The sequence below is a fragment of the Hypomesus transpacificus genome, chromosome 12 (genome assembly GCF_021917145.1).
Source record: "Hypomesus transpacificus isolate Combined female chromosome 12, fHypTra1, whole genome shotgun sequence".
Taxonomy (NCBI): Eukaryota; Metazoa; Chordata; class Actinopteri; order Osmeriformes; family Osmeridae; genus Hypomesus; species Hypomesus transpacificus.
Genome location: NC_061071.1, coordinates 4,981,599 through 5,123,852, shown reverse-complemented (window position 1 = coordinate 5,123,852; position 142,254 = coordinate 4,981,599). Strand labels below are relative to the sequence as shown.

The window sequence follows — 142,254 nt, the reverse complement described above, 5'->3', positions numbered from 1 at the left end:
CTTTTGCCTCGCAGCATTTTTCCTGGAGGCGGAGCATACGACACATGTGGAAGGTAGGCCATGCCCAACCAGGAAGACCAGCGGTTTGAGTGACATACTGCAGCAACTGATTTTCGAAAGTATCTGCGCTGCTTTACATGTAGTCATTTAGCAGACGCTCTTATCCAGAGCGACTTACAGCAAGTACAGGGACATTCCTCTGAGGCAAGTAGCATGAAGTGCCTTGCCCAAGGACACAACGTAATTGTTGGCACAACAGGAATCGAACCGGCAACCTTCTGATTAATAGCCCGATTCCCTAACCGCTCAGCCATCTGACCCCCTCTTTGCTTTGACCACAGAGTTGTTCTCTGTGATGTGGGTAGAGTTTGGCTGGGTCTGGGTGGGTACGTTTGCATGCTCACAGCTGGTTCAGATAAGGAGGCAAAAGGCAAGCTACGCAAACAAACACATGCACACACATTGCCCTGCGTGCAGTTAGAACTCAACCGACAACATGTGTTACATACTGTATTATGTCCCATCCATATCTCCCCCCACAGCCTGCTAGAGTAACACACACTAGCTCTGCTACGGCATCTGCCCAGCTTGTTCAGAACAGTGTGTGGGTGTGTCTGTATTGGTCCGGGTCCTGGTCCGAATTCTGGGTAGAGTCGAGAGTAAAGTCTGAGTGTTGGAAGGTTAGAGCAGCTTTCCAGTCAGCGATCTACAATAGAAGCTATAGTAGACAATCTAAATACAGACAAACTAGAACCATCTTTGAACACACACATCGACAGGTCTCCTCTCCTCCCTGCTCTACTCTCCTCTCCTCTCCGCTCCGCTCCGCTCTCCTTTCCTCATCACACTGATTCAGTGACCGTATGTATCTCTCCCAGAACATGGTTGCCACAGCGTTGTTCTGGGGTTCCAGTGTTGTTGTCATTGACATGTTGGTCGATGTTCTGTGTGTTCCAGGGCTCGACCCGGTCCTGTAAGAGTGTGGAGACCCGACGAAGACCTTCACGGTAAGACTCTAACCCCAACACTCCCAGCCCTAATGCATGGACGCACCCTCAGAGACTGAGGTTCCAAACCCGGTGTTTGTCACCTTCGCTTCAACTGTGACTTTCGAGGAGGGTGAGGACTCCTATAGTCGGTGGGATGTCTCTGCTCCAAACGAATGTTCCATAGGCATTGCACAAACCAACCTGCCTGTTCCCTATCAACTGTTGGCCTGGCTGGGGTGTGTGTGGAGTGTGTGTGTGTGTGTGTGTGTGTGTGGGGGGGGGGGGGGGGGTGCCGATCATGAGGATTACACAACTGCAGCTTGGATCAATTTGTCGTATTGAAGGAGAGCTGGAGGACTGTCAACTCGATTTCTGAGAGAGGCCCGCCTGAATGACTTCCATGACACATGCGTGTGTGTGTGTGTGTGTGTGTGCGTGCTCCGTCCTGTAGTGTGAGCGTGCCGCAGGCCATGGAGGAGAGCTCTGAGGTGGACCTGGTGTACATCACAGAGAGGATCATCTCCCTGTGCTTCTCCAGTGCTGTGGAGGAGAACATCTACACCTCCAGCCTGACAGAGGTGGCCTCCATGCTGCACTCCAAACATGGGGAACACTACCTGGTGAGAGAGTGTGTGTGTGTGGGGATGGGGGTAGGCTTGTTGGCGTATGTGTGTGTGGATTTGTGTGTGTGTGTGTGTGTGGGTGGATGGGGGTAGGCTTGTTGGCGTATGTGTGTGTGGATTTCTGTGTGTGTGTGTGTGTGTGTGTGGGTGGATGGGGGTAGACTTGTTTGCGTATGTGTGTGTGGATTTGTGTGTGTGTGTGTGTGGGTGGATGGGGGTAGGCTTGTTGGCGTATGTGTGTGTGGATTTGTGTGTGGGTGTGTGGGTGGATAGGGGTAGGCTTGTTGGCGTATGTGTGCGTGGATTTGTGTGTGTGTGTGTGCATGTGTGTGGGTGGATGGGGTTTGGCATGTTTGTGTGTGTGTGTGTGTGTGTGTGTGTGCAAGTATGTGTACCTCTCTGTTTCCTTTCTCATGCTCTGTCAACAGACACATCTCCTTCTGATGTTATGTTGTTTGTGGTTTCAGCTTCTCAACCTGAGTGAAAGAAGAAATGATATCATCAAGCTCAATCACAAGGTCAGACACACACACAAACGTGTGCGCGCACACACACACAAACCACAAACTCACGCCTAAACAGAAAACACACGCAGACACCCGCCCAATCGGACATCAATTTGGTGCATGTGTGTGGTTGCGTGTGTGGTTGTGGGTGGTTGTGTGTCTGTCTGCGTGTGTGTGTGGTTGTGTGTTCCTCCTATCCTCCAGGTGTTGGATTTCGGCTGGCCAGACCACCATGCCCCAGCGCTGGACAGGATCTGCAGCATGTGCAAGGCCATGGACACCTGGCTGAACACAGACCCTTGCAACGTGGTGGTGCTGCACAACAAGGTGAGGGGAAGGACACCTAGGGGCCCCATCTCAACACTGTTACACAGTGGAAGGGTGGATTTAGGGGGGATGCGTCTCAATCCTCTCAGCCAGATTAATTCACTGTGTCCATGTTGTGAGAGAGAGGGGGAAGACGCATCTCGATAGTTTGGTCAGCCTTCCTTCTTCCCTCTTTTTTCCTGGGAGGAAGAATCACCCCGGCCTCATCTCATTCCCCCTGCTTATCTCGGTCTCTCGTCTAAACTGATGCGAGGAAATCAATGTGCCGTGTCAGGCAATGGGGGGCGCTGTTCTGTCACCTCCCACGAGGAGCCCCTCTGTGTTCCTCAGCGAGTAGGCCCCACACTCGCTTGACGGCTGAAGTTCCGAAAAAAGGGTCACACATACACATGCGTCGGTCTCCATGGCGCAGTTGTCGTCAAAGTGGTCCTCACAGGCCCATTTTGTGTAGGACAGTTTTATGTCTCCATTAATTAAAGTTTATCGCGGAGGCACAGAAAGTTATTCAGTCGCTGTCTGGCAACAGTCATCCATGCAGAGCTTAAGTGGTCCTTGTTACCAGAATAGCCCGATTTATTATCAGCCATACTCGATGAATCTCGTAGAGAGAAACTCTGTCGGTATCAATCGGTCAGTGTGTGGAGGGGTGACTTGATAGCACCGTGGGGAGAAGTTCGATTCAGGAGCGGATGAAATGCATACACAGAGCTGTAGCAAACAGCTCGTTGCTATGGTTACGGATCCTCGTTGTGAAACGCAAGCTTGTTTGGTAGGAGGGGAAAACTGAGGGTTCATTTAAACGAGTGAAAAAAAAAAATAAGGATTTTGAGTTAGATGTGATTTGGCCAGCATTGCCCGGAATGTTCTGCTTGCTAAATGAGCTGAAAGGTCAGGTCCTTTGTCTCTACATCACTATTTTTAGGTGTTACTTTTTTAGGAACAAAGAATGGCTGTATGGTTAATGACAGTTTGATTCTGTTCCTGCCTGATGCAGAAAATAATTACCTGATTAATCAAATCGAATTCACAATAAGATACACAACCTTCTGATGTACGTAGGTGTAAACCATGCTGAGCTTTCAATCTGATCACTAAGATACTGTTGTACCTATTTAACTTTCTCTCTATCTCTGTACATCTCTCTGTCTCTTTACCTCCATATTGCCCCCACCTCTCATTCTGTCTCTCTCTCACTCTCTCTCTCTCTCTCTCTCTCTCTCTCTCTCTCTCTCTCTCTCTCTTTTTCGTCCACCTCTCTCACTGTGTATGTGTCTCCCTCTCTCTCTCTTTTCTGTCTGCAGGGTAACAGAGGAAGAACGGGGGTGGTGGTAGCAGCCTATATGCACTACAGCAACATATCTGCCAGGTACCCATGTTCCGCTGGAAGACACACACACGTCACACACTTCTGACCTGAGCAGGATACACAGTCCTGACATCCAGTACTAGTGTGTCTGCCCGCTGTGTTGGGGTTGTTGTGGTGACGGTGGGTAACTCCTCCTCCGGCTCTGCAGTGCTGGCCAGGCCCTGGACCGCTTCGCCATGCGCCGCTTCTATGAGGACAAAGCACTTCCTGTCGGTCAGCCATCCCAGAGAAGGTCAGTCACCAGCCCACTTCCTGTCTAGGAACTACTTCCTGTTGTGGTCTGAATGAGTTTGACCCCTGGAGGGGGATGGGGGGACGGGGGACAAAGACTTTGGCTATGTTACAATATGATAACCTCCTAACCTTGACCTCTACATATGCTCCTTTTGAGGAACAAGAGTGGATAAGGAGGTGGGCTAACGTGTCTTTATGTTCAGATCTGGGATGAAAGGGTTCTTCAGTTAGCCATGTATGAGCCTCTTCAGTATGGACAGATCTGTACAGAACTACTAGTCTCTCTCTCTCTCTCTCTCTCTCTCTCTCTCTCTCTCTCTCTCTCTCTCTCTCTCTCTCTCTCTCTCTCTCTCTCTCTCTCTCCAAAGATGTTCCAACTCTGTAGAACTGCTCTCTCTTCAGGGTTTCCTTCCCTAGATATAATTATCCTACTAGCCCTGCAGTCTGCGCTTATTATGGGCTAGCGTGGGGGGGGGGGCAGGGAGAGGGGAAGTGAAAGAAAAATACTGCCATAGCAACACAGAAGGCATAGGAACCCACGGAGCACACCTCTGATGATATAGGATACATGGTATATAATAAGCCTCAGATTCACTGCCAAGGCTCGGGCCGGTTGGGAGATTAATAACGTTCTTGTGAGATGTGAGATTCCAATCCAGATTAGAACGTTCTAAATCCCTGTGATCAATCACAGAGGACAGAGGGCAGACTTCCAGAACGTGTCCCTTAGCATGACCCCAAACACACTGTACAAACACACACACCCACACAATACACAAACACTCAAGGGTGCACATACTCATAGCCACTTACACAGGCCAGCTGTGTTTTTCATAGCTTCCTGCTCAGTCCTAATTGAATCTGTTGTGCAGAGCCATCTGGCCAATGACACGACACTTCAGCTGTGTCTCCACAGGAGCAGCACTGGAGGTTCCTGTGAACTATCGCCATTACCACCCTCATCATCATCCTTACCACACACACACGCTCGGACACACACACACACACACACACACAGCTCCGCAGAGGCACATTCAGCACACGTACACACAAATACGCACATGCCAAATGTCATGTATTCACTCTGTCTTTCTCTCAATTCAATAATATTGACATGAATGCTTCATTGGCATGAATGTTCAGGGGGTATTCCAGAAAGCAGGTTATGCAACATAAACGGGTAAGTTAACCCACCAGCTGATTGGCAATGTTGCTACAACGCTGGGTGTCAGCTGGGGGAGTTAACTTACCAGGGTATGTCACATAACCTGCTTTTTGGAATACCCCACTGGTTAAACAGTGTTGCCAAAGCAGTCAACAGTGAAGGTACAACATTTGTAATTATAAACGTCCTAGAACTGAACTCTCTCTCTTGTCTTGTCCTCTGTCTCTTGTCCCTCATCCCACTCTCCTGCAGGTATGTGCGTTACTTCAGTGGCCTGCTGTCTGGTCAGATCAAGATCAACAACAAGCCCCTGTTCCTGCATCACGTCATCATGCACGGCATCCCCAACTTTGAGTCCAAGGGAGGTCAGTAACACACACACACCCACACGCACGCACGCACACACAATGTGGAGACCATCTTAGTTCTTTACTAGACAACTATTGCAAGTATTGATAACAATTGAGATTGCAGCTATTGCGATATGTATTATTTGTTTTACGTTCTCTCTCTCTCTCTTTCTCTGTGTGTCTCTTTCCCTCTATCTATAACTATCTCTTTCTACTTTTCCTTTTCCCTTTCTTTAGGCTGTCGTCCCTTTCTGAAGATCTACCAGGCCATGCAGCCAGTGTACACTTCAGGAATATAGTATGTTTGTGTGTGTGTGTGAGTGTGTCTCTCTCTGTCTCTCTCCCCGTCTCTCTCTCACCTGCTCCCTATCATTATGCAGTCCATTCATGTCTAAAATCCAGTGTTGAGTGATTATCCCCATTTGTGTGTGTGTCTACAGTACTGTAGAGTTTGTACAGTTTGCACTGGTAGACAGGGTGTCATTAACGTTCCTCTAATGTCTGATGTGTGCAGCAACATCAGCATCCCCCAACCCACCAGCCCCCAGCCCCCCAGGACCTCCTAGCCCCCAGGGCCTCCTAGCCCCCAGGGCCTCCTAGCCCCCAGGGCCTCCTAGCCCCCAGCTTCCCCCAGCCGTCAGCACACTAGCCCCCCCCCCTAGCCCCCAGCCTCCCCTAGCCCCCAGCCCACTAGACTCCCCTAGCCCCCGACCTCCACAAGCCTCCCCTAGCCCCCAGCTCACTAGCCTCCCCTAGCCACCAACCTCCCCTAGCCTCCTCTAGACCCCAGCCTCCGCTAGCCCCCAGCCCACCAGCCTCCTGCTTCTGTCTGATTCTCAAGAAACAACTCCTTTAAAGCACTGCCTTTTAATAACAAATCGTAACGAAACAGACGGTTTCCTGTAGTGTGCCTAGTTGTGTGTAGTGCATCATGATGAGACAGCTAGCTTCACCAAAATTACTCTTATGTGTTCCAACATAACGAAACATGATAGAAGCTAATTGCTTGATTCTGCTGTTGCCACAGCAACGTGCAAGGAGACAGCCACACCAGTATTTGCATCACCATAGAACCTGGTCTACTGCTGAAGGGAGACATCTTGGTGAGTACGGAACACCTCTCACTCTCTTTTTCTCTCATCATTCTCTCTCTTAGTGACTGACCTGCCCATCTACCCATGTAAACATGATCAAATGTCGATTTTCTACCCCTCCCCTCCTCTTCGATCCCTTCCCCGCCCCTCCTCTCCTCCAGTTGACGTGCTATCACAAGCGCTTCAGGAACCCCAGCAGAGATGTGGTGTTCAGGGTCCAGTTCCACACCTGTGCCATCCATGACCTGGGGGTGGTCTTCGGCAAGAATGAGCTGGATGAGACTTTCAAAGGTGTGTGAGTGTGTCCATGAGAAGGTAAACAAGTCTCGGACCAGGTGCCTGTGTGTTGTGTGTGTATCATCCGGATTTCCTCAGTGTTCCTTTATTTCTGTGTGCGTGTGTATGTCTTTGCACAGATGAGAGGTTTCCAGAATACGGCAAAGTGGAGTTTGTCTTTTCCTTTGGACCCGAGAAAATAAAAGGTGTGTTGCGACCGAATGAAGGTCAGATGACCAAGAATGCACTTTTTGGGGGGGGTTTCACATGAGACTTCATGTTCCAGTTTGCATTGTGTCCTGCAGGGCTGAGTCACCTTGAGAAGGGCCCCAGTGTGTCTGTGGACTACAACTCCGACAAAACCCAGGATCCTTTGATCCGCTGGGACTCATACGAGAACTTCAACCAGCACTGTGTGGACACCACGGAAGGTGAACACCTACTCGAGACCACAGTCACACACACATATACACACGCACAAACACACAGACACACGCGCACACAGACACACATGCACACACACACAAACACGCGCACACACATACAGACACGCACACACACACATAGATACACTCACACAAACACAGACATACGCACAAGCACACACACACAATCACACGTACAAACGCACAAAAATACACACACACACACCTAATATCTCAATTCCTTGGTGGAGCTGTGGTCTAAAATCTTGAAGACTCTATTAGCAGTTGCAGATGAGTGAAGACAACCAATCCGTTCCAACCATTCACACCCAGCTGTGTGTGTGTGTGTGTGTATGTGTGCAATTGTACCTCCAAAAAATAATGTGAGTGTGTGGGTTGGATGCATGTGGGAGTGTGTGTTTTTATAATTACATTTACATTTAGTCATTTAGCAGACACTCTTATGCAGAGCGACTTACAGTAGGTACAGGGACATTCCCCCCGAGGCAAGTAGGGTGAAGTGCCTTGCCCAAGGACACAACGTCATATTGACGGGACAGGGAATCGATCCAGCAACCTTATGATTACTAGCCCCACTCCCTCACCGCTCAGCCATCTGACTCCCTGGGACAATTGGGAAAGCTTCCGTGCATGTCTTGCATGTGTACACTATATAGTTAGCAGGTGGATTTGACTAACAGCATTTCAACATCAGAAAAACCTCCAATATTAGGTGCGTTGAGCCTCGATCTCTTCTCCCTTCTCCCGCTCCCCGTCTACCTCCCCCCCCCACACACACACACTTTCTTTCTCTTTCTCTCCCATCCTCCGCCACCCCCCCCCCCCTCCCCCCATCTCAGCTGCTGTCATACCCCCACCCCTCCTACCAGCCTGTCAATCACCCCTTTAAATAGCCGGGGCAGAAATAGGTGGGCGTCAGTCTCCCTACTGCTGACTGCACCCCCCAGCTCCACCTTCCACCCCTCTCCCTCACTTCATGGGGTGGGTAACCTGACACCCCTTACCCGGGCCCCCCCAGCAGACTCCCGTTCAGCCCCCTTTATGTGTGTGTGTGTGTGTGCGTGTGTCTGTGCGTGAGTGTTTTCACATGTGTGTGGCAGCAGCCATGAGGTAGCAGTAGCATCTGATCACAGGAAGTCATCTGAACCCATAGTCATCCACTCCAGATCCATCAGCCACTTTACTGTAACAAGAACACGGGGCTTGTCCCCCTCCTTTCTATCAAATTCCCTGGAGAAGTACAGTTGTAATTGCTGTGGGGTTAGAGGTGGCTGGAAAGGCTGGTGTTGGCAGTCCTTACTATATGCTCTGCTGTGTTCACTGTGTGCTCAGCAGAAAAGCGCCATCAAGTTTCCGCTGGTCTGACTAATTGCAGGTTTGGATGTACTGTACTGCAGCAGTTGGATCAGGCAGGAGTCGGAGTTGTTCGAACATTGTGGCATTGTTGGTTCTGGAAAGCGAAGGACTGTTGTTGGAGTGTTGCTAGGACGTTAGCTGGAACGTTACATCAGAACACGAAAGGCGCCTCACAGTGTCCAACGGTGGTTGTGATCCAAGAGGGTGGTTTGAAGGATGTGGTCCTGTCATGGATGGATGACGGGACACAGTGCTCTTCTGTGTGGGTGGTTTGCAACGGGAGGCCATGGTAATGTGTCCTGAAAATAACCGGAACACCACACAGACCCCCCCCCCCCCCGCCTCTTATCTCTCCCTTGCTTTTGTCCTTTGATCTCATCGTCAAGGACGCAGGGTCAGGTGAGGGTCAGGTGGGGGATTTGTTTTTTTTGGGGGGGGGGGGGGGGGGGGGGGGGCAGGGTGAGAGAGAGGGGGAAGACCAAAGACTCTTCCCACATGCTAAGTGGCCAGCCAGCTACCTAGCCAGCCTGGCCAGTATTTTCCATTAAGTCTGAGACAAATGGAGTGTTTTGACCTGACCGTCTGGTGGGCGTTGGGGCCCAGACTGCCCCACTCATCACCTGACAAAAAGCAAGCACCCAGGGAGACTTCTGGGGGTCCTAAAGGTCTCCGATGGCTCAATGGTAGTTTCATCTCCAGGTGATGACACATGGATGCATTATCAGTCACACTAGTAGCCAGCCCTTGCTAAAGCTCTCTATTTACGTTGGTGAAAGGGACCTTAAAGGGGATTATAGAATTTTGAATGATCTAGCCTGCTGTACGTTTTCTACTTAAAATTCATATATGTTTATCGTATGCACCTTCCTGCCACAGAAAATTCCTTGTTTGTGTGACCTTATATGGTGAATAAAGCCCATTCTGATTCTGATCTACATGTAAGATATTACGGGTGTAGACTCGTGTTAAAGAGTCTGTATGTCGTCTGTTAGTTGTCCAGGACATCAGTAATCCATGATGCTTGAAATTCACAGCAGCTATCCAAACGTGTGCGTGCGTGCGTGTGTGGATGCGTACGTGTGTGTCTCTGTGTGTGGTGGACCTTATCTCTCTGGGCTTGTCTTTGCTCCGCTAATAGCCCTGTCGTCCAGCAGCTGGTGACCTAGGGGTCGTGACTCAGGGAGGCCTGAGTCTCTATGAGACCACCACCTCCACCACCACACACACAACACACACTTTTCCACACCTCGAGATGTTCAGCTTGTTAGACAGGTGCTCTGTCAAACCGGGAAACAGCGCTGGATGGTGACACAGCGTCATTCTTAAGATGTTGATATAACTGAGGCTCAATGTTATTGTTCATGACAAGGTTTCCGAAAGTAGCAGTGTTAGCTCACAGAGCTAAAGCCTGGGTATTAGCTGCAGGTGCTACCGTGAGCCCTCAGGTTAAGCAGTGTGTGTGTGTGTGTGTGTGTGTGTGTGTGTGTGTGTGTGACTGGGAGAGAGAGGTGCCCGGCATGCTCAGTGACAGCTCTGGCTGTATTCCTTGTTTACTGCTGTCCTCCCATATTAGGCTCTGGCACGGCCCCAAGCATGTCTGGATGGCTACAGAGGGGGAGAGAGGGAGAGGGAGAGTGAGAGGGACAGTGTGCCTCAACCTCAAACAGACTGCCAGGACTAAAGCTTGTTTTGTTAGCTCCTAAGAGTTGGAACAAGAGAGACGAGTGCAAGAGAGAGAGAGAGAGAGAGAGAGAGAGAGAGAGAGTCAGAAAGAGTCAGAGAGAGTCAAAGAGAGTCAGAGAGAGACAGATAGAGACCATAATGAAGCCCCAGGCAGAGAATAAGGAGACCGGCTGAGAAGAAGCCTCTAATAGTTGGTGAGTCAGAGCCTGTTCTTTCTACATCCTGTCTGTCTGTTGTCTATTTATGAGGGGCTTGAACCCCTCGCAGCTCTGGATAAGTTAACTAATGTGATAATCAGTAGCTACCAAGGAAACAGATAGTGTGTGTGTGTGTGTGTTGCATTTGGAGAGTGGATCTCATGGCTTTGTGGTGATTTCTTACAGAAGGTACAGTATGCAATATGTATAGTTTTACTCTTTTTAATTTTTGTATTTGTAATGGATGCCTCGAATAGAATCCAGTCAGTGTTCAGATGGTGTTTACCTCGTTTCTATGTCAACATCTTTGTTGATTTCACTCGTCATACTGTACAACGTGAATCATTGAGGGAGCAATTTGTGTGTGGAACGTTTTATCAGTGGCCTGCAATTATGGTGCACCACAACTATTAGGTCTCCCGCTTGGTAGATTCTTAGGGATTGGAGAGTATGAATGTCGCTATTCAATGAATTTCACTTCTTTTTTCTCTTTCTGGTTTTAATGAGTAGGATACATGTTTTGCTATATGCTGCTGAAGTCAATTGAGTTATATATTAGTCATTACTTTTTGATTTTTGGTTTCCTGACCGCAGATTATGCTTGTTTAAAAATGTTTTTATGGCGACTCTGCTGAGATTGCGACTCAGACAAGGTCCATGGAGAGTTACTGAAGGACCTTGACTTCTAAACACTTTTATAGTTACACCCATATCAAGGTGTCTGTTGATCAAACTAGCTTAGCATACCACTGTACACACTATAGTACCTCAGCATATTGTATCACCTATGCAAATTAGCTAAATATTAGTGTACTGTTGAAAACATCTTAGAATATATCCTCTTTGACAAGACTTCATTCAAAGTCTTTACTGTCTTTAAAACTAATGTATGATAGCTCTAGATATTGCAGCCTACCCCATGCATGAATACTTCAGCATGGCTGTACACAATTATCCTCCTAGCACACTAGTGTATCTTGACGTAGCTTATGCTAATACTAGGCTCCAGACGCCTGGTTCCTGTACAGACCATCCAGCCTTGCCCTGTGTAAACCACTTACAATCCTGCGCAGACTAGTATAGATTAGTAACTAATGGGAGCTGCAGTAGCCACTATTGTGATTGACAGACCCCCCTAGTTAGACCTAATGGTGACAGGAGGGTGAGATACAGCGGCAGGTTCACATCCAACCCTTCAAAGCCTTAGTAAGCCCCTGAGCCTCCGACTTCAGCTCTGTCTGTGTGTCTGTCTGTCCGTCTGTCTTACTAGCTCAGTGGCTGCTTCTCTCTCTCTCTTTCTCTCTCAGTCTGACTGTGGTCGAGTCTCCTGTCTGCATACCTAGCTTTTGATGAATCTCAATCTGAAAATATTAGGGAATATATGTGTCTTTCAGTTCTTTTTTAGGGATAGCTCAGTACCAAAAATAAGTTCCCTCTATATCATGCCTCTCCATATTCCCAGAATGACAGACATCTGCCATCTTTATGACAGTAACTGATATGAAACGTACGCCACTTCTTATAGACAGGCAGACAGATAACCAAACAGACGGACAGACAGGCTGACGGATGGATGGACGGACAGACACCAATATGACAGTTAGCTTTGTGGCAGTCACTGATACGATAGTCTAGACGCCTTTTCAACATCTGAGGGTCTGGCTACCACACACATACAGGACACACACATACAGGACACACACACACATACACACTTACACTTTCGTGTCAGTGAGTCTTTATGACAGCCAGTCATTCAACCCACCCACCCGGTGTTGGCATGCAGACTAGACGTCGTCACAACGATATCAAAGCCGACAAGGTGGGTGTCATACTCCATTACCGCCTCAGGTCTGGCTGGAGTTACATGATGACATCATGTACTGCAGATGTGTGTTTATGTGTTTGTGTGTTCTTGTTTACATATATGTGTGTGTGCGTGTGCATGCGTGTGCTTTATCCTCCTCCATCCTAATTCCAACATTGGGCCAACATATTTAGAAACACTTAATCTGTGAGCAGTTATTAAGAGGTCCATTCTGTGGTTGTTATACCTCAGAATGTATACTTTCACTTCCGTTCATCTCTAGACATTGATATTTTATCAATTTATCAGAATCAGAATCAAAAAGGGTTTTATTCCCATGAAAGTTCGCACAGACAAGGAATTTACTTTGGCAGGAGGTGCATACATTTAACATATAAGAATCCTAAATCTTAAATAAGTGGTGTACAAGTCTAACTATATTAAAGGTACAAAGTCTAACTAATACTAAGGGGCTAAAGTATGTCAACATTTAGAATAATATAAAATAGCTATAATATCAAAGTACAAAAATACTAATAGGGTAACAGAGTGCAAATATGGCAAGGTGTCATTGTGCAGATAAAGTGTTAAAGTCAGTGTGAGCCCTTGGCCTTGTTGAAGAGGCCAGCGGTGGATGGGAAGAAACTGTTTTTGTGGCGTGAGGTTTTGGTCCTGATGGACCGCAGCCTTCTGCCGGAGGGGAATAGCTGGAAGAGAGTGTGTCCAGGGTGGGAGGATTCGGCCACAGTCTTCCTCGCTCGCCTCAGGGTCCTCGAGGTGTGCAGGTCCTCGAGGGTAGGCAGATTGCAGCCAATCATCTTCTCAGCAGTGCGGATGAGACGCTGCAGTCTGCTCTTGTCCTTCGCAGTGGCAGTAGTGTACCAGATGGTGATGTAGGAAGGGAGGATGGACTCAGTGATGGCTGTGTAGAAGTGCACCATCATTGTCTTTGGCAGGTTGAATTTCTTCAGCTGCCGTTGGAAGTACATCCTCTATTGTTAACAGACACTTTTATCTAAAACGTTGTATGAATAGTGCAAATAGAGTACAGCAGAAGGTCAAGTTATTAAAGTGCAGAGTTCTAACAGTATTTTGGTGGTCAGACACAAGGAACAATCTGAATTGACAGATCACATTGCATGCCCACATTTTAGCTACAGGACCTCGTTCTTATCTTCTTTATACATCTGTACTTGTGTAAAATCACACACATTCTCACATACACACATGCACGCACACATACACACACACTCATGCACGCACACAGACACACATACAAACACATATGCACACACACACATACACACGTCCGGATTCCTCCACACCACTACCCGGGCCACAGGTCAGCTATCCCCTTCAAATAGCATAGGTTAGTGCGTGTTTGTGTGTGTGTGTACGAAAGAAGCATTTGCATGTGTCTGTGTTTGATCTCAGGGTGTGTGATCTTTTAAGGGTCTTGAGAGAGTGTGTGTGTGTTTTCTGTGGGTTGGCCTTTATGAGGTCAGAATGCATCTCATAACTGTCTTGAGCCTAATCATCTAAACAGCACAGAAGCCCATAGAGGCCACACAGCCTCATCCAAGGCCTGTTGAACACAAAATTCCTCCACTGTCGTGTTTGAAAGAACTTTAATGAGTGTTGCGTGTATGTCTGTCCGTCTGTCTGTCTTTTCTCTCCTATACATAGTAGCTACCACTAGGAACAGTAACTTTATGAGTGGCTGTTGTATTTCTCCCATACTCAAAACACTTTGAAATCAAATGGAGACATACCGTATTTTTTGAAAGATAGGCTGCATTTTCTATAAGCCACACCCCACCAGAATGGGAGCTCCATGTTTGTACATCAGAGTATAGCCCGCACTGGAATATAGGCCACACTTCAAGCGGGAAAAACGATACTGTAGCGCCTGTTAGCGTTGAGCGAGACAACACTCACAAGTGTTTAAGATGCAATTTTACATGGGACAGCTTGGACAGCCATCCAACTAGACAACATTTCCAATCAGGGTGAACACTCAAATTATCTTAACTACAGACCATAGCATTATATATATCAAAACAGAACAAACCCAACAATATAACTTCAAACAATGCTTATCTAACTAAGCTAATGCCCTGAACTTCGTAGCTTTTCAGCTTGCCGCGGGGCATTCACACTAAGAGCAGTGTCGCTACAATACCAAGCAATGCACGAGTGCAGGCGATCACTTCGGTTGTAGATAGTATGTCCAGAAATAAAGCCAAGTCAATCATTTAGTGGCAGAATCCATTGTTATGTCTAGAAAATTATTTTACATATAGTATAAGTTTAGCTAACTTGCAAATCCTGAGGCTAGCCTACTGTAGCAGACGTTTCTATGTTCAACGGACAAGGGTGTTTTGTCCTTCGGGAGTTGCCGTAGGCATGATGCTGACGTAAGCATTACGTGAAGTCAGTGACGGCTGTTCCAGAGCCATTAGTGATGGGAAGTTTGGATCCTTTTACGGACTCGGTTCTTTGAATCTCGTTCATTAAAAATAACTTTTATAAATACAATTATTAAAATAATGTATCGTGACAATTTGAATGATTTGAAATGGTCATTTATTATCACACTAACATTTACCAATCATCACGGCAAACAATTACGCTGCACTGAACTGAAAGTAAAGTAGGCTACAAAAAAGTTAAAATAACGGAACCTGTAATAATTACTTGTGAACGAATATCATTCACGTCTTACTAAACCTAGTCACGCAAACGTGAACGAGGTAAACCAATCAATTTATGTTTCCTCTTCTGAGCCTATGCAGGTCACGTGAAAAATGATCCAAAGATCAGTATCCGAAGACACAGACAAAAACTGAACATTAGCGGTGCAAATGTCCAGTAATATCTTGATTTTAATTGGTCCATGTTTGATTTACATTTAGTCATTTAGCAGACGCTCTTATCCAGAGCGACTTACAGTAAGTACAGGGACATTCCCTGAGGCAAGTATGGTGAAGTGCCTTATCAAGGACACAACGTCATTTGGCACGGCCAGGAATCGAACTGGCAACCTTCAGATTACTAGCCCGATTCCCTAACCGCTCAGCTCCCCCTTCATACGTAAAGTAGATGATTACTGGCATAACATATTTACGTGCAAAGGCACAAAAGAGTTGTGCCTTTTGACGTAGCCTACATGTTGAAGAATACAAGATCAGATTTTTTTCGCTTGTCGTCTGCAATGAATGGACAGTAAAAGCACTGCTTATTCTACCATTTTTTGTATTTGCTTATGCGTAACTGCTACATTTGTCATCGTAACGTCTAAACAACTGGAATTACATTCATATTGCATATATAAATCACAAGAATAATCAGTAAAAATACAAATACAAGTTTATTAAATAAAATGATTTTATAAACATTTTATGTTTGAATTTTGGCAGGGTAGGCAGTGCCTACCTTGCCTACCCTGACTGCACATCACTAGCTATAAATCGCTTCGAAATATAAGCCGTAGCCTACAACCACAAGAAAACTGTAAAATTGGTGTACAAGCCACGGCTTTATTTCCGAAAAATACGGTACTGCAGACACATGCAAAAGGCTCAACTAAGAAACACAAAAAGGCAACAAACACTTAAAATAAACAACACTAGTCATAATATCTCTCTCTCTCTCTCTCTCATGCACACACACATGCGGAAATTGAATAAATACTTTGTATTTGGTTGAATTGTTAGTGCCATGTGTCAAATATTTTGTTCTTCTGCAAGTCAGAGCAAAAATAACTACAAAGACAATAATAAGAATATTATTAATGAAACACTCCCATTCCTGAGACCCCTCCAACCCGCCCCTGTCCCCCCCTTTGACCCCCTGACGGGATGGGGGTGAATGTCACTCTTGTCTGTTCACAAAACTTGAGAGCCCTGTAGCTGTTTTAGCTGTAAGCTGATATACTGTTAATATTAGCTTATGTTGTTGGGAAACGTATGTAGTTGTAAGATTACTTTTTATTGTATCTACTAGGTGATGTACCAATAAGATGATGTACCAATTTGCTTACGTAAATGTAAGTGGGTGTAGCCACGACCTTATGTAGCTGTGGGCTAACAGTTTGTAGTTGTTATCTTACAGTTTGTAGCTGTTATTTTAGTTGATGTCGTTCTGAATGTGATACAGCAATAACTGAGGTTCTAAGCCATTGTCTATTAATAACAAACCATTGACCACAGGTGTTGGAGCCAAGAGTGTTTTACTGGGGTCTAAATGGCTTTAGGCAGGACACACTCCCACCCTAGAACACTGCCTATGAGGCTTGAGGACACGTCAGTGTTTCACACTTCAATGTTTGAATAGGACAGGTGCTTTGTGTGAAAGTGTGTGCGTGTTGTGTGAGCTGTGAAGAGCCGTGTGTGTACACGCAAGCGATGTCTTCGGTAACGGCACGTCCTCTCTCTCAATTTTTGTTGACATTTCACAATTTGCGATGCATCCACTTCCATTGCCTATTGAGATTAAATCAACAATGCACGGAACATTCTCCAAGACTGACCAGCAGACCTGTTTATATCTATCGGATACACACACACACACACACACACAATTCAGCCTCACTGGAGAGTAGTCTGAGTGGAATGGCATTCAAGTCCTCTGTCACACCAGAGCTGAGTAGGCTACATCATCCAGCTATTTGTGACCGTCATATTCATAGCTGGCTACAATAGCAACATATCTCAGCTGGTCAGAGAGCTGTCGAGTGAGAGTGAGATGTTTAGGCTTCATCAAGAATCAACAAAGACTAATCCGAGTAAAAACAACCATTGTGTCTTCAGTGTTATCCAGTTCAATATGATATCCTAATTACGAACAGAAGCACATAAGCTACGTCATGCTCACACTCCAACACACACGGACGCACACACACTACGTTCACACACTTGTGTGTGTCTTTGAGTACGTGAAACCCCAGAAACATCTAAAGCTCTTCTTCTCTGGGTTTTGTGTGTGTGTGTGAGAGTGCAAAATTAGTGTAAATGTGTGAATTTGCTTGTGTAAATTTACTCGGGTGTAGGTGTGCACCTGCATGTGTGCGTACGTGCCCTGACTCACCCACGTCTCCAGAGGGAGGGAAAGGTGAAGGTCGCGACCCTGTGACGCTAGTTCCAGAGTTCCTGCCATTCCCCAAGCTCCAATCCTGCTTACTTCCTCCTCGACATAGTTAGTCAAGAGACCCTCTAGCCTGCCTGACCTGCAGATGGGGGATGGACAGCTAGTGAGTCACTGCCTTCTGGGAAAGGGAGATGTGTGTCCTCATTAATTGTCTGTCCATTGGCTACAGCCCCTCTGGTGATACATCCACATCAGGGCTCAAAATTGCGACCACTTTAGTCGCATATGCTCCCGAAATTGTATCTGTGCAACCTCAAAATATATTTGGGAGCATTTGTGCGAGTGCAGATAACTGTTATGTTGTGACCTGTTTTCATTTCTTTACAAAACGCTTGCTAATTAGCCTACTGCACTGTATGTGCTTTCTGTGAGCTGATACAGTGACCGATCTATCCAACACTACATAACCAACTAAACTTCATATTAACTTTAATGCAGATTTTAAATTGGTTAATATTATCCGTCAATCACTCCGTGTCACTGCGCTCCGTTGTCACATGAGGGAGCTAACTAGCGTGATGGCTATCCAAAAAACTATTCAAAGACTCGTACCCGGCAGATAAACGAATCATTCACTTCCCAACCGAGTCTTCGGATCATTAGGTGCTTTCGACATGGACTGACTTCATGCAGCGCTTTAGCCGGCTGCAGGCGGCAGATTTGAAACAGTGAATTATGGTTAGACTTTTTGTCCGACTTGAAATGGCGCCAAGGCTCGTCATTTTGAACGAATCCTTATAAGGACTCGGGAGTAACGAGTCCTCTCAACGAGTGATTCGTTCATTTCCCGACTCGGTCTTTCTACGAGTCTTTGGATCATTTTTCACGTGACCTGCATAGGCTCTGTAGCTAGAGGAAACGAACGATTCGTTCCTTTCCCGACTCGGTCTTTCTACGAGTCTTTGGATCATTTTTCACGTGACCTGTATAGGCTGTAGCAAGAGGAAACGAACGATTCGTTCCTTTCCCGACTCGGTCTTTCTACGAGTCTTTGGATCATTTTTCACGTGACCTGCATAGGCTCTGTAGCTAGAGGAAACGAATGATTAGTTCCTTCCCCGACTCGGTCTTTCTACGAGTCTTTGGATCCTTTTTTCACGTGACCCGCATTGTATTTTTTAGTAGAGGAAACAGTTTCCTTATTCCCTTTCGCGTGGCCGCTGTTTTAGTAAGACGTGAATGAATGATATTCGCTCAAGTCATCATACTGACTGGTTTTGTTATTTTCACTTTACATTTACACTTACAGTTTAGTGCAGTGTAATTGTTTGACGTGATAATTAAATGCTAGTGTGATAATACATGACCAAATCATACAAACTCATGATACATTATTTTAATGCAGGAATTTATTTTGAAATAGTATTTGCTGGTGCACATGTCATGCACTAACCTACAGTGGACGTATAGGGGCTATACGTCCTTTGCAGTGGACGTATAGCCCCCAACCCCCCCCCCCCCCCCCACCCTGAAATGAACAAATGACTCGAAAAAAGATTCGTTCATTTTACTGAACGAGATTCAAAGAACCGAATCAGTAAAAAGAACCGAACTTCCCATCACTATATCAAAGTACCGTGAGATCGATTTGAGAACGGCCGGCTGTGTAGCCGAGCGCATTTTCTCAAGAGCAACTGCACAGGTTCAAGTGACGACACAGCTATTTCATGATTGGCCAGACTCACACACGAAAACTTTGGAGGAAATCGTGTGCCGCACCCTACCCCGTCGGCCGCCCCATACCCCGTCGGCCGTCCCATACCCCGTCGGCCGTCCCCCGACAGCCCACAGAACGACCACCGCTACTACCTGGCTGCGACAAACGAAAACGAAACTGCTGCACGGCAAGCAGGGGTGCCTGCAGCTGCCTGAAGGGGGCGCCAATATGCCAATTCCCCACAAACTGAAATGATCGATAAGAGAAAACCGCGTAGAGATTTCTTTTTTTTAAATGCTCGTGCGCCCCCCACGTGACATGAAAAAATGCCGCCCCGTGCCTAAAACCGCCCCTGGCTAGAATGTTTGATAGGTGTAAACAAGCCCTGGTTGTTCTTCTCCGCCTTTGAGAAAATGAAGGCTCAAACACTCCGTTTGAAAATCTGCTCCATGTATAACGGGTGTGAACCTGTGAAACTCACTCCTCAGGTATGTAATGGGCTACCCGCATCAAAGAAGAGCTAGCTTTTCTTTGGCGTAGCCGGTAGTGGTCGCGCTTGGCAAGTCAGAGGTCGTGCAATCGAGCCCAGCGAGTGGCGAACGACGCCTTGTAGTGATGGAGCGTGGCCACGTCCGTTGCATACCATCACACTTGCAACGTCACAAGGAGCCAGGTTACCGCCCCTCTCTCTGCTTTGTCCGCTCAGATAATCTGGCCCGCCCATGAAAAAGTCAGCTACTATCGTGCAAAGGCAAGTGCTATATCGGTTTTTCCTGGAGAGACATCATGGCTAGCAAACAAACAAAGCACAACAGTTGCTCAGTGTTTGGATGTACTAATCAAAACTAAAGTATTGTTTTAGTTCCTTCATCCAAGCCTCTGCACAATCAGTATCTTAATTTTATTTTCACTGGAAATGCGCCGACACAAGTTTTGTATGTCTGCGCCGAATGTTTCAGCCACTACTGTTTCCTCAATTTGAGCCAACACAAAGCTGGCCTTGCTGAAATTAAATTCTGGATCATTACTAAATCTCCTTGGTCAAGCTACAAACCTTGGACAGGTAAGTTAACTAACGCTATATCATTTTGCTGCTTTACTGTATATGGTTACCTAGCTTGCTACCCTTAGAATGTGGCTGTAACATTAGCTCTGCAGCTAACAGCTGAGTTACTGTTGCTAATGTAAAGATAGATGGCATCAAGTGTGTGTGTGAATACAAACGCTGTAACGCCAGTGTTGTACACTTCTTTGTTATTTGGATAACCGTTATGCTGTTGGTGTTATGGCGCGCGCCATATCCACTTTTACCCTCATTGAAATGATTATGAGTGTGCACCTCTGCAAACCAGTGTGATCAGATGAGAATGGGCAAATTCGAGGCATCTTACAGCAACGGGGCTACGAGCCAGCTGAGTAACTGTCGCTAATGTAAAGGTAGATGGCATCAAGTGTGTGTGTAAATACAAAAGATACATTATTATCTGTTATTTCCCGTTGGTAACTTATCGACAGCTAGCTACTATGGCCAATAAAATGCAGTTACTTGCTTTAGCTTTTGCGTTTGAAGAGCCATTGCCATAGCCATAGCCTGGTAACTAAGGTAGGTTACTAGGGAAGGTACCAGAGAATGTCTAATAAAGAGAGAACTCCCACTCTCTGGAAACTTCCGGGTTCTGAACTGGTTGCAGTTCCACACAAGTTCCATATGAGGGCGCTAACGGTCGAGTGCAGAATGAATGGAGGTCTATGGAGCTATACCCCTCAAAATCCACTTTTATCAGGATATAATTTTTTGTCTGGTAATTTGAATTCTGAAATCGAAAGGGGAGGCAAAAAAAATACACACCACTGGGTGTTAGATTTTTTTTAAAGTCGCCTTTCTGTTCTAAAAAGCCTTTGAAAATGGCATTGACTTCATACACATTGTACGACCAGAGTTACTGCTTGACGGCAAGCTCTGGTTACTTCCACTTTACTCTCGAGGCATCGACATCACAGCTGACAGGTTAGGCTCTCCCTGTCAATACACATGCTAGAAAGAGTTTGGCTTGCTAATGTTGTTGCTAATGTTGCTAATGCTCTGACATTCTGGTGCTGTTTCGGATGCCATCAAGCGGGATCTCTGGTCGTAGTCAGTCCTTCACTAACCAATCAACATTCGTTAGCAGAATACTAGCGTGTTATGGGCAACAACGACTTACCCTGTAAGAAATCAAAAGGACATAAGTACTCGTTCATTCAACTTTTGACCTGTAATCCATGTTGAACATGCAAAAACTATAATCAAATCTGAGATTTATCAACGACAATCAGGCGAAAGAGACCAATTTAGCCGTTTAGCTCGATAGACTCCCATTCATTTTGCACTCGACCGCGATCACTCCCAGTGGAACTCTGGTGGAACTGCAACAACATTCGGTACAATGGGGCTTAATAGGGAGTGGGCAGGCTCTCCTCAAACAGGCTCTGGAAGGTACACTCGTACCTACTCTCCTCATCCTGATTGGTGAGCTGTCGAAAAGGCGCATGACGTCACCCAGCGCTTTTGTTGAAGATGTTCAAGTTGAGAAAATTGTACTCAAAAAGGCGTTGGGCTCAGCGCTTTTTTAGAAGTTTTTAAAATGCGGCTGCTTTTTTTAAAAGGCAGCCTCCTTTTTCCTTTTTCCTTTTTCCTTTTCCCATAGGGTTGCATGTAAAAAGGCCCTGAAGGCAGCGCTTAATTTATTTATTTTTAAAGTAACGTGTGAACACATCCTTACGCAGGCATCAGACAACTTTTTCGAACTAGCATCCGTGGAGAAGCAAACTTCTGATAGGGTTGGCCGACTGCTTGCCTTTAAGTGATTCATCAAGATCTGAGGTAAGTCACGTAGTGCTAGTGCCCTCTGGGTAGTGTAGTTTAAGTAACGTTAAGGTCATTACCAATTTCTCAGACACTGACGCTTTCTCTGTCAGTGGTAGAGTACCGGGCCGGCTACATGCGAGAAGTTGGGGTACGCAAGCAAAAGTGCCGGTACGCTTTAGAGTAAAATGTAGGGTGAGTTCAGGTAATGTGGGACATCAGGTAAAGTGGGACAGTTAAGCATTTTGATGATTTAATATGAGCAAAACCGACATCCAATCACCTGATCTTGACTCGTAAATACAACACTAGTCACTATGCAGTGGTTTTTATTTGTCTGACATCTTTTGAGTAGGCGTGATCTGTCTTGACAGGAGGTCCGTACAGAAAAAACTCATCGAAAGTTCAGCGGCATATGAAATTCTATTTCTCAATGATAAGGCTGGCAAAGGCATTTTAATTAAGTCACAATGAGTACTATTACAGCATTAAGGGTTTAACCACTGATTGAAACACACACACAAATGTGTAAAATAATGCTTTGTTAGAAAAAAACTAACTTTTATGTGACTGTCCCACATTACCTGATCATGTCAGGTAATGTGGGACAGCATTCTTCAGGTAAAGTGGGACATCCAGTAATGCTTTGTTTATGCTATAAAAGTAATTTAATTCAACAGTTCTCACATTTTTAATAGCAATACATCACACTGCACATAAGTTCCCAACTAAATAACAACTTTCACTGTCATCAAACCAGCACTTTCAGACTTGTAAGCGTGACCACTAACGCTAGTCCAACGAAATGTTAACGCATCGTGACTAGCTAGCTAGCACATAGACCGCAGATCACTATGGTTGACATCAGTTACACTTTATGCCTATTATAAGTCAAACCCCACAAGTAAATGAATCTTCCACACCCTTGCACCTAGAATTGTTGTATACAAACAAATTATTATTAATATTAGCAGACTAGGCTGACAGACGATGACTGTCCCACTTTACCACACAAGCTGTCCCACATAACCTGAAAATGCTGCCTTAGTGAAATATGGGGTCATGTTATGTTTGAAAGTGTGTAGCTCCTAAAATACTGTGTATTCTCATTGCATTCCAACATGAAAATTTTCCTAAGCCCTAAAACCATTTACAGAAACACAACTAGGGTGAGTTAACAGGTTTTAACAGGTCTACCAAAATGTGTCCCACATGACCTGAAATCACACTAGAAGTTCCGGTGCTGCGTACCGGTGAGTACTGGCCCACTTCGAGCACTGCCTATGACAAAATTATTATGAAAACATATTTGCCGACCCAATTTCCATCCACCGTCGCGACCCAGACTTTGAAAAACACTGAGCTATAAGACCAAATTTAAAAGCCTAGCGGCAGGATGTGTAAAGCCCCAGTGATGGACGTCAAATACGTCTATTACATAAACAGATATCCCAAGAAGCCACCTCTCTGAAATGAGTTTCTGCAGGTTGGGGTGTCTGCATAAAATTGTGTTGTGGTGCTCCTTAATATGGGTGTTCCAAATTGTGTTTGTTGGGAGCACCAGTGCTACCAGGGGAAAAAAGTATATTTGTGAGTCAGTGTCAATTACAATTGACACTGACTCACAGAAGGCACTGTGCGTTCACCAACCTGTCACTTAATAGGGTCAGTGTCGCTTGGACCGAAAGTTAGGTTAATCTTCTCATGACTATCCCTTTCAACGTGTCAAGTCACTGATTCTGTTGCCAGGTAGTTCCTAACAAAGGACCCTGTCAGCTTGACTCCTGTCACACACAGCTTTTTCCACAGCATTTTAAGAAGTCTGTATGAATGACTACAACACCACGTTGTGTTTGAGAGAGGGGGAGAAATACAGAGAGGGAAAAAGAGAAAATGCATGAGAGAGAGAGGGAGGAGGATAGGGAAAGAGAGCTAAAAAGGGAGTGAGAAATCAAGAGAGAGAGAAAGCACAAGAGGGAGGCATAGATAAAGAGGGAAACCCCACTTTGTGATGTCATAGAGCCAGAGTCAGTGCTGGGCTGTGCCTATCCAGTGTAGGAGTGGTGTTTGTGTCGTGCCTGTGTGTGGGTGTATTTGGGAGGACCCCTCTTGCCAGGAAGCCCAGTCAATTCTCAGCATGCCAGCTCACCCCTCCCTCCAGGGAATGGTACGACCAACTTCAGATAGGTGTGGAGAGACAGGGGGGTCAACCAAGTAGGCAGCACATAGAGGGGTGGACAGGTCTGACTTAGGACACCCAGGACTGGTGTAGACAACGTTCAGCACTCAACCTTCACCTACCGTAGGAGGAGGAATAAGAAGTATATCTCTTGATGGCTAGCTGAAGGAGGACAGAGAAGGTTCTAGCGACAGGTAAGAAAGGCTTTCCCATGAAGTTGGTGAGGTCTTTGTTATTATTCACGTATTGTGGACTGACCTGAGTAGTTCTAGAGGAATACTTTTTCTGTGGGGCTTGGGAAGAATTTTGGTCGAGGAAAAACTGTTGCCTTTCTGGATGTACAGTTGAAGAAGGGAAATGTGTTTGTGCTAGTTAGCCTCTCTCTCTCTGTTAGTGTGTGTGCCATGTTGTTTACATGAGCTCTGAAATAGCTAGTTCAAACTCTTGACCATCTGTCAGTCTATTTGGACCGTCCATGTTCACACACTCACAAGAGGACTATGTGCATAGTCTGGTGGTGTGATTGGATAGCACATTTTCTTCTAAGCAGTTGTGGAAATGGTGAAATTGTCGACAAGGTGTATCCTCTAAAAAAGCCAGTGTGAGTGAGTTTGTGCGTCCATACCTTTCAAACCTGTGAGGCGAAACATGATCATTCAAGTCATCGCTTCCATAACACCTGTGCACTGAGGCTCAATCTGATTCTATACTCTATAGGTCACCAACAGTAGAACATCTGCAGGGTTCCTGATGTTGTGTTTACATTAGACTTGGTGCCAGAAAGGAGTGAAGACTAGGAAGTAAAATAAGGTTGCCATGGAACTGTTGCCATGGAAGTGTTTCCAGAACAGTGGAGATTATGCTTGTGGAATTTAGATCACACACGAGATCAAAGATCTACATAGATAGAGTGACCCTCATGGCAGGTTTTTGGGAGGAAATCCAGTATTCTATCTCGATGATTGGTGTGAAATGCAATGACCTTATCTGGGGGGTTGTGTGGTTACCATGGTGAAGCAGAAGTATGTGTCAGAGTGCAGTATTCCAGATCTGACCTCTCTCATGTCCACATGGGAGCTGCCGTTGCTGCTGTCGCTGCCCTTTCCCTCCGCCCCGTCACGGCAACGCCCAGCTGTTCTCCAGGCGGTGCCGGCGAGACCCACAGGGGCTCCGTTGACGCAACGTGACCCCCCTCGCACACACACACACACACGCTCACACACATTTGCCCTATAAATAGAACGGGGGAGTTGTCACTGGTTACCAGTCGTAGAAGTTGAGGGACACACCGCAATGACAGCAGTGGAACTGACCGAGAGATGGTATTAAAGTGAGATCAACTTCCCCCACCCCCCCCACCCCCAAATGCCCCACAGTGTAGTGCCGTCTTCTCTACTGCAGTGTTTATGCAGGGCTGGGCTCTGTCTCATAACATGGGACCACAGCATGGGAAACTGTTTTCCATGTCTGACTCACTCTCTCTGTCTGAGGAGATTTGGGTGTGAGGCAGGCATAGTCCCAGGGCTGTGTGTGTGTGTGTGTGTGTGTGTGTAAACAAGATGCTTTTGCAGAACCTCCCTAACATACTCAAAAAGCACTAACCCTCTCATCCTTTTCTCTCCTCTTTCCTCTTCTACCTTTCTCTCTTCTCTCCACTCTTGTCTGTTTCTATCTTCCCTACCAGATGTGGTTCACACCCAGGGTCCTCTGGATGGTAGCCTGTATGCCCGCATTCGCAAGAAAGAATCCTTAGAGGGTGTGGTCACCATCAATGGTCTCCCTGTACTGGACAACCCTCTGACCAGCTCCGACGCCCCCCTACAGCACCAAGACCACGCCCACCCCAACATAGACCACACCCTTCCCGTGGTAGGCCACGCCTCCTTGCCCGCAGTTGACCACGCCCTTTCGGTGAGCAGCGACTCTGGGAACTCGACCGCTTCCATCAAGACCGACCGCACCGATGACCACAGCCAGCCCCTGCACGGCGGGGTGAACCACAACCACAACCACATCCACCTCCCTGGTCACCCTCCACTCAGTCCCCAGGAGAAGAAAGAGTTGGACCAGCTGCTCAGTGGGCTGGAAGCCCCTTCCGTGCTGCAGAGCCAGACCTACCGGACCACCAGCCCAGGGGGAGGAGTCCGCCACCTCGTCCCAGCGCAGGTGCACGTCAACGGGGGTCACGCCCGCCTGATCGCCGCCCCCTCCACGGAGGAACGGGAGACGGACATTTTGGACGACGAGCTGCCCATCAGCCAGGAGGGCAACAGCGTCGAAAGCCTCGGCACGCTCTCCTCGCTCGAGGGGCAGGCCACGCCCGGGGAGCTCTACTACCCATCCGAGACGACCGGGGGCGTGCAGAGCGACGGGCCGTACCTGAACAGGGCCGTCCTGGGAGAGAAGGTGCACGGCCGCGCCGTCGAGATGCCCGTTCACAGAGTACGGACGTCATCCTCGGCCCAGGAGCTCATCATGGACTCCACCTCTCCCCCGGGAGACTATAACACCTACCAGAACGGAGAGGGGATGTACCGGTCCCAGTCGTTCGGGGTTCCCCCTACCGACGCCGGCACCCCAGAACCGGGGTCCAAACTGATGCCACGCGCTCCTGAGAGGAGCACGAGCAGTAGAGAGGCGGTCCAGAGGGGGCTGAACACCTGGCACCAATACAGTCTGCCAGACGACCCGTTCGGCCCCCCCCTCCAGAGCACCCACAGCCTCCCCCTCTTCCCAGCCTCCTCGGCCTCCCAGAGGGACATAGAGCAGTCCATAGAGGCGCTCAACATGCTGATGTTGGACCTGGATCCTGCCAACGCCCAGATGTCCAAGTCCTACAGCGCCCCCTCTGGAGAGAACAGCGTGGGCGCTTCCCAGGGACCCTTCTCCCAGACGCTGGCCCGGCCGTCGTACCAAGCCGACCACGCCATCCATGGGTACAACAACGCCTTCGGCCAGCCCCTCCGGTCACTAGGGAGGGTGTCCACCTCACCTGTCCAGAGCCCCGTCATGGAGTCGCCCGGGTCCTACAACTCCCAGAAGGCCCATCTGGTGTATCACACGCCCACACACACCCCGGAACCCTACCACAGTCAGCCTCACTCTGGTTACCGCCATGCCGGCCCCCACTACCCCCCTGAGCCTTCCCCCACCTCCCCCAGCCAAGTCCAGCTCAGACCCCTCACCTCCTATCCTGCTGGAGGGGGCCTGTCCCGCTCCCCGGACCCCCAGGAATGCTCCCCTTACCCTGGCTACAGTACCTCCTCCTCCCCCCTGCCCCCCATCACCCCCCAGCCCAAGGATCCCTCCTCCACCTCTCCCGTTCCCAAAGAGGCGGAGCCCGAGGAGGAACTCAACCTGGAGGGGCTAGTGGCCCAAAGGATCGCCGGTAAGGAAAAACTGACCTATCACCCACAAGTAGAGTGTTTCACTCAAGTTATGCATTTCAAGCATGAGTCAAGTTCCTTCTGATATTCACTAAAAATCGAACGATTTTTTCAAAAGTATTTCTCTTCAACTTTTTTTTCCGACTCGTCTATAGTCAAGTGACAACATTAAATAGGAATCCATTTCAACTAGTCTTTAATTTTAAGAGGTAGAAGAGGGAAGGCGAGAGGATGGGATTGGAGAGAACAGGAGAGGAGCGGAAAGGAAATGAGAGGACAAGAGAGCAGAGGAGAGTGTAAGAATAGATTACCCAGCTACCAGACATTTTCTGCATTCAGACCCACCAGGACATGTAAATCTCTCTATCGCCCCTCAGTGGATATACCTTGAAACAGCTGCTTGCTCGTCATACAGTAAAAGCATTCTTAGAGGCATTTTACAGTGAGGTTTTGGCTCTGTTTATACAGGTTAGCTTCATAGTTCTCTAAAACATCTAACATAATCAACATAATGTGCATTGTCGGACAGCAGATACCGTAGGACTGCGACGTTAGTCCTCACAAAGCATGACGATCTCTCTCTCCCTGACGCATTTCTCTTTCTTTCCTGTCTTTCTGTTTGTTTTGGTTCTGTCCGTCCATTTTCTATTCTCTGTGGACTGCTCGTTCAACCCTCTGCTCCACCTCCTCCACCTCCCCTTCCACTTTCTCCTCCACGTCCTCCACCTCCTCTCACTGCCCATCGCCCGCCCTCACCCTGGCAGAGTACAACGCCCGCATCCGGGGCATCAGTGCAAGCATGAGCCCTCAACAGTCTGACCGCCATCGCTCCTATTCCTTTTCTGGTTTGTCCCATCCACCCTCCCCCCCCCCCCCCTCTCTCTCTCTCTCTCTCTCTCTCTCTCTGTTTCTCTCTCCCTCTCTCTCTCCCTGTCTTTCTCTCTCTCTCTCCCTCTCTTTGTCTTCTCTTCTGTTTCCCGCTTTCTGTGTCCTTCACTTCCCCCCCATTTCTCCTCTCATACAATCTCTTTCTTTGTCTTTCTTTCTTTCTGGCTTTCTTCTTTTCTTTCAGCGTCTCTTCTTTCCCCACTACATTCAACCCTGTCACTCACAGTTTTAAAAGTGATAAATCCATTCTGCAGCTTGTGTTCATTCAGGGGGACCTCACTAAGCCCCACATGTTATACATGAAGCAGGGATAGCCCCAGACCTCCCCCCTCCTGACTCCCTATGTGTGGTGTTCCAGGGATGCGTTCCCGAGGGATGACCCCGGAGGAGGCCCAAGAGACGGCGAGGCGTCGGACCACCAGCGAGGGCCAGTACCAGAGCAGCGGACACGGCGACTCTCCAGGCCACATGGGGGCACCGACGCGCTCTCCTAACTTTGCCGACGCCATCTCCCTCAACCCAGGAGGACGACCCAGAGAGGTATATTAAGGGCTTTCTGCTCACAGACCTGGGTTTAATACTATCTTGCCTAATGCTTTGGGTGCACTTGATTTGGATTACCCTGTGGAAACTGATAAATGGAGTCATATTTAACTCATCCCTGTTTGATATGTATTTAACCCAGGCGCTGTGTGAACAGGATCATAATGGTGTATCACTCCTTGGATTGTTCATTGTTTCCCTTTGTGAAGTAGCAGTGGTAGTAACTTTTGTGTGTTTGTCTGTGCTGTGCTGTCTGTGTCTGTGTCCACATTTCAATCTCTATGTGTTTATTGTCAATGTGTGTGTGTGTGTGCGCGTCCACCCATGCGTGTGTGTGTGTGTCTGTCCATGCGTGTTGATATCTGTGTTTGTGTGTGTGTGTGTCTGTCTATCTGCCTCTGTCTGTCTGCCTGTGTCTGTCTGTCTGTCTGTCCATGTGTGTGTGTCTGTCCGTGTGTGTCCGTCTGCGTGTGTGTGATCTCCCCTCCCTCTAGGGCCCCATGCACAGTTACCGGGAGGCGTATGAGGATGATGATGCTGACGGTGGCGCCGTTAGCCCCACCTTCGGCAGTGGTGGTGAGGCCTACCCCCTGACCCCTGCCTTCCCTGTGTCCCCCCAGACCCCCTACTCCAACATGTGTAAGTTCACCTCCCTGCAGATAGAGGGTGCCACTGGCCACAACCGTAGATGCAACTTAAAAACATTGGTTTCTCGGTTGGCTCTTGTTTGAAGTCTCTGGATCTGACGTTATGGGCAGGGTTTTTATGGCATTTTGAGCAGCCATTCCTTTCTTTGAAAGCCTTGGTTTGTTTGAACGAGTGATTCTTGGGATACAGCCACCGAATGTAGCTGCCAATCTGTCAAACGTCTGGTACCGTTTTTTCTCTGGTCGAATTTGGTGGTGGGTTTCTTAAAGTAACCAAACAATATCTTCCTTTCTCTTTGCAGAAGTCATGAAGTCTGTTAACCAGCATGAATTGAGTTGTATCTATGAGTTTTAATCCAAGACAAACTCAATGGAACCTAGATTCATTTAAACCGCACTGTATTTTATGTCATTTATAACTTAAGTAAGACCTCAGAAGTACTTCACTCATCATGGCGATAGATTGATCATGGCTTGCCTGGAATCAAAGACATTGTTCCAGCCCCGTTCAGAACGAATCCACACACTGCTGTGTCGCTCACACACTCCAACACACACACACTTACGCCCACGGGTACAGACACAGACACACAGACACATGCACACACATGAAAACATACACGTGCTGCACACACTTAAACACACACACATGGGCACATGCACTCCATAGACACACACGGTGAGCAGGCTGGTGGGAGGGATGCTACTCTCTGTAGGGTTGTCGACAATGTCTTTGAGGAACACAAGTCGCCCTGCCCACCCCCCTGTCCCCCTGCCCCCCCCCATCCCCCCTGTCCCCCTCCCCCCCTCCCCTCTGCTGTGCCGGAGGTGAACAAACACGCTGTGCTGGCAGGAAGCGCCTGACCTGGAAAGCTTGCCTGTTCTGACCACATCCTGTTGTACTCCACCCATCAGCCTCTCTTCATGGAGACCAGAGTGGGGGCCCAAGTGTACCTCACGGACTGTCCAATCAGCATTGTCTGATTGACATTGACGATTGACATCCGTTTGCCAGACCTCATGAGATTCGTTGTTCTCGGCTGAGGGTTGATCGTTAGTGGGTTCCAGTTGGGCCAGTTGGTTGACCTTGTGTAGAGAGGGGCAGGCTGGTGAGTGAAGGAAGGAATCGTCATTGTGGCATTCAGTCTGGTCTGCCAGGCTGCTAAGAACCTGCCCACCCCGACTCTCTTACTGCCTCTCAAACACCCCTACATCTACCCCCAACGCCCGCCTTGCCTTCAGCACTGCTAGCCTGCTCCGCAGACAAACAAAGAATTAGTGGGGATTCTTTGGTGAGTGGAGAAAGCATGGGACTGTTGGATGAGTGGTGTGTGTGTGTGCCCTTTCCACACTCCAACCCTAAAACCACCTTGAACATCCACCTTTAACATTGAAACGCAACCTTTGATCAATGTTGATTTCCATTGCCGGGCCTATGTGAATATCATGTAGGTCCAAACCTTTATCGGAAAGCGGGTGCTATCCCTCTCTCTCTCTCTCTCTCTCTCTCTCTCTCTCTCTCTCTCTCTCTCTCTCTCTCTCTCTCTCTCTCTCTCTCTCTCTCTCTCTCTCTCTCTCCCTCCCTCCCTCCCTCCCTCTCTCTCTCTCTCTCTCTCTCTCTTTGGCTCTCACTAAGCTGCTTGTGCTAAGCCTCCCACTGAGTTTGGGGTCCATTCTCTTGCCCAAAGGGATTCTATTGCCAACCCCGAATTGGAAAGTCATTGATTTGACTTTATTTTTGTTTGGATTTGAATGTCTTTTTCCTTAAAAGGCCCCCAACCCTGCTGGGATTACCATGGTCATGCTGTCTCTCTTTCTCTCTCCACTCCCTCCATCTCTCTCCCCACTTCACTCCTCTCTCTGCACATTCTCGTTGTCTCTCTCTCCAACTCCCTCTCTCTCTCCCCACTTCCTCCCTCTCTCGCTCTCTCCCCACTCCCTCCATGTCTCCCAGAGTGAGAGATCAGTAGAGAGTGTTTGTGCTGCATGTCCCTGTCCTAGCCCTGCATGCCCAGGGGGTGATGATGTCATCATGTCCATCTCTGTAAACTGCTGCTGATGTTATGGTGTAGTGTTAAACCCGTGCTCTAAGCTGTCTGTGTGTGTGTGTGTGTGGGATAATTGGTAGTGTGTGTGTGTGTTTGTTTAGTGTGTATAGTATGTTACTGAGTCTGTGCTGTTACTTGTAAGTCTGTTATGCTACTTGTATGGTAAGGTTAATAGTCATGTCTATCCATCGCTATATTTTGTCTCTCTCTCTCAATCCCTCTCTCTCTGTTTCTCCACCTGTAGCGAGGTCTCCCCCTGGCTTGGTCAAAACTCCCCTCTCTACATTGGGACTGAAGCCACACAACCCTACAGAAATGCTCCATGGCGCATCAGGTCAGTAGACACACACACACACACACACAAATGATAGCCCCCCCCCCACTCAACCCTTATCGATCTCTTGCTTTGCATTCAATGGTTTCCTTCTCTCTTCCTTCTTTGTCATCCGCTCACTCCTCTCCACCTGTCTATCTCCTGCTCTCTCCGCTGTCAGACTCTGAATCTGTGAGTGATAGCGAGCAAGGTAAGACCATTTCTATAGCAACTCCCCCCCCACACACACACACCTCTTTGTTCTTCCCCCTGTCTTTCTCATCATGTTAGCCTTTGGGATACAGTCTTTGTGGTAGAGCCTTTGTGTTACAGTATTTCAGTCACATTCTTTGTGGTACAGACTTTGCGTTCCTGTATTTGTGTTATAGTCTTTGAGGTACAGCCTACAGCCTTATATGAGCATAACATGTTTGTTTACACCGTATGTGAGCCATCTATAATTGGCTGTCCTTGTCATTCATGAAGACTTTGATGTCACTGATGTCCCTAGTTTCATCTGAGTGTGATGGTATTCGTCAAGGCACTAACTATGTGTTTGTGTTCCTCAGATGGCCGTGCACACTCTTTCAACCCCCTCTCCTCCAGGAGCCCCATCCTCAGTCCAGACAGGTGAGTCCAACACTGGATTGAAGTCTGAAGTCTCTCTCTCATTCTCACGCTATTCCTCTATCTCTAGTGAGGTCCTCTCTTTCTTTCTTTCTTTCTTTCTTTCTTTCTTTCTTTCTTTCTGTCTCTTAGTCTACTTTTCTCTCCCTCTTTCTCTGTCTCGCACTACCTTTATCTCTGTCTCTCTCTCTCTCTCTGTCTCCCTCGCCCACTTTTTCTACAGCATGAGACAAGGGTTTCCTATTGGTCCCACAATTCTGTCTAACACTCCCCACCCTTCTGGCAGAGCCCAGAACGCCCGCGACTCGGCCCCCCACTACCACCACCGCCCCCCTTCCCCCGAGGGGTCACAGGTCAACATCATGGGGGTCCACACGGTCCCCGGCAGCCCCAACACCCTCCACCGCACCGTCGCCACCAACACCCCCCCGAGCCCCGCTCTCCAGCGCCGCCTGGCCAATCAGACGAGCCCGGCCCTAGCCCGGCACGCCACTCCAGGCAATGGGAGCAGAGACGGCATCCCTGGCAGCCCTCTGGTTGGCAGGAGCCACAAAAGTGCGGCGCCGGTCCCGCCCAGTCCCCTGATGGGCCGCCACGGGATGGGGAGCGGGAGCAGCACCCCTGACGACAGACAGGGGGTGCCCCCCACCCCCTCTTTTCCAGTGCTCCCAGAGAAGAGACGCATGCCCAGCGGCGACCGGGAGGGACCGAACGGTGGCATGTCGTACGGTTCGCTGGAGGGCAAGGCTGCGACATCTGCGCCGGCCAGCGGGGGCAGCACGCCCAGTGTGAGCGGCTCGCACACCCTGCCAGACCTCTCAAAGTTCTCCATCTATGGTGAGACACGGGCCCTAGCTACTTCCTGTGACGAGAGTTCTCGTCCCAGTCGAGACGTTGTTCTCAGCTGGCGTGTGTTTGCGACAGCTCCTGAAGCAGGCGGGATGTGTGTCTCGTCAGAGGATGTGACCAGTGTGTGTTCTGCCTGTGTGTCCCTTAGCAGACGGCTACCCAGACATCAAGATGAACGTCAAGTTTGTTCAGGACACCTCAAAGTACTGGTACAAGCCTGACATCTCAAGAGAACAAGGTGAGAGGGGAGGAGGACAAGGAGAGGGGGAAAGGGAAAAGGGGAAAGAGGAGGAGGAAGGAGTGAGGAGAGGAGGATGAGGAGAAGAGAAGAAAGGAAGGGGAGGAGGAGAGATGAGGAAGAGGATGGAAATGGAGGTAGGCTAGAGGAGAAGAGGAAGGGGAAATGAGAAGATGAGTAGAGAGTGGAAAGGGGAGGAGGAATGGGTGAGGATAGAGAAGAGGGAAGGAGGAAGGAGGAGGAGGGGAGGAAGAAGGTGAAAGTGGAGGAATGAGGACAGGGGCGGAGGAAGAGTTTGTGGAGAGGAGGAAGGGGAGAGCCAAAAAGGGAGGAGGAAGTGAGGAGGAAAAGAGGATGGGGAGAGGAAAGGAAGGCAGAAGGGAGGAAAGGGAGAGGACAAGTTAGGGGAAATTAGGATATGATAGGAGACGTCAGGGTTATGGGAGGAGGACGGTGAGAGGGGGGGAGGAAGGAGCCTAATCATAACATAATATTCTCTGTATATTTTGTCTTCCTTTCCTTTCCTGTCCTTCCCTCAGCTATCAGTGTGCTGAAGGACCGCGAGCCAGGGGCGTTTGTTATCAGAGACAGCCACTCGTTCAGAGGGGCCTACGGCCTGGCCATGAAGGTGGCCTGCCCCCCTCCCACCGTGCAGCAGAACAAGAAAGGTAACACACACACACACACCGTCTTAGCACAACGCACATCCACCTTCACACGCCTCAGCCTTCTACTCGATACGTGAATGTTCAATGACGTTCACATCCGTTGCTTCCCGTGCCAGTGGGCGACATTACGAACGAGCTGGTGAGGCACTTCCTGATTGAGACGAGTGCCAAAGGCGTTCGTCTGAAGGGCTGCCCCAACGAACCCTACTTTGGTGAGTAGAACCCCCAGTAACTAGCACTGTACCGTGCCTAACTGGTGCCATCGACTTTATTTGAGTGGTGTGCAACTTTTTCAATAATCTGTGTGTGTGTGTGTGTGGGTGTGTGTGTGTGTGTGTGTGTGTGTGCGCAGGATGCTTGTCTGCCCTGGTGTACCAACACTCTATGACTCCTCTGGCTCTGCCCTGCAAGCTGATGATACCCACCAAAGGTCAGCTCTCCCTCTGTCTGTTCCTGTATCCCTCCATCCCTGTCTCCTTCACGCCCTGTCTCTCTGGTTTTGAAGAGAATGGAATCAAAGGGGTTTTTTATCCATTGAGGGTTTAGGTTGGCTAATGCAGTATGTGAAGCCCTCTGTGACATTGCTTGTCAAAAGAATACATTTACATTTACTCATTTAGCAGGCGCTCTTATCCAGAGCGACTTACAGTAAGTACAGGGACATTTCCCCCGAGGCAAGTAGGTTGAATACTGTTTAGTTATGTTTCGCTCAGCAAAAAGCTTAATAAGAGCATATCTAGCACAATGCAAAGTAAAATGCCAAGAGACAAAAGAAAGAATCAAAAGGTCCCGTATTCTTAACTTTCAAACACTTGCTTAACAACATAGACATAACATAGTCTGCCCTAACATCTATGTAATTGACACATTCTTTTAGAACATTCTCAAACATTGTGGAAAACCCCACACCAGCATTTTAACTGTTCAGACCTCTGGCCATGAGTCTGAAGTAATACTTTTTGACACCATTATTCATCTCCATGTCACCAGAAACTCATACATTAGTCCCTTCTTGTGTCTGGGAGCCACTGTCAATCCTTTCTGATCCCAGTGAACAGCCTTCAGCCCTTCCCTGTTTCCTTCTCTCCATCCCTACCGCATCTCACCTTCCATTCCTCAATCAAAGTTTGACAGTGTACCTCCCTTTCTCCTCTTTCTACTGTGTGAGTCTTGCTGAAGGCATTGTGTGACTAGGACCTTCTGTAATTGGCTGTGCCGTCTGTCACTCACAGATCCAAACGAGGAGGCCCTGGAGTTGGCCACGCCCACTGACTCTGTGGCTGAAGTCCTGCAGCAGGGAGCAGGTAAGGACTCCCCCATCTACCAATCAGCTTCCGAAACCACCTCCACCCAGCCAAACATCTTTCCAAACCACTTCCAATCACATACACTCAGCCAGTTGCCTGGTCTTACTCCCAGACAGCAGTGGTATTCAGTCAGACCTACAGAGAGTAGCTATTCACTGTATCTCTCTTCAACACTCAGACCTGCTGTGCAGCACCCCAATCATCCATCCATCCATCAGTCTGTTTATTTTCTTCACATTTCTTATGTTCCAGTATCCCAGAAGCCCCCAGAGGAAGCTCATGGTAAATACAGAGGTTACATCTGTTGACCTTGAACTCTTTACTGCATGAGCTCCTGACTGACCAAAGTTGACTGCTGATAGGACACTCCTTAGAACGCGCATCAGCCAGGGTTGCAAATAGCATGCCTGCCTTGGCCACATACTAGAGTTTGGATGAAGAGCTTTTACTTTCTACTGAAAGTACCTCAACTAAACCCTGATAATCTCTTGATAATCTCTTAACAGAGACTTGTATACCCCAGCCCATCTATTTTATTTTGTCACATGGTACTCATTTTCAAGCTTCCCTGCATGAGGAATTGTTAATAATAACATCATGCATGGCATTGAGCCGTGGCATCTCCCACAATCATTCTTTGTTTCGATGAAAAGACTTCATGCCCAGAAATTAATCCTCATTGTAATTGTTGATGAAACCCTCTTTGACTTCTGTAATACAAAGACGTCAAAAGCATACAGCATGCAGAATATGTATCTGTCCACCTGTTTTCCCAGCATGCAACGTTCTCTACATTAACTCGGTGGACATGGAGTCTCTGACGGGCCCTCAGGCTGTGGCCAAGGCCATTAGCCAAACGCTGGCTTCCGACCCGTTGCCTACGGCAACCACCGTCCACTTCAAAGTGTCCTCACAGGGCATCACCCTCACTGACAGTCAGAGAAAGTGAGTACACACACACATGCTGTACACACACACAGACAGCCTTACACAGCCACACACATTGTACGCACATTGTCGAAATTGTCGTTTTTCAATGGCAGAGAATCGATGCTGAATGCCTTGTTATTATCACGTTAGGATCTTCTTCAGACGGCACTACCCCATCAGCACAGTTACCTACTGCGACATCGACCCCCAGAACAGGAAGTATGTTTAAAAATATGCTTTGCTCTAGTTTCTATGTTGTCTTTCCACTTAATGATGACAGTTCATTTGCATTTGAATTTACGATTGCGTAATTTGGCGTTACTGAAATGGTTTTATCTCATATGCTTGTTGGAAAGATGGAAAAGAATACAAAATGATTGTATAACTACGTCATTTTTTGCATCATCTTTACTTATTGTTAACTTACTAGGTGTGGCTACTATGTGGTCCATCATGCCATAACAAGCTTTAGTGCCAATCTGATGCTACTGCTTTTTATCCTCAGGTGGGGCCAGGAGTCAAGAGAATCTGTAAAGTAAGTCTCCCATGTTCTGGGATGTTTCATATAAGTATACATCAGTGATGTCCAGATGAGGTGTTGTGTACTGTAGGTTAACTGATCCTTCTAAAGGGTTGTCTGATCTGGTGATCAGTAGTCGAATAATTTAAAAAAAATGAATCAGTGAAACAATCATCAGAGGAGAAATACCCCGAGGATTGATCTGCTGGATTCATAGTGGGTCATATTTTTCATCCCTGACTTCTCCTCCCCTCCCTCTTCCCCTCCCTCCTCCCCTCCCTCTTCCCCTACCCTCCCTCCCTCTCTCCCTCCCTCCCTCACCCCACTCCCTCCATCCCTACCTCCTATAGGCTTTTTGGGTTTGTGGCGAGGAAGCAGGGCAGCACTACAGACAACGTCAGCCACCTGTTTGCAGAGCTCGATCCTGACCAACCCGCCTCCGCCATTGTTAGTTTTGTCTCCAAGGTGATGAAGCGATGAAACCCATCTCCCATGAAAACCCGCCGGCAGCCATTTAGATATTTTTCCTTTTTTAAGGCTTTTCTTCTTTTTTTTCTTTTTTGGGGGGGGAGGATGCAATTTTTTCACATTTGTTTAACTTTCATTCAATTGTGTTTGATAATTATTTCCCTCCTCTTTTATTGTCGGTTGATCTTTTTTTAATTATTACTTCGAAGATGTTTATTTAATGTCTGAAGGACTTGGAGATGTTTCAAGATGGCGGCTGAGGACGTGTTGGGTGGATTTGTAAGATGATGAACTGAGGAGACGGAGGGAACTTCTTTCCCCAACAGAACAACTTGAGGAAGAGGCTGTTTGCTCATTAAGGACTAAAGGAAATGCACCGTTCAGTGAGAGGAAAAGTACACTGACATTTTTCAGGTTTTTTGGATTGATTTAACCAAAGGTAGCACTCAGAACAAATAATTATCAGATGGTCAATTTAAGCCATTTTATGTTTGTTTTTTTCTTCTTCTTTTTGAATAGATGGTTCTTTGAGAAACAAAACAAAAAAAAGAACAAAAGCTATCAAAAAAAGAAAAGAAAGAATGCTTCGTAAACTCTTCTGTCTTCAGAAAAAAAGTTGGCCTCTATGGCTCATTACAAAAGAGTATTTAATGACATTTTGCATGTTAGCTCTATCTTTAAGCTTGGTCCTTAAACCCTCTACAAAAGTCATTAGTGAACCCTCAAGTGGACATTTCTAGGCCTGGTGTATGTTGTTAAGGGCTCAACTTCACATAGCAGACCAAATTCATCGAACAGCGCACTGTGGTCCAACTAAGCCAGAGAGATTTCCTGTCTGAGGTCCAGGGATGACCAGTCAATCCCAGAGCTAATTGATTTTATTGATCTGATCTGGTGGAAATGGATTCATCTTGCCCGTGGAATGCGGGGGAGGTTATGTGGGTATTTTGCTGTTTTCACTTGTGCTTCCTGGATCTGGCTTTGGTCTGCATTATGCTGAAACCTCCTGTCCACTAGGGGTAGCCGTTGGGCCATTCCTCCCATGGACTGATCCTTCAACTCCTGCTTGCTGGACTGGCTACTCTCACACTGCAACTGCTACTGAACACACTGAGACACCCAGGGACAGGTCCTAAGGCCTGGGCCTATGCACTGTCCTGCATGTTTTAGTCCCAGTGCACCCCTCCCTTCCTCTAAGCTATGTTCAACATCACCAAGACTCTATTCTATGCTGTGTGCAATGAAGAAGATTTGAACCCCCTTTAGACTTATAGGGGGCGTTAGAGGTTGTTTGACTTGTGAAAGACTGCATGAAAACTAAATTTTTGTACTCTTCTCTGAGTTCTAAAAAGAAGAACTGGTAGACAACTCATTGTTGACATAGTTACCCGGTGATGAGATGCAATATTTCTACTCCCTTTTTTCCCATCTTGAAACAGGGTTACCTTTCACTGTATCAAGGAAAGTCTTTGTTTTTGTTTTTCAAACTCAATGGTGAATCAACATTTTCTCTGATTTGCATTTAGATACCTGTAGCCGAAAAAATTGAAGAAAAAAAGAACCTAGACATTTCCACACTGTGTGAAAAGGCCTGCTAGTTACACACACAAACAAACGCTCACTGTCCTCCATAAGCTAGAGAAAAAAAACAATATTGTTAAATGTATATAGATAAACTACTTTGAAAGGTGACATAGCGAAAAAGTATTTATTTTTGTTGCTTAGTTCCCTCATGGTTACAAGTCATATATACATATATTGTACAGTCTACATAGAGTAGATTTACTTAAAGGGTTGAGAAAAAAGATATACTTATTTTGGCTAATGATTTCAAAGTCAGAAAGGCTTTGAAAGGCGTCTGAATATACATGGTGTACATTACTGTGTCCCTGTCTCTTTATTCAGATCTCCATGTTTTGTTTTGTCTTTGTGTTCTCTGAGAGCGATGTTGTAGGGCATGTGTGGGTATGGGACAGACCCAGAGGACTCTTACAGGACAAGTGCATGGACAGCTTAGCTCTCAACGACAAAATGCAAGGGTTTGTTTTAAAACGTTGCTGTTTAAAACGTTGCTGTCTAAAAACAGTGCACCAATTTTGTTGACTTTGCGTAACTGATGTCTGTAGTTCTGGGGGCAGCTGTTCGATAAGGTTTCAGATGCAGGTTTGTATGGGAAGCATGAGGATGACTGAACTGATAAGCCAACCTTAAATGCAATATGTAAGCAATGGTATGCATCCGTTATGATAATATTATTATTTGCCAAAGATCCAAGCACATCTATACTGTCCACAGGTTTTGCTTTTTACATGTTCTTATGAAACTTCTGAACTTTGCCATATGAAGCCAAAATATCTCAGTTGGGGTCATTTGTCTGTCATTTGTCACTTGCTTTTCATTGGTACTTATGCAGATCGACAACACGTTGCAATTACTGACAAAAGTCCTTGTAATTTCCATAACAACCACGTCGTACCCCAAAAATAGAAGTAAAAAGCACTTACCTACATGCACGTGGAACATCACATTACCAACAACAGCAAAACAATACAAACATATGAACATATCAACTTTGATTTCATTGAATGTCAGTAGTGAAAGTTACATTTCCATTGATTCATATTATTCCAGTTCTTCTTCAGTAATTAATGAAGTTCCATTGTACCATCTTTGTTTAGCTTGTTTTGTTAAAGTCCCAAAGCTGTATATTAAATCCCTCACATCATTATTTATTCTCTTATTTATTCATTTTGAATGTATGTTTCATACAATCTTTCATGTTTTAAACTACATTATCTCAGTTGTCAGTGTTAAAAGCAAAGGATAAGGAATGTATGGTACCATTCTACCTGTCGCCAAGAGGTCCAATGCAATATTATTGGTCAAAGTGTTGTTAAAAAAATGTTTAACAATATTGTTTTGGTATCCATATCTGAGTCGCTTAAAACATGATCATATGAAAAAACTAAAAAATCATTAGAGATAACATTTTTTAAATATAAGTCATTCATACTTTAAACTGGCAATACCACATTAGGTCTGTTGGCGTTAGGTGAATAGTTATCAATGTGTTTGTTTGTGTGGAGGAAGAGTTTGAGGCCTTGTGCAGAAAAGACTGAATGTGTGAATGCTAGCTAGAGATGTACACAAGGCTCTCATAATGTTTTGTTTTCATCATTTGCATTATATTGTCATGGCTTACCTGTTCCTAAGGAGAAAAAAAAACATTAAAGCAATACAGTTACAGTAAAAAACAAAAAAAAAAGTGTTTGAGCCGTTGCCATTTTTCCTTAGTTTTTCTTTTTATGTCTTTTTATTTGCAGTCATTGATGATGGTTAGAAATATTTACCAATCAAAACATTTTTTAAGGGTTTGATAAACCTGTCGGTTTAGGGTTAATGAATATAAACTTGGTTCAGGCACCGTAGCCTTGAACCGACATGTCAGAGCACAGTCATGCTGTAGCTAGGAGCTGCAGGGGACGTTGACATCAGCACGTCTTCAACACACAGCAGTACACGCCATATGGTACACGCAGAACGAATACCACCTTTTTTTCCCTCTTAATTTCTCGTCTCCCTCTCTCCCCTTTCTCTCTTTTACTCTTGCACTCTTTCCCCACGCCTTCCCCTCTTTTCCTCAGACTTTCTCCTGCCTCTCTTTATCTCTGTTTTCTTTCTTACCCACCTTCTGCCTCTCTTCCTCTCTTTTTCGCACACTCCCTCAGTCTACACTTTCGGGCAGTGTGACGCTGTGATGAAAATCTTTGTATGTGTCTGTGTCATATTCTCAAACCAGCTCTATCTAGGGAAGCGTAAACATTGTGTGAAGATCACTAAACCCTGTTAGAATTGTTCTACAGTGTACACCACACTCTACGCACTCATACTCAGGCTTGAGTGGCCCAAGTCATACTTTGTTTTGGGAAAGCTTCTAATGGGTGCCTTTCATTTAGTGGTGTAACTTACAGCAATCATTTGATATTGTAAAATGGTTCATTGACTTTTATGTCCTGTAGACTAGTGTTTGTTTCTGTCATACTCTCTTTATTTCCATACTTTTAATTATTAATTTATTAATTTATCTTTACTGCCACCATCTCTAGATTGTAACAGTGCATTGGCGCATGAAGAAATATTTTTGTCAAGCGACTTCCATTTGAGGTGGGCTGTTGTGGAAGAAAGTTCTGTCTCCACTGGAACCGTGTGGCTCTCAGTTAAGGTTCTGGGTTTATAAGAATCAACCAGCTAAATGGAGATAATTCAACACACACTTCAACGTAAAAATGACCAGTGCAGACACACAACGTTAATAGAAAGGTCTTACTGAGGCATGAAGGTCAGAGGATGGTGTTTATAGTGAAAAGAGAAAAACAAAGATGACAGACAGCCAATAGGTGTTTGTTAGACAACACTAAGATCCAGGGGCTTGCATTACAGTAATTCAATAGTTGCGGAAAACAGTAACACTGTAGTGTTTCCGTTACCAATCATGCAGAAGCAGAGAAATCACAGTAAGAATACAGTATGTATGTGAATGGTTAATCTCATAAAATAACTAAGACCCGTGGTGTTTGTTGCTACTATGGGGGATGTCAATAATGACTAAATACTACACTACTTGTTAATAGTCACTGGCCCACTGCTATTAACAAATGTATTGCTGGTAAGACAATCAACATTGGAATTCTAAAAGTTGTGTTTATCTTGGAGCATGTGCATGATGGAAATGAAACAATGTAGCCTACACAATTCACAACACTGTTGTCTGCCATGAAACATTCTGTTTTGTACTTGGGTAAGTTTAATACCTATCTACCGTTCCTGTTTAGGGATTGTGTGATCATTTAACCATATGTAGACTAGGCCAGCATGTTCTTGTTTTTCTGTTTCTGTTCTGAGCCTGAATCGACAGCCATGAGTTTGTATGCCTTTCTTTGCCAGTTGTTAGCTATGTTAGTTAGCTAGCGCAGTTGCAATGCAGATGTCCATGGTTGGTGGTGGAGTTAACCTGCTATTTTTCCGACCCATTAACAGCCCGTAGAAAGTGTGAAAGAGTTAACAAATCTTTCCAGGGGATTTCCTCTGCTAGTTGATTTGTGAGGTACCAACATTCAAATAAGCTCTCTTTGCTTCAAAAATGTTCAGATTTCAATGTATGATATATCACTTGAAAGCTTGCACTTTCATGATCCGTTAAAAACTGAAAAATGACCATGACCTACATGCAGACATCTGTCACATATGCACGCAGCCAAAGTGCACTTCACTCCAGACTGATGCATCCAGAATAAATTATCTCTGTGAGGAGGTAACTGTGAAGCCATGAAGGGTAAAGCTTATGGTAAGGGGATTGAAATCCACTTCGGACATCTTACTAGGTAGGTAACTACCGACTTTCAGATGTAAACTTTGTGCAAATGGTAGAGGTTTAACACTGATTTTCAAAGTATGTGGAGCTCTGATCAAATACAAGGTCCAAAATGTTGTCAGAAAAGTTTCCAATTCAACATGTGTTCGAATTTGCTAAGTGGTTTTTAGGGCTCCAGAGAATGGTACGGGCGAGGACTTGTTGTAGCGGTCTTCTGCGGTTCCTTGGTTTTTCACGTCAGTGAGATGGGCCACCTGTAACAACATCTCTCTTTAAATGGAAAAGCAGACCTGTCCTGTAGGGGGTCAGTGGGCTGTATTCATGCAGGGAAAATGTAAAAGTGGGTGTGTCTGTCTGCATTTAAGATTGTTACAAGGGGTGTACTGTAGTATGGAGAATTGCATAAAGAGAAGACCCCTTGACTGTGACCACTCACCCACAACTTAGATGGCACGCTAGTGGTAACCGCTGCTAATGACTATGCTGCACCCCATCTGACAGACAGTGATGCTAATGGTAATGGTTACCTTCACTAATGCTATTATCGTCCGCCTGTAGGCGTGTACTCGAGAGAACAACTGGGGGATACGCAGAACATTCCTGTCGGCTTAAGCCGTCAAGTGACGCCTGAGAGATAGAGACGTCTCCCATAGTCTCTGCAGGCGTGAAGTCAAATGCAAGGTGGAACAACATGGCCATTGGAGCGACCTGCTCTCCTACATGAACAATGAAACATACAACACACACGCACAATGCTACATGATAAGGATCGTGAGAAGCATACCTTTCTGTTTTGTGTAGGTGGTGAGGGTCGTGATCAAGAAAGAGGCCGATTTGTAACTATGTTGGGCATACTGTCCTCTCTTTCACACACAGAAACACTCAGCAGGGCTAATATCAACACTAATATCATGGATGTCTCCCCAGACATTTTAACAGAGAAGGAGGAGACTGTGTGTGTGTGTGTGTGTGGGGGGGGGGGGGGGGGTGTGTGTGTGTGTGTGTTATTCTTTAAAGACTGTAGCCGGCCACGCTCGTTACACAGGCAGCTGACTGGACACACCTGCGACATCACTCATTTTGACTCTGGGACGTTTTCCGAGGTGTTCAAATGAAATATGTCCCCCTTAAAATGTCCCAGAGAAATGAATGGTTCCACAATGACAGGGTCTGCGCTTCCCACTCAGAACAGCTCAGGGTAATAATAATGAAGGATTTGGTTTTAAATACAGCCAGACCGTCAGCCACTCATGAAGACATACTGTGCGTCTGGGTGGTTAGGCTAGTGGTTAACGTCGCCACAAGGCAATCTATGAGACCCACAGGATTTGAACCATCTGTGGTTGAGTGCAGTTGTCTCTGCTGTAGACGATGTCTGCCTTTGTCCTGTGTGATTAAACAGATGACTAAAGACTGGACTTATACTTTGCTCCTCCATATTCTTCCTGTATGTTCCTAGTATACTGTACATCCTGGACAAAACTCCCAAAGTCGGATGGTCATCCCTGCTGTCCCCAATTTCCTCCTTTAGATGTATTCCCATTTCTCTTACAGAAAATCCTCGTCCCAAAACATTTACTGTGTGGAATCAATCGAGAAACTTTTTTTATGGAGGCCTGCTGTGGTCCTATATATCTACAGGACTGTAGTTTATCTGGCAGCCACATGTGTGACTCTCCCAAAGGTGCAAGCTGGCCACAGTATTTCAAAGTGCTTTTTTCAAATGTACGTCTTTGAGGATCGCAGTTGCACCTTCAAAGGGCACAAGTGCACATTGGAGTGTTCTAACTTGAGGCAGGTGGAGTGTTCTAACTTGAGGCAGGTGGAGTGTTCTAACTTGAGGCAGGTGGGACTCATAAGCCGCTTCATTCCTGGTTTAACCCAGCATGTCCTCATACCTGCACGGCCTTCGGACAGTCTCACGTAGAGCATAGTCAAATTCTTCCCCATGTACTTGAGGTGAGTTTGATTTACCTTGATGTTTGTTCTTTTAAGACTGTTTCCATTGGTCAATTGATTGGCCGACTTAAATTAACGACACCCTTGTTCGTTTGCAAAAGTTCCTGCAAATAATCTTTGACCCAGCTCTGTTCATACGGCAAACAAAACGATATTGACCTTTGACCTAATGTTGATGCCCTGATGCCCACCATGATGTGGATGGGTCAGATTTCAACCTGTAACTCCAGGTCTTCTGACTGGGTCCAGATTTAATGCTGACACATCCAGAGTGAAGACTGTAGCATGTATTCTCTCTCCTTCATAACACACTGATGCTCTACGGTCCCTTATAACCCATCTGAGTCCACCCACACTCGCCTGAGGCTTGAGTTCTGGTAGGTTTATTGGACAGGACAGTTCTCCAATTTGAATATTTTCATTGAACTTCAGAGACAAAAGTTTAATGATTTGAACTACCTGTGGCTCTGCTTGATAGTGCAAATCACTGTGAAAGATTTTTTTGGACTCTGTGACATTGTAAACATGATCTCAACTTCAGCCAGCTGCTCATTAACTGACACATTCCCAAGCAACTATGTGGACATTCTGTGGAACATATGACCTTCACTCACACAACTTCCATGGTTTTGGAAAAACCTGGCCATCTGTGTGTGTTTCAGTGTGTACACTATGTGTGAGTGGATGCTATTGAAGGGCAAATACCTTGACAAGGGAAAGTCACATTCTTATCAGATGGAAAGATCTACCTGTTTGTTTTGGTTTGTTTTTGCTTATGCTCCATACTTTCTTCGGACATTTGCTGCGATGTCCTTTTCTCTTTCAGAAACACAGTGCAGGTGCAGAGATTGTGTGCAAAAGATATGGCTCATCTATTGAATGCGGTCCTACAGCACGCCGACAAGGAAATTAATAGTGAGGAAAAGACCGTGTTTTGTTCACAAAAGGAAATGTTCACACTTTCATGCTTTGATTGTTTGAGTTATATGAGATCTGAATCCTTTTTCTTCTTCTATGCATTCACAAGCAGATCCGGTAGGAATTAGCACCATCAAGACTACTACCCTCTCTCTCTCTCTCTTTCTCTCTCCTTCTCTCTCTCTCTCTCTCTCTCTCTCTCTCTCTCTCTCTCTCTCTCTCTCTCTCTCTCTCTCTCTCTCTCTCTCTCAATGGCACCGACCAGCTGTCTCTCTCTGGGGTCCTGGACAGCATCAACCCACTGACCTGCCCTACATCCTGCCCAGACCTCAGTGGTAACCGGCTCCCCGGTGACTGCTGCCCAGGCGCTGATGTGAGTTCTTTCCGGAACGTTTACTTTGCAAAGCACTTCCTGGATTGTCAAAAGCAATCAAACTTCCATAGCTAGTAGTGCTTTTTTTGTGCTTGTACTTGTGATTCAAAATGCAATCATTTCAACTGACGTTGTATTAAGACTTTAAAAACAAGGAATTCCCTTGATTTAGATGTCTTCATCCCTAAAAACTGTCGAGGTTTCGTGGCCAAAGCGTCAACAGATCTCTCAAATGTGATTGAGTGCTCTGGGCTGCGGGCTGGTTTTCCACACACTGCAACACCATAAAGCATCTGTCTGGTAGTTGGCCAGGGAGGTGAAGTGGAAGAATGCAAACTGTAGAAGAGACAACAAGCAACAGTGGAAAACTGAAGTGTGGATGTTTGAATGCTTCTCAGGATCCCAGTGCACAGTGAGTTCTCTATGACTTGGATAATAGGGTTGTTGGTGTTTCTTTTACTACCTGGGCCCCATGTAGGGGTCTGAGTGCCAATTTTGGATCAGGGTCAGAATCAAAGTCACTCTCATGGTCAGGGTAAGTGTGAGTCTGGTGAACCAGTGTCAGGGTCTAAGTATTGGTCTGGTTCAGTGTAAGGGTCAGGATCCGGGTCAGGTAATGGGTAATGGTCTGGGTTTTGGTCAGGGTCTGGGTATTGTTTTGGGTCTGAGTATCAGTCTGAGTCGAGGGCTGGGTCTGGGTCTGGGTCTGGTGAACCGGTGTTTGAGTCTAGGTCATGATCTACAACAGTAAATATAATATGGCTCTGCTCACAATTGTTCAAAATCACTTCCCAGTTTGGCGCTATGTGGAAATTTGGCCTGGGATGTTAATAGTGTCGCCAAAAGGCAGTTTCAAAATACTAAAAGCAGCATTGCCTTTCTACAGTTGGCTCTTTTTAAAAAGTGTTCAAGTGTTTCTTTCCCTAATTAAGCAACAGTGATGGAAGACTTTTGGATGTGCAACAAGCATGGAAGTCCTTGCTACCACAGCAACAGTAGATGGATTTGTTTTGACTGACCTGACACTGCAGATGAGGAGTCGTCTAGTCTTACCCCTTATTCCCGGTTTCGGTGTCATTGATCCCTCTTCACACAAACTCACACGAAACCCCGGAGTGTTCTGGAAGTATACACTTAGGACTAATCCAACATGGTTTTAATTCCCCATAATAATTGTTGTTTTATTAAATGACTAATCCTGATCTCTCCTTTTTCTGGAACTGTGCTTTAGTTCTTTGTCGCAGGCCAAATCCAAAACAACCTTGGGACAATTCTCTTTACAGCACACATACAAAGTTTATGTGGCAGAACATGCACAGACACACACACACAGACACACTTGAATGTGTTCTTGCATATCCTCACATGACTCTCATTCAAATGTATTGTGTTTTGGACCATTTTCTGTGTTTAATCCCCTCTGGTTAATCCACAGAGTTTGGATTTGAACCAACGCTCTAAAACTGTCACTCCGCTTGACAACTTTATCCCTAGCATGTCGTCTATGCTTTCCTGCCTCTGGTGCTGCTGGTTGCCTCCAGCACCATTGTGGCATAGTGGTGGGAGCTGTCACAAAGGCTTTGTCATTAAGGAACACTGAGCTGATGGAATCCGTACACCGGACACACCCCAGTGCTCGGATACCCAGATTTGTGTGTTTGTGTGTGTTTGAGGGAGGGAGTGAATGTGAGTGTGTGTGTGGTGTACATGGTGATGACAGGACAAAACCAGAGACCCCCCCCTCCACCTTATCCACCAACCCCCCTTCCAAAGCCCTTTCTGTCCTTCTTAGAAAGACAATAGTTTTCACCCTGGGTGGGGAAGACCTCCAGACAGCAACAACAACATCACAACAAGTAGCCCCAGGAGTTTGGAAACTGTGTTCTCCATTGTTTGGCCGGCCCACAGGAACCCAGAAACTCGATGAACTCTGCTGTTTCAACAGGGACTTGCTCCCATGCATTCCTGTGTAATTCTGTGTCAGGATTGACCTGAGAGGAAGATACTTGATATTTTATCTGAGAAAAGCTTGTTAAGCCCATGGTAGGTTCATTGGCAGTGGGCATTGCCATCAACAGATTGACACAGTTCCTTCTAGGGTTTGGGTTTGGGAGGTTTCTGTCTGCTTCAAAAGCAGCATTTAATATCTATGGATCTATCCATTACTGTTGTCGTAGCTGTTAGAAGTTAACCATCGTCCCTCCTCTTCTTCCCACCTCAAAGCATATAAGCTAAATTGTCCATGTTTAGAATGTTGTCCAGGGGGATCAGGAGGTCTCAGGAGCTACAATTCCAGACTGAGCCCTCCACAAACCTACCTTGAGAAGCAGGGAGAACCGGCTCCAGTTTCTTGTCATCGTCTCTGCTCCCCTTAGGGTTCTGGTGAGGATCCGCCAGTGTGGTCATGTTTGAGTTGGAGAACCCAGCAGAACCCATCTCGGAAGTGTTGTTTCAGCATGGGACGAGGTGAGGCAAAGGGGTTTTGGTGCGGCTTGTCTTTGAAGGGCTTGGCGACCAACTGGCAGACCGGCCAACCAACCGAAACACCCTGCTCGCCCGCCCGCCCTCCCGCCTGCCTGCCTGCCCGCCTGCCACACACATGAAAGGCATTCTTCCTCCTTCTTTCCCATCGTCTCTCCTTTCTTTCCTTCCCTCTTTCTTTTTCCCTCTCTCTTTTCCAGAGGATATCAGCCCACCCTTGTCGAAGGCTGGAAGAGAGTGTTAGTGATGGTTTCACCCCTACAGATGTAGTAAGTCTTCACTCACTAGCCAAAGCTGATTCGGTTTGATTTTGCCACTATATACTGGACAGATTTACTCAGATCCCGAAAAACAAGGGAAACAACCATGTATAACATGAACCATAATACTCGAAAGCTAAAAAGACATCATCCTTGCAAATGAAACATCTGCATCAAATCAGAATCCACCCACAATAAACCACAGAGTGAAATTTAAAACATTCAAGTTCAAGTTCAAGTTCAAGTCTTTTATTTGTCAGGTGCACAGAGCAACACAAGGTTAGACTGGGCACTGAAATTCTTAAGACAAGACAACGCAAGCACTTGGCATAACATAACATATAAGTACACAGAACAAATTTACATCTATGCTGAGCTTAGATAAGTGAACTTCCTAAATATACAGATAGCAATAAATAAACGACTATACTAACCCTAACACTAAAACTTCCTAGTGGAACCCTCACAGGAGAGACTGCACGTCTGAAGTTGTCGAGTGTTTGTTTTTCCCAGAACTAGATATCATCCGGCCTTTAGGATGAAGTCACCGGTTGGAGAACCCTTCCTGCTCCTCACTCTCCTCTTTTCTCCTTGTCCACCTCCCTCTCTCTTTCACCCCTTTTCATTTCATTTTTTACACTTTTCATCTCTCACCCTCCACCTTGCGGTCTCTCTGAACCCTACTCCCACCTCTCTCTCTGTCTCTGTCTCTCTCTGTCTCTCTCTGTCTTTGTCTCTCTCTGTCTCTGTCTCTCTCTCTCTGCCAGGGCATGTAAAGTGAGAAGGAGAAAGGTGTATGAAGATGACAGTAACGACCAGTGGAGTGATGTTCAGATGGATGTGTTGCTTATTTGAACTGTCCTGGTATCATATTCTCTGTGTCCATCAAATCCGGACTGAGTTTGACCCCAGCTGGTATTTGTTAGGTGGATATTGTGACATTTACAAATCATAACACCTGTAATTTACATTTCATGTTTTGACTGTTATAATACCCTGTCATGTTTGGAGTATTGTAACAGTCAATGCTATGTTTCAACTATTGTAATACCTTGATATATCATGTTACATCATTCGATCTTGTTTTGTGTTATGTGGTGTTATGTGATGTTGTGTCATGATGTGTTATGCTATGTTGTGTTATGTTGTGTTGTGTTTCCTAATTCTCCAGGTCATAAATGCTACCAGGCAAGTAATTGCTCAGCATACTATAATGACAGGGTACCGTGCGGCAACATATCTCTCACCCAGATGTGTCTCTCCTCCATCCCACTCCAGGTGGTCAGGGGCCTGACTGGCTCCCATCTGCATAGAAGGTGTATAGACATCTTTGTTTCAATGATGCTGACAAAGAAGGAGTTTATTTTCTAAAACGAGTGTGACTATATAGTACAGTGCAGACAGGGTCTCGCAAAGGCCGTGAAATACGAAGGGTGCTGTGAAGAATATTTTGTGACAGCTCTGGTACATGAGGATGGTGATGAAGATGACAACGTTTGCTTAGACGTGAACTGACAGTGCTACCAGACATGGATCTATTGCAAAGATAAATCTCATTTAGGGCATGTTTGATTTGCCTCATTGTTGTCTTTCACGTTGCTGATCCATGCTTGTCATTGCCATGTGGTGAGCCAAACCAAGTGCACCCAAGTTTTTGACAATAAATACAAAACGTAATGGACCCAGATCTGCTAGCTATGGCACAGAGGTATGTAGAGCAAAAGCAACTGGCGTGCACACACAGAGGCTGTATGTGTGCATAGTCTGAAAGTAACAAAGCCAAAATTCAAAATCAAACAAACTACCCATACGTGTGTGTGTGTGTGTGTGCATGTGTACACAGTGTATGTGTGTGAGCATGTGTTTGAGTGCATGCCTGTGCCCATGTAGAGTAATTAGGCATGAGTGTGTGTGTCTCTGTGTGTATCTCAGAGTGTGTGTCAGGGATTGGAAAGTGCTAGACACTGCCCACCTTTGCAAACGTGCCTGAATTGACAAGGAGAACCTGATCATGCAGAGCCTAGAGAGAGACAGGATATGTGTGTGTGTGTCTGTGGTGTGTGCAGAATACTGTATATGTGTGGTTGTACTTCATTTAAGTGTTGGTTTAGTGAGTGTGTTTGTGTGTGTGTGTGTGTTTGTGCATATACTGAGTGAGATCAAGAGAAAGGAAAAAAGGAGAGGGTAACAAAGATGACTTGTATCAGCACTGACTTGTTTTTATATCACTTAAGAATTAAGTTAGACTAATCATACTCCAACAGTTGCAACCCTTCGCTGATCTCACACTGTGAGAATGAAGAGCAGAGAGATGTCTTTGACCTGATCTCAGATTCTTCTGTAAGACATTTCTCACTGTTCTGAATGATGCAAGACTGTCTCTCTGGGCCAAAGGCATGTTGTTTGTAAAGCCAAGCAGACAGCACTCACTCACACACACACACACACACACACAGAGAGAGACAATGCCGGTGGCTATCCTACTTTCCCAAACTCTGTCCCAACTTCACACTGCTGTAATCCACATCCATTCCACCATCCCCTCGTCACACACACACACACACATCCTCAGCTGATCCATCATTCTGTCACTGGGTATTCAGTCCTCCATCTTCCAGGATGTCCTCCTCTCTATGCTGTAATAGTATAATGGCTATTTACCAGCTCACGCCTGAGAGATCACTGTTTATGTACTCTTCTGTGGGGTCTGGGGGGCCGAGGCAACATGTAACCACAATCACTATCTTCTAAAAACACACACACTGACTGACTGTTTTCATAGCCACCCTGTAATGCCGTGTACCCTTACAACATCCTACTGTACACGGAGGGTTAATGAGTGCATGGAGGGTTTGTATTTGCTGTCTGCACACATCTGGCACATTTGGATCAAAATATGCGGCTGTTGAGACATAATCACTCATTTGAGTACCCCGTTTGGCCAAGTACTTAATGTTTCATTTTTATGAACAAATTAGTAGCCGTTTTGTTGAAATGATTCACCTTGTGTGTCCTGCCAACACCTCCATCAAGATGTCTCCCCTCCTCTCAACATTCAATCCTCAATCTCCTCACTGCAAAAATAAGTTGTTCTGAGCTTGCTTATGCTTAAAACAAGTACAGTTGGCTGCCAGTGCAGTGAGTGAATTTCACTTGATAAGATTTCTTTTTTACTTAAATTAAAGGGTCAGCAATAGACCACCCATTTATACTATAACTGAGTAGATTAAAAAATCTAGACAAGATCACCACACTCAGTTAGATGTACAGTGTTTGCAGTGCTCCAGAGAGCTGCAAACTTGCCAGCAATGTGAACTTGGAAATGTTGCGCACCGCAAAGTTTTATGTTATAAATGTCTCTTGTATTTAGAAACTGCTGGATACTAACTTGCATATGTTGGTCAATTTGCACAATTAGCTTGTTTTACATAATTTACATGGAAAATCATTTCTGACTTCAAATATGGGCCATATTTGACCCAGCTGTGCAGCTACAGCCTGATAGCCTGATGACATCTTCTCCTTCCTTCGAGTCCAATCCAAACAAGTTGATCCACACCTGGTGGATCAGGGCAGTCTGCTGTTTTTCAAAATCATAGATGGGCACACTGTTACCATCGCCCCGTGGAGGTCTGCTGCACTCTGAAGGAGGAAGTGTCTTCAGTGCTGAGGGGGTGATTTTGGGGGGTGGTGGATATCCGTCAGGATAGGGGGTGGTGTCGCATAGACCCAGAGAGAGTTTATACAGCCATGGAAAGAGACCACTCACCCAGATCAATACCGATCTTACCGATACCGTCAATTCGATATTGAGAGTAGTTCCATCCCATTCCTCCATCTGCAGGTGACATGTGATACCCACCTACCAGCACCAGTACACCACGAGCCCAAACCCATCTGTGTCGTCGCTGAGAAAGTGGACAGTTCAAGCTCTGCGGCTGCATCCAAGGAGTATGAGATGAGGAAGACGTCAGCTTCGGCATCAGTGACAACATTGTCTGCTCTGCTGATCATCTCAATGATATCTCCCATGCTGTGTGCACAGGAGCTTACCCAGCCTCTCTATCGTGTTCTTCATCGCTCTGTCACTCGATAGAGGGGTTTTCTGAGAGAGCTGATTCTCTGTTGAGCTCTCCCCTCTCTTCTCTGCCTCTCCTGGCCTTTTGCAGAGACTCGCTCACACCGGTCAAAGATGACAACTGTTTGAGCGATGTAGCGATTAACCCGGCAACCCAAGCCGCAAGTCGATGATGGCTGCACCACAAGGTAGATGAGCTGCAATGTTTCGACGAGTACAACATCTGGTGGGTCGGAATTGGGAACAAGACACTAGACGATCTCAGGCTTGTTACCCTTTCTGAGGCCTTAAACCTTACCCTAATCCAATACTCATTGATGATGGATGCAGGCACCCTGAGTCGAGGAGGGCAGAGAGTTCTTCTCTTGCTCCCAGCACAAGCAGCCAAGCAAACAATGTCTCAAGTGTAACGGAGTGAGAACCGTGAAACTCACTCCTCAGGTATGTAAAAGGCCACCCGCGTCAAAGAAGAGCTAGCTTTTCTTTGGCGTAGTTGGTAGTGGTCACGCTTGGCAAGTCGGAGGCCGAGCGTTCGTATCCCGTGAGTGGCGAATTACCTTGTTAGACGGAGCGTGGCTAGGGTTCTTACAGACCCGTCACACAAGGCCACATATGATCTTCCCATTGACCGTCACTTCTTTTGTCCATAAGTTCATTGCCACCACTTCTTTTGACATGGGCACATGAAATCCCCCAGAAAGCAATGAAGAGAAGAGTGTGCTCATGTCCTGTCCGTTCTTCATCTTGCACATTCACCTTAACCACCTGGGCGTTTATGAAACGGTGGAGGGTAGTAGTCTCTGCGATGAGTGGGTGGGAGTTTTCCCATAGTATTCTCCAGATTTGTGCCCTGTCTTCAGCATCCAACTCCAGCCATACTTTATCTTCTTCTTTGTGTCCATTCCAGTGGAAGAGGGGGGAGAGTGGAGCTAACGGAGTCAAGCTGCGTCCTTCTTCTGGGTTCTTGAAACGCTCAGGTGGCATCTTGGATAGCGTCAGTTCTTCTTTCAGAGCTGGTGGAGTCATCTTCTTGGGCCCGGAATAATGTTCAGTCACAAAACTGCTCTTCTCTGGACAACGTTTCCCAGCTTCGAGCTTCGTCAGACGGGGTCATTTCAGCGACACAACTCCACCACCAGGAGGGGTTCCTCCAGTGAACAGGATGCATGCTTGATTCTGCCCAAACGGACTGGCCATGGCATAAGTCATGAGGCAACCAATGGGTGTGAAGCCTATGAGATCAAAACGATCACCCCAGCTGTGGACAGGGCTGATGCTCTTCTCCAGTCCCACTGCGTGCGGATACTCATGTCGCTCCTCAGAAACGCATTGGGTAGGTGACTTCCAGAACAGATGGACTTCATTCTAAGTCGTGACAATATCAAGCTGTTGCCGAAACATTGTCCATATAGGTGGTTATGCTAATGATGGCCAATAATGCCAATTCTGCTAATTTCCTAACATATTTACATTAGCATTTGGCAGTGTCTAAAGGCCGGGGACCCATGCTCTACATTTCTGACATACAACCTTGAGTAGTGAACCTTTCCGGTTTCATAATGGGACTTAATAGGCTGGAGAAGACACAGGTTGACTAACTTTATCTGCAACTTGCACAGCACCAACTCCAAACATAAGCATCTATGTGCACTGATAATGTATTGTCTGCGATCGCTGTGCAGATTTGCATACCTATATATTGCGAGTGAGTCTCCGACTGTAGGTTGTGTATCCTGTACATTGTCAGTGTTAGATGTGTTAGATTTGACAACCTCCCACTCGCCGGCTGTTAATATGACAGATTGGCCCCAGTTCCAGCCAGGCCTGTGCTGTGGAAAAGCCACAGTAAATACTCTCTCTGACATACACACACACACTCTAACACATACTATGTGTATGCACGTGTACACAGGAGCTCAAGCATGCCAGATTCAATCACAAATAGACTCACACACACACACAATCTATAGCAAAGCAACAAATTCTTTCAATGGGAGAAGTTGCAGGTACCCATTAATACTGTTCTGTTGGCCCAGCGACTGTACAAGACTCCAGGCGTCTACTGAGGACGAACCCACTGGCTGTTTGCTTTGGTTGCTACTGGTACCCAGTCTCCCACATGAGGCTAAGGTTTCTCTGCAATTAATAGCAGTCTGTGCTGTGTTTGGCTGCAGAGGAAAACCCTGGTTCAGAGAGACCAACTCTGGAGGCTTCCACATCGACTGCGGCAGGAATACTGAGGAGATGACTCACTGTATTGAACCCCTGACCTGTGTGTCCAAATGTGTGCATGTGTTTGTGTGTGTGTGTGGGGGGGGGGGGTAATTGCCTGGAGGTCAGTTCCAATTGTGTGTGTGTGTGTGTGCAGCTCTGGTATCAGCCATGGCCTGTACTGGGCTCAAGAGCTACGGCCCAGGAACCATAACTCAAGAACTCAGGACCCAAAACCCAGTACCCAAGATCCATGACCCAGGACCTAGAACCCATAACTCAGTACCCAAAACCAGAACCTTAGATCCATGACCCAGGGCCTAGAACCCAGAACTCAGGACCCAAACCCAGAACCCAGGATCCATGACCCAAGACCTAGAACCCAGAACTCAGGACCCAAACCCAGAACCCAGGATCCATGACCCATGACCCATGACCCATGACCCAGGACCTAGAACCCAGAACTCAGGACCCAAACCCAGAATCCAGAACCCATGACCCATGACCCAAAACCCAGAATCCAGGACAGATATGTAGAGTTGTGAAGTCAGGTGAAATCACCAGGCCTCTTCTTACCCTAGGTCCATCCAATGACAAATGTCAGTTTGCCAGCACTGCAGTAACTCAGTACCCAAAACCAGAACCTTAGATCCATGACCCAGGGCCTAGAACCCAGAACTCAGGACCCAAACCCAAAACCCAGAATCCAGGACAGATATGTAGAGTTGTGAAGTCAGGTGAAATCACCAGGCCTCTTCTTACCCTAGGTCCATCCAATGACAAATGTCAGTTTGCCAGCACTGCAGTAACTCAGTACCCAAAACCAGAACCTTAGATCCATGACCCAGGGCCTAGAACCCAGAACTCAGGACCCAAACCCAGAACCCAGGATCCATGACCCAAGACCTAGAACCCAGAACTCAGGACCCAAACCCAGAACCCATGACCCATGACCCATGACCCATGACCCATGACCCATGACCCAGGACCTAGAACCCAGAACTCAGGACCCAAAACCCAGAATCCAGGACAGATATGTAGAGTTGTGAAGTCAGGTGAAATCACCAGGCCTCTTCTTACCCTAGGTCCATCCAATGACAAATGTCAGTTTGCCAGCACTGCAGTGAACACCTTTCTTTCTTTTTCTTTCTCGTCTGCTATCCTTATTTAATATCTTAGAATTTCTCTCTACATCGTTCTCTCTCTCGCTCTCTCTTTCTCACACACACACATACACACAGAGACATACACACTTACACACAGTTGATAGAGGAATGAAAAGAGTAACATGAGGATGCCCTAGAGTGAGGATACATTATGATGGATGATCCTTCTGCTGGCACTGTGTGTGTGTGTGTGTGTGTGTGTGTGTGTGTGTGTGGCCAGCAGCTCTATTATGTGAGCCTGTTCAAAGGTAATCTGTATCTAGTCTGTCTGCGTAACTGGTGAAGCTTTGTACTGGACCAATCTGGGTAAAAAGATCCAATGTCAAGAGTTAGTCTCCTTGGAAAGAAATGTATTTGCCTGTGGGACTTGATGAAAGACAAGTGAGGTAAAATGAGGTGGGCCTATTCATGGCATTATTATGATTGCAGAGGAGTATGAGAACAATGCATATCAGTCATGGTGTCTTCGATGACCCCGCCATCAATTCATGACTATTTACTACTGCTCACCAACGGACTGCAGAAGTTTTGAATCCAGCCTCTGCCTGCCTCTCCGAGTGTAAACAGGAGACCCTGTACCTTCCAATCTTAGTGTTTATTTACATCAAGTGTTGCTAGGTAACACTTATCACTTGTCAAAACAAACTGGGTATTTCAGTTTAGTGTGTGTCGGGTGGAGGTGGGATGGGGTGGACAAAGCTGTTATCAACTCCTCTTCTTGTCCCCCCCTCATCACTCGCCATCTCCCCATGACACAGAAATAAGACATGAAGTAACCGGGAGAGAGACAGAAAAATAGAGAGAAGAGGGAGGGAAACAGAGAGCAGGAATGAGAATGACCAAGAATAATAAGAGAGAGAGGGAGACAGAGAGACATAAAACAAGACAAACACACTTCACTGTGTCTGATTTATGTGTGTGTCTGTGTGCATGGTTCTCAGTTTGAAAGCACCACACTTTGATTGAGTCATGGCTGGTTGGCAAGGAACCAGCTGTCAGCCTCATTTTGACACATTTTGATTGACAAGCTGTTGACAAAGGCGTGTGTGTGCCCATATTTGTCTGTACTTAAGTGTGTGCTTGGCTGTACCTGATGTTAGTTTCTTCCAGGTTCACAATGACTCTTATTGAGAGACTTGTTGCTCTTGTTGGTTAGTTATAACGGATTTAAACTTTTGTACTCGCAGCGAAATATTTTACTGTTGATTGTTCTTCTACAGATACACTCTTGCACTTTTTGGGTTTCATGTTGTTTAATTGTAACTTGTTTAACTGCATGCTCTTATATGGTTCTTCCCTTTGGCACTTGTTTGGTTTTTCACAATGTATGCTTCATGTTTTGGCTGCTTGCAATGTTTGGGTACCTCGTTGTTATGATTAGTGACCTATGCTCTTTTGTAAAGCTCTCTCTTGGAAGTCGCTTTGGATAAAAGCGTTTGCTAAATGCATAAATGTAAATGTGTGTGAGTGAGAGAGTACATGTGTGTGTACATGTGTGTGCATGTAATTCCAAAAATGTGCAGGCACAGTATGGGTTTGTATGTGTATGTCTGTGTCATGGCGTGTGTGCTTACGTGTCTGCGCGCGTGTTTGCGTGAGTGTGTGCGTGAGATCGACAAACACCTGCAGAACTCCCATGCTGAATACATCTATGTACCTGACCTACTAAACAGCTGAGGTCAGCACCTGTGATAAGGATCTGCAGATCCAGTGGAAACCTCTCCTCTCATCCGTCGCTTTTCCTCTTCTCACACCTCACTTCTCCCCTCTCTTGTTTATGACTTCATGTTTATTTCTCACTGTCTAGAGCCCACCTTTCCTCCCCAAAGGCAGTTGAACGTTTTGTATTTACAGAGCATCATGCATTCTTCAATATGACTAATGCAAAATCCATTGCTGGAACGTGTTTCTACCTTCAGTGTATTTGCAAACTTTGCAGTAGTCCAATAAACCTAAATGAGAGGTTGAGACTGCTAAGATTACTCTGCTGATGTGTTTATGGTTTTGATTGAAGGGTGTGATGGAGCTCACAAAGGTTGGACTGTTCAACAGCTATTGGTGATAACCGGCATCTATAAACCAATAAGCAATAAACTACATCCAACTGTGTATGTATGTGTGTATTTCCCTCCTGTTTGTGTGTGTGTGTGTGTTTCTGTGTGCATGTGTGTGTGGCAGAAGGGGGGTGTGGAGGTGCAAGGAAGAGTGGTAGGGCAGAGGACAAAGCACGAGGAAGACAAGAAAGACAACGATAAGAAAACAGAGGAGGTAGTGGAGGTAGAGGAGAGGAGGGAAATGCAACTCAGCATTTTCTACCTCGAGTAAATACAGGAGGAAGAATATAAAGATGAATATAAAGATGAATATAAAGACCAGAAGAATATCAAGATGTTAATGTCAAAGATGATGATGATATTAAAGGATTGACTCTAAAGATAACAAATTGTGATTATATCTGAGGAACCCAAGTCCAAGATTTGTGGAAAGACATTTTAAATCGTTCATAAAGTGAACAGAGAAAAACTATAGATCCTTTTTCCAACATGTTTTTAGCCAACTTGAGTGTGAGAGTTTGTTTCCATCCATAATTGTTTTGTATCAACAGATAATACAGTATGCTTTTGTGGTGTCTATGACTGGGAGACAACACAAATATTAAAATGAATAAGAATTTGTTGGAGGAAGAGGACACTTTTTGAAGGTCATCATATAAGAGTTATTCTGACCTAGATAGTACAAAGGAAGCCAATGTCAGCATGGTCCTTCCAAGATGACTTAACCCCAAAACCACATGGGGACTCATTCTGGGAACCCCCTCCACACACACACACATCCAAACTCAACCATCAGTCATCACTCCCTGCACCGAGACCAATGGGAAAAGAGCAAGACCGAGGACAGCTCAACCGCAAAATCTGAAAAGAGAGAAAGAGAGATAAATGAAAAAGATTATGAGGACTTTTCAGCGCCTCCGTGGAGAGTTTCTTGGACCCCCTCCACATGCTGGACGAGTCAAGACATGCACGGCCACAGATTGTAAGAAACTCAATTTTTTCATAGAAAAGCCATGGAAATTCACTACATATTGTAGTATTTTGAGGAAGTTGTGTTGCTTTGCAAATCAATTCCACCTGATTCACAAAGACAGCTTGCTTAAACATTTTCACAACATTGTACTTTTAAAATTGTCCAAATTTGAACAATAAGAAAGTATTCGCCCCGAGGACTAATGCATTTTCAATGGAGAAAAAAAAAAAACTTTTTGTAAACTTGACATGTACATTGACTCATTCATTACCCACATGGGTATCTGATACCTGGCTGAGTGGGTTCACAGCCTGTTCTCTGCACCTGCTTGCAACAGCCATACTGCTGACAGGAGAGGAGAGACTAAGGATCCATGACGAAACCTGCTGAGCTCTCCTGTCTGGGTTTGATGTCAGGTCCTCTAGTCTTCTCTTATCTCTTTATCCCTCCTTCCTCTTCTTGTCTCCTCTGTCCTACTCTCCTACCCCTCATTATTTCCTTTCTGCTCCTTTTCCTGGTCATTAACTATAAATAAACTTGTGGGTGTGTTGGTGGGGAAGTGGGGTGGGATTTACAGTGTCACCATAAGTGAGTCAGAATGCAAGGAAGTCTGATAGCTTCCATCAGCTAATTGCTTCTCTACCCTTGTAGAACATGAGATAACGTTGCATGTTATGTGTTATGTGAAAGACCTGCTTCCACACAACGTGGCAACATTATTTGAATGAGAGAGAGAAAGAGAAGGGGAGAATGAGAGAGAGGGTGTTAAGCAGGGAATGTGTGTGAGAGAGAAGAAAGTAGAGTGAGAGCAAGAGAGAGAGGGAAAGAAAAAGAGAAAGAGAGAGAGAGAGAGAGAGAGAGAGAGAGAGAGAGGGAAGGAGGGAGGGAGGGGGAAAAGGAGGGAGGGAGAGAAGCAGATGGGTAATAACCTCTGCAACCTCAGCAGATTTCCAAAGAGCGATGTAGCGTCCTGGTTTACAGTAAAGGCTCAGTGAGTCATTCACACGCACGCACAAACAAACACACACACACATGCGTACAAACACACACACAACAGCTAATCCCCCTGGGAGACATAAAGCAGAGTGATGAAGGGGGCAGTCAGTCAGCCGACATTCGGTTTTGGTGCCATTGTGTTATTGTGTAGAGAAAGGGGCCTAAAGTGAAGTATAATAATGTGGAGACCAACAGAAAAATGGATGAGGAGAGATGAGAGCCATGAGCAAGTGCAGAGAGTGTGTGTGTATGTGTGTGTGCGTGCGTGTGTACGTGCGTGTGTTGATATCTCATACTCTACCTTTGCAAGTCACACAGGCCCCAGGACACACTGAGGCAGGACTAAGTTCAATGGGTGGTAGCATTGGCACGAACCCCATAACACACACATACAGAGTTGGACTGCAGCCAGCGCTGCAAGGTAGGGAGTGTCAGTAATGTCATGACATCACACAGCTGTCCCAACCATTTTATACATATATACTCCCCCCCCTCCAAACTCCCCCCCCCCCCCTAACCCTAATCTGTCTATTTAATGCTGTTCTGGCTGGATGAACTTAACCTTTTCATATATTTCAATCATGTATTTCAACATACAGTGCCACCCTCTATACATGTCTAACATGGGGCTTTTGAAGTTGTCAGTTGAAGTCTGTTTTAGTTCTTGCTTTGTCTTACTCTTTCTCAGACCACTCTTTCCCTCATTTTACTTTCTATTTCCCTTCTTCTCTCTCGTTCGCTCTCTCTGTCCACACTGTCCTCCTACAAACCAGCTGTCCATTTTCCCGCCTCATGTGCTTTAACTCAGTGGTTCTCAAAGTGGGGTCCCCGGACCCCTAGGGGTCCACGAGCCATAGCCAGGGGGTCCGCGAAATAATTTGCCATAAATTATAACATTTTTGAATTGTGCTGTATCATTAAAAAGTGAAAATATAGATAATAATCTACAGATTGGTGACCATTTGCACCAATAAAATAAGCATATTGTGTCCATTTAAGAGTACAAAGGCAGGGCTATGATGGCCCTGAAGTGCAAATCAAAACAGCAATTAGAAAAACGCATCAGCAAATCATAAAACACAGCAGCAAATATGAAAACACTTCAACAAATCATAAAGCACAACGGCAAATAGGAAAACAAAACGCCAAATAGGAACACACAACAGCAAAAAGGAAAACACAACAATAAATCATAAAGCACAACGACATTTGGTGAGTTCGACATGGACTGACTTCATGCAGCGCTGCAGCCGGCTGCAGGCGGCTGACTTGAAACAGCGAATTCTGGTTAGACTTTTTGTCCGGCTTCAGACGGCGCTGAGGCTAGGTCACTGTGATGTCGCCATCAAAGTAAAGTGAGATCGATTCGATAACTGCAAGCTGTGTAGCCAAGTGCATTTTCTCAAGAGCAACTGCACGGGTTCTAATGACAACACAGCTATTTCATGATTGGCCAGACTCACACACGACAACTTTGACGGGTGTTTTGTAATTATTCTGACACCTTCAGTTTCGCCAATGCTCAAATTTGGACCAAACTGTTTAATTGTATTAAAAATGTGTTCAAGAAAAGGTTTTACTCCGCCTCTTCACTAACCGAAAGACTACGTTTAATCGTAAATAAAGTCAAGTAAGCAAACAGCGCTTGATTGGCCATGACTGACGTCAACGCAGCAACTACTGCGACTACTCACCAAAAGAATGAAGGGGAACCTTCGATTAAGACATATTTGTAGATACCTAGCGAGAAGTAGCCTCAACTTTCCTCGACTTTTAGCTACGGCACTAATGCTGAAAGCTCGCTGATATAGCTGTCGGTCTTACTAGAACTGCGTAGGTATGCATCGTTGCTGACGTTGTGTGCTGACGTTGTGTGCTGACGTTGTGCGCTGACATTGTGCGCTGACGTTGTGACTGTGCGTATCTTAGAAAGACGCGTGAGTGACAGAGAGACGGAGGGAGAGCAGGGAAAGGAAATGCAGCTGAACGAATACGCTGCGTATTTTAACCTAAAAAGTGGTAAAAAATAATAGTTACGAAACGCAATATGTGGTGGCCGGTGTTGATTCTGTGGTGCCCCGCCACAAATTAAATCTTAAACCGAATTCTAATTAGTCTATATGTGGGAAACACTGTCTATTTAAAAAATGTTTGTGTCTGGGTTCTATTCTGTAAATACTAATGGAATTTCTGAACTGTGAACGTATGCACTTTCTGTAAAGTGGCAGGTCAGAGAGCAGGGTGAGAAGAAGTGAGTGGTCATCGATTGCTACTGCCGGGGGAAATATAAGAAATGTTTAGAGTGAGAGACCGTAGTCTAGCAAGTTAGGGGCCTGTATCCCAGTGGTGGCGTTGCAGGAAGGGTATTGAAGGGTGGTACGAGAGAGGGGTGGGGGGCTTGAAACAACTAGAGGGCTTTGACCTTTATAAATACATGTGAGGTAGCCTACCGTGCGTAGACTAAGTGTGGGGAGGTCAGGATCGGGGTCCAACAAACATCAGGAATTTTCAGCCTTGAGTTTGTTGTGCACGACACTGGTATACAGGGGCGCCGTATAGGGGGGAAAAGTTAAGACAATTCCTGATTGACAGGCGCCCAAAAAAAAGAACAACAAATAGAAATGATCTTTTTTTTTCAAATGTTTATTAAATCATTTTATTAATAAACTTGTATTTTTACTAATTATTCTTGTGATTTATATATGCAATATGTATGTAATTCCAATTGTTTAGACGTTACGATGACAAATGTAGCAGTTATGCATAATCAAATGAAAAAAAATGTAGAATAAGCAGTGCTTTTACTGTCCATTCATTGCGGACGACAAGCGAATAACTCATGTTGCGCATGCGCACTTCGATCCGGTATTCTTTAACATGTACGTTGAAAGTCACAATTCTTCTGTGCCTTTGCACGTAAATATGTTATGCCAGTAATCATCTACGTTACGTATCAAACATGGACCAATTAAAATTGAGATATTACTGGACATTTGCGCAGCTAACGTCATTACACTAAATACGTTGTAAGCGTAATCCCTGCAAAATTCGAGTAAATAAAACAGCAGCGATGTCTGCCGATTTTGAGGAATTTCTCCTAGCTCGATATTATTCAAAAAAGTGTTAATAGCAAGAGGGAGGTCTACGCCAGACTTATATGGACTACAGCAGCAAAAGGGATAACATGTTTTCGATCGTTTCAAACTGGTATTGAAGAAAAGATTGGCTATGTGGCTTTGCTAACATTCAGCGGCTGTAGGCTACCGCTTGTACTGTTTACTGCATTTACTGTTTTTAGGTAATCTGGCTTTCATAACTCAGTGCCTCTTACTGACATCACCACACATCACTGCTACTACATTTACATTTATGCATTTAGCAGACGCTTTTATCCATAGCGACTTCCAAGAGAGAGCTTTACTAAAGAGCATAGGTCACTGATCATAACAACGAGGTAGTCCCAAACATTGCAAGCAGCCAAAACATGAAGCATACATTGTGGAAAACTAAACAAGTGCCAAAAGGGAAGACCCATAAGAGCATGCAGTTATACAAGTTTACAAATTAAAACAACATGAACCACAAAAAGTGCAAATTAAAACAACATGAACCACAAAAAGTGCAGGACTGTACCTGTGGAAGAACAATCAATAGTAAAATATTTCACAGCGAGTACAAGACTTAACTTCGTTATAACTAACCTACAAGAGCAACAAGTCATTCAATTCAAGAGTCATTGTGATCCTGGAGGAAACTAGCAACAGGTCTAGCCAAGCATTCCTAAGTGTCGTTGTACTCCCGGAACAAGTGTGTCTTGAGCCTTTTCTTGAAGGTGTGGAGACAGTCGGTGTCCCTGATGGAGGTGGGGAGCTGGTTCCACCATTGAGGGGCCAGGCAGGAGAAGAGCTTGTGTTGGGACCTGGCAGTCTTGAGCGGTGGAACCACCAGGCGGTTGTCTGAGGAAGACCGTAGGTGACGGGTGGGGGTGTAAGGTTGCAGGAGAGACTTGATGTAGTCGGGTGCAGTCCCGTTCACTGCTCGGAAGGTCAGTACCAGGGTCTTGAATCTGATACGGGCGTTGATGGGTAGCCAGTGGAGAGAGATGAGGAGCGGGGTAACATGGGAGCGTCTGGGTAGATTGTAGACCAGGCGGGCCGCTGCCCGCCTGGTCTACACTAGAAGAAGAAAAAACGTCTAACGTTTTTTGTTTCAGTCAGCTCAGGGAGGCCACAGGGGGGGCCAGGGCCCCCCTGTAGAAATGCCACTGCTAAAATAACTGATTGTTCGCTTACCCAGACTGTGACATGTGCCCCTTGTTTGGCATATATCTATCTGCAGTATGTAGTATAATACAGTATAGCCTAAATGTTGAAATTAGGCTATACCCCTTACAGTCATGTTGCCAGTCTAGCATGGCTAGTCCGGTAGCCTAGAAAGGGATTGCAGACAGTTGAAGGACTAGCGTACGGTGGCCGACATGTGCAAACGCGCTGCAAATTAAGAAAACACATGCAAATAGACAAAACACAAGCAGGTTAAGACAGCTTCTTCATTAATTTTACATGACATAAAAGCAATACTGAATTGCCTCATGATTAGTTTCGTTTATTGCATCCCCTCACATTTTACCCTTTACAGTAATAGGCCTATTTGTCAATCCAAATATTGACAGCTGGCCTACGTGTAAACATGAATCGTCACAAAACTAAATTAAAATCCATTCTGGTTTAAGCTGTACACCCACTTCCGGCATCTATCTGAAACACCATGTAACCGTAGCTGGTTGTAACAATTTCTTGGAACATCCTCTTGTATGATCAGTGAGGTCACATTCACAATAGTCTCTCTAGCAATTTCTGAACCAGTTTAACTGGCCACATGCAGACCCTCGCTAAACCACAGGTCACACTGTCCACACTTTAACCATGACCACACGTAATTCTTGGAGAGAGAGAGTCCATTACTGGTTGATCTGCCTATATAATCCATCAAACATGCAATCTCGGTCTGTCAGGTTCAAATCTACTCTTTTCACTTTTAAATCATGCATCTTTGTCAAGGTCTGGAGCTATCCCAATCGGAACATTGGGTTAGGGTTAACCCTAACTCTAACCCTACAACATCCCATACATTTAATTGTCATCGGATTTAACAACAGCAGTAACTAGGGATTTACTGAGACGTAGATGGTCTGCATCAACACTTTCCTAAATTGACAGAAACCAAACAAACAAAAATATCTTAAATACGTCTGGGTTTCATACAGTTAGACTACACTATAACAAATGACTACCTGGTCTTTTTGGAAGGAGGGTTAGGGATTGTGTGAAGGTGATTTTGTCAGGGTTCAATAACTGTTAAAGAGTGAAACAGCCAAATTCACATTCAGAGTCCACACTGACAAATCAGAGTGTTGTAAATCCTCGCTCGACTGCGTCGCAGTCATAGGGAATTGTTGTAGGCTATTTATTTGCCCCTTACAGCGCCTAGTCAAGGGAGCCTGCTTGGGAACGTGCCAGCACCCGCCTTGTAAACCCAATCGGAGATGACAGGCGCGCCGCCCCTTTCAACGTCGTTTGACATACCCATCCTTTCTGGCTTTGCCTCTGGCAGTTTTTAAAAAGCCAAGATCGAAGATCCAGATCACATTCAAAGTTTAAACTACACGAGGATAGTCGACGGAGATCCCTCAGAGAATAGATAGGTCGATGAACAGATCCCTTTGAGAGTATGTAGTTTAAGTGCGTACAGGAAACAAGCGTACCAAAAAGACCCAGGGGTATTAACCCTGTTTTCAGACAATTTTTGTGGTTTACAGTTTGACTTTTTGAATAAGAAAGTAGACTCCTTCAAGAAACTGCCGTAAAGTGAGCTAAGGCAAGTGTTGCAGTGAGATAGGTGGCGTAGTCTACACCTGTGGATGCGAGAAGCACTTTGGACTTTCGTTGGAAACCCCTGATGACAAGACGCATAACAAGTAGCCTACTGCATTACACAAAATAGGCAGTTGATAGTAGTGCAGGGATTTCGGAAAAAGCTACATTTCAAGGGAAGATGTGGAGGAGTTTTACTCTCCTAGTAACGTTTCTCCTGAGCGAGTATAGTTGCGGCTCGTATGTGCCGTGTGAACCGTGTGACCAAAAGGCGCTCTCCATGTGTCCGCCGGTGCCGATCGGATGCCAGTTGGTGAAGGAACCCGGTTGCGGGTGCTGCCAGACGTGCGCGCTCACTGAGGGCCAATCTTGTGGTGTGTACACCGGGACATGCTCGCGGGGGCTCCGCTGCCTGCCGAAGAACGGGGAAGAGAAGCCGCTGCACGCGCTCCTCCACGGCAGAGGAGTTTGCACAAACGAAAAGATGTACAAATCGCTGCATACTTCACGGGGTAATCATTTCAGATTTTTTCTATATCTTTCTCGATTTATGCCTGTACTTATACCTTCATATACACTATACATTGATAGTTGTAGCCTAGTTTAATTAGGAAACCCATTCTTTCTTTAGGCTTTATAAAATCTGTTCATTTTGTGGGTTTCCTATTTTGGCTGAAAAATATTAAGTTTACCTCGAACAATATTTATTAGTAGGCTCGAACGTCACCTTAGGCTGACATACAACTCGTAAGTATAAGTCTTAGTGAAGTCCTCATTAGTCATGATAATTAGACACTTTATCCTTGAATCACGCCTTGACTTTGTGTTCTTACACGTGTTCACAACATCCTGTGTCAACATGTTAGCTGCGAGCGTAATGGCCTCACGACCTCAATGACCATTGTAACACGGTCGCGGAGGAGCCCCACCAACCTGTCATCTCGGGATAAAGTGCTGACATCAGCATGCTAACTGAAACCCGTTTTTTAAAGAGAAGGGCTTCTTCGTGCGAGTGACCAAGTGCCTCGGGGCTCGAGCTAAATACATGAGACACCCAGAAGATTATAGGCATCTTCTCCGTGGCACATCGCGCCTTTCATGAGCGGTATATTAGGGACCGTCACGGTGTCTGCCGCGACCCCCACCTAGTCACATCGGCGCTGTCGTAAGTATCCGAGTGAAAAAAATAGATGCTTATTGTTTTTTGTGCATGTGTGGTGGATTGTTGGTCATTGTTGGCATAGGAGAGCAACGTTTTCTCTCCAGTTGTTTTCTACCTCTCCCCTCTACCCACCCTCCTCTTTCCTCAGTCTCCCTTCTCCCCCATGTCCTTTCCTTACTGCCTTTCCTTCTCATTTTCTATCCCTCTCCCTCCTCTCACCCTTACCCGCCTCTCTCCCTCCTCTCATTCCTCCCCCTCCTCCTGTTCCCTCCCTCTGTGCAGTGATCAGTGATTCAGCAGTTTCTCCCTGATTCCTACTTTGCCTGCACAGTGCATCTGGCTGTCTGTGTCTATTTGTAGCAGGATTTACTGTAGTAAAAATCTTCTAATTTCCGGTTCTGTGTTAGTGCACAGACAGATATAGGGAGCGAAACAGAAAGGAAGGAAGAGAGAGATCAGAAGTATTTCCGTCATGTGTAATTCTAAGTGGGATTTCCAGGGACATGAATGTTTCCAGAAAATCCCAACACTGAATCCCTAAAAAAACAGGAAGCAAACAATCTAAAGAGAGAGACGTGATCCGTCAGCTATGAGATTAGAGTTGCGCAGGGCAGGGGATTAGGACATGATTGGAGTTTGAGATGCTGGCTCATCTGTCACCCCTCTGGGCCTTCCAGAAAGAACATTGTCAGCGGAGGAGACGAGAGGAAAAGGAAGGAAAACTGAATTTTCGTATTTTCTGAGAAAAAGCCGAGATGACGTCACTAGGGGAGATTTTCTGGGTGATGACCCTGTTTCACTGGGCAGCTAGGACGCCGATTACACGCCACATCCTGGAAGAGGAGAATGGAGTAAGGTAGGGTAGGGGAGGGTGGAGAAGGGAGAGGAAGGAAGAGAGAGAGAAGGAGGCTGCAGAACAAAGGGAGGGCATGGGGGGGGACTATGATAGAAAGAAAGGAGGGATGGATGGAGAGAGGGAAAAGGAGGAATTATATAGAGAAAGGAATATTGTTATCATAGTATTCGATGACAAACAATTGTGCTGAAATATGTTCAGCTCACCATCTTCAAATCTAAAGCATTAATTCAATCACTACCCTGATTGCAAGAGAGAGAGAGAGGTGGAGGCAGTTATAGACCATAGAGAGAGTGATAGCAGGGAGAGGGAGTTAGAGAGAGCAGAGAGACAACAATAGAAAACATGGAGAGAGCAAAAGAAAGAAGGTATTGAGTTGTGCTCTTTCAGACTCATGAGTGACACCACATGCAGGGTCCTGTCAGTGGTTTTAGAAGTCCTCTATTGGTTTTGACTCTGATGGTGTTGACTGATGGTGTTTGGTGCTGACTCAGATAGTGTTTGGTGTTCACTCTGATGGTGTTAAATCTCTCATGATTCACAGGATTGCTCTAAGCAGGCTTGGCCTTCTGAATTACACCTCTTGTTGCAGAACTCAGTGGCGTGAACCAGCATTAAGGAAGACAGCTTAACTTAACACTATCGCCATCTAGTGGCCACATCTTCACCATAAGGAACGTCAACTCTTTCACAACTCAAGCTCAATGACAGCCAAGCTCATTTCGCCTTGTGCCAGTGAATACCGGCCTTCATGGTGCGTTCACGTAATGCGGTGCGGCAAGTTCCAGTACATCGTCAATGAAATGGGGGATTGGGGGAAAGACGAGGGGCGGTGAGGAGCAGTACGCAGTATGGGATTCACGTGTTGTGGGATGTAAATATAAGCTGAGCAATTGTAAACTTGAGAAAAGTTTTGATGACGCCGACCAATCAATAGACCCCATAACGAATGTGCGGTGTCCCAGTGCTATATGATCCATTTTTGTCTGATTACTGAGATTCAAACAAAAACGCAGCAATGCCATCTCAGCCATCATAAACCTTTTGTTTGTTTATTGTAAAACAGACAATGCAAATGTAACAGGTGTTGTCGCGTCGCTCATCTGTAGAGCATCCGCAATTTCATGCCCTCATCCCATAAACACTGTTCCAGCCATCTTTGCCACCGTAAAGATAGCTTTTTCATGGCTCAGGTGGGCTGTATCTATACATAGGAGTGAGTTTGACCAACTACTCGGTTTAACAAACAAGGGCGATAATAGCTAGGTATCTAGATAGTTAGCTGCATGTAGTTTCCTTTCACTTTGTGAACAACCACACAGAGCATTTAGCTTGTAATAGCACAGGGTTGCACAGCATGAAATCAGTGAAAGTGTGAATGCACCATCACTCTCACAGTTTGAGGCTGGGGAAACACTTAATAGATATGTTCTTGATGGAATAATATTTGATCCGTTGTCATTCACACTGTGTAACTCTAATTTACTCCCTCCCTCCACCTCTCTCCACAGTTGGGAACTCTCCTGACTCTATCCTGCCCCAGGCCAAGGTGAGTCTACATGAGTGCCGATGTCTTACAGATGCATCTATTACTGTGCTGCTGGTTGGAACATTTGGGGGATTTGGGAAGTTTTGTGAATTCATGAAGCAGTTCTTTGTCCTCCCTTCTTCCTCCCTCCCTTCGTACCTTATTTCCAGGTACCCCTGTACAGCAGAGATGAACAAATGAGCAGTAGGAAGGCTCAGGCTCTGAAAATTGCCATGGAACGCAAAAGACAGAAGGCCAAGATCCACTCTGTCTCTGGCCTTGACTACTCTCCCCTCACAATAGACAAACTGCAGCCAGAGATTGTAAGTCCAGATTCCATAGGTGCATACACACAGCAGTGCACAATATGAGCAGTGTAGTAATACATGAAATAGTTTAATTGGATGTGTATGTGTGTGTTAGGGTCCCTGCAGGAGAAAGCTGGATGGGATTATTCAGAACATGAAGCACACCTCTCAGGTCATGGCCTTCTCCCTCTACATACCCAACTGTGACAAGAAGGGCTTCTACAAGCGCAAGCAGGTACTCATACACACACACACACTAGAATTGATTGTGACAAACCTGTCCTTCAAAGTCCAAGTCTTTCCACAGAAGCACGCTGTTTGTCTCTCTCACTTCCACTCGCTCACTTTACCTCGCTCTCTTTGTACACTATCTTCCTCCATGTGTCTCTCCTCTCCCCCTCCCTTCCTTTCTCTTCTCCCCCTTTTTTCCACTCTCCCTCATCATCTCTCCTTCATTATTCCCCCCCTCTCCCCCTCCCCTCCCCGCAGTGTAAACCGTCTCGCGGACGGAAGCGTGGGATCTGCTGGTGTGTGGACAGCTTTGGCGTGAAGCTCCCAGGAACTGACTACAGCGGGGGAGACATTCAGTGCAAAGACCTGGAGAACATCAGCAACAACTAATGAAAGAGAAAGAAAGAAAGAAAGAAAGAAAGAGGGAGAGATAAAAGACAAGTAAGAGGCTGGCTTGGTGGTGAGGTCACGTGCAGCTGATGCTCCTCTAGTTTGAACCAACTGACAGAAGTTTCTGACCCCTTGATCCTCATGTTAATCAAGCTCACAAACATACAAAATCAAGTCAGGGACTCTAGAAAGTAAGGTGTGGAAATATGTAATCGTGGTGTTCTGGACTGTCACTGATTTTGAACAGACAAGACCTATGTTATATTATCCTAGATCATTGGATTGTGTGTAGGTACTGACAGACAGGCTGATAAAAAAAAAATGGTTTTAAGCAACATGTATATTTCAGTCCTCTAGTTTGTATTAAAGATAGTTACATACCAGATTCTATTTTTCAAATCTCTTATCTTGTCCATGTAATCTCAATGGGAACCCTCTATCCGGGCCATGGGATTCAGGGACGCATTTATAGGGGACTGTCTTTTCTGTTCAGAAGTGTTCTATTTTCCTTCAAAAGACTCTGGCCCTGCTGTCTCTCTCAGTGCAACGAGACCAGCTTTCATCACTCCTGTCACTCTTTCAGCACTTCTAAGTGTGTCTGCCTACCATGCATTCTCCTACGATATTGTCTGTGATGTTTTGAAGCACATTCCTCTGTACGTTCAGTTCCCCTTGAAGACTAATCTGTGGTGTCTTGACAGTGACAGAATAGATCCCACACACAGCCCAGCAGACAATACTGCCTCCCATTTACCTAGACAGGACAGACTCTGACCACATGCAAAACACCTCCCACCCGAGAGGCCCCTAATCCCAGCCCAGGCAAATCTGTCTCCACCCCTGCTGGCTGCCCTCTCTCTGGAGAGGTGAGGATCGCTGGGTTTGTATGTAAATCTCGGTCCCTTCTCTCCTATTCCACTTTGAATTTAGATTTACATCCAAATCCATCATGTCGTTGAACAGGGACAGCTGCAGCAGAGAGAGACTTTGACTTGGACCTAAGATTGGCGTAACTATTTTGGAAATAGCTTGTCAAGAAAATGTATATCGGGTTTAAGATTGCTATTATATTCAAGCATTACATTTGTCAATGAAACTGCAGTCGTAAAGTAAAAGGCCCCATCGTCCAGAGTTTTGTTGTAGGTTATTTTAGTGCTGACACAGGCTCCTCAGCCCATGGCCTTCGACCAAAGAATCACTAAACAAAATATCTCAACTCTGTCTTTGCCTTGATTGCACGTAAGACAAAAATGCAATGATATTTCCAAAATTTCTCAATATAAAGAAGCATATAGATTCCATCTCTTATGTGAATATCACAGTGTAATATTTATTCTGTGTGTAATTTATGTAACCTTGTCTTTTTTTGTAATGGAAAATCAGTTATTTAAATAAAGTCATGTACTCAGTTATGTCAAGGTGTTCTGGAGTAGTTTCATTCAAGCCCACTGTCTTGATCTTGCTCCAGCTACCGTTTTTGCCAGAAGGAGACAGAGACATCTGTGTGAAATGAACCTTGAAGTCTGATTGTAGGCAAGATCTTAGATTCTTAAACAAACAAACACGCTGCTTACAGTAGTTCACCTCCATTTAATCATGTGACTAATCTTACAAGCCATTATCCATATCTAAATATTCTGTAATTCTACAGTGTTCCTAAATGTCTAATAATGTGTGTTTGTAAAAACAATAGTTTACAGAAAGTTATTTCTTTACATTATTTCTACAGAGTACCTAAAATGCGTGGCCTTTCCCAAAAAATCAATGACTGGAAATGAAGTAGTAATCTGAAGGACATGGCATAGGTGTTGACATCACAGTAATATGACCCATAACATCTTGGTGACACACTGACATTGTGGTAGAGAACTATATGAACAGACATACACTGACATCATGTTAGTACACTACGCCAGTGGTCTTCAACCCTGGTCTACAGGGCCCCCTGTCCTGTATGTTCTAGATGTTTTCATGCTCCAACACACTTGATTCAAATGAATGGGTTGTTCCCCAGCTCAGCAGAAGGGTTGAAGACCATTTCCAACAACATGCCATCACAGTTGCAAGTGATTAGGTCATAATATACAAGAAATCATGGTTAAATACAAAAGAAAGCACATTACCAAACATCTAAAGGCTCGGCACAGGTAGTTGTTAAGGTCATATCACTTCAGAGTCTTTGGTCAAATCATTTTACGTTACATAGCTGATCCAACATGGAACGACTCGTTTGACAGCAATGCACTTTAAAAGTACACACGTGTGAAGAGATTTGGTCCTGGTCATGACCAGTCTGTCTCCAGGACTCCCCCTTGACGAAATGTAAAGAAGGTGTCATGGCAGGGTTTAGACTTTAATTTAGGGGTAAATGTAGTCCAATATAAACTACAGCTGAAATGGAGGAACTGGCTACAAGTTCTTTGCGCAATAAAATGAACTGAAATGATTATTCATTTAAAGTATGTTTTATCATAATGTCCTCATTACTTAACTGTTGATTCAACCCCCAAGCTAAGATACAATCTGGTGGCTACGTCTTCAAACGACAAAAATGTACAGTCATTGTACCCAACCAAACCAACCAAACTAGAAGTAGTAGTTGTATAAGCACATACAGACACACACAAACATAACATATAGCTTACTTAAGGGTTTCAAATACTGTTTCCTGTTTGTCATTCATGACTGGTGCTTGGGGGTATCTGGGCCGTACTATTTCTGGGGTAAGACGGGGGGGTCCATCTCGGGTCCGGCTGCATACTCGCTGCAGTTTGGGTCTCCCCTCACAGTGGGGGCTGCTGGGATGGGCCGGCCAGTCTGGGGGTTAACGCACCAGCACTCCCCCCTCTGGCCATGCAGTGACATCTTACACTGGAAGGTCAGGTGTGTGTAGGTGAGTAGGCAAATGATCTGGAGATATGGCTGCGTTGGGGTGTGTGTATATGTGTGTATATATATATATATATATATATATATGTATATATGTATATATATATATATATATATATATATATGTATATATATATGCACTGTTTCTTTAACAAAAGATGAATGTAGATGAATGAACGAGTTACCTGTTTCAGGTTATATTGCCCTCTCTTGTCACAGTTGGGGATGTGCAGGGCATACAGGTCCTCCAGGGGGCCTCGGTTGTCTCTGAAGGGCATCTTGGAGATCCTCTCCAGAACCTGATCCAGCTCCAGCTGACACTGGGTCTGTGATAACAGATAAACAATACTGACTCACACAGACTGACCTTTGACTAAGAAAGAATGTGAGGAAGACAGATTGAAAGACAAATTGTTTTGGCTGACAGAAACCGAGGTATGATATCTTTAATTATGAAGCATTTGAACCTCCTCTTGGAGAGTGTAGCACACACTAATGTGTGACCAAACAACGGCTCACACATTTCCACAGTCAGCTTTTTCCATGAGGTGACTCAGGTAAAATAATGTTATTTACTTTAATAATTGATACAAGGTGGATCTATCACCCATAAACCCTCTTTGACAATGCCAATTAAATTTATGTGGCGTTAGATGAAAGTCCAACAATCCAACATACAATGATGTTCCAAGATATCCAAGATATTGCTAATATCCAAGATATTGCTAATATCCACAGTTATGTCTCCTACACATATTAGTTAAATAGATTACTCTTGACTGGAGCAGTTTGGCAGTGGCCAGGACACAGTCTTGCCTAATAAATCTTGATGTAGAGCCAATGATAAAAGCAGGGCAAATTAAGCTGTTTTCAAACTTGGCAACTGAGAAATGTCAAAATCATTACTCACAAGGTTTAAAATGTGGTATGACTGAATAAGCATGTTTTTTTTTTTTAAGTTGTCCAATGATGCTTAGGATACAAAGTTTGGTTGATTACATGAAACTTGATCCAAATGTTTGTCCAAACTATTATGTTCCTTAGTCCAAACTATCTTGAGTTACTTAATTTGATTCACCAAGTTGAATCCATTGATTGGTAGTTTCAGTTGATGTACACTATTAGGAATAATGTATAATACTGCCAGGGGCTTTGGGAATATTCACTGTTGATGTCTTAGAAACTCTAGAATCTTTGATCACCACATCTGTGCAGCACCAGAAGGGGGCAGCACTGCACCGTGATTAATCCCAGAACAAAAATCAGTCAGTTAAGTCTGAAACAATGCTCCACTTTATTTTCTTTTTACTGTTCAAAACATCATCATACACAGGAAATAAACTACTTTCAGCTTTGAATACCAACATCATGCTGGCGGCCATTACATACAAATGAGAATGTGTTAGCAGTGTCTACCGCTAGGATAAACATGTCGTGTTGGTACAGTATGTGCACAGTGTTGCGTTTATTTCAACCAGCTTTAGGTTCCTTCACACCACATAAGATTCCTGTAGTATAGGAAATGATAGGACATCATTTATTGTCCAGTGACATGCAGTCCCACTCACCTGCTTGGGTCTGGAGGGCTTGGGCTCCTCAACCTTGTTGCTCTTCATCTTGGTCATCATCTCCTGGCGGTGCTGTCGCACAGCGCTCTCCTTGGGCCCCAGCCATGGGTTCTCCTTGGCAGGCTTCCTCAGCACTGGGATTTCCGTCAGAACCAGGTCGAGGTGGAGGTCCCCTGTCTCACCTGGGGATGGAGGGAGGAAGGACAAAAGACAGTGGTGCTGTGTCACCGTGGAAGCTAGCCTCCCTCGAGGGAGGACGGCAGTGTGCAGTGTGCCTCTCAAGGCTCCTGGTATTACGCTGGTACCGCCATTGGTCCAACCTGAATCTGAAATTCATCAACCCTGCACAACATCTGCAACTTTGCATGACATCTGCAAGCCCGCAGTGCATCTGCAACCCTACATGTGCAACCAGGCACTGCATCTGCAGCCCTGAACAACTTCTGCAACAAAATCTGCAACCCTGCCTACATCTGCAACCCTGCACAACATCTGCAACCCTGCCCAACATCTGCAACCCTGCACTACATGTGCAACTCTGGACATGTGCAACCCTACACGACGACACCAGATCGTGCAATAGATTGTTGTCCGTCCCCACAAGAAAAGTTCAGGTTTTGTGTTCATAATTATTAGACAACCAACTGATTGGACAAGGTTAAACGACAAATCAAGAATAACGACCAGGTCACACACACAGTTGCAGTTGCAAAGTTTTTACGGGGCATAAAGGTCAAAGGATAGGATTTACAGTAAATAGAAAAAAAAATAAAAATAATTGAGCCAGCAGTTCTACATTATTATAAAAATGAATAACAATATAGAATGTATCAATGGATAAGAAAGCAGTGGCTGATTGGCCTTGATTTCAACACAGGAATGAGGGGGGACACTAGTACTGTAGAAATCACAACCCACAGTGAGAACAAAAGACACTGTTACTGTAGTACAGTAGGACGTATGTGGGACTCTGTCTGTAGTTCGGCCAGAGAGATAGCTGGGTTAAACATTGACCAATGTTTTAAAGCACTTCTCTCCAAACAGAGGGAACAAACAATGGCAGAGGTCTGCGAGTCCAACTAGATGTGTTTTTTCTGACAACAGACAGAGGCCTCCAGGGCCCACATGGAAGGCGACCTCTCTCCAGGCCCTTCTCTCTGGAGCTAGAGAGAAATGGAAGAATAACACCGGCAGTAGGGGAGGTGTGTATACAGTGTGTGAGGGAGAGACTTTGAATGTGTGTATTTGTGAGAAAGAGAGACAAAGAGAGAAAGAAATTCTGAAAGTTTTTATTACTATGTCTAAGAAGGATTCTCAGTGTGTTAGAGTGTTACAGACAGAAGAGGAGAAAGAGAGAGTGAGAATATGGTAGATAGAAGGAGAGAGAAATAAGAATAAAATAGGAAAGAAAATTAGAGAAAGAGAGAAAAGAGATTGTGAGTGTGCAGGAAGATGGTCTGAGAAGAGGGTAGAAGGACTATCTATGGGCACTTGAACAGTTATGTAAGAACTCATACGGTTACTAAAAGTTTATTAAGTTACAAAGCGAACGGAAATGTAAAAACATTTTCAAAAGAAGGAACTGGCGCCTTTAGCCATCACCACACATACATATACACACACACACACACACAGCCACACAAACACACTCTATGAGACACTCCTTGAAACTCTCTGGTTTCTCTTTGAAGACTGGAAAGCAAACGTCAACTGGAGTCAGGGGTGTGTGAGAATCACGGATGAAAATGCACACACACACAAACACACACATGTTTGTATTGCCATTCTTGTGGGGACTCACCATTCAGTCCCCTTGAAAATAGGAACCCTAACCCAAACCCTGTTTTCCCCAGCCCCTAACCCTAACCTCAACCTTAACCAAAAAATTGGAACCCTGAAGCTTACCCTAGTCCCTAACTCTGAAATCAACTCCCAACACCAATCCTTACCCATTAAGGAGTAGCATAACAAATATGTAAGCGCCTCAGCATAACGTTGCATATTTGTGTTTTGAACATTTCAATTGATTATTTTCGGACAAACAAAAACTACGCGACAAATGCCTTAGTAACATTGCTATGAGTATAATGCTAGGTACCTTAGCCCGGCAGCTAACTAAACTAGGCTGGCTAGCTACCATTTTGGAATAATTACTTACGCTGTGGGGACTGTTGGAAATATTTGGAACTCACTCAGATAAAGGTAAATGCAATTGTAACCCAAACACTAATTATAACCCTAACCTCCTTAGAAAATTGCTCTTGAACTTGTGAGGACCAGGAAAATGTCCCCACAACATAAAATGTTCCTTGTTTGAATATTCTTGAGGGGACTTCTAGTCCCCACAAGAATACTTAAATAAGCCCCCCACCCCCACACATGCACACACACACATGGCTGGGAAGCCTTTTGTTTTCTTCTATAACACAATCCCTTTGGTCTTCAAGTACACTTTAAGTAGTTTCGACTCAATAGAGGAAACCTGAGAAGTCTAACAACACACGCACGTAAGCACATACACACAAATGCACACACTTATGCAAGGTCAGGACCCCACTCTGGATGGACACCACACCTTCAGTACACACTGTTCCACTGAGGTGGGCTGTGGGGCTCTGCAACACCAACAGGGCTTAGGGCTTCCTGTCCGGTCTGCTGCTTGAGTTAAGACTCTCACAATGGGACTCGGGAACTTCTTGCTTTTTATAGCAGATGCTTGTAAAATTCCCAGAATAGCACACTGGGGAGAAGTGTCATGACTGGCAGCGTAGATTGGTTGTCATTCACAGCAACATACTCTAAATACAGTAATTGTATTATAAATAATTCAAAGTACCCAATTCTATCCCAGTTCGTATGCAAACTTTGTAATTTATAAAAATAAAAACTTGTAAGAATGTGCGGTCCTCCATGCATACTGTGAACCATGCGTACGCACAAAACTTTGAGAAATGGGAAATTGCAACTCCAATTGCAGAAGGATGAAACTCTAGACAAACCTTCAAGTAGATAGCATTGTTAAAAATAAATCTAAATATAACCTCACATGTTACATATGAAGAGTTCACTGGAGTGCACGCACAAAAAAACATGATTTCCGATAAATGCAAAGGGCAAAATCTATTTATGCAAAATAACCCCTAAAATATGTGTAGTTTAATCAGGAAAAATATTTGATTGGATCTATAATCATTCAACACTTCTTGCATGTTATGAATTGTAGTCTCATAAATAATTAGGTGAACATGAGGACAAATGAGGTTAAAGCTGATGCTTTTGCTTCAGTCAGGTAGATGCAAATGCACAGGTTCATATATGTTTTCACATGTTCGTTGCGTATAACTGTCAATATGATAGTGGCCCTGTCATTGTCAATTAGAATCAGTGCATTTACCACACTAAAAGTGTTACTAAACCTGATCCTATTAATCTTAATTTGGGGCGTGTCAGTTACCATTTATAGGCAATTAGGGGCGTTACTTGGGTAAGGTAAAACGCTTGCGCACGTGATCCAGTAAATTGGGATTAATGGGATGTGCGTGCACACTGTTTTATAAATCTGAATATTTTTGTGTGCACGCACTCTTATAAAGGAGGCCCCCGGTCCCTGTACTGCGAAGCAAGTTTAACACGCCCGGGATAAATTATTGTTATCTTGCTTCACTAAGCCTAACAACCGCAATTGCGCTAAGTAGTATCACGACTGTGGCTGTCAACTCCTTAACCCAACCTATATTTCCCCAATTGAGCAATGAGCTCGTTCACAAAAAGGGGCGTGTTTGCAAAATATGACCAATTACGAACATGGACCAGTCTAGAGCGCCGTACTTCACTCAAGAAGAGAATACATTAATTAGCAACAAATACGAAGATTTTAAGAGCATAATTCAAGAAAATTGCGACTCTGTGTATGCATAAGTTACTAATTTTCTGTTGGTTACTTATTGATAACTAGCTACTATGGCGAATAAAATGCAATTACTTGCTTTAGCTTTGGCGTTTGAGGAGCCATAGCCTGGTAACTAAGGTAGGAGGTTTTTAAAAAGGCGTCCGCTTTTTTCCTTTTCCCATAGGGTTGCATCTAAAAAAGAGCTGAAGGCAAAATATAAGTCAAGTGTGAACACGGCCTAAGGCAGTAGTCAGGGGCGGACTGGGGGAAAAAAGTGGCTTGGGAGTTACTGTTCAGACCGGCCCACTCAATAAACGGCGTGCGGCCCATTCAGTACACGGCGAGTTGCCCACTCAATGCATCGCACTTATCGACCAATCAGTGGCCTACTTGGAAAAATACCCATACACTTAACATTATTTTGTATGATTACAAAGAAATTACATCATATATATCTTTTCTTACGTTGAACGTCCGAAGTCTGTCAGAACACATTTCAGAAGACATGTCAGAAAGTTTTCGAAAAATAGGCACCATGAGTGTGAATACAGATTGCGAGGGGGAGTATAAAAAGTGAAACCAGACTGTTTTAGATAAAATTATGTGTTCAAGCTGTGTAAAATGGAAAACAGTTAAAGGTGTCGGCGATGTCAGAGGGAGGGCCGGTTGGTGATGGAAGTGGGCCGGTATTTAGGACCATCCCAACACCGTCGGCCCACCGGGGATTCCCCCGGTATCCCCGATGGCCAGTCCGCCCCTGGCAGTAGTAGATCAGACTCTTAATACTGTTTTCCATCCAATTAGATCCACAGGATCTAAGACAAATGGTAATGCCATTTTCAAATAAGATTTTGGTTGGTCAGTAGGCGGTGCTTTTACACGTGTTGGTCTCTTATCTCGAACATAACCTGCTACGGAGCAGGTTAGGTGTGCACTAGAGTAACCATGGTGATCTATCGTGGTAAAAAGTGAACCACCATCGTGGCACTTACAATCCAGAGTTAAGTATAGGGCTCAGGGATCAGAACCCACATACGAAAAACTACAGAAGGTAGTACAAATATTGAAAATACACAACTTGATTGCTACAAGATTGAGATTGAGCAACAGCAAGAGTGCACTGTCCGACCATAAACTAAACGAAGCCAAACAACTTTAGAGTTTAGCAGAAGGCCAACCGTCCACTGAGATCGGTCTTGTGGGGCGGTTTCAGTTCAGGTGATGCCAGCAAGTGGTGAGGAGTTCTAACTGCAAATAAAGACCATCCATTGTCCACATCAGCGTCTGCAGGGACTGTTTTCCTTGAAACACGTATTCAGGTTTCTGTTTACCTTTCAGGCTATCTGGCCTGAGAGGAAGAGAGGGAAAGAGAGGCTATATGGCCTGGAAGAAGGGGAGGGAGAGAAACAAGAGACAGAAAGAGAAAGAAAGAGAGGGGAAGAGAGAGATAAAGGGAAGAAGTAGACAGACATAGGGTGAGAGAGGTATCTGAGAATAAGTATTGGACAGGCCCTGGCTCGTATTTAGAGGCCTTCTTCCAACTTGCCTTCTTCTTCCCTGAACTCTCTCTCTCTCTTTGTCAAGCAAAATTCTTAGGACAAAGGGTTTCAAAAGGGTGCTTCAGTTACTTCTGTTAGGAAGAAACTTCAACACCCGGTACTGTACAACCTTTCAACTTCTTTTCTACCAGTACCAGATCATTGTTGATTACATTTGTATGTTTTCTGTAGTATATATAGTACTTGCCTTTTAAAATAGTGTGTGTCACTTGTCTATTGTGATACTAACTTGTGTATAATTTGTTTATGACCTTTGTTTAACTGTGTTTAAACTTGGGTGTAACCTTATGCATTACCATCTTTAATTTACTGCAGTAATGATGGGTTAACATTTAAACTATAATATGATTTGTTTTTGATCTGTACACAATTTGTTCGCATCTGTGTTATTTGGGGTCAATTTGACTCTAAGCTGTTTTAGATGTATAAAACATATTAAAAATATCAACATTTGTTTAGGTTGTTTTGGATGATATTCTGGTGAGATGACCAACAATGTTATGGTCTTCAAAACCTTACCTTTGCTCTAGGGCCCTAAACTAACCTCCAACCCTTAAAAATTCCTCTAACACCCCTCACCTAAACAGTGTCATTTTATGGTGATCTGGATCATATTCTGGATGTATAATGGGGGTGGGGGGATGTATTATTTAAAGGGATAATTAGGCAGTCAACAAGGAAACATTAAGTACCCTGGCACATAAACTATTTTAATAATAATCATTTTCTGGACGTTTAAAATGCGAGGATGGAATATGGTGAAGATAACAGGAGGGTTAATTGGAGTTTTGGGCATGGGCAAATTGAGCATTCAATACCTGTACAGTGCTGAAGAATGAAAAATAAACACATCTCTCTATTTCTCTCTACACAAATGCAACATTCAAATCTCACAAAACCTTAGTCATCACTGCCTTGCAGGCACATCTACCTAGCTGTGTGAGGGGCAAAGCCCTCTCTCGAGTCCTGGAGCACAGGAACCTCACTCAGCTCAACATTTAGACTTTGTTTGTCTTATCTCCAAGCTCCGCAGCACGGGAAGGAGGAAGGAGCGGGGATGGACTGGGGGAGAATGAAAGAGAGAAAGAAAGAAAATAAGAAAGAGAGAGAAAGAAAGAAAAAAAAGAAAGAGAGAGAGAGAAAGAAAGAGGGGGGGGAGTTTATACTGGAACGCCACAAAGGCACGCAGGGATTCTTGGCACAGAGGCTGGAGGAGCAGTAGCTTGGGGGGCTGCTGGCACAGACCTGTGCGTTTTGAAGAATCATGGGTGTTTGCGGATTAAAGGGGGCTATTTCTGTCTGGCGGGCATAGACTGGGCACCCTGGCAGGTGCAGATGAATGCCCATTGTTAGCCAGCCCTGTTATATCAGAGGTCAGGCGGCCAGACAGCAACATTTCCATTGAGGTTTTTTCCCCATTCAGGTGTGAGTATAATATACCAGATATGGTTTGGGTTGTAAAGGAAGTGTGACTAGATAGGTGGACACAATCTTAACAGCTGTATCTTCTTACGGGGAAGAGAGGCAGTAGACAGAATAGAGGAGATAGAAAGGGAAAGAGAAAGAGGCAGAAAGATAAATAGAGTGAGAGAAAGCGATACAGGAATATAAAGAAAAACTGAGCAAGGAAGTAGTGAGAGAGAGAGAGAGAGAGAGAGAGAGAGAGAGAGAGAGAAAACGAGAGAGAGAGAGAGAGAGAGAGAGAGAGAGAGAGAGAGAGAAAACGAGAGAGAGAGACAGAGAGAGAGAGAGAGAGAGAGAGAGAGAGAGAGAGAGAGAGAGAGAGAGAGAGAGAGAGAGAGAGAGAGAGAGAGAGAGAGAGAGAGAAAAAAAAACGAGAGAGAGAGAGAGAGAGAGAGCGCGAGAGAAAACGAGAGAGAGATGTACAAGTGTGTGGTCACTAACCCTCCATCAGTTCAGGGTGCAGGATCTTGTCAATCTAGATGATCTACAATAAGACATTGACCTGCACAGGACACACCTGAACAAGCTCCAACACATAATAATAAGGATCTAGTATGGGGTCAAGCTTCCAAGACAACAGTCAAACAAAGTCATCACATCATAACACAAACAGGCACTGAAAATAATAGACCAGAAACCAACAATGTGGCACCACTGTTTGATTTGACAGAAATACAAGCTTTTTAATTTTGATAGTTTATGAAGTTCTCTTTTATTAAACTGATTTTTAAATGTTCCAATAATTTAGCTCCAGCCGTACTCTGTCCCTTTGTGTCAAAAACAAATACAAGAAGAGTGGCCACTAGGGGGGCAGTGGGTGGCAACTGCATAGTAGAGGTGCGCAAAACCACTTTCGGCCAATCATGTTTTTCAGTGATAGGGACCCATTTATGGAATAATTTACCAACTGAAATAAAAACACAAACCGCACTGAAAACATTCAATAGAAAGGTGAAACACTGGCTGAAAGAAAACCAAACATGTAGCCACTAAGTCAGGTCCATAAAGGCAGGAGCACATAGTGTGTCTCTGTTGTCCCTGTTGTAATGTATTGTGTTGTTACGTCCCTGTTGTAATGTATTGTGTTGTTATGGGATGTGCTGTTGTGTGTAATGTGGTCATGAATCTGTGAAATGTTGATAGACTAATATATTGCATCTGCTGCATGATTGTGTAACTCACACTATGCAGTAAATTGTATTTGCCTAACTTTTTAGAAAGGTCTGACCAGGGACTGGGGTTGCAAATTAGCCTATTGGCTAAAAACCTTTTGTGCAACACATCTACAACATTATCTATGTATGTAATAATATGCGCTGCGTTGTCCCTGACAAATAAATAAATAAATAAAAATAACCTAGCACTTCATAACATGCTATATGCTGTAGGTGACAGTTTGCTGTGCCTCCACCCCCCTCTCTCCCAACCCTGGTCAAAGGCTGAAATCCAGCTCACAAAGATCAATGCTGCATTCATGTGCTTCAGGCTGCTCCAAACCTGGGAAATGGCAACTGTATATAAAAAAAAACATTTCTCAAATGTTCTATCATAGAAAAAGTGTCATTGCAGGAATATTATATAATGTGGTCTTGGGCTAGGCAGGATGGACTGATGTCCAGGTGTTGGTTGAGAACTACAACTAACCTCCTCACTGTGTCGACAGAGACAGAGGCCAACAAACCTAATCGTTGTTGACGTTCATGTTGGATGGATGTGAAACCATGTTTGCTGTAGTGATTGACAGTTACAATTACTCTAGAGCAGGGGTCTCCATCCAGACTGTTTTCACTTCAACTTCAATTTAGCACGCCTGATTATACTAATTTGCTGGATGATGAGCTACTAAATGAGGCTACATTATTTGCAGTTGAAGTGAAAACCTACAGGATGGTAGCTCTCCAGGACCGGAGTTGGAGACCCCTGTTCTAGGCTTACTGTCAAAAGGAACCAAAGGGGCATGAGATAGTTCAATACAAATAAATTGGTAACTGCTTCACATTTTGTCTTTGATGCATTGAGACATTATGCACGTTGAGTGGGGTAGGCTAGACTGACGCACTAATTAGGAGAACAGAATTAGTTTATATCTAAATAAATAAAAAGTCCTTATTCCACGGTGGGGTCATTATTTGCAAGACAATGTGAGCATTTTGATAATTTAAAACTTTCCGCTGATAGTGCTTTTATAAGTTAATATTAAACAGACAGGTATGAGGTGCCATCTATTGAAAATTAACTTGCTTGCCCCGCATGGCAAAATGTAAAGCTTGGATTAAACTGACCGCTTATATGTTCACGATGCTCTGGATTCCCGTTTGCCTCGATGTCCACTTGGTGTCCGCACAACCCTTGCCCCTCGACCAGTTGCTCTAAGGGAAGCTCGGAGTCCGGCTTCGGGTAGCACCGCAGCCCACTGGAGCATCGCGGGGTATACACACCGCACAACTCGCCCACTTGCCGGGCGCACACGGGACAACACCCGCACCCCGGTTCGCGCACTATCTCTGCACAAGTCTCGGTGAGCCTCGGACACGCAGCCTGTCGCTCCGCGGTGCAACTTGGACAACGGAACACCATCTCAGCCAGGGAGACACCCGCGAAAGCGGACACCGACAAGAGCAGTAAGCTGCAGCCCACATACGACATCATTCTCGGCATGAGACTTCGATGGGTGATTTCATGAGCTGTGGAAGGCAAAGTCAGGTAAGAGATGAAAAGTGTGCATGCGAACAGGTGAAGCCTGCGGTGAGGCGGTCTGCTTGGTCCTAGTGACAGTTGAGTTTGTCAACAGCTGGTTAGACAGTGCAGCTGCAACCGAGCTCTTGCCTGCTGACCTATATTATGGTCGGATTTTTTCTTTTCTTTTCATGGACACAAAACTGAGGGAAAAATAGTACAATTTAAGTGAATTTGTTCATTAAGTCATATTATAGGCAACACTGCAGCATTGGACATGACCCTGACGTAGTTAACATGGCCCTCCACTTCACCCTACAGCACCTGGACTCCCCAGCATCCTACGCCAGGATCCTGTTTGCAGGGCCGGATTAAGACATTTTGAGGCCTGGCTAATTACCAGGATGAGGCCCCTATATCGCCCCGGCGCACATCATGACACGCACACAAACCCACGCCAGGTGCACTGACACACACATCAGTGTCAGCTTTAAAGTCCACAGAACCACTTTATAAATATGATCAGTTTAAATATGTGGACTCACCATCATCACATCAGTGATATTAAAAGGTCCGTTTTCTGCTCTTTTTCTCAATGCAAACTCATCAATGAGCTCTTCAAAGTAGAGAAGAAGTTGAAAGAAAAGAAAGAAGTTGGCGCAGTATGTCATGCTCTATTGACTAGGGATGCCATCAAATCCAGGATTCGGATTCGGTCGAATATTGGGCTTTTGGACGGGATTCGGTTTCGGGCGAACCTTACATTTTTTCCCACCGTACCCGAACCAATTGTGTTGTGTGCCGTGGCGATTTCTTTAAGACTGCAAGGGAAGTTGAAACTGAACATTTGGTGCTTAACCCGTTACCCGAACCTAATAGTCTACCTGGTCAAGGTTTTGATGTGAGGTGAAATCGGAACTTCACGTTAATACGAGCGCGCATGGCGCGCGAGCGGAAACTTTTACATTAATTTCAGTGCAAAATAGTTATTTTAGCTTTATGTAGCCTAGCCTAATATGAACATTACGTTGGAGTCATGCTCTTAGCTATATTTTCCGGAAAATAGGCCTACAACCCAAATGTTTACATGAAATATTCAGTGCTTTTGAGAAAACATATTGTTCCCACCCTTGCAGGAACGTAGATATACCTATATTATGGTCGGATTTTCTTTTCTTTTCATGGACACAAAACTGAGGGATAAATGAGTACAAATTAAGTGAATTTGTTCATTAAGTCAGTATTATAGGCAACACTGCAGCATTGGACATGACCCTGACGTAGTTAACATGGGCCCTCCACTTCACCCTAACAGCACTGGGACTCCCCAGCATCCTACGCCAGGATCCTGTTTGCATGGCCGATTTAAGACAATGGGGCTTTACGGGCCGCAGCCCCGGGGCCTCGCCACCAGGGGGGCCTCTGGTTGCCCGATGTCGAATGAGTCATCGGCACTGCGCATAACATTATTTTTGTTTTCACTCTGAATTTTTCTAATGTTATGCGCAGTGCCGTTGACTCATTCGACATCGGGCAACCAGAGGCCCCCCTGGTGGCGAGGCCCGGGGCTGCGGCCCGTAAAGCCCATTGTCTTAATCCGGCCATGCCTGTTTGTGGATTTCAGCTCTGCCTTCAACACCATCATCCCCCGCCCTGCTTCAGGACAAGCTTTCCCAGCTGAACATGCCGGACTCCACCTGCAGGTGGATCAAAAACTTCCTGTCTGACAGGAAGCAGTGCATTAAGCTGGGAACACAGTCTCTGACTCCTGGTCTATCAGCACCAGATCCCCTCAGGGCTGCGTCCTTTCCCCTCCGCTCTTCTCCCTGTACACCAACAGCTGCATCTCCAGTCATCCGTCTGTCAAACTTCTAAAGTTTGCGGATGACACCACCCTCATTGGGCTCATCTCTGACGGCAACGAGTCTGATTACAGGTGGGAAGCTGACAACCTGGTGACCTTGTGTAGATAGAACAACTTAGAGCTCAATGCTCTTAAGACAGTGGAGATGGTTGTGGACTTCAGGAAGAATACAGCCCCACTCACCCCATCACCCTGTGAGACTCCCCAGTCAGCACTGTGGAGTCCTTCCGCTTCCTGGGCACCATCCTCTCCCAGGACCTCAAGTGGGAACTGAACATCAGCTCCCTCACCAAAAAAGTACAACAGAGGATGTACTTCCTACGGCAGCTGAAGAAATTCAACCTGCCAAAGACAATGAATTTGCACTTCTACACAGCCATCATTGAGTCCATCCTCACCTCTTCCATCACCATCTGGTACGCTGCTGCCACTGCCAAGGACAAGAGCAGACTGCAGCGTATCATCCGCACTGCTGAGAAGGCGATTGGCTGCAATCTGCCCACCCTCGAGGACCTGTACAGCTCGAGGACCCTGAGGCGAGCGAGGAAGATTATGGCCGACCCCTCCCACCCTGGACACTTCCTGTTCCAGCCACTCCCCTCCGGCAGAAGGCTGGTCCATCAGGACCAAAACTTCACGCCATAAGAACAGTTTCTTTCCATTTGCTACTGGCCTGTTAAACAAGGCCAATGACTCCCACTAACATTTATATAACTATTATAAGTCCATTTAATGGCAATTACATTATGCATAAGCCACCTTTATCTCAGTATGATTGCACTATGTTGACCACTCATGCTGCTCATTCTTATTCATATTCTTATTTGTATATATACTTTATATTTTAAATTGGTGTTATTCTTTAGATTGTTTAGTTCTAAGAATGAGTAATTTTACTAATTTTGTATAACATACATGGCGAATAAACTGAATTCTGATTCTGACTGAATTCATACTGTACAAGTAGTCTTCATCATCTGAGGAAGTCACTGTCACAACTCTGGGGGTTGTCTTGTAAATTATTTCGTTTTTTTTTCCGAGCCATAGTATTTTATGGACCGGTTGCATTGCTACAGTAATCATACAGGAAAATATATCTTTATTTTTTGAGAATTCTCCTGACTAGGAGTCAATCAGAGCCTGAGGGATACTTGGCCCATGCAGGTCAGTGTATACACAGGCTCCGCTGTAGGTGGTCTGAGATACTGTCCTCCATTGGATGGTGCAAGACCCTGAACCTCTCCCAATCACACCTGGGGCCTGTACTATGAATCAAGATGTGGCGTTAGCGAGGTAACTTCAGGTTCAACCCAGGGTTTTCTGTACTACGACGGAGGATCACTTGTTACCGGGGTATATCGCCATGGTAACACATGCTGAACGGCATGTGATCTCTGATCTCCAACTTAACCTGCTCCCGACCAGGTTAAGTTGGAGATCAGAGATCAACCGGTATAAAAATCCTGCCCACTAACTCATTCTTGACTTTCATGTCGTCACCGTTCATAGAAGATCCTGTGGAGTTTGGTGCGCGGATAGTGAGAGTTGCGATCAAAAGAGCCAGAACATTTAGACAAAACCCTTTTGCATTCCCTCATGAGTATCTTTCTGAAAGATAAAGATATTAGCAAAGGGAATTACGCATATTGCCAGCTTCTTGAGCCGTATGTTGCCAATGCGACACATTGAAGCTGTGCACTCACAGTCCCACAGACTGTATGCATAGCGTTTCGTTATTTTGCTATGGGTACTTTTATAGTGTGGATAATGCGGAGAACCTGAGCTAGAACACGGTCTGCCGCGCAATTTGCAACGGATTTTCTTTGATGGATGTTGCCACCATATTCTGATTAATGGAGTTATGAAAAAGAGATATCCAAAGTTCCCTTTGTTAAAACTTTGGACTCTAATATGTTGACAAAATGAAACAAGGATTTTCACTCAATGTTCTTATTTCCGTTCTGGAAATGTAGGCCCTGTGCAAATTATATCATGTTTTACAACTTAATCATTTGCTCATTTAAACATACATTTACAGGAAACTAGTAATGAAAACATTTTTGACCTACTAATAGTTATCAACTGGGGAGGTTTCATGTCGATGGGTTATCCCTATTCACTGGGGTGTCTCCTCTTCCTTAACCCTTGTCCTTGGATTGCTTTGACCCATTTTCTAATAATTTCCATATCAGAAATTGGGGTTTCTTTCAACCAAAACCTTTCAAACCAAAAAGAACAATGTGGGTATCTGTACAAAGCTCTTCACAAGTGGTACATAAATGATAATTTCACTACTTTCATTGAATTTTGATGTTTCATTCACTTTTATAGAATTTTTCAAAAATAATAAATATGACATTGAAAGAGAGAAGTGGTGAAAACCCCCACAAAAGATTCAAAAGGCACACCAAAAAAAACACAAAAAGGTATAAAAAGACCAAAACGTAGAAAAAGGTTTAACAAATACATCCTCATGTGTTCTCCCTCTCCTAGGAACACAGAAAAATATGTCAGTGTAACTAAGTTTAGTGTCATTCATTCAGTCATGTACTATCTCTTCTCATATTCCAGTTTTTCTGTCTCCAGCCTTGTTTTTTTGTTAAAAGCCTCTTATAATCGAGCTCCAGGTTTTTTTTATACAGGGCCCTCACATTGTCTGCTCCAACCTGAAGCAAATAAAGAACATTGTCCCTTTGCAAGGCACACTTGGAGAAAGTTGAAGGTGTTCATTTGATTACTGTGTTTCAAGGTTCATTGCTTATACCTTGTGTCTTTGTCTTGGCCTTGAAGTGGAGGCCCTAGGCTCAGGGGGAGGAAGAAGTTCCTCCTCCTGCTGAGTTTAACACCATGGCAATTTAATCAATTGAGTCATATTTGAAATGAGCACTTTAAGGACTTGTGTCTTATGTTGACACCACCACCATTAGTAAGTCATTACACTTATGACACTTCAATCACAGCCACACGTTCACACACTCTCACCATCTGTGTTGCAAGTGGTAAATACAACTCAAAAGTTATTAGTTTCACTGTTACCTCTGTATGGCACAGTGGGACGACAGTGGGTAGTGGCAGCAACACCACTGTATTTCCTATCACTGCAGAGGACAGTATTTCACTCCTACAATATTCATAAATAATAGTTGAATGAACATGGTCACATAGATTGCTTGAAACATACATATGCCTGGGCTTCCAACCTGCTGCCACCAGGGTCTGAAGAAATGCCCCCTTCCACTCCTTCCATCATGGGTCATGGGGTGACCCTGATAGCTGGAGAGGGCCAGCTCCTCGCCCCCCCCCCCCCAACCCCCCCCCCACCCCCAGCAGCGACTTTGTTGAATTTTGTCTGTATCATATGTCTGCTCCTCCTGCATGAAATATGCGGCTCTCGTTTTGTCCATGTTTGTGATTGGACATACGGTGCAAACACTGCCCCTTTATGTGAACGCGCACTTCTCTAGATTGGAAAGATCTGGGTTGAGTTAGAGAATTGATAACCGCCGTCGTAGTACCGCTTATCGTGATTGCGATTGTTAGGCTTCGCGTAGCCGGGTAACTGAAAGTAATCCAGAGCATGTTGATCTCGATTCGTAGTACAGGCCCCTGGTGTGATTGGGAGAGGTTGCTTTAGGTCAGCCACAGAACCTACGTGGAAACCATCTCGGGGAAACCATCTCGAAAAAGGAAAACGCTTCTGCCTGGCTGTAGACAGCAGCATTACTGTACATACTGTAGCTGCTTGTTTTAATCAACATGCACCTCCCTCTCCATCCCCTGGTATAAATAAATAAACAAACAAAAATATTGTGAGCATTCCTTTCATGGACACCCCCCCCCCCGCTCTTCCCGCCCCTACGCCCGTACCGCCATCCTCTCCGACCTCCCACCCCTCGTTGACATGTCCATTGACACCCTATTAAAATGTGACAGTGTTGCCTCCATGCAGGTGTGACAGAGGGCAGCTGGGCCCTCCTGTGTGTGTCTCCTATTGATCCGTGTGGCGCTGAGGGAGTGTGAAGGTGCCCCGCTCACCCACCAAACAGAGCTGTCTCCTAACCCGTCCAGTCATGGGGCTAATCGTTTGTTGATTCAAGGGTCCACAAATAACTTAACCAGGTGTAACCCCACTCTGCAACTTGAACCAACACATGCACATACTGTACATAGATATACATATATAATAATACACATAAATGAGGTTTGTTTTGTTTTGTGGGTACCACCTTGTTTGATGGTATTCAAACCTGTTTGAATAGGCACCCCAGTTTGCCCAGGCAACGGCTGGGGATTTCTGTCGAACGTATGTTGTTTCATGAAAAGCTGCGTCTGAGGGGGGGGAGGAGGAAAGGCTAAAGGAGGAGGAGGAAGAGAAGGAGGGGGAAAGGAGAGAAAGCCTGGTGTTTTTCTACTGTAAATCCAGCCTGAGGCGAGAGTTTGCCCAGTGTCTGGGGATGGCCACGGCGTAACGGGACTCACTGGCCACAGTAGCTGAACGTGTGTGTGTGTGTGTGTGCACTGCAATTCCCATCAAGGTCAGCTTGCTAAAAGCACCTCCTGGGTTGGAAAGTAAATATATACAGCAGACCTGATAAACTACAGCCATGCATTGATAGAGAGCAGTGGTAGGAATGTAATTCCTGAATTAGTGAATGCATTTACAGAACCATATGGTCTGCTGCATTTAGTGAGAGTGTTGTAAAGGTCAAGTTAGACCCTTTTTACCGTTGAAGCCCATGGTCTCGCAGAGAAATAGATAGGGGGGCAATTTTACGAAGAGCTGAGAGTTCTAATCAGTTTGACCTTGTGACCTCTTGTGAACTATATAATTACAACCCACAAAACACTGTCACATAGTATATGCACTGTAAGTTTGAATTTACAGTTATCTGTCTATCTAGCATTAGGCTCCATGTCTCCATATGCCTCCCCTATCCGTTTTTCTCATTTCATCTCCACCTTTTTTAACTTCCCTCCATTTTTCTCCTGCTCTTACTTCACTCCCTCTCCATGTCTCTTCTCTATCTCCCCTTTCCTTCTCCTCCAACAGGACAGCTTTGTCCCAGTGATTGCCTTGGGGGCTGCAGTAAAAGGCAGTAAAAGGCCCCCTCCTCCTTGATGTTAGCTGCAGATTTTGACAATGAAGGAGTTGTATGGTTTAGTGATGGTCCTTGATTAGAGCTAATTTACTTTTCTCAGACTGGGCCACTGAGAGAGCACTGTTGGGGGTGGTGGGGTTGAAATTCAGAGACCATTTCACTCACACACACACAAACACACACACAAACACATTGCATTCACTCACTCTCACACACACACGCACACTTCTCATGCGATTCCATCTAAACAACCTGTGTATTGTGTATTTGTGTTCCTCTCCCAGCATTCAAAGGCAACCCCAAACCAAGCACATGTAACCACTGCAGCCTCAACCTTCAGAGTGGATTAGAGGGGGTAAATCATGTTTCCATTGTGATTTGATGTTGTAACAATGTCATATAATGAATGAGGACCACCTCGTCTATAAGGTCAGATGCTTGTTTTTCTATGTTTTTCCATAACAGAGTGCCATAATGCTTGAGTAGAGCATCTTAGAAGTTTGGAAACGAACCCTCACTCCTTTTAGTCCATGCTCGGAGTGTGTGTGCCTTTGTGTGTGAGGGTGTTTGCAAGCGTGCAATTGTGCTGTGTGTGTTTTGTGCATTTTCTGTTGCATCTCTCTGAATGGAAATGTTTACCAAATTGCTGTGTATAAATCTTAACATGGAAACAGCTCCACATCACAAGGTCATAATGGAAAAAAATACTGTGTGTGTGTTTTTGTTACCATGCAACAAGAGATGAATGTGTTTAAGTCAAGCTAATTAGGAAACTTGGGCAGAAAAGGTGGAACAAGTAAGAGAAGTAATATATCTGTTTTCAAAGCACAGCTTTGAAAGATATTGCGTTTACTCTACACATATGGCCTTCAACGTATAGGTTACATTGACGCTCATCTAACCGACATGTAATCGTCTTCACCGGGCCTAATTTCCGCACTACATGTCACCGTCACAGAGATAGACTAGCGCTCTTGTGTCGTCAATATAGTTTAGAGGAGCACACTTGCACCATTTAATGGAGTTTGGCGCCCCCTATTGTTAAAGAAAACCCCTAAAAGAGACAATCAATTAGAAAATGTCTCTTAAACTCAGTGATTGAAGGTACTGTCGTGATTTTTATTTGACGTTACGTCCGATGTTCAAGCTTACAAAAAACATACAAGCATGTATTTCGTTTGATGAATTCCTTGATTTGGCATGTTAGGGCCACCGTAGATGTCTCGAAAACCCTTCATGTGACCAGAAACCAGAGACGTCAACATCGACCGAGTCATAGTACATCAGAAGTTGACATTTCGTCATGATAACGGTAGTGTTGCCTGCTGTCAACAACAAACATTGATGGTTTCCGCGTTCAAATAAACTGGCAAAGGTAGAGCTATGTGGTCTTGTTTTTTAATCGTAGATTAGTAATTAGCTTCTCAATTAGCTGTGTTCAGATACTGAATTTTTAACACCTTCGCTGGCTTAAAAGCCACCCACGTCTATACAAACTGTTCTACTGTGGCGTATTACTAGTAGTACTTTAATAAAGCAGTTACTACCGTTAACAGAAACGGAAGGCTAGCTTTTAAGGATGTCATTCAGGAAGGGCAAACGTCAAGGCAAATTGAGTGCAGTGTAAATGCTCACAAGTGTCTGCGTAGCTATTGCAACAGTCAGCTTGTGTTGACTGAATGTTGTCATGTATTCGATGTGTCACTCTCTTGCTTCATGTTCAGGATGGTGGGGTCTCGACCCGGGAGCCGGGCTACTCTGGTTCACAGTTTGGCCACACTCCTACGGAATGATGGTACATCTTAACCTTACATCTACTCCTTCCCATTCCTTTTCTATGGCCTTTTCCACCTTTTCCCTGTCTATTCCTCTCCTAATCTCTATCCTCTCCTCATATCCTCTTACATGGTTCTTACGGTTCTTACTGACATCCCCCCCAGGTGACTCCGTCCTGGCAGGCAGCAGCACCTTGACCCTCCAGACCAGCAGTCTGCAGCACCTGACCTGTCTGTTTGAGCAGTACCTGCTCTCTAGGACCCAGCAGCATGGTTTCCTGGCCCTACCCTCCCACCCTGCAGACACAGACTCCCTCCTGCAACTGCAGTTTCTGTTCGACGTGCTGCAGAAAACCGTCTCCCTGAAAGTGGGTTCTGTTGTTGCTGTGGGGGGGGGGGGGGGGGAAGGGGGGGGGTTAGGTTCACTCTGCCTGGTCTAATGCTTAAGTTTCACTTCTAACCTCGGTCAGACAGAATGTTAACTTGTGAGGTACTTGGCTGGAGCTACATTGCTTAATTAGCATGCGTTTTCAATCACGCCATCTCTTTTGCCCCAAATTCTTTTTTTCACAATAAAGGCTAGCTCAATAGGACGTAGTTGAATGCATTTCACCACTAGGTGTTGCCATTACACCTTGTCTGTGATGTGCCTGCCTTTATTCTTTGCACCTCACAGCTCATCAACACCCCTGGGACAAGGCTGCAGTCTGTGGTGAAAATCTTCCCCTTCAAGTCTCTCAAGCACTTAGAGGTACAGCTCCTGTGAATCTTCAAATGAGATAGATTGTGCTCAGTCATGGTCTTCCTTCCTTTTAATGGACCAGGGGTGGTACTAGGGGGGGGGGGGCAGAGGTGGCAGAGGTGGCCAGTTCTCCCTTTGACAAAAGCTTGGACCCCCTTGTGGCCCCCATAAATGTAGTGTCTGACTAATTATAGACATGTCATTTTGCCTGTTCATGCCTGCAATGCAGAGAAGGAAACGATATGAGAACAATACATGTTAATGTAACTGGCCCCTCTAACAGTACAACTGGCCCCAGCTTGCCCCCCCCCCCAGTTGACAGGACAGGACAGACAGCTGTCTGTGTCACGGTCCGTTTACAGTTGAGTCCGGTCTTGTTTACCTGCCTTTCTCTGTCTGTCTGTAGTTGAAGCGTGTTCCCCCTCACTGTCTGGAGGGGCTGAGGGGAGTCTACTCTCAGCTGGGGGTTTTCACCTGCTCGAAGAGCCTCAGCTCTCTGGAGGTACGACACACTCACGCACACACATATGCTCATACACACACACACACGCGTGCATACGCACACATACACACACACTCACACACATGCTTAGAGAAAGACTACACCTAGACACGTTTAAAGAGGAAGCTGTGTGTGTGTGTTGACTGTTCCTCCATGTTGTGCTACAGGAACTGCTGTCTCTATGTGGCGGTGACCTCAGCTCTGCACTGCCATGGCTGGAGCTGCACACACTCAACTTCAGCTACAACTCCATCGTCTGTCTGGACGAGTCCCTGGTGAGACGCTCACACACACCACACACACACACACACACACCACACACAGAACCACCACACGCATGCAATCACCCACTCAGAGCATTCTTCCTTGACCTCCGCTATTCCTCCAGAGTCTGTTGAATGTTCTCAAGTACCTGGACCTGAGCCACAACAAGATCCAGGAATGTGCGGAGTTCCTCAAGGTAGGCTGGTGCTCATGCTGTTGTTTGTGTCCAGAACCTCCCTCGGTAGGAGGTGATGTATTCAACCGTTGACGTTGCCGCGAAAACAGGAATGAACATTACATGACAGTCTTAAATGTTAAAAATTTGATTTAAAATCTCAATGTCTTTTTTCCTCTTCCACTCCCTTCCTCATTCTCTCCGTCCTCCCCTCCCTCTCTCTCTCTTTCCCTCTGTTTCCCTGGTCGTCCTCTTTTCCCACACAGCCCCTCAGTGAGTTGGAGCATCTGAACCTGGGCTATAACTGCCTCCAGAGGACACCTGTGCTGGGCTTCACCTCCAGGGCCAAACTCCTCACTCTCATCCTCAGGAATAACGAGCTGGAAACCATCAATGGTACGCGACAAGCATGCAGAGTACGGCAGGGCAGAGTAGGATTGAGTAAATGGAGTAGAGCAGTCTCTGTTTCAAGTCTCGCACTATGCTGAGTATATATCAGATCTCAGTCAGGGACTGACTTTGTTTGCTGACAGCAGGGGGTATTATACAAACGTTATATAAACAGGGAGTAGAGAATCTGTTATTGCCCAGAAACAGAACACTCAGAACCCCGTAGTGTGTCCTAACTGTGTATCTGTCCGTCTGCTTGTCTCTCTCACGATTGCCCTGCCTGTATGTCTTTCTTCCTGTGTGTGTGTGTGTGTGTAGGTGTGGAGCAGCTGTGTTCTCTACAGCACCTGGATCTGGCCTACAACCTTTTGATGGAGCACTCTCAACTGGCTCCTCTGTCTCTGCTGCACTGCCTCAACACGGTGACACACACGTCTCGCTCGGTGATGTCTGTGTTGTTGTTTTTTTGAATCTCATGACTAATGTAAACTTTTGTTCTGTTGCTGTTTTCTCCTCTCCTCTCTCTCCCTCCCTGTCTCTCTCCTTGTATCCCTCCCCCCTTCCCCTCTCTCTCTCTCTCTCTCTCTCTCTCTCTCTCTCTCTCTCTCTCTCTCTCTCTCTCTCTCTCTCTCTCTCACCCCCCCTTCTCTCTGTCTCTCTCCCTCTGTCTCTCTCTCCCCTGTAGCTGACTCTGGAGGGGAACCCCCTGTTCTTCCAGAGAGGACACCGGGCCAGCACCATCCGCCATCTCTCTCCCAAAGCTGCCTACCTCAGGGTGTGTCTGGGAGGGAGGAGTGGTGTTGAAAATATAGTATGTATGTCTTCTAAATCTTAACCCTCTTTCTTTCTCTCTTTCCCTCTCTCTCCTGCAGCTCAAACTGGATGGCACCCCACTCTCCTCTTCTGAGCTATCAGTAAGTGCTGTGTTGCTTGCATCTAGCTCTGACAGCTTATATGGAGTTCTGTTGGATAAAGATATATTACAATGTGCTGCAAACCTCTTAGGCACAACAAAAAAAGGAAAGCAAAAAATGCTTTAGGAAACAAACAACTGAACAAATATGAAAGACATAATTAATGTATGACTCTAATGGATACCTAGGACTTTTGCACAGTACTGTATGTTTCTGTGACATAACTTAAAGGTGAGAGACTGATATCAAATATTTACTCCCCACCACCACCACCTTGCAAGGTTCTTCCCAAACCGGGACAGATGATAATGACCCAGGCCCAGGGTTTACCCCCGGTTGTCATGGCAGCAGAACGTGGTAACCAGGAAATATCGAGCGGAGGCGGGGAGTTGAGTGACAGCCTATCGGTTGGTGAGGTTGGAGTGACCAGACTTCGCAAGAAGAAAGCCAAAGTAAGTGTGTGTGTGTAACAAACGTGTGTGTCAAAAGCATGTGCGTGCATGTGTTAAACCTGAGTAACACTAACCCGTCTTGTTTCAGAGCAAAGTTAGAGTGAGGAGAGCTAGCATATCCGAACCGAGTGACACGGACTACGAACCGAGAAGACAGTCGTCTGCACAAGGTGAGTCTGTCTGTCTCCTTTTGACATGCATGTGTCCAGGTGTGCGTGTAGCAGCTGTTAACGTATGTGTCCAGGTCTGTTTGTGGGTGTTCTTCTAACCTTCCCTCCCTCAGACATGCAGCTCCCTCACCAGAAGGAGATTGAGCGCATGGATAGTTTCAGGGAGCAGCTGGGGGAGGAGTGGCTGCGCTACCAGCACCACCTGGAGGAGGCGCCACCCACCACCACCAGCTCTGCCACCCCGGACCAACCCGGCACACCTGCTCCCCTGGTCCAGCAACTGACCAACGGTCTCCATGCAACCCCCTCCCAGCCCACCCCCGCGCCCTTTCGACAGCCCTCGCCCCTCACGGAGCTCCCACAGGTCCTGCCCCCGCCCCTGCTCTCGTCCGAACCCAGAGAGGAGGCCTCGGGGGCGGACGCAGAGCTGGAGACGGAGTCCACCCTCCAATGGTCCGGTCACAGCCTCGGACACACCGAGTCCCCCCTGGACAGCAGCCTGGTGGAGGGTCTGGGGTCGTCGACGATGGAGGGAGGAAGTGGGGACGTGTGTGAGGAGGAAGAGGAGGAGCTAGGAGGTAGGATTCTCTGAGGTCATTTGTTGCGTGTTCTGGTGTGAGTCTGGTAGTAGTGTGTCCCACTGGATAAAAATAATTTTCTCTCTGTCCTGTGTGGCTGTGGTCTATCCTTTACTCCCCCATCTAATTCCCGTTCTCCCTTTCTTCTTTACTCTCATTCACCATTTCTCCTCTCTGTCTCTCTTTGCTTCCTTCAGTGGACCTCTGCCCCCCCCTGCTGGTGGGAGTGCTGTCCGAGGGGGAGGAGAGGGGGGGAAGGGGGGGGAGGGAGGGGTCTCATCCCGTGTTCCTGCGGGTCAAGCAGGGCCTGCTCCTGGAGGTGGACATGCACCGAGGTCAGGAGAGAGCCCGCCTGGAGCTGGACTGTCTGGGAAAGGTCACAACCTCGGAAGCCCGCTGGACGGAAGGGGTGAGAACAGAGGGGAAGGGGACGAGGGGAGATACACACACAAAAGAAAGCTAAATCAATGAATCCAAAAATACACAAATACATATTTGACCTCAGCCCTCTTACTCTCTCTCCCTTTCGCTCTCTCTCCCCTCCCTCCTCTCGTGCTCCCAGGAGGTGGAGAAGGTTCTGCCCTCCCTGGAGCTCTTCTTCCGCTACATCAGCAGAGAGAGGAGGAGGAGACGCTACGTCATGCTGGACGACCACCCTCAGCAGGCTCTGGAGGTAATACACACACACACACACCTGTTTCTCTGTTTCCTAGAAAAGAGCAGCATCTGATTTATCTGTTGACCTTGGATCCATGTTGTCATCATGTGGATTTAGCCAAACAAATGATACCTTCCTTTTTTTTGCTTGTAAAAAAACACTAATACAACAGCAAGCCTTTCCAATTCTATTCATGTGAAGATACCCTACCTGTAGGCTTACACTCTAACCCTGTTCCTGGAGAGATACCCAACCTGTAGGGTTACACTCTAACCCTGTTCCTGGAGAGACACCCTCCTGTAGGTTTGCACTCTAACCCAGAGAGATACCCTGTACCTGTAGGGTTAAAGTCCAACCCCAGCTGTAGCTAACCTGATTCAACACATCCCCCGGTTAGTTATTTAGATCAGGTGTGTCACCTTAGGGCTGGTTCCAGGAAGAATTCTCCAGGAGCAGGGTTGGGCAGCCAGAAGCACTTAGCTTTGAAATCATGAACGGTGTCGTGTCATTCATGTTGCTAGGCACTCAGCGATGTCCTATCACGGGTTTCCGAAGAGAACGAGAGGCGTGTCTCCGAGGGTCGACCCGGCCGTGTCCGCCTGCAGTGTCTCCGCTGCGGGTCAGAGTTCAGCCTGGGCAGGGAGGAGGAGAAGGGAGGGAGAGGAGGGAGAGGACGAGGGAGAGGAGCCCTGCATGAAGGAGGGGATCACCTGGAGGAGGAAGAGAAGGAGGAAGAACAGAGACTTGAGGGAACTGGTAAGAGACCAGCACAACCACTTGCATACCGTACAGACACACACACACACGTATACTTTAACTCACAGACTTGACTATCATTGCAGCCTGAAAAACGCTGTGCTGTCTCATTCCAGGCCCTAATGACCAAGAGGCCCGGAGGTCAGATCTCACTCCAGATTTCATGACTTTTTCTAGACCTCAATTCATGCCCTTTAACCATTGTTTTCACAACAGACTCATAATAAGCCCTCACAGTTATTCATTTAGCAGGCACTTTTATCCAAAGCGCCTTACAAATAAGACATTTAGAAAGTACGATCAAACATGCTTGGTTAAAATCAGTATTTCGGTGGTTAGTGCCATGGAATGGTCTGTATTTTACCAGACACTATGACTATAATATCTCAACTACAGTGCAACAATCTCAACTAATCTCAACTGCAATATTACATAGCACGGCGTGACAAAAAAAGGATCCCATCTTGTTCCGTCGGTGCTCTTTCGCAAGCGTTACATGAAATCTGCATCATGAGTTGAATTCAAACAAAAACCACCATATTGTTTGGAGTGTCCTAAGATTGGAGTCTAGATCAGATATGCGTGATGAGTCATCCCCATGTCTTGATGAGAGATCCCAGAGATGGCTCTCCGCTGGCCCTACCAGAACAGCTTACCAGGCCTGGGGACGTCCCACGCAACAGGGGACACGTAGGAGGAGGAGAGTTCTGGAAACCTCATAAAGAAGGATCCTAGAGCCCCCTACAATTAGCACAAGATCTGTTCCTGCAGGATCTATCTAGTCTATGGGGTCTCTTTAGCCTATAATGAAAGAAGAGGGAGAGAAGATTTGCTCCACCCTCCTTCTCTCCCTCCCTGTCATCAGCCCAGACCTGGTGTTAGGGCCTGTCCTAACCTGTTGAGGGATCGTGAAGGCTTTGTTGAACAGATGTCGAGGCTTCTCTTTTGTGTCTGGAGTGGAGCCCTGGGGTTATGGCTCAGTGTTTGCTAGCTAACCACCCCTTTGTCCTTAAAGACAAGAAACAAGCTGCTTTAACATCATCATGAAATGAGAACTTCCATGTAGACCGCAGTACACACCTTCCATAATCGTGACTGGGTCGTCTCCACATAATGAATTAGGTCAATCATTTACAAATATGTTCATAAACTCAAACTTTATTTGTATATTTCCTGACTGGGAATATATATATATATATATAAGTAAGTGACAAAAGATGTAACAATTGGTTAAAGACTGGAGGCAACTTTGTGGAAGTCCTGGCAGAATCTGTAGCTCATCTAAAACTTCCTTGTAACATGCTTCCTGTTTCCTGTTCCACAGCAGCTTCACCAGGAAGTGGAACCGTCTGTCCGGAGTGTACCAGTGATCATGTGGTTCAGCTGACTGGACAATCAGCTCCGTCCACCAGCACGCCTGTCCAATCAGAGCAGGACACCACCGTGCGAAACTTCACCTTTGACCAAGTTGATACGCCGCAACATGGTTACCGTGGCAGCAAGGTTAATTTGAGATTTTTCCGTTAATGTAAGCTGCCGTTCTTATTGCAGTAATCTTCAATTTGAGGAGTTCCAAATCTCTCCTTCACTCCACCCTCTCTCCTCAGGATCTCAGCTCAGATGACACCTCCTCTGCCAGGGCTAGCCCTCTCCTGGACCCCCCCTCCACCTCCATAGAGGACCCCAGCGCCTCCTTCGTCACGGCCGAGGAAAGCAGCTTCTTCAGCGGGGAGGGAGTCAGGGACACCTGGGGGGACCGGAGCCTCTCTAAACCTGTCAGCTTCTACAGCACAGGCGACCAGAGTAGAGAGGAGCTAGCAGGGAGCTACCAGTACTCTGCTACCCCTCCAGCTGGAGCCCTTACCCCGACCCAGGACCACAACCACACCAGCAAGCCACACGCAACCAGTCCCGGTTTGTCCATAGATTTTTTGTGTCATTTTTTAGCTCGCTGGCTTGCTGGACCATATTGCAACAACACTTCCAATACAGATAGCAGTCGTGATTGGAAGTGATGGGAGAGAAGGGGGGGGAGAGAAAGAGCAAAAAGAGAGCAAGAACAGACGCAAGAGACAAACACTGTGAATACAGAGAACAAAAAAAAGATGAAAGGACAAAAGAAAGATGGGCAGAGTGAGAAAAGATACCTGGGGTGGTAACAGACCCTCCTGCAGACTCTGTCCTCTTTTGTCACAGCACTGAGACCATGTAACCTGACCTTTCAAATCACACACTCAGTGGCAGAGCCTCAGATCCGAGCTGCCAGCATGTCTACGTGTTATGTCTTGTGCTAAGCTAACTGCCATCCTTGTGAAGTGTGTGTGATGCTAAGCTAACTGGTGTCTCTGTAAAGGGTGTGTGATGCTAAGCTAACCGGTGTTCAAGTGAAGGGCGTATGATGCTAACCTAACTGGCGTCTGCATGTTGCAGGCCATTTAGACCTGCTGTCTGAGGACTACGAGGCAGTGGACCATCGGCTGAAGCTCTTCCTAGACGTGGAGGTGTTTGAGGAAGAAGAGGAACTCCACTCCTTCCTCAAGGTTAGCGGACCTGCAAATAATGGATTTAGTGAGGTAGCTGCTAGCTATCCACTGCTTGGGTGAGTTTAGCGATCAGCTACAAGAAGTAGCAGGAGACAATAGACAACGGAGGCAAGTTTGTACTGAACTGTAGGGGGAGGGGAGGAACGGCAGTAGTGAAGTAAACACAAGCGGCCAGAGCAGGAGAGGAGCTCCAGGCTCATATTCATCTGTATTTATCCAATTATTTTAACTGTCATTGCTGTTTGACAGAAAGAGAAAATGATTGGTCTTTTGACGAATCATTGTCCTTACATGCCCCAAAGAACTGCTTTCGACTATGTTAATCTCCAGAAACACTACAGGTCACGGTTTATGTTTTACATATAAAAAATATCATTTTAAAAGTACTAAAAAGTACTAAAAATGCATTTCCTTTACCGATCTTAAAACGTATGGAATCTTTGTTGAAGATTTTACAGTCACTAATAGACTCAGACTTGTCGTCGTGGAGTTCTCTCTGATATGTCTAATTCCTTGGTTGTTTTGCAGATGACCACGGTGAAGTTTGGTGATCCTGAAGAGTTCCCCTCTCTCCTAGTGGTGTCCAACCAGCGCATCTACTTCCTCGAGATGACATCACTGATGCAGTGAGTGAGCTGTCAGATGTGTGATTGGTTACTGTTGTCATAGCCAACGTCTTTGATAGGCCGTTTGAAATACTGGTGTCAAGTACTAATATTATTATATTATTATAATCTTTATAATTCACTAATGACTTATCATTCTTTAATTTCTGACTGGAATATAGTTCTTGTCAAATGAACGACCTGTGTCTTTGAAGCTGTGGGTATTAGATGGATAGATGAAGACATCCATCTTCAAGGATTCTCTTCAGACAGTCTCAAACTGAGATGGGAGTGTGTGTGTGTGTGTGTGTGCGTGCGTGCACGTATGTTCTAGGATGACCGAGCTCATGGGATATGTCCACCATCATTCTGAACGTTGTAATTCTTCGTCTCTCCCCCCCCACCAACAGAGGGCAGCCGCCAACTGATTGGCTGCAGAAGAGGGAGAGCCATCCAATCACAGAGCTGAGTTACCTGGAGGTGGGGCTTGGCTCCCAGAGCATCCACATGGAGTTTGAGGAAGGGGGCGTGGCCTACACGCTGCTTATCCGTGACAGTGCGCGTTGCAAACGCTTCTTTGGTCTTCTCACAGGCAAGACCCTCTCACACACACACTCCATCTCTCACACACACACACATGTGCAGAATAGTACTTCCATCCCTTAGTTGGCACGCATATATAACATATGATCCAGCACATGGAAAAGAAATAGCCTTCATGTATGTTTAATGGGGAATACAGAGACTCATTGTGTCTCGCTCTCACACACACACACAGACACACACACACACACACTCTCCCCATCTGCTGTAGCTTCATGTGATGAATGGAGGACCTTTCCTCCAGGGAATGGAGATCAGAGAGGATCGAACTCCAGCTCAGACTTAAGACAGAATGTCCTCCACACACACACACACACACTGCCATTCAGACACATCCCACTCTCTCTGCATCACACGCCCATGGCGCATATCTACACACATGCACACTCACAACTACTCACACGCCACACGCGCACTTCACACACACACACTCACATCTACACGAACAAAGACATTCACACAAACGCACGCAGACTCGCAACTACTCCAACACACAAACATCTACTCGCACTCACATCACACACACACACGCACACATCTACACACACACACACACACACACACACACACACAGTCTTCACAGTATAAACCACAGGCTGACAGTCACCAAAGTCTGACCAGCCACAGCAGAACGAGACCAGAATCTGAGGAAACCTGATCAAATCAGCCTTTTCTGTCTCTCTGTTTCACTCTTTCTCTCTCTGCTAGGATCTCTTTATCGCTCTCTGTCTACTTCCCTACTATTTATTTTGTGTTCCTCAAGTGGTGCAAACGGCTTCGGAAATGTTTGTTGCCTTAGTAGTGTAATAATGATTTAGGGTGTGATATCACCTTACTTTGATAACATCCGTGTTGTCCACTGTGTCTGAGTTTAGCGCTGACCTTTGAACCTTCTTATCTTGGGCCTATTGACACTGTTGGTGATCATAGTCTCTCCTGTTGGTTAATGGTCTTTTCAGAGTTTATCTTCTCCACAGTGGCACTTTCAAAAGTGTGAGAGAGATGGGGAAGAGAACAAACGTTTATATTAGTGTGAGATAAAACCGCATACACTGACATCACCAAACAACTGGCGAGTCGAGGGAATTTTAGATGGTGCCGTAACACACGAAGACAAGTGTTTGAATCCCGACGGGTTGCCCTCCAGCTTGTCTCTCTCTGCTGTTGTTAAAGCAGTAAAAGGCAGACAGACAGACAGAGGAGGGAGGGTGGGTATCTCCACTGTGTGTCTCTATCGGGTTAAGCCTAGGCCTGTTTGTGTAAATGGAAGTCACTCGTCTTCCTCTCTGCCTTCACGAGAACAGCTCCGGAACGTCCTTCACCAAAACCACAGGACCCAGGTCTGCTGTGGGTCAGAGCCGACACCCATTCACAGCCCACAGTCAATAGAACCAACAGCTAGTCGGTTGGCAGAAAACCAATGGGTCCTAAAATATTATTTGTTGTCTGTTTTTTGGGGGCCTCGTACAAGATGGAAAAATAGGGTTTATGAAGTGTGATGGCCTAAGGGTGGTGTGTGGGTTTTAAAACATACTCTGGTTGGCATAAATACTTTGCAACATAATATCATGGATCCTTCTCAGGGCTGCGTGTCCGGTTATGTGACTCTGCGCGCACACACACACACACCATCACCCCCATCCTCCCTCTGAAGGAAACCAGAACTAGGCATTATGAACTCTGAATAGTCTCTCTTAACAGCTGTTGTAACATTTAGTCTCTAAAGAAGAACCGAAAGATAATTTGACCATAGCAAAATCGTTTTTCAACACCGCTGGATACTCCACTCTGTGGTTTTGGAGGGAGGGATGTTGCTGTCACTTGGCCAGATCTTGTTACGGGTAGTCTTGTGGCGGTGTGATAGTATCCAATCTGGCCACTGTCACAAAGGATGTGTTTAACCCCCAAGGGTCTCAGCTAGTTTGATCAAAGTTATAGGAAAGACATTGGGCACGTTCGGTGCGCAGAGGGGCTAATCTTTTCAGAGGTGGCGAAGGCAATCGGACAAGTTTGATTGCTGTATCAAGCTGAGGCAGGCTATTTTCAGAACATCTCCGTTCGAGTATGTTTTAATTAGGTGAACGCATGCACTCCTCTATGCAGCTCTTGCTGTCTCTTTCTTTCTTCCTCTCTCTCTCTCTCTCTCTCTCTCTCTCTCTCTCTCTCTCTCTCACACTCTCTCTCTCTTTGTGTGTGTCTCTCTATCTCTCTCTCTCTCTGTGTCTCTCTCTATCTTTCTCTCTCACGCTCTCTGCTCCCAGCAGGCCTGTACTGCTTTGTTTTGATCAGTCTAAGGTGTTAGGTTTCCCCCCTAGCAGACACTGAATGAGTCCAAGTATGCCCTGTGTAAATAAGCAGGGGTATCGAAGAGGCTGGGGGAGGTAGGTGAAGGCTGGGGGAGGTAGTGGGAGGTCCTCAGCAGGAGAAGGTAAATCCTGTGCTATTCTGTCCTGTCAACTACTATTCTGTCTTATCGTGTGCTATCCTGTCCTATCCTGTGCTATCCTGTCCTGTTGACTACTATCCTGTCCTATCCCGTTCTGTCCTGTCCCATCCGGTTCTGTTGAGTATTATCCAGTCCTATCCTTCTATCCGTGCCGTCAGCCTGAAAAGGATTTGGCGTCGTCCAGATAGCTTAGCCTCCGCCCTCTACACCCCTCATTAGACACATTCCTCAGTGTTTGTCATCTGGTTTGGGATTGGCTTATCTGAGTGAGGTTGTGTTGTTGTCGGTGTCCCACTGGCTGATGGGAATCAGAATACAGGACCCCACGCACACACGCACGCACGCGCCACTAGAAAGAGCTGTAAACAACAGGCTCGGCCCTTGTGAGGCAGAGCCGAGCTAGTCGGCGCGAGTTGTTCCTGTCGTGAGCGCTTCGAGGTGAGATGAGCGTGTCCTGTTTTGGTGTTGTGTTGCTTCCTCCGTCCGTTCACGCTGTCTCTCCGACCCCTATCAGGTTCAACCCATTCAGCTGCTGAAGACACTGTTCACTGCTCGTGTCCCTGTTACGCATGCACACCTACTCGCACGCAGACACAATCGCTCTCGTTTTTCCTATCTCTTTCCTCGCCTCTCTCTTCTCTCTCTCTCTCTCTCTCTCTCCCTCCAGGTTGTATGAGGTTGTAATCAGACCTACTGCCAGGGACCTGCGATTGGTGTCTCGAACAGCATACACACAAACAAACTCACAGGACAGCTCAGTGAATTCCTAGATCATCCTGTTTACATTTACATGTAGTCATTTAGCAGACACTCTTATCCAGAGCGACTTGCAGTAAGTACAGGGACATTCCCTCCGAGGCAAGTAGGGTGAAGTGCCTTGCCCAAGGACACAACGTCAGCCATCGCTCAGCCATCTGACCTCCCCACTTGATCCTGCTGTTCTCCTCTCTCCAGGTGTGGTCCGGGAGCTGGCCTCCAAATCCATCAGCAAGCTCAAGTCCATCTCCACCACCAGACTCACCACCCAGCATCACCTCTGGTACAACACACACACACACAGACAGTCCTATCCATCTGGACTGAATAGTTAGTCTTCCTGGGACTGGGATGGAGATGTGGTGTGGTCCCATGCGTTGGCAGCCCTCGTTAGCGTTAAGCTAGCCCCGTTAACGAGCTGCTAAACCACACGCTAGTTGGTTTCATGTGTGAGAGGCTGTGATGTTAGCACAGCGCTAAATGCTAATGAACGATGCATGACAGCTCTGCAGGAGATGTGTTCCTGTTCGCTGTTAGACACCTGATGAACACAGCTCTGCGGTAGTCATGTCTGTCTGTCTGTGTGCGTGTGTGTGTGTGTGTATCGAAGCCAGAGGCCCACATGCGGTGTTGAGGGTACGTTGAGGTAAACAGAGTATATAAACACTTTCATGAGCATACCGTGCACCTACTTCTTAACCACCACTTGAGAAGTAAAAACAAAACAACAGTTTGTGTTTTTCTCGTGTAGTATTGGCCATTGCCCCTGTTACCACTACACACGCCGTTAAAACCTTGAATACATTCTCACTGTGTGCCTCTTAAACACCTGAGCTTGGATGAAACACGCTGCCTTGTTGATGTTCTCCTCATCCTTTCTGCTCTGCTCAACAGTCCCTGCGGGTTCTGGTTCCAGAACATTCTGAACACAGTCAACACCTGGCTCACCTCACTGTACCACATACCACACAACCAGTGGACGCTAAACACGCTCAAAACAAACTCAACCAAGGCCATTTCGAAAACCCTAGACACACCTGCGGAACGTTTTTTGTGCACTGCCAGAGGGGGCTGTGTGGATATGAACAAACTTACAAACTTTCATAAAAACAATTTAGAATCATTACTGCTGTCTGTAAGGCATTACCACCCTCCTTTTAATTATATAATGCAAAACTAGTTGCGCCATACGACTTTCACAGGCATGTCAGTGATCTGTCAGCTTCACGTTGGAACTGCTTAAACCAACAGTTTGATTCCCTTAGTATCACATGTGAATGAGCAATTAAATTGTTTGTAGACGTGTGTTTATTTTGGATGCAGGTGGTGTGCATGTGTGTGTGTATCTGTGTGCCAGGTAGGAGCTAACGTGTGTGTGTGTTTTCCCCAGGTCTCTGGTGTGTGAGGACATGCAAACGGATGTGGAGGAAGGCCAGCTTCAGTTCTTCTATCTCCTGGCATATCTCCATCAAGGTGTGTGTGTGTTACAGTTTAATTGTGTGTGTGGCTGGTTTCCATCTTAGATAAGAGAACACTTTCTTAATCCCCAAGGCGGGGGAAATTTGGTAATTTGCCACAAAGCATAACTCTGGGTTATGTGCTGTGTAGCTGGAGGAATGTGTGAACTGTGGGTGAAACAAGCGCTGACCTGCTCTGCTCCTTGCTCCCAACTTCAGCTCTGCGCCTACCTTTCCCAAAACCACACACAAGAAAATGTAACCATCGCAAGAAACGGGGAAGGGGGGGGGGGGGGGGGGGGGGGGGCAGGGGCAATGTATGTAATTTCACAGAGCTCAGAGTTGGAGAGGGAAATGTTGGCGTACAGTATACACAGCATCCCTCTCCTCTTCTGTCCTGTCTCCTTTTTTCTTCTCTCCACCCCCACCTGTCCTTCTCCCCTCTCATCTCCTTCCCTCTCCTTGACTCTAGTCGTGCGTGAGTCCTCGTCCTGGTGGCTCAGTCTCTGGACGGAAGCCGACAGCCAGACCAGACCGCTCTCATTCCTGGTGCAGGGTTGCTCATCATTGATATGGTTCACATCAAGAAGCAGAGAGGGATGGGCGGGGGGGGGGGGGTAGAGGCAGAGAGGAGAGGAAGGTAGAGGGAGAGAAGGGAGACTTAGAGATGAGGGGGTGGTAGAGGGAGGAAAAGGGGAAAAAATTCGAGATCGGTTTCTTTTAGCGTGCCTGGAAACGAGTGTTTGTGTTTTTTTGGTGGACTGCGCCACAGTTTGTCATTCCTCTACATTCAAAATGCTTCTATTATCCCCATACTCACCCGGTCTCTCTCCCTGTCTCTCTCTCCCCTTCCTTTCTCCATCCATCCCTCCCTCTCCCTTCCTTCATTAGAAGACAGTGTGAGCCCCCTAACTGTTTTGGCAACAAGAGAAACCCTGTACCTTCTCAACGAAGATCACCAGTGGAGCAAAAGCTTGCCCAATCCCTTGGCCAATGAAAATGGAGAGCCCTGCAGTGGGCGGGTCACTGTCCAGGAGACCCAGCCAATCAGCTGCGTCAGCTCGGTCCTCTTGTGGTCATGTGACCCCTGCAAAGTGGACATTCAGCTGTACGATGAGGTTAGATTGGGGCCTGGCTCGTGACCAGGAACTGGACATAAATAGTTTCGAACATACTTGTTTAGAACATCGACAGAGGCTGAACATTGGCCGGTAGGCCAACCCTAAACTGCTTGCTTTTTATTGTGTGTGTGTCCTCTGCAGATCTTGAAGCAGGAGAAGACATGGCGTCTGAGCTCGGAAAGCCCAGAGCAGATCCAGGGTTTGCTGGTCTGGGTACGAGCCCAGTGGGAAACCATGTTTGGAGTCAAACTCACCACCAGCCTGCAGGGACCTACCTGAAGTTTGTGTGCGTACTTTCAATGCCCTCCCTGCTATCTTTCTGTCCATGGACACTGTCCCTGAATTTATCTTTAGTTCTTCAATTTAAGACATGCGCTAGCTCTTCAAGTTGTCTGTTTTGGGCAGACGAGGACAGAAAAAACCCAAGAACAAAAGTACTGATTCCTGATCTGTTATGTTTCTACTCTGAACGCCGTCCACGAAGAAAGTGCCTTCTCCTTTTGCTGCTCCTCACACATTATAATTGTCTTATTTAACGGATGTTGTTCGACTAGTCTAATGTTTTATTGGTAAAATGTTATTTTGGTCTAATGCCCCCGTGGACTAATGCTCCGTTAGTATAATGTCCTACAGCACCTAGAGCTGTCTTGTGTTGGAGTGTGTTTGTTATTTGAGCAGCAAGCGTGGGCTAGAGGTGTGTGTGTGTGTGTGCGCGCGTGTGTGTGAGAGAGAGAGAGTGTGTGTAAAAGATCTGCGCCCATTCCTCAGCCAGTCAGACCCAACAGACTGTGACCTCATCCGCAGTGTGTGCAGCCAGTTGTGACATCACGCGCTCGGCGCGAGCCGTCCAATGAGGCGAACCGGGGGGGTGTCTGACAGGGGGGGCTTCTTCTTCTCTTTAATCAAGGTCTCTTCTGTGCACTGTGAGTTAAAGCAAACAAAATGGGTCTTTATACTTTCTGTGTCTGGTCTTTAAAACTTCAGTTTTCAAACTCTGCTAAGTGTCCCTGATAGGATACACAGTATTGTGATTCATTTTTTTTACTTGGCGAAACAACTGGTTGTGAGTGGATAATCAAGATAAACATAGGGTGCAGAGAGCTGCAACCCTACCACAGCTGCCTGACATTAGACTGTCCTTTTGTGTTTAGGTGGACATCAGATTTGGGTTGGAACTGCTGATTGTTAAATGTTTCTTGGGCCATGGAGGGTGGAAGGTGATGGGGTCCATTTCAATTGGACCTAGACATGCAGCACAGGGGAAAAAGCCTAATTTAGAATTAAATAACTGTTACTGGATGTAGCATTTTGATTGACTCAACTTGTTTTACTGAGGGAAATGTTTAATTTATCTGTCAGCTAAAACTGGTATTGTACCAGTTACAGTTCATATACTGGAGTACAGTACTGTATACATTGAGTCCTGTGTAATCATGTCCCTCTGAAATTACTCCTTCCATTGTTTAAATGTTAAATGAATTCACTTGTTGTTAAAAGTCAATTTTGACAGATGTAACTTTATTTATTGACTGTTAGTACAGTAATCATATTGGGAAATAAACATGATTTTATTGTTGCTTTTTTATGAATAAAAATATACATATCTGCCATTGTGCTTTCTGTGTGAGAGTCCTGTTTGATGTAATAGAGAATGGAAAGAGGAAAGCAAGTACGAATGATAGAGCTTGAGGGGGAAGGAAGATGACGAGGTGGATAAATCGAGAAAGAATGATAGGGTTCGATTTTTTTTTGCTTTTCACACTGCACTTAGCCCAGGGCTAAAAGCAATCTTAGTCCGACATTGGCACAAACCTGGCACATTCCAAAGTTGGATAATCCCCACTTTGGCCAAGGACTTGCTGGCTCTGTTCCGGATCAGGGTTAGCCCCAAGTTTGTGGGGTCCTAAAAATCAACTATACACAGGGCTAAAAGGTGCCAGTGTGAAACGGGTCTCAGTCATACCAGAGTTAACTCTTATCCTAGGGCTAAGGATAGCCCTGGGCTAAGACTATGCAGTGTGAAAATCCTACTAAAGTTAAATGAGAGAGGGATTCAACTAGAAAGATAAACTGTATAGCAAAAAAGAGGGATAATGTGAGAAGAGACACTGAAAAGAGTTTCATTATCTCTGAGCACTACAGCTCTCTGGGGGTTCTCATTGTTCCCAACATAACGATAGAAAAGGAACACTTCATACTTACAAATATCTATGGTTTCCCCTTAATACACCCCAGATGGGTACGCTGTCACCAAGCTCTGATGGGTGCCATGTGCTGTGTTGCCCCAGGATGACACTGCAGTGTTGTATTGTAAATACAAATGATAATATATATTATAAATTATATCTCAGTGGCTCACAAACACACCATCTAATCCACCCCAAATTATCACATTATCATCAACGGGTAAAATCTAAGAGATGCATATCCAGCACTGCAGTAATGGAGCCTCTGTATTGTGTTGCTTTAGGATTAGACAGCAGTGTTATCTCAGGATTAGACAGCAGTGTTACCTCAGGATTAGACATTAGTGTTACCTCAGGATCAGACAGCAGCGTTACCTCAGGATTAGGCAGCAGTGTTATCTCAGGATTAGGCAGCAGTGTTATCTCAGGATTAAACTGAAGTATTACTTCAGGATTAGGCAGTAGTGTTATCTCAGGATTAAACTGCAGTATTAATTCAGGATTAGGCAGCAGTGTTATCTCAGGATTAAACTGCAGTATTACCTCAAGATTAGACAGCAGAGTTACCCCAGGATTAGACAGCATTGTTATCTCAGGAAGAGACTATGCAGTGAATTCATTTTCTGTCAACAGAATGAACCAGTGTCTCATTTATATTGTCTACGGCTCAGTGAGGGTCTTTGATATGCATGTGTGTCTCCTCCAATGTTCATCCAAGTGTGGATAGAATAAATGAAACATATCATATGGTCTCCAAAAAGATTGTCACCAACACAATGTATGTTGAAATTGCTTTTCTTAGAGTTGTCTCTTCACTGCAGGATTAGATTAATAAACTAAACTCTAAGTAAAATAGATCTGTTTGCACCAACTTTCAAGGTGTGACTGATGGTATTCAAACCACATACCCTATGAGAACCCAAACACCCTGTTGCAAAACCAAGAATAGGCAGTATTAATTCATATACACATTATTGCTGTTTCTTGACTCAACACATGAATTGAGTCAACTTTTCTGTGAAACCTTGAGACACATCTTTCGACCTGTTTCATCTTGTATCACACCCCTGTGAGTCAGTCTGTTAACAGTCTTTCATCCATACCAGGGCGGTGCACCGACAAACAGCTAAAAAGTCAGCTAAAAATACACAGCAGTTTCGTAGTTAATATGAACATTTCTTCCAGGAGGAAACAGACCACTGTGTGAGATGGAATATGGTGAACATACTGTGTATTGGCACAGGCCTATGCTTTCTGGAAGCTTTCAGACTGGTTTTCACATCTGCAGTGCTAAGGCGGCCAAATCAACAGGTGCATGTCACTGTTGCTGGGATTTAGGCTGTATTCCAGTTTATTCCTCATCATGCTTGCACTGACCTCTTAATGTTATTAATATATTCATATTATGAACCATGATTTACAAGCTATAGCTTTATGTTTAGCAGTTGATAATTCGGGGCAACACCTTATTTCTCATGCTGAAAAGTAAGGGATAATTTGCTATGTACAATTAACGGACGAGGCGCAGGCAAGTTTTCTGCCAAGTTTATAGCTGTCTCGAGTTAAATGCCACCTACCAGCCAATCAGAAACACTAGCAGCACCCCGCCCCCCCCCCCGCCCGCACCAAAACGTTGACAAGTATGGTAATCTCACGCCAAACTTTTGATAAAAGTTGAGAGCCCCTAATTGAAATCACATTCTTTTACAATAAAAGTTTTCATTTAACCTACATCCCATAATATGGTAAGACACACAGATCGGATCAACACTTTCTACTTTACTGAGCCTTCTGTACATGTTGCCATGTTCACACATCTGTGTTAATGTGCAGCCCTCTCCATGTTCCCACAACTGGTGGCCTGATGCCAAAGTTCCACAGCTGTGTGGACCTCCAGAACCAGCAACTAAACCCTCATTGTACCATATATCCTTGCTCTTTCACAACAATCTCATATAAACTATCAAGTTCTAAGGACGCTTTATATTTTGTTATTTCTTGACTGGTTGAGATGGAGTCTTTTGACCATGGCTGGTGTGGATGTGATGTTTGAGGAAACCATGAAGACCAAATGCTGCTTTGCAGGTTTCAACAGCCTATTGAATAAATGGCGTAATGTTTTTGATGGAGACATGATAGCACCATCCAGCATGGTTGAGCCTAGCCAGGCCACAACTGATTTAAAAGAAAGTAGACGGCAAACAGTAGTCAGCACAGCCATCTCTGGTTTCAGAGAGAGGGCCTCCTCTGCGGGGCTGGATTACGTGGAGGTATGGGAGGAGGCAGGAAGGATTTGGCTTTTGTCCTTCTGCGTTTGGGACCCCGACATAAACGGGGTCACATGGTCCCATAAAGAACCGAATGGGTTAAGAAGGCGATCGGGTTCATTTACCGGGGGACTCAGGCGAGGAAGATCTACAGTAGCTAGATCATTTTGTCAAGGCAAGAGGAACAGTTTTATAAAACCAGTTGGAAAGAAGACCGACTGCTTGCGGCACTGAGAAGGTGAGCGTTTGGGTGGTGGATTATTATCCGCGACAAAGTTTGGTGCGAGGAAGATGTTGGCGTTCCAACAGGTTGGCGTTTTCCTTTTTAAATAGATGAACATCCTCGGTTTTTATTCAATGTCCTTTTACTCTTCCAAACACATTCTACGATTTTTCTTGACAACGGCAGAGGCTCAATTTTAGTCCAGTTAACCTTTTTTATGGAATGTAGCCTACTCGTTGCTAGTAGAATTTGCTTTTTGCAAACATTTACTCGGGGGCATTTCTTTAAAAGGTATGCCAGTTGAATTTACTATTTGTTATTTGGTTTTAAAAAGTGTTTGAAAAGGGTTCCATTCAGCGTATTTAAGAATGTTGTTCTCATGCTTGCCTCACGTGCAAACACAACATTGTACGAAAAAAATGAATGCAGACATGCGTCTAATTTTACTTTTGGTCACTTTCGTGCCTGATCCAACACATCAGAAAGGCTAACCTCACATCTTCTAAACTAAGTTCACTGTCATAAACCACGTTTTCAGGAGAGACCCCACAGAAGTCCAGAAAAGTGACTTACGTTTGTGGGATAGGATGTCTGGCAATAGGGCTTTACAAGACGCACACTACCGGGAGGATGACGGTGCCCTCACCTTGCCCCCTGGACCCTAAACCGCCGCTCTCTGTTCTGAGTTAGTCTGGAATGTTAACGCGGTGTGGGCGCTGACCCGTGCAGCCTAGTAGGCTACCTTCAGGATCCTCCACCTCCCCTCCCCCTTACTTCGTTTTGTATTTTTTTCTGAGGGGGGGCATGTTAAACTAAGAAGCAGCAACTAACTCAAATACTGTGTGTGTGTGTGTGGACGGCGGGTGTGTACTCAGATGGTCTTGTGTTGCCGTTTGTTTTCCCTGTCTCAACTTGCTCAGTGACCCTCCGAGTGTGCTGGTGGTGGTTTGTTGACCATGCCTCACTGTCGCTTAACATATTTTCGCATGATGGTGTTCTAAGTGTAGTGAAGGTGGTTGTGATATGAGTGGTCACACGCACTTTAATGATTAACCCTGTTTATACTTCAACACAAGGTTTACAGATGCACTTTAGTTTGAGAAGTTCTTGCAAGTATATGGAGCAGGAAGCCTTTGTGTTGGCAGTGCTCTGTGGCAGCTGTAGCACTACTTGCTAAGCAGCTTAGAAACACATCAATGATGCATGGTAAAACAATACATATTTTATAAAACAACACACACATACAGCATGGACTTCGGGACTTGAGTCGTGTGAGTACCGTTCCAGGATTTATAAGACTAACTTTGTATGACTGTGTCTATATTGGTTTTGATAACACCAGTTTGCATAGCATGGGGATTAAATATCGTCCCAGTAATTGTGTCCATAAGTAACTTGAGCCAAGATATGCCCTCTTGGACAAAACATTTCAATTCTGAAAGGTGTGGTTTCTTGAACAAATCACATTCAACATAGCAGTAACCAACTGGAAACCCAGCACCAAGCAAAGGGTGAATGAATATCAGATCACAAAGGATATTTACTGTGGAATAGCAGATGACTAAGGAAAACTGTGAACTGGGGAATAATTTGGTCACAAGGACATCCCTACACAGTGTAGCTAATGTAGTAATTTTTTTTAAACTTTGTGACTGAAATACATTTGTCAGGTTAAAGCATCTTCTTTTTAAAATATTTTCTGATGTAGAGGTCTGGGTTTTACCTTATGTGACTACAAGGGCTTATGGACCCAACCAGTGATCATAAACAAACACTGTTGAGTTGATCCTTTCTTGAAGCATTCGTAGGGCAAGGCTGTATGTGAGGATGTTCCCAGCTTATCCCAGGACACAAATAATTCCCAAGAAGGATATCAACAACAAGAGGATTCAGCATGATTCACATCTGTTGCTGTTCCTTTAGGTCATGAGACTGCTAACTTATTCTTTTCAGCTCCTGTATTGTTAAATAATCACAGCCATGTACTCAAATTCACTGCTCTGCCAGGCCCATGTAGAAAAATAGATCCTAACAGATCTCACCATGTTGATGCCAACCGTGCCTATTGTAAAAATGTGGGCTCTTGTATCTTGGGTAGCCAGTGAGGGTTGTGGAGTGAGGACAAGGAGGTAGGCACTAAGTCCTTCTTCCACCAGCTATAGATGGATAGATCTGTACTAAAGGCTAAAGGCTCACTGATATCGCCGTTTGTCTTATAAGAACGGCGTATCTATTTGTCGTTGCTAAGGTGTGCTGACGTTGTGACTGTGTGTGTATGTGAGAGAGACGCGTGAGTGACAGACGGACGGAGAGCAGGGAAATTCAGCTGAACGAATACGCTGTGTGTTTTAAATAGTGTTCAAAAAAAAAAAAAAAAAAATATATATATATATATATATAATAACAAAACGCAATATGTGGCGGTTGATTCTAATTTGTGGTCTTCGGCCACAAATGAGTCTGTGTGGGAAACACTGAGGAGACTTGACTGTGTGGTTGCAGCATGCTGGGACTAGCTGGCAGCTACTTTGGTGCTGGGGCACAGCTGGGTCTGGATGGAAGAATGTAAATTAAGAATGTAATTTACTCCTAAAAAAGAGTGACCCATCAAGTCAGTCCCAGAGACCGCCAGGTCTGTGTAGGCATTCTGAGCATCTGCCTAGCTGGCATGGCTGTAAGGTTGTCAGGAGATTTATAGCAATAGCATTCACGCTCTTGTGAAAATGCATTTTTATACAGTCACATTTTATCCGACTACTGTATTTCAACAAGTTATAAAAAAAAAAAAAAAGCTTAGCTGACTGGATTGTGCTTTTGTCAATTCTTGTCAGCTTTTAATTCCTTCTTTCCCATTTCTCTTTTTCTCTCGGTGTCTCTCTCTTTGTTCCCCTCCCCCAGAGCTGACCAGACTGCGTGCGTACCTCCCTCATCATGAGCTGGAGTTTCCTGACGCGTCTGTTGGACGAGATCTCCCACCACTCCACCTTTGTGGGGAAGATCTGGCTGACGGTGCTCATCATCTTCCGCATTGTGCTCACGGCGGTCGGCGGCGAGACCATCTACTACGACGAGCAGAGCAAGTTTGTCTGCAACACCCAGCAGCCCGGTTGTGAGAATGTGTGCTACGACGCCTTTGCCCCGCTTTCACATGTCCGCTTCTGGATCTTCCAGGTACCTTTAGGAACCTCGGGGGGTTGACTGTGGACAACTGAAGCTGTTGTTTGTTATAAAAGTAGTTGTATTACTACTACTACGACGACTTTTAAAAGATTTGAGTATACCACTCTTGCTTACAAACCCTTTGCCCTCCAGGTCATCATGGTCACCACTCCCACCATCATGTACCTGGGTTTTGCCATGCACAAAATCGCCCGTATGGATGATGTTGAGTACCGGCCTCTTCATCGGCCGGGCAAGAAGACGCTGCTGGTCAGCCGGTCAGTGGCCAGGGACTACGAGGAGGCGGAGGATAACGGTGAAGAGGACCCCATGATTGCGGAGGAGATCGAACTGGAGGAGAAGAAGAAGAAAGAAGCAGGTGGAGACGAGCGATCAAAGAAGGAGGATCTGTCGGGGGGGGTTGCAAAGTGCAAAGATGTGCCTGTGCTCGAGAAGCGCGTCAGTAGTCACGTTAGCTGGCTCTGTCACGCATGTCTTCTCTCTCCATCTTGAAAAAAGTGTCTCTGATCTTGGGGCAGGAATGCAGACATTGGGATCTGGAACTGCGCTGCCAATCTCGCTGGGTGCTAATGTGTGTGTGTGTGTGTTTAGGCTCTGTGAAGAAGCACGACGGCCGTCGTCGTATCCAGAGGGACGGCCTGATGAAGGTGTACGTGTGCCAGCTCATCTCCCGCACGGCCTTCGAGCTCTCCTTCCTGTTCGGCCAGTATGTCCTGTACGGCTTCGAGGTGGAGCCCTCGTACATCTGCACCCGCTCGCCTTGCCCACACACGGTCGACTGCTTTGTGTCTCGCCCCACGGAGAAGACCATCTTCCTGCTGGTCATGTATGTGGTGTCCACCCTCTGTCTCCTCATCACCGTCCTTGAGATCCTGCACCTGGGAGTGGGAGGGATCCGGGACACCTTCAGGCGCCGCGCCATCCGGCACCCCCCTCCGCCAGGCCCACGTGGATCCCACCTCCAGGGGAGGCCCCTGGGCCTGATTCCGGCCTCTTCCCCGCCTGGGTACCACGCGGCCCTAAAGAAGGAGCCTCGCGGGGGGCTGAAGGCTGATCCCCTGGGGGACTCTGGCAGGGAGAGCCTGGGAGACGACCCCTCTGCTCCTGGGTACCTGGAGCACCTGAAGAGGCATCTGAGAATAGCCCAGCAGCATCTGGACCTGGCCTACCAGAACCAGGCGGGGGAGGGCAGCTCCGAGAGGAGCAACAGTCCAGAGTCCAACAAAGCTGCCGCTGAGCAGAATCGTCTCAACTTCGCCCAAGAGAAGGAGGCCGAGGCCGGGGAGAAAGGTAAACTCTGAGTAGGGGTGTGGGTCGGTGTCTGTGCAATCATTGTATTCCCTCAGGGCTTTAAATGAAGTTTTTAACTTTTAGAAGTTAGCAGCACCAGCAACATTTTAGAGCACCTACCCCAAATATTTCGATATATGATCTCTTCAAATTTTGAGTGCGAGTTCGCTCCCTTGGGTGGAATGGTAGAGCCCTCACTATCAGTATGTGCCTGCCTGTCACAGCAGGCACATACTGTGCTTTAGGCTAATTAATGAGCGTTTGGTAAATAAATTAAAGCAGGTCACACCTTCATGATTATTTGTTCTCGCACAAATGCTCCCAAATATACTGTGAGGTTGCACAGATTTCACAATGTTATACAATTTCTGGCGCATATACAATCAAAATGGTCTAAATTATTTGCCCTGTACTTTTTTCAAGTTGGTGTGTGCGTCCAATATGTTTTTTCCTCCACTAGGAGTCCATGCCTGAATGAGTTTCCTGTGTCTGATGTCTGCCCTACCCCCGTTCCCTGGCCCTCCTAGGACCAGCCAGCACATATGGGAAAGCAGTCAGATGACTGAGGTGTGCGTGTGTGTGCGTGCATGTGAGAGTGTGCCTCGCAGTATTTAAGGGCCAGTACAAACCGTGAAGATGAAACTGCACAAGCCTGGCTGTCTGGCATCTGCAGCATCAGGGACTGGCTCTACCATACAGCCTGTTTGGTCTTCTGGTTCTGGTAGTTGTTTGTCACACGCTCACAAGCTGCCGGGATCAGAGAAGAAGACCTTCTCCTCCCTACACCCCTGTTCATTCGATCAGGCTTTAGTTAATTTTCTTTATTTTGTATTTTTTGTACAGTTTTTCTACATTTTGTCCATTCTGGTGTCTGTAGTTTCCTGGAGTGATGTGGGCCTTGTCTGTTTGCTCGTGCTAAAGGAAATCTATATTTTTGTTAGTCTAATTGAAAGAGGCTGGCATAGTTCTCAGTGGCCACAGAGGGACTTTAAAGATCCCAACCTTCTGGAGAGTTCTTTTGCACAGGGATGAAGATGTTGTGTATGCAAGGTACGTGTGCGTGCAAAGCTGTTTTAGCATGTGCTATTCCATGTGACTTATCTGTGCTCCAAGCATGTTACACACTCTTTCATATTGGCCAAACCAATACCTGGGAAATGCTTGAATCACAAACTGACTTAAAACTGTTTCCGATTTATATTGTAAGACTTCTAAATTGAACTTTTGATGTTAACTAATTCATGCTGGGGTAAATGGTGTCGTTTTGTTCTGTTTTTTCAAACTGTTTTGATTTTCCTAGAGGATGTGTTCGTTCACAATGACGAGTACCGTTTTCTAAATGCTTTTTTCAGATCTTCAAAAATATATTTTTAATGATGTAAACCCAAGACATTAAATACCACAACTCATTTCATGTTCAGCTCATCCATATTTGAGCTGTTTGCCTCTTTTGTACTTCCTGGTTGTGAGCGAGGAGTGCCAGGTGTGTCTCAGTTTTACCTGGCATCTCCTGTGTTGCCCCTTTCCTGATACGCAACCAAGTCTAAACATGCCTTGTTTGGTCTTGGAATTTATTAACCTAGAATGTTCTCTTCACTAACATAACCCCTTCACATCAGTATGTACAACATAGTAAAAAAAAAAAAAAAAAACAAGAGAGAGCCCCTATTGAGACACACCTATGTCCTCGACTCTACTGTGACATGGTTCTCTTTTATTCGAAGAGTTCTACGTGTAGCTGATAATGATCTTCATGTAGGTTCATAATGGAACACTGTGGAGGGAACATCGGCTCAGCTTTCCTTCACAATCCGTCTGATTCAACATTCTGATATTTGGATGCTTCTCCTCTGATGGTACGAAAAGAATCAAGCTTTGAAACTGGAGAGTTGTTTTCGCACGTTGTGATGTTTTCGCTGTGTCCTTATAATGAGGTGGATTCTTACCATTTAAATAGAGCCAAATCTTTGGGTTCAATGGATTTTGTTAATGTTTTGGTACATTTTGTAATCTGTTACTGTAGATTATTATTTTGAATCCAGAGTTTCAAATAAATGAATAAATATTTTGAACAGAACCCAGTGTTTTTTCTGGTGTTAAATAGTTTCTACCTTCCGTTAAAGTGGCTGTAAAGCGGAACTGAAAATTGTTCAAGTTCATCACACAGAAGAATGTATTAACTAACCATCCAAATTGGAATGGAAAAACCCCCACAGACAAGTATGTTAAATTAGGCTTTGAAATCATGAGAAAATAAGCAGTCTTCTCTGCTTGATACAGGGGGGGGTGTCGCCTGAAAGAGCTGAAGCTCCGCCCCTTCGGATTTATTGAATTTATCAACAACAGCAACACTAACTAAATCAATTGCAGATATCAGAACAGACTTACCTGCAGTCTCTAAGTGTTTAATGTGTTAATTACTGGTACTTTGTCTTTGCATCGTACCAGCTGAGTAACAGAATGCAACCGTCTGTGATCTGACGTAGATAGGTGGCTGTGACGTAGATAAATTGGGTTTTGCCCTGCCCATACGAAACCTGAGCTGAAAAAGGGTTAGAAACTGTGCAACGGTCTAACTCCACATTTCAGTTTTAGAGCTTTGCACATGCTTTCTAGCAACTCATTTCACACGTTTATAATGTACTGAGAAGAAAATCAGGCAATTTGCTTAACAGCATCTTTAAAACATATTGTAGGATGAAGTGTTCTGTAGTGCCCTCTTGTGGTTTAAGGAAAAAGTACAGAAAACCCTCCTTTGGGTCATTTATTATTTATTTAAAGAGGATGTGTCTAAACACCATGCTGAATAAATGAAAGGCCACATTGAATCTACAAATCACAAGCTAAAGTATATAAAAGATTTCGTAGACTGATCGTAGACTATGCATTAAAAGAGACTGTGGTTTAGGCATAAAGACTGAACTATATATAGAACTCATCACCCTTTTGGATACAGATCCAAAACATATAGAAACATCATATTTATGAAGGTAATTACCCAAACATACTGTAATCCATAAATTGGCATAAAATTGAAAGCTGAGGTGGGTGGGTGTAGGGGAGGTCACTTCAGATTAGGTTTACAGCTCTCGCATATAACCCCCTAATCCCCAGACACCCCCCCCCCCCCCCCCATCTAGATACAGCTACACTCCTCAGGTATGATGTTGGTGAGGGTCTCGTACTTGAAGGACAGGCCTCCGTCTGAAGTGGTGGTGAATCTCAGGGACTTCATGGTTCCTGGGACGGGGGCGCAGCACTGCTTAATCCCCAGCTTGGTGGTGGTCCGCTCCAAGGCCGTGCAGTTCCCCTTACAGTAGAAGAAGTTCAAAACCTTGGGGTAGACGATCCAGTTGTCCCAGCCCAGCTCCTCGAAGGTGATGTTGATCTCCATACGGCGGCAGTCGCTGTACTCCTGATCCCCCTGTGAGGGGCGCTGCAGGTGGTCCAGGGTGTAGGGGGACCAGGGGATGGTGACCCGGGCGCGGCGAGGGGAGCGGTCCGGCCCGCGGGGCTGGGTGTGGAGGTGGATGAACGGCGTTTTGTCGGGTTCCCCGGCCTCGCGACAGTCGCAAACCAGGCAGCGCACCTGCAGGACAAAGGAGCTCTCTGCCAAGGCGCCGTGGAGGTGGAGGTTGAAGCGGTACGTGACCCAGCCGTCTGCTGCGGCCTTGAACGGACCTTCAGCCGCTTGGAGGAGCTTCTGGTCCGAGGTGAGGATGAAGAGAGGGGCGGAGGAGGAGGAGGAGTTGTAGGTGGATGCTGCTGCCTCCCCAGCGTAGAACCAGAACAGAGCAGAGGTAACCACGGCCTCCTGGCTATTGATGGAGGGCTGGAAGTAATAAGTGAAGTGTCTGGAGGAGGGGTCCTCAGATGGAGGGTCTGCAAGGTTGCAGGTCGAGTCTAAGAAGACAGGAGGGAGGGAAGGTGGAGAGATGAGAGACCGAAGAGAAAAGGAGGTCAGAGTGAAGAAAGAGAGAGATGGCGCTGTTGTGTTGTGTGTGCCTGCTCCCTTTTCTTAAAAGTCTGCCAGTGGCCCTATCACTTCTGTCACTGACTTTGACTGTCTGGAATTAAGCACCGCCTCTCTTTCGAAAGAATTTTACCTGCATCTTGTCCTCACCCCTTATGGCTTCACATGTCGTTGTAATCAAGCGTTCGTCATACGTCTATTTATCTTTGATAGTTGTTCAGTCATCTGTTGTGTTCTCAAGCAAAGTGGGAATCGGGGGGGAGAGAGAGAACCATAGATGTTCCAACAGAACGACAGAAAGAAAGAGAGACGAGAAAAGGTGGATGGTCACAAAGAACAGATGGTGGGATTGAGGTTCGGAGAAAGAAGTAGACTGTTCTGATAAGCGCCAGTATGCAAGTTAGTATGGCAAGGCTGCCCAGACCTTTTCCAGAACTATCATACTGTAGGTTAGTCTTATGATTCCAACCTTTAACTAACACACATCGTTTTAATTATGAACTGGTTGACGAACTGAATCGGGTTGGTTACAACTTAAAATGGGAGTCAGATGGCTGAGTGGTGAGGGAGTCGGGCTAGTAATCAGAAGGTTGCTGGATCGTTTCCCCGCCGTGCCACATGATGTTGTGTCCTTGGGCAAGGCACTTCACCCTACTTGCCTCGGGGGGAATGTCCCTGTACTTACTGTAAGTCGCTCTGGATAAGAGCGTCTGCTAAATGACTAAATGTAAATGTAAAATGAAAGCCTGATCTCTCCAGGGTAAGCGTTAGGGCTGAGGCAGCCCTGGAACCGAGGGAAAAGACATGAAACATAAAAACCAACATTGGGAACAATAAGCTTCTCACCTGTGCTGGGGAAGAGTATGACCTGGGTGTTCTCCTGGTGCTGCCGTTGGTGGTGGTGCGCCCAGGCTGCCCTGCCCACCCTGAAGGACCTCCGCTGGCTATGCCCAGCCTCTGGACGCAGCCTGCCCACCTCAGGGTCTCTGGGGACGAGCGGGGGCGCCTTATCCAGCCCCAGACCATCCAAGACACGCTGGCGGAACCAGTCCAGGATCACCTGGTTGGGCATATCCTCCTCCTGGCAGGCCCTGGCCGGGGGCACCGGGGTCTGGGTCCAGAGGAGCACCAGGAGCTGCAGGAGCAGGGTGGAGGAGGAGAAGGGGAAGGAGAGCCGTGTAATCCACATCGTCAAGTACAGAATGACCTCCAGCTAGGTAGATATGTGGTCCAGATGGGAAAAGTTGTGGTCAATCACTATACTGTAATATCTCCTTGTGTTGTGAAATCGCAGTCTTTGCCAATGACGGGGGCAGATCCGCTGATCATAGGATCTGGTTTGTTGCTTTACAATGAAAAGAATAAGTAAGGAACTAACTACAGTGACAAATAATCCTCAAAACTCAAGTTCCTTTCATACGCCTGAACTGAACTGAGACTGTGTGCTCTGTAAGGACTTGTGTGTATGTCCTCTATTGTATCTCTGTCTCTCTGTTATCCCCCCCCACAAACACACACACACACACACATACAAACACGCACAAAATCCTTTCTTACTCCCCCATGTTTTGACTTGGTGTTTGGGTGAGTTCTGGACTATCTCCCTCCTGAGGGCATGGGAGTGAGAGAACGAGATCTCTGTTATTGTTACATCGCCCAGTGGAGATGGGAGGTGACCTTGACCTGTCTGGTGGTGTTAGAATGAAGCGTATCACTGTCTGAGGTTCCATGGGATCAGAAAGCTATGAACACACATGCACAGACACACGCACACACACAAGCACACACACACACAACATGTGCAAGATAACCCCTCAGTACTTACAGGTAGTCCTACAAGTCCAGGGGGGACACTCTCTCACAACACACACACACACACACAAACGCTCTCACACACAGTTACTGTTGCTGTCTGATACAGTCATTTTCTTACAGTACAGAATGTTGTCCGATAGAGTGATTAAATAACAGTACAGAATACTGTCTGATACAGTAGTTGTAGAACAATACGGAATATTGTCTGATAGAGGTTCTCTTGCAGTAGAGAAGACTGTGATATGATAACAGACAGTATAGATTGTCCAATAAAATGACAGGATGTGTATTCATTATTTATTTACAGGTCTGACAAGAGCCCTTTTCCTACTGTTGGAAATGTGATCATGTATCCATGTATTTAAACACATCTATGTTGAAATTCAAAAAATTGTCACTTTGCAATGCAGAGGTGGACAAAGTACACAGCTACATGACTTGGGTCAAAGTGCAGATACTCCTGATCAAACAGACAACAGTTGAAAGTTGAACTAAATGAATGTGTAGTACCTATTTTAAGATTTAATGTATTCATTTATCTGGTGCTAATCCTAAGTGTTCATCCCAATATCATTATTGAAATGAATCATGCGGGAAAGACAGATTTTCTTTTATTTGCTATTACATCTGAAAAACGGATAGAAGTACAAAAATTGAAAGAGTGAAAATTGTTTAGAAAATGATTTTTGACAAAGGATTTTGTTTTGCAGTGGCTTTGGAGGCTAGTTTTGGGCTTCAGTGTTGGCTTGGTCATTGGCATAGTCCGTGGCTTTTTTCTCCCAGACTTGGTTCAGGGCCCCAACTGTGTCTTGAAGCAGGTAATCAAAAACATTGTCTGCCAGTTTCATTTTCAGTTTGTATTCATCTTCTTGCCAATTCTGCATTTGCTGTTGATCCATAGGCAACTCTTCCAACTGAAAAAGTGGTAAAGATTTTGTCAAGTTATATATGTATAAAGAGAGAGAGACAGAGAAAGAGTTGTTGTGTGCTAATAGGGTACGAGAGGAATCTTAGTTAAAGTCTTACCAGAATTTTGACAAATCTAGCGTGCTTTTTCCTCTTGAGGCAAGCACTAAAGGTCATCCCAAATTTTTGGGTTAGGTCAACTTTGTTGTGCTTCAGCTTAAAGGCTTTCAAAACCTCGTCGGTTATGAAATCCTTCATGAGAGAGATAGAGAGAAAGGGTTAGGGTTAGTGTTACTTGAAAAAATTCAATTTAAATGTTTAGAAACAGAGAAAAGGACAGACACATTGGCAGTCCCATAGAATAAAGGAAACCACCATTCTACAATGTCTAAACTCACGAATGCACCACTCCTCTCTCACCTGAACTTCTTGCAGGTTGTTGAAGTTGCTGATGTTGCACTTGTACAAATGCTGTCTGGGTACAGGCTTCTCCCATGGCCTCAAGGGCTTCTCTCCCTGTGGGTAGATATCCTTCAGGATCTCCCAGGTAAGGTCACACACAGCCTTGACACATCAACAGAAAGGACAAAGGTTCAATACTTACCTACAATATAATGAACTCAGAAACCCACTTCTTAAATATAAGAGATACCTATCTAGTACATTGTAATGTCTTAGTATACTATATTTCAATTCAACAATCCCTGTTTGACACTGAATTGTCCTTGGGTGCTTGTCAGGGATCACTTACCATCCGGTAGCTCCGCCTACATCTGGTGTCCATGTTATCTCCCTGAGAATAGATGCCCAGTGGGATGTCTGGCTTCAAGGCATCAGTGAGGACACGTGGGCCCCTGCCCAGCTGGCAGCTCATCCACATCTGCTGGCTGGCCAGGTGGACCAGCCTGGTGACCTCTGCCACGCTGTGGGGCACCACCATTGGGACCTTGGTGTCAGGTTTGGAGGGCTCTATGGCTTTCTGTTTTTGTTGACCTGCCTTGGACTTGGTGGTGAGGCTAAGGTCATCATCAAACCAATCTTGACCAAGTTCATAGATCAATTCATCAAGCTCAACCATCATTTTCTTGAGTATCGACGGGCCACTTGGGCATATTTCTTCTTTAGCCTTGCTGTCAACCAGTGTTGATGGGACAGGGTGAATACTGTTGAATGTTTCTTCAAAGACTACCTGTACCTGTTTCATGTCCTCGTCTCCCTCTAAACTCTCCTCCTCCACTGCCTTCTCCTTCTCCTCTGACTCATCCCTCTTCTCGTTGACATCCATCACCTCCTCTTCCAGCACAATCTCTCCCTGTGCTTCCAACAGCTCTTCCAACACCTTGTCCTTCTCAAGTATCTTTTTTGGAGTTTCTATTTCATCCCGAAGTCCATAAGACAGCAGAACACTTTGAGTGAGGTCTAGCTACATGAAATACAAAAATAACAAACACAACAGGCATGTTTTTAGATTTGTATTCCAATCCCTATGTCTCTACCTGTCAGCTTCAAACACAAACATTATCGTAGGGTACGAGAGGATCCTTAGTTCAAGTCTTACCACAATTTTGACGAATCTAGCGTGCTTTTTCATCTTGAGGCAAGCACCTAAGGTCATCCCAAATTTTTGGGTTAGGTCAACTTTGTTGTGCTTCAGCTTTAAGGCTTTCAAAACCTCGTCGGTTATGAAATCCTTCATGAGAGAGACAGGGAGAAAGTCTTGACAAAATGCAATTTAAATGTGTAGAAACAGAGAAAAGGACAGACACATTGGCAGTACCATAGAATGAAAGAAACCACCATTCTACAATGTCTAAACTCACGAATGCACCACTCCTCTCTCACCTGAACCTCTTGCAGGTTGTTGAAGTTGCTGATGTTGCACTTGTACAGATGCTGCCTGGGTACAGGCTTCTCCCATGGCCTCCAGGGCTTCTCTCCCTGTGGGTAGATATCCTTCAGGATCTCCCAGGTAAGGTCAGACACAGCCTTGACACATCAACAGAAAGGACAAAGGTTCAATACTTACCTACAATATAATGAACTCAGAAACCCACTTCCTAAATATAAGAGACACCTATCTAGTACATTAGAATGTCTTAGTATACTATATTTCAATTCAACAATCCCTGTTTGACACTGTATTGTCCTTGGGTGCTTGTCAGGGATCACTTACCATCCGGTAGCTCCGCCTACTTCTGGTGTCCATGTTATCTCCCTGAGAATAGATGCCCAGTGGGATGTCTGGCTTCAAGGCATCAGTGAGGACACGTGGGCCCCTGCCCAGCTGGCAGCTCATCCACATCTGCTGGCTGGCCAGGTGGACCAGCCTGGTGACCTCTGCCACGTTGTGGGGCACCACCATTGGGACCTTGGTGTCAGGTTTGGAGGGCTCTATGGCTTTCTGGTTTTTCCGACCTGCCTTGGACTTGGTGGTGAGGCTAAAGTCATCATCAAACCAATCTTGACCAAGGTCATAGATCAATTCATCAAGCCTTTCCATCATTTTCTTGAGTATCGACAGGCCACTTGGGCATATTTCTTCTTTAGCCTCGCTGTCAACCAGTGTTGATGGGACAGGGTGAATACTGTTGAATGTTTCTTCAAAGACTACCTGTACCTGCTTCATGTCCTCGTCTCCCTCTAAACTCTCCTCCTTCATTGCCTTTTCCTTCTCCTCTGACTCTTCACTATTCTCGCTGACATCCATCACCTCCTCTTCCAGCACAGTCTCCACCTGTGCTTCCAACAGCTCTTCCAACACCTTGTCCTTCTCAAGTATCTCTTCCGGAGTATCTATTTTCTCCTGAAGTCCATATGACAGCAGAACACTTTGAGTGAGGTCTTGCTACATGAAACACAAAAATAACAAACACAAAATGCATGTTTTTAGATTTGTATTTCAATCCCTATGTCTCTACCTGTCGGCTTCAAACACAAACATTAATGTGCAGACATACCCAGACATGCAACCAGACAGACTCACCTTGAGCTGTTTGAGGCTATGGCAAGTAATGTCAGGGGACTGATCTCTAAGTAATCCCCAGGTCAGGTCAAACACAGCCTTTATAGCACACAGCAGCAAAAAAGTTATAAACCCACTCACAGAGCAACATCATTAATAAACAAAGTTTTGTCACACACAAAATGTTCAGTTAGTGCCACTCACCACCATGTAGGAACGATGTGTGCTGAACCCCTTAATCCCTTTGTGGGAAAACTTGCTGAGGTAGTACACAGGGATCGAAGGCTTGTCCATATCATGGAGCAGACGAGGCCCGTGGAGCAAGTCAAAGAAGTCCCAGAAAATATAAGTGGCTTGGCTCACCAGCCATGTCACATAGGAAACTTCCTCAGTTTTGGAGAGACCCTTGACATTGAGGCCTGGTGTCACAAGAACCCTCACAGAGTCCTCCTCCTCAATCACCTCCTCAATTTCCTCCTTTATCTCCTCCTCAATCTTCTCCTTAATTTCTCCCTCCACTTCAGACTGAGCAACCAACTCCACATTGGTGTTCTCTTTCAGGTCACAGGGGCCTGGGACACCCTGTTCTGTCACCTGGTACATCTCCTCATCTTTGGAGTGCCTCATGTTTGCCGGGGTCCCGATGCAGGTCTTTATGATGGGATCGGGAAATGTGGTCTGGCTGCCAAAAGACCTGACAGAAGCAAGGGTATCAGGAATGGATGCCATGATGCGACTGGAAAAGCGATTCAGAAAAGGTATTTTTTCATTCAGGAAGACATTACAAAGCATTCCTATTCTGAGATTAATAATATGGTCACATATTGATGATGATTTACAAGCCAGCGTTGAATGTAGCATTTCTCCATTTCTGGTTTTCAGAGGTTTTCTGGGACTGTTGGGGAGGGCCTATTGCCAAGGAATCCATGTCCCCAGTTTGAGGGGGTCCCAATAATCCCTGTTCGAAATTATTATTATTAGTTTTACACTCACACACATACACTCACACAAGCACACTCACACTTATACACACGAGATACAGTCACCCATAGATACTTTACATAATCAAAACCAAAGTATAGTAAGAGTCAAGGACACATCTTTGCGTCTCTCAGCCAGCTACCATATTAGGCCTACTTGGTGACTTATCCATATCATCACAGTAAATACAAGACTTCAACCAGAAAGGTTCCTATGGCACTAGGAAGGCTGTCGTAGAAACACACTATGTCGTAGCATTGCATTACAGGAGACCCTTTGACCAAAGAGCAGGCCTATTTTACATGTGCATGTGTCTTCTTACCCAGTTAATACAGTTGGTCTGTGTTGGCCTAACCCTTTCAGGAAGCTTAGAGTTCTGTTTCTGCCTCAATACCTGAGGAAATATATTTTTGATTAGAGTTCATGTTTATAAATAGAAACAGATACATTTTACCACCCAGTAAACTCAGTTTTAAACAGAGCACAGCAATCTATTTGACCTCGGCAAGAATATCTTTCCACTTCATCTGAATGTGGCCATTTGACCACCTGCTGTTACAAAGTTTCTAAAACAAAAAATGTTTTCTAAAAGAGCTTACTTTTGTTGTTGTCCTCCAACATTGGTCAAATGTGAAGGAACTATTGTAAAGTTAAAATATTTCGTATAACACACTGAATAAACGTTCTGCTTGAGAGTTGAGGAGTGAATGTCAGAAAGCTGTTTGAATGTTACATTCTAAAACATGTCATATGTCATAAAAGCATTATGTCACAATGCATAGGAGAGTAAAAAATGTCTCACATCCATCAAATTCAAAATGAAAGTTCTAAAACCAAATCAATCCACCTACAATGACCATTCTGTCATGCAAAATGCTTAATTTGTTAATCTGTCAGACCATTAGGGTGTCCCTATAGAGTTTTTATGACTGTAATTTCTCACAGATTCATTATTCTGCCATAAAACAGTGGTTGATTTGTATCAGTGCAGTAAGGCAAATGCAAGCAACTTATTGACAGTGTTCATGCATTACCCAAGTACAAAACAATATTATTGTATTGATTAAGTTCTGACAAAAAAGGAAACAATTACAAAAGTATCTCTGCTCCCACAAACAAGCTCCAGTTATGAACATCATGGACGTGATATTAATTTAAATAATAGATTTGAAGACAATATTACAGTTGTATTATATTTATAGTTATTTACAGAATTGCATAATGCTAATACAAAAGTTATTTTAGTACAGAATACTGTCTGATACATATTTGATCTATATTTGTAGAAAATACAAATGTATTTATTATGTGTTCTTTATCAGGCTAGGACCTTGACTCTGACTCTCTGTGTCTGGACCAATTTAATAAGACAACATTCGAAGACACAATCTTATATGAGTCAAACAAGTTGAATACTTTCATCATGAAAAATGTGCTTGTTGCCAATAACATATGGTGTGTATTACATATTGTTTGGAACATGTGTGATTAGTAAAGTGAAAAATGAAAAATCACCTCCAGATCTCAGGGGAATTACTTTTGGTCCAGTGATGGCTTAAATAACTTATTAAACCCACATGTTGCGTCAGTGCTCTAACTGAAGCGATTTAGTATACATATAGCTTATATAGTATATAGCTCTACAGTAGGCTGTAGGATATAGTGCTATTACAAGGCTTGCCTGAGAAAGGTAAACACGGAAGAGAGCGATCGTTCTCCCGACATGGAGGCCATGCCTTATCTGAGGGTCAGGTTAGTTTAGCCCTGTGTCATGCTAGCCAGCATGGTAAGTGAGACCGTGGAGCTGGTGATGGGAGGTGGGGTGGGTGGTAGACGGACTCTGTTCTCCGTGACCAACCAACTGTCAGACAGATTATCTGTGCCTTTCTGCCCTCCCACCGCCAACACACCCACACAAGCACAACCCAACAAAAACTAACTAACACACACACACTCCATGTGATGGAGGTGAGGTCATGCTATGGAACCAGCACCACCGGTCTCGAGTGCTTGCTAGGAAGTCAGGGAGTCAGGTGGCTGAGCGGTGAGGGAGTAGGGCTAGTATTCAGAATGTTGCCAGATTGATTCCCCGCTGTGCCACACGATGTTGTGTCTTTGGGCAAGGCACTTCACCCTTCTTGCCTCGGGGGGAATGTCCCTGTACTTACTGTAAGTCGCTCTGGATAAGAGCGTCTGCTAAATGACTAAATGTAAATATCATTACAGTTTTTTACAATCGCTATGACAGTTTTTTCAATACCTTTAACAAGTTTCCGAAACTCTTAACACAGTTAGCACAACATCCGTCTGTGTTGGCTATGCAATTAACACATTTCTTGTTGCTTTGACACAAAATGCATAGAGTAATCACACATTTTAAATGCTTGAACTTATTTTACACCAGGGGCGGATCTACCGGGGTGGCATGGGGTGGCAACTGCTAAAAATAGCCTTGCCACCCTAGCTGCCACCCCAGTTGGCAGCTTTGAAAACAAAGAAAAGTTGTGGCTCATCTGACATTTGCGAGAGCGAATTTCTAATATCCGACTGCAAGCGAATGCAGCATGAGACGACTCCACCCCCCTCCCCACTCCGCCGAGTTGGACAATTGCCACAGCGAATTTCTAATATCTCAGTGCAAGTGAATGCAGCACTGCACGATTCAAACCCCCCTACCCACTCGTACATTTGAGAGAGCGAATTTCTATACAAGCCCCAAAAAATCTGCAGTTTTTTTTTTTTTTTTTTTTTTACATTTTCTGCGGTTATTCAGACTAAAAAACTGCGGAATTACGATAGCCTTCCTGTTCTTTTGTCAGAGCGACCGAAGATGTTCCACAGTTTGACACGGAATAGGCTATGGTCGATTGAATGTTGACAGACTTTGCAGAAAAGTATTGATCCAGCCTCATAAAGATCGCCTGAACACTCACTGTCCCTGTCTATTCCTGCCATTTTGGTTGATAAGTGTTTCCGTGTCAATTCTTCAGGGCTGAATCTGAGCGTTTTTGACTAACGTTTTAATATTGGCTATAGTCTAACGTAAACATTACTGTATCAGTTTCAGGGTTGACAGACTTCCTTTGATTGCTATCACAGACCTAGGCTACTACCTAAACTGGTGGAAATGGTCTCTGTTAAGACAGGTTAACCATTTCGCAAAGAATACAGACATAATATGAGTTAACAAGCTTATTTAAATTTTGCCTCAGACCAATGCATTCTATTTGAAATTCCGCGGGTTTTCGTAAAACGTAATTCGCTCGCGAATTTTGGGCCTGCTAATATCCCACTGCAAGTGAATGCAGCACTAAACGACTCCAACCACACTCCCCACTGCGCCGACTGAGACCGAGGTGAAATCAGTTTTATATTCCAGATTCAACATACATTCATATTTGTAACTTTGTTCAGGCTCCCATATTTAGGGACCGTGCTAAAAGAGTAGACAGCCTGAATGCCGAAAAAAACTAGCAGCCATTTGAATACAGACCATTTTCAGTGTTTCTTTAACATTTTTGTCAAAATGGACCATACAAACTTCAAACTTGTGGCACATTCTTCTACTACTAGCCGGCCAAGTTGTCCAAACTTTGGTTTGATGATACAGTTTATAATGGATTAGCCAATAAATCAATGAAAACACTTTTGAAATTTGTGTTCAGTGTTTCCTCAATATCTTTGTTTTGAGACTTAAATAATGTGCCATAATAATGTAGCCTTATGTTTTGAGTTAAAATGTCTTAATTTGGGGGCATTCCAAATAAACATTGATTCCAAATAAACATTGATTAATATGACTGCGATTAAATCAGCCTATGTACTTCTGTCACGGGGGTGCCACCCCACAAAATCTCCTGCCACCCTCTTGCCACCCCATGAATATTTATATTTGTGTTCATCCTAATATCATTATTGAAATGAATCTTGCGGGAAAGACAGATTTTCTTTTATTTGCTATTAAATATGAAAAAGGGATAGAAGTACAAAAAATTGACAAAATGAAAATTGTTTAGAAAATGGAGACTAAAAAATACATTTAAGAAAGGAATTTGTTTTTGCAGTGGCTTTGGAGGCTAGTTTTGGGCTTCACTGTTGGCTTGGTCATTTGCATAGTCCGTGGCTTTTTTCTCCCAGACTTGGTTCAGGGCCCCAACTGTGTCTTGAAGCAGGTAATCAAAAACATTGTCTGCCAGTTTCATTTTCAGTTTGTATTCATCTTCCTGCCAATTCTGCATTTGCTGTTGATCCATAGGCAACTCTTCCAACTGAAAAAGTGGTAAAGATTTTGTCAAGTGACATATGTATAAAGAGAGAGAGACAGAGAAAGAGTTGTTGTGTGCTGATAGGGTACGAGAGGAACCTTAGTTAAAGACTTACCAGAATTTTGACAAATCTAGCGTGCTTTTTCCTCTTGAGGCAAGCACTAAAGGTCATCCCAAATTTTTGGGTTAGGTCAACTTTGTTGTGCTTCAGCTTTAAGGCTTTCAAAACCTCGTTGGTTATGAAATCCTTCATGAGAGAGATAGAGAGAAAGGGTTAGGGTTAGTGTTACTTGAAAAAATGCAATTTAAATGTCTAGAAACAGAGAAAAGGACAGACACATTGGCAGTCCCATAGAATAAAAGAAACCACCATTCTACAATGTCTAAACTCACAAATGCACCACTCCTCTCTCACCTGAACCTCTTGCAGGTTGTTGAAGTTGCTGATGTTGCACTTGTAGAGATGCTGCCTGGGTACAGGCTTCTCCCATGGCCTCAAGGGCTTCTCTCTCTGTGGGTAGATATCCTTCAGGATCTCCCAGGTAAGGTCACACACAGCCTTGACACATCAACAGAAAGGACAACGGTTCAATACTTACCAACAATATAATGAACTCAGAAACCCACTTCTTAAATATAAGAGATACCTATCTAGTACATTGTAATGTCTTAGTATACTATATTTCAATTCAACAATCCCTGTTTGACACTGTATTGTCCTTGGGTGCTTGTCAGGGATCACTTACCATCCGGTAGCTACTTCTGGTGTCCATGTTATCTCCCTGAGAATAGATGCCCAGTGGGATGTCTGGCTTCAAGGCATCAGTGAGGACACGTGGGCCCCTGCCCAGCTGGCAGCTCATCCACATCTGCTGGCTGGCCAGGTGGACCAGCCTGGTGACCTCTGCCACGTTGTGGGGCACCACCATTGGGACCTTGTTGTCAGGTTTGGAGGGCTCTATGGCTTTCTGGTTTTTCCGACCTGCCTTGGACTTGGTGGTGAGGCTAAGCTCATCATCAAACATATCTTGACCAAATTCATCGATCAATTCATCAAGCTCATCCTTAATTTTCTTGACTGTCGACGGGTCGTTTGGGCATATGTCTTCTTTAGCCTCGCTGTCAACCAGTGTTGATGGGACAGGGTGAATACTGTTGAATGTTTCTTCAAAGACTACCTGTACCTGCTTCATGTCCTCGTTTCCTTCTAAACTCTCCTCCTCCACTGCCTTCTCCTCTGACTCATCACTCTTCTCGTTGACATCCATCACCTCCTCTTCCAGCACAGTCTCTCCCTGTGCTTCCAAAAGCTCTTCCAACACCTTGTCCTTCTCAAGTATCTTTTTTGGAGTATCTATTTTCTCCTGAAGTCCATATGACAGCAGAACACTTTGAGTGAGGTCTTGCTACATGAAATACAAAAATAACAAACACAACAGGCATGTTTTTAGATTTGTATTCCAATCCCTATGTCTCTACCTGTCAGCTTCAAACACAAACATTATCGTAGGGTACGAAAGGGACCTTAGTTCAAGTCTTACCAGAATTTTGACGAATCTAGCGTGCTTTTTCATCTTGAGGCAAGCACCTAAGGTCATCCCAAATTTTTGGGTTAGGTCAACTTTGTTTTGCTTCAGCTTTAAGGCTTTCAAAACCTCGTCGGTTATGAAATCCTTCATGAGAGAGACAGAGAGAAAGTCTTGACAAAATGCAATTTAAATGTGTAGAAACAGAGAAAAGGACAGACACATTGGCAGTCCCATAGAATAAAATCAACCACCATTCTACAATGTCTAATCTCACGAAGGCACCACTCCTCTCTCACCTGAACCTCTTGCAGGTTGTTGAAGTTGCTGATGTTGCACTTGTACAGATGCTGCCTGGGTACAGGCTTCTCCCATGGCCTCCAGGGCTTCTCTCCCTGTGGGTAAATATCCTTCAGGATCTCCCAGGTAAGGTCAGACACAGCCTTGACACATCAACAGAAAGGACAAAGGTTCAATACTTACATACAATATAATGAACTCAGAAACCCACTTCTTAAATATAAGAGATACCTATCTAGTACATTACAATGTCTTAGTATACTATATTTCAATTCAACAATCCCTGTTTGACACTGTATTGTCCTTGGGTGCTTGTCAGGGATCACTTACCATCCGGTAGCTCCGTCTACTTCTGGTGTCCATGTTATCTCCCTGAGAATAGATGCCCAGTGGGATGTCTGGCTTCAAGGCATCAGTGAGGACACGTGGGCCCCTGCCCAGCTGGCAGCTCATCCACATCTGCTGGCTGGCCAGGTGGACCAGCCTGGTGACCTCTGCCACGTTGTGGGGCACCACCATTGGAACCTTGGTGTAAGGTTTGGAGGGCTCTATGGCTTTCTGGTTTTTCTGACCTGCCTTGGACTTGGTGGTGAGGCTAAGGTCATCATCAAACCAATCTTGACCAAGTTCATAGATCAATTCATCAAGCTCATCCATCATTTTCTTGACTATCGACGGGCCACTTGGGCATATTTCTTCTTTAGCCTCGCTGTCAACCAGTGTTGATGGGACAGGGTGAATACTGTTGAATGTTTCTTCAAAGACTACCTGTACCTGCTTCATGTCCTCGTCTCCCTCTAAACTCTCCTCCTCCACTGCCTGCTCCTTCTCCTCTGACTCATCCCTCTTCTCGTTGACATCCATCACCTCCTCTTCCAGCACAATCTCTCCCTGTGCTTCCAAAAGCTCTTCCAACACCTTGTCCTTCTCAAGTATCTTTTTTGGAGTTTCTATTTTATCCCGAAGTCCATATGACAGCAGAACACTTTGAGTGAGGTCTTGCTACATGAAATACAAAAATAACAAACACAATAGGCATGTTTTTAGATTTGTATTCCAATCCCTATGTCTCTACCTGTCAGCTTCAAACACAAACATTATCGTAGGGTACGAGAGGAACCTTAGTTCAAGTCTTACCACAATTTTGACGAATCTAGCGTGCTTTTTCATCTTGAGGCAAGCACCTAAGGTCATCCCAAATTTTTGGGTTAGGTCAACTTTGTTTTGCTTCAGCTTTAAGGCTTTCAAAACCTCGTCGGTTATGAAATCCTTCATGAGAGAGACAGAGAGAAAGTCTTGACAAAATGCAATTTAAATGTGTAGAAACAGAGAAAAGGACAGACACATTGGCAGTCCCATAGAATAAAATCAACCACCATTCTACAATGTCTAATCTCACGAAGGCACCACTCCTCTCTCACCTGAACCTCTTGCAGGTTGTTGAAGTTGCTGATGTTGCACTTGTACAGATGCTGCCTGGGTACAGGCTTCTCCCATGGCCTCCAGGGCTTCTCTCCCTGTGGGTAAATATCCTTCAGGATCTCCCAGGTAAGGTCAGACACAGCCTTGACACATCAACAGAAAGGACAAAGGTTCAATACTTACATACAATATAATTAACTCAGAAACCCACTTCTTGAATATAAGAGATACCTATCTAGTACATTACAATGTCTTAGTATACTATATTTCAATTCAACAATCCCTGTTTGACACTGTATTGTCCTTGGGTGCTTGTCAGGGATCACTTACCATCCGGTAGCTCCGTCTACTTCTGGTGTCCATGTTATCTCCCTGAGAATAGATGCCCAGTGGGATGTCTGGCTTCAAGGCATCAGTGAGGACACGTGGGCCCCTGCCCAGCTGGCAGCTCATCCACATCTGCTGGCTGGCCAGGTGGACCAGCCTGGTGACCTCTGCCACGTTGTGGGGCACCACCATTGGAACCTTGGTGTAAGGTTTGGAGGGCTCTATGGCTTTCTGGTTTTTCTGACCTGCCTTGGACTTGGTGGTGAGGCTAAGGTCATCATCAAACCAATCTTGACCAAGTTCATAGATCAATTCATCAAGCTCATCCATCATTTTCTTGACTATCGACGGGCCACTTGGGCATATTTCTTCTTTAGCCTCGCTGTCAACCAGTGTTGATGGGACAGGGTGAATACTGTTGAATGTTTCTTCAAAGACTACCTGTACCTGCTTCATGTCCTCGTCTCCCTCTAAACTCTCCTCCTCCACTGCCTGCTCCTTCTCCTCTGACTCATCCCTCTTCTCGTTGACATCCATCACCTCCTCTTCCAGCACAATCTCTCCCTGTGCTTCCAAAAGCTCTTCCAACACCTTGTCCTTCTCAAGTATCTTTTTTGGAGTTTCTATTTTATCCCGAAGTCCATATGACAGCAGAACACTTTGAGTGAGGTCTTGCTACATGAAATACAAAAATAACAAACACAATAGGCATGTTTTTAGATTTGTATTCCAATCCCTATGTCTCTACCTGTCAGCTTCAAACACAAACATTATCGTAGGGTACGAGAGGAACCTTAGTTCAAGTCTTACCACAATTTTGACGAATCTAGCGTGCTTTTTCATCTTGAGGCAAGCACCTAAGGTCATCCCAAATTTTTGGGTTAGGTCAACTTTGTTGTGCTTCAGCTTTAAGGCTTTCAAAACCTCGTTGGTTATGAAATCCTTCATGAGAGAGACAGGGAGAAAGTCTTGACAAAATGCAATTTAAATGTGTAGAAACAGAGAAAAGGACAGACACATTGGCAGTACCATAGAATGAAAGAAACCACCATTCTACAATGTCTAAACTCACGAATGCACCACTCCTCTCTCACCTGAACCTCTTGCAGGTTGTTGAAGTTGCTGATGTTGCACTTGTACAGATGCAGCCTGGGTACAGGCTTCTCCCATGGCCTCCAGGGCTTCTCTCCCTGTGGGTAAATATCCTTCAGGATCTCCCAGGTAAGGTCAGACACAGCCTTGACACATCAACAGAAAGGACAAAGGTTCAATACTTACCTACAATATAATGAACTCAGAAACCCACTTCTTAAATATAAGAGATACCTATCTAGTACATTACAATGTCTTAGTATACTATATTTCAATTCAACAATCCCTGTTTGACACTGTATTGTCCTTGGGTGCTTGTCAGGGATCACTTACCATCCGGTAGCTCCGTCTACTTCTGGTGTCCATGTTATCTCCCTGAGAATAGATGCCCAGTGGGACGTCTGGCTTCAAGGCATCAGTGAGGACACGTGGGCCCCTGCCCAGCTGGCAGCTCATCCACATCTGCTGACTGGCCAGGTGGACCAGCCTGGTGACCTCTGCCACGTTGTGGGGCACCACCATTGGGACCTTGGTGTAAGGTTTGGAGGGCTCTATGGCTTTCTGGTTTTTCTGACCTGCCTTGGACTTGGTGGTGAGGCTAAGGTCATCATCAAACCAATCTTGACCAAGTTCATAGATCAATTCATCAAGCTCATCCATCATTTTCTTGACTATCGACGGGCCACTTGGGCATATTTCTTCTTTAGCCTCGCTGTCAACCAGTGTTGATGGGACAGGGTGAATACTGTTGAATGTTTCTTCAAAGACTACCTGTACCTGCTTCATGTCCTCGTCTCCCTCTAAACTCTCCTCCTCCACTGCCTGCTCCTTCTCCTCTGACTCATCCCTCTTCTCGTTGACATCCATCACCTCCTCTTCCAGCACAATCTCTCCCTGTGCTTCCAAAAGCTCTTCCAACACCTTGTCCTTCTCAAGTATCTTTTTTGGAGTTTCTATTTTATCCCGAAGTCCATATGACAGCAGAACACTTTGAGTGAGGTCTTGCTACATGAAATACAAAAATAACAAACACAATAGGCATGTTTTTAGATTTGTATTCCAATCCCTATGTCTCTACCTGTCAGCTTCAAACACAAACATTATCGTAGGGTACGAGAGGAACCTTAGTTCAAGTCTTACCACAATTTTGACGAATCTAGCGTGCTTTTTCATCTTGAGGCAAGCACCTAAGGTCATCCCAAATTTTTGGGTTAGGTCAACTTTGTTGTGCTTCAGCTTTAAGGCTTTCAAAACCTCGTTGGTTATGAAATCCTTCATGAGAGAGACAGGGAGAAAGTCTTGACAAAATGCAATTTAAATGTGTAGAAACAGAGAAAAGGACAGACACATTGGCAGTACCATAGAATGAAAGAAACCACCATTCTACAATGTCTAAACTCACGAATGCACCACTCCTCTCTCACCTGAACCTCTTGCAGGTTGTTGAAGTTGCTGATGTTGCACTTGTACAGATGCAGCCTGGGTACAGGCTTCTCCCATGGCCTCCAGGGCTTCTCTCCCTGTGGGTAAATATCCTTCAGGATCTCCCAGGTAAGGTCAGACACAGCCTTGACACATCAACAGAAAGGACAAAGGTTCAATACTTACCTACAATATAATGAACTCAGAAACCCACTTCTTAAATATAAGAGATACCTATCTAGTACATTACAATGTCTTAGTATACTATATTTCAATTCAACAATCCCTGTTTGACACTGTATTGTCCTTGGGTGCTTGTCAGGGATCACTTACCATCCGGTAGCTCCGTCTACTTCTGGTGTCCATGTTATCTCCCTGAGAATAGATGCCCAGTGGGACGTCTGGCTTCAAGGCATCAGTGAGGACACGTGGGCCCCTGCCCAGCTGGCAGCTCATCCACATCTGCTGACTGGCCAGGTGGACCAGCCTGGTGACCTCTGCCACGTTGTGGGGCACCACCATTGGGACCTTGGTGTAAGGTTTGGAGGGCTCTATGGCTTTCTGGTTTTTCTGACCTGCCTTGGACTTGGTGGTGAGGCTAAGGTCATCATCAAACCAATCTTGACCAAGTTCATAGATCAATTCATCAAGCTCATCCATCATTTTCTTGACTATCGACGGGCCACTTGGGCATATTTCTTCTTTAGCCTCGCTGTCAACCAGTGTTGATGGGACAGGGTGAATACTGTTGAATGTTTCTTCAAAGACTACCTGTACCTGCTTCATGTCCTTGTCTCCCTCTAAACTCTCCTCCTCCTCCACTGCCTGCTCCTTCTCCTCTGACTCATCCCTCTTCTCGTTGACGTCAATCACCTCCTCTTCCAGCACAATCTCTCCCTGTGCTTCCAACAGCTCTTCCAACACCTTGTCCTTCTCAAGTATCTTTTTTGGAGTTTCTATTTTATCCCGAAGTCCATATGACAGCAGAACACTTTGAGTGAGGTCTTGCTACATGAAACACAAAAATAACAAACACAAACTGCATGTTTTTAGATTTGTATTCCAATCCCTATGTCTCTACCTGTCGGCTTCAAACACAAACATTAATGTGCAGACATACCCAGACATGCAACCAGACAGACTCACCTTGAGCTGTTTGAGGCTATGGCAAGTAATGTCAGGGGACTGATCTCTAAGTAATCCCCAGGTCAGGTCAAACACAGCCTTTATAGCACACAGCAGCAAAAAAGTTATAAACCCACTCACAGAGCAACATCATTAATAAACAAAGTTTTGTCACACACAAAATGTTCAGTTAGTGCCACTCACCACCATGTAGGAACGATGTGTGCTGAACCCCTTAATCCCTTTGTGGGAAAACTTGCTGAGGTAGTACACAGGGATCGAAGGCTTGTTCATATCATGGAGCAGACGAGGCCCATGGAGCAAGTCAAAGAAGTCCCAGAAAATATAAGTGGCTTGGCTCACCAGCCATGTCACATAGGAAACTTCCTCAGTTTTGGAGAGACCCTTGACATTGAGGCCTGGTGTCACAAGAACCCTCACAGAGTCCTCCTCCTCAATCACCTCCTCAATTTCCTCCTTTATCTCCTCCTCAATCTTCTCCTTAATTTCTCCCTCCACTTCAGACTGAGCAACCAACTCCACATTGGTGTTCTCTTTCAGGTCACAGGGGCCTGGGACACCCTGTTCTGTCACCTGGTACATGTCCTCATCTTTGGAGTGCCTCATGTTTGCCGGGGTCCCGATGCAGGTCTTTATGATGGGATCGGGAAATGTGGTCTGGCTGCCAAAAGACCTGACAGAAGCAGGGGTATCAGGAATGGATGCCATGATGCGACTGGAAAAGCGATTCAGAAAAGGTATTTTTTCATTCAGGAAGACATTACAAAGCATTCCTATTCTGAGATTAATAATATGGTCACATGTTGATGATTTACAAGCTTGCGTTGAATGTAGCATTTCTCCATTTCTGGTTTTCAGAGGTTTTCTGGGACTGTAGGGGAGGGCCTATTGCCAAGGAATCCATGTCCCCAGTTTGAGGGGGTCCCAAAAATCCCTGTTCGAAATTATTATTATTAGTTTTACACTCACACACATACACTCACACAAGCACACTCACACTTATACACACGAGATACAGTCACCCATAGATACTTTACATAATCAAAACCAAAGTATAGTAAGAGTCAAGGACACATCTTTGCGTCTCTCAGCCAGCTACCATATTAGGCCTACTTGGTGACTTATCCATATCATCACAGTAAATACAAGACTTCAACCAGAAAGGTTCCTATGGCACTAGGAAGGCTGTCGTAGAAACACACTATGTCGTAGCATTGTATTACAGGAGACCCTTTGACCAAAGAGCAGGCCTATTTTACATGTGCATGTGTCTTCTTACCCAGTTAATACAGTTGGTCTGTGTTGGCCTAACCCTTTCAGGAAGCTTAGAGTTCTGTTTCTGCCTCAATACCTGAGGAAATATATTTTTGATTAGAGTTCATGTTTATAAATAGAAACAGATACATTTTACCACCCAGTAAACTCAGTTTTAAACAGAGCACAGCAATCTATTTGACCTCGGCAAGAATATCTTTCCACTTCATCTGAATGTGGCCATTTGACCACCTGCTGTTACAAAGTTTCTAAAACAAAAATTGTTTTCTAAAAGAGCTTACTTTTGTTGTTGTCCTCCAACATTGGTCAAATGTGAAGGAACTATTGTAAAGTTAAAATATTTCGTATAACACACTGAATAAACGTTCTGCTTGAGAGTTGAGGAGTGAATGTCAGAAAGTTGCTTGAATGTTACATTCTAAAACATGTCATATGTCATAAAAGCATTATGTCACAATGCATAGGAGAGTAAAAAATGTCTCACATCCATCAAATTCAAAATGAAAGTTCTAAAACCAAATCAATCCACCTACAATGACCATTCTGTCATGCAAAATGCTTAATTTGTTAATCTGTCAGACCATTAGGGTGTCCCTATAGAGTTTTTATGACTGTAATTTCTCACAGATTCATTATTCTGCCATAAAACAGTGGTTGATTTGTATCAGTGCAGTAAGGCAAATGCAAGCAACTTATTGACAGTGTTCATGCATTACCCAAGTACAAAACAAAATTATTGTATTGATTAAGTTCCATCAAAAAAGGAAACAATTACAAAAGTATCTCTGCATGTCATATGTCATAAAAGCATTATGTCATAATTAGTGGTGGGCCGTTATCGGCGTTAACGTGCTGCGTTAACGTGGGACTTTTATCGGGCGATAAAAAAAATATCGCCGTTCTCAAAGTTGGG

The 142,254-nt window shown here is 45.3% G+C and overlaps 6 protein-coding genes across 19 annotated transcripts in view; 4 read left to right on the top strand and 2 right to left on the bottom strand.

The window, feature by feature from the left end:
• LOC124474376 (tensin-like) overlaps positions 1-40,934 on the top strand; it is an 80,489-nt gene extending 39,555 nt beyond the window's left edge. For 4 of the 10 annotated variants that reach the window (XM_047030412.1, XM_047030422.1, XM_047030421.1 and 1 more), the window contains 30 exons: positions 958-1,007; positions 1,441-1,609; positions 2,080-2,130; positions 2,323-2,445; positions 3,747-3,811; positions 3,960-4,043; positions 5,463-5,575; positions 5,798-5,858; positions 6,588-6,663; positions 6,816-6,945; positions 7,071-7,136; positions 7,236-7,361; positions 25,933-27,636; positions 28,399-28,479; positions 28,881-29,062; positions 29,560-29,704; positions 32,005-32,094; positions 32,255-32,284; positions 32,643-32,703; positions 32,987-33,537; positions 33,698-33,787; positions 34,327-34,455; positions 34,572-34,667; positions 34,808-34,885; positions 35,688-35,759; positions 36,015-36,044; positions 36,539-36,707; positions 36,843-36,911; positions 37,198-37,227; positions 37,563-40,934. In XM_047030412.1, coding sequence (XP_046886368.1) covers positions 958-1,007; positions 1,441-1,609; positions 2,080-2,130; positions 2,323-2,445; positions 3,747-3,811; positions 3,960-4,043; positions 5,463-5,575; positions 5,798-5,858; positions 6,588-6,663; positions 6,816-6,945; positions 7,071-7,136; positions 7,236-7,361; positions 25,933-27,636; positions 28,399-28,479; positions 28,881-29,062; positions 29,560-29,704; positions 32,005-32,094; positions 32,255-32,284; positions 32,643-32,703; positions 32,987-33,537; positions 33,698-33,787; positions 34,327-34,455; positions 34,572-34,667; positions 34,808-34,885; positions 35,688-35,759; positions 36,015-36,044; positions 36,539-36,707; positions 36,843-36,911; positions 37,198-37,227; positions 37,563-37,692 — 4,851 coding nt within the window. In that variant the 3' untranslated portion in view covers positions 37,693-40,934. Of the gene's footprint in view, positions 54-957; positions 1,008-1,440; positions 1,610-2,079; positions 2,131-2,322; positions 2,446-3,746; positions 3,812-3,959; positions 4,044-5,462; positions 5,576-5,797; positions 5,859-6,587; positions 6,664-6,815; positions 6,946-7,070; positions 7,137-7,235; positions 7,362-25,932; positions 27,637-28,398; positions 28,480-28,880; positions 29,063-29,559; positions 29,705-32,004; positions 32,095-32,254; positions 32,285-32,642; positions 32,704-32,986; positions 33,538-33,697; positions 33,788-34,326; positions 34,456-34,571; positions 34,668-34,807; positions 34,886-35,687; positions 35,760-36,014; positions 36,045-36,538; positions 36,708-36,842; positions 36,912-37,197; positions 37,228-37,562 lie in introns of all 10 variants that reach the window. The other 6 variants (XM_047030419.1, XM_047030413.1, XM_047030416.1 and 3 more) reach the window with 6 other exon arrangements.
• A 25,207-nt stretch (positions 40,935-66,141) lies between these two features.
• On the top strand, positions 66,142-70,901 carry LOC124474543 (insulin-like growth factor-binding protein 5). Its single transcript, XM_047030779.1, has 5 exons — positions 66,142-66,905; positions 69,923-69,960; positions 70,110-70,262; positions 70,363-70,482; positions 70,737-70,901. Exons 1-5 carry the CDS (start codon positions 66,575-66,577, stop codon positions 70,866-70,868), a joined length of 774 nt encoding a protein of 257 aa, XP_046886735.1. The 5' UTR covers positions 66,142-66,574; the 3' UTR covers positions 70,869-70,901.
• Positions 70,902-71,445: 544 nt separating this feature from the next.
• Positions 71,446-84,945, bottom strand: igfbp2a (insulin-like growth factor binding protein 2a). Of its 2 annotated transcripts, XR_006956843.1 has the most exons (5): positions 84,520-84,945; positions 75,326-75,507; positions 73,943-74,083; positions 73,514-73,739; positions 71,446-73,179 (listed from the first exon to the last, which is right to left on the bottom strand). XR_006956843.1 is itself a non-coding variant. In XM_047030778.1 (4 exons), the coding sequence occupies exons 1-4, from the start codon at positions 84,893-84,895 to the stop codon at positions 73,581-73,583; spliced, it is 858 nt and encodes a 285-aa protein (XP_046886734.1). In that variant the 5' UTR covers positions 84,896-84,945; the 3' UTR covers positions 71,446-73,580. The 2 variants fall into 2 exon arrangements, 1 of the variants encoding a protein (XP_046886734.1); XM_047030778.1 differs by having other exon boundaries at positions 71,446-73,739.
• Positions 84,946-93,120: 8,175 nt separating this feature from the next.
• LOC124474585 (serine/threonine kinase 11 interacting protein) lies at positions 93,121-110,393 on the top strand. The gene is made up of 26 exons (XM_047030889.1): positions 93,121-93,251; positions 93,601-93,671; positions 93,817-94,019; positions 94,328-94,402; positions 94,800-94,895; positions 95,063-95,170; positions 95,284-95,355; positions 95,601-95,730; positions 96,043-96,146; positions 96,410-96,499; positions 96,597-96,638; positions 96,920-97,090; positions 97,179-97,260; positions 97,374-97,838; positions 98,036-98,247; positions 98,401-98,511; positions 99,018-99,252; positions 100,577-100,755; positions 100,860-101,166; positions 101,683-101,792; positions 102,324-102,421; positions 102,811-102,992; positions 106,404-106,488; positions 107,596-107,678; positions 108,554-108,780; positions 108,925-110,393. The coding sequence occupies exons 2-26, from the start codon at positions 93,602-93,604 to the stop codon at positions 109,060-109,062; spliced, it is 3,675 nt and encodes a 1,224-aa protein (XP_046886845.1). The 5' UTR covers positions 93,121-93,251; position 93,601; the 3' UTR covers positions 109,063-110,393.
• A 2,793-nt stretch (positions 110,394-113,186) lies between these two features.
• Positions 113,187-120,006, top strand: LOC124474707 (gap junction gamma-1 protein-like). 4 transcript variants are annotated; one of them, XM_047031092.1, is made up of 5 exons: positions 113,187-113,545; positions 116,358-116,630; positions 116,772-116,997; positions 117,231-117,929; positions 118,390-120,006. In XM_047031092.1, the coding sequence occupies exons 2-5, from the start codon at positions 116,391-116,393 to the stop codon at positions 118,401-118,403; spliced, it is 1,179 nt and encodes a 392-aa protein (XP_046887048.1). In that variant the 5' UTR covers positions 113,187-113,545; positions 116,358-116,390; the 3' UTR covers positions 118,404-120,006. The 4 variants fall into 4 exon arrangements, with proteins under 4 accessions (XP_046887048.1, XP_046887047.1, XP_046887050.1 ...); XM_047031091.1 differs by having other exon boundaries at positions 113,188-113,474; XM_047031094.1 differs by lacking the exon at positions 113,187-113,545 and adding an exon at positions 113,598-113,750.
• A 1,059-nt stretch (positions 120,007-121,065) lies between these two features.
• inha (inhibin subunit alpha) lies at positions 121,066-123,091 on the bottom strand. Its single transcript, XM_047031350.1, has 2 exons — positions 122,749-123,091; positions 121,066-121,832 (listed from the first exon to the last, which is right to left on the bottom strand). The coding sequence occupies exons 1-2, from the start codon at positions 123,089-123,091 to the stop codon at positions 121,066-121,068; spliced, it is 1,110 nt and encodes a 369-aa protein (XP_046887306.1).
• Between the last annotated feature and the right edge of the window lie 19,163 nt (positions 123,092-142,254).

Coding starts and splice junctions, on each gene's coding strand:
- LOC124474543 (XM_047030779.1), top strand. CDS start 66,575: ATGTGGAGGAGTTTTACTCTCCTAGTAACGTTTCTCCTGAGCGAGTAT. Junction 66,906..69,922: donor ATCGCTGCATACTTCACGGG/GTAATCATTTCA, acceptor CTCTCTCCACAG/TTGGGAACTCTCCTGACTCT. Junction 69,961..70,109: donor CTATCCTGCCCCAGGCCAAG/GTGAGTCTACAT, acceptor CCTTATTTCCAG/GTACCCCTGTACAGCAGAGA.
- igfbp2a (XM_047030778.1), bottom strand. CDS start 84,895: ATGCCGAGAATGATGTCGTATGTGGGCTGCAGCTTACTGCTCTTGTCG. Junction 75,508..84,519: donor GCATCGTGAACATATAAGCG/GTCAGTTTAATC, acceptor CTCCATCCCCAG/GTGAGACAGGGGACCTCCAC. Junction 74,084..75,325: donor AGCCCTCCAGACCCAAGCAG/GTGAGTGGGACT, acceptor CTGTTATCACAG/ACCCAGTGTCAGCTGGAGCT.
- LOC124474585 (XM_047030889.1), top strand. CDS start 93,602: ATGGTGGGGTCTCGACCCGGGAGCCGGGCTACTCTGGTTCACAGTTTG. Junction 102,993..106,403: donor CTTCTTTGGTCTTCTCACAG/GCAAGACCCTCT, acceptor TCCTCTCTCCAG/GTGTGGTCCGGGAGCTGGCC. Junction 107,679..108,553: donor CCTGGCATATCTCCATCAAG/GTGTGTGTGTGT, acceptor TTCCTTCATTAG/AAGACAGTGTGAGCCCCCTA.
- LOC124474707 (XM_047031092.1), top strand. CDS start 116,391: ATGAGCTGGAGTTTCCTGACGCGTCTGTTGGACGAGATCTCCCACCAC. Junction 116,631..116,771: donor TCCGCTTCTGGATCTTCCAG/GTACCTTTAGGA, acceptor TTTGCCCTCCAG/GTCATCATGGTCACCACTCC. Junction 116,998..117,230: donor GAAGAAGAAGAAAGAAGCAG/GTGGAGACGAGC, acceptor GTGTGTGTTTAG/GCTCTGTGAAGAAGCACGAC.
- inha (XM_047031350.1), bottom strand. CDS start 123,091: ATGTGGATTACACGGCTCTCCTTCCCCTTCTCCTCCTCCACCCTGCTC. Junction 121,833..122,748: donor CATACTCTTCCCCAGCACAG/GTGAGAAGCTTA, acceptor CTGTCTTCTTAG/ACTCGACCTGCAACCTTGCA.